Source organism: Aythya ferina (genome assembly GCF_964211825.1).
Source record: "Aythya ferina genome assembly, chromosome: 1".
NCBI lineage: Eukaryota > Metazoa > Chordata > Aves > Anseriformes > Anatidae > Aythya > Aythya ferina.
The window spans coordinates 18,519,007-18,637,904 of record NC_140296.1 but is presented as its reverse complement, the minus strand read 5'-3'; the positions used below and the strand labels follow the sequence as shown (position 1 = coordinate 18,637,904).

At 38.1% G+C, this 118,898-nt stretch overlaps 3 protein-coding genes across 8 annotated transcripts; 1 reads left to right on the top strand and 2 right to left on the bottom strand.

Moving 5' to 3' along the window:
* Positions 1-1,537: 1,537 nt before the first annotated feature.
* PARP4 (poly(ADP-ribose) polymerase family member 4) lies at positions 1,538-51,016 on the bottom strand. 3 transcript variants are annotated; one of them, XM_084535484.1, is made up of 37 exons: positions 50,922-51,016; positions 49,882-50,018; positions 49,613-49,766; positions 45,998-46,130; positions 43,265-43,460; positions 42,210-42,333; positions 41,050-41,128; positions 40,382-40,495; positions 39,475-39,624; positions 38,068-38,205; positions 35,854-36,027; positions 33,745-33,905; positions 30,694-30,831; positions 29,796-29,894; positions 29,398-29,581; positions 28,463-28,625; positions 27,809-27,933; positions 25,965-26,096; positions 25,638-25,724; positions 24,966-25,130; positions 24,037-24,083; positions 22,302-22,383; positions 21,731-21,868; positions 19,851-20,046; positions 19,544-19,614; positions 17,893-18,080; positions 15,238-15,337; positions 13,927-14,097; positions 13,430-13,510; positions 11,537-11,617; positions 10,678-10,773; positions 9,545-9,685; positions 7,099-7,773; positions 6,447-6,548; positions 4,437-4,539; positions 3,392-3,524; positions 1,538-2,112 (listed from the first exon to the last, which is right to left on the bottom strand). In XM_084535484.1, exons 4-37 carry the CDS (start codon positions 46,121-46,123, stop codon positions 1,962-1,964), a joined length of 4,911 nt encoding a protein of 1,636 aa, XP_084391610.1. In that variant the 5' UTR covers positions 46,124-46,130; positions 49,613-49,766; positions 49,882-50,018; positions 50,922-51,016; the 3' UTR covers positions 1,538-1,961. The 3 variants fall into 3 exon arrangements, with proteins under 3 accessions (XP_084391610.1, XP_084391611.1, XP_084391612.1); XM_084535485.1 differs by lacking the exon at positions 50,922-51,016 and having other exon boundaries at positions 49,882-50,022; XM_084535486.1 differs by lacking the exons at positions 49,882-50,018; positions 50,922-51,016 and having other exon boundaries at positions 49,613-49,781.
* A 118-nt stretch (positions 51,017-51,134) lies between these two features.
* Positions 51,135-67,203, top strand: CPAP (centrosome assembly and centriole elongation protein). 2 transcript variants are annotated; one of them, XM_084535286.1, is made up of 17 exons: positions 51,135-51,171; positions 51,382-51,532; positions 52,042-52,561; positions 54,085-54,208; positions 55,960-56,107; positions 57,567-57,672; positions 58,015-59,635; positions 60,815-60,947; positions 61,817-61,982; positions 62,992-63,234; positions 63,984-64,083; positions 64,766-64,860; positions 65,539-65,637; positions 65,746-65,886; positions 65,979-66,063; positions 66,162-66,282; positions 66,866-67,203. In XM_084535286.1, the coding sequence occupies exons 3-17, from the start codon at positions 52,127-52,129 to the stop codon at positions 67,056-67,058; spliced, it is 3,810 nt and encodes a 1,269-aa protein (XP_084391412.1). In that variant the 5' UTR covers positions 51,135-51,171; positions 51,382-51,532; positions 52,042-52,126; the 3' UTR covers positions 67,059-67,203. The 2 variants fall into 2 exon arrangements, with proteins under 2 accessions (XP_084391412.1, XP_084391413.1); XM_084535287.1 differs by lacking the exon at positions 51,135-51,171 and having other exon boundaries at positions 51,283-51,532; positions 64,766-64,857.
* Positions 67,204-69,194: 1,991 nt separating this feature from the next.
* RNF17 (ring finger protein 17) lies at positions 69,195-114,287 on the bottom strand. Of its 3 annotated transcripts, none has more exons than XM_084491906.1 (38): positions 114,131-114,287; positions 113,830-113,912; positions 113,043-113,127; positions 112,480-112,532; positions 111,436-111,491; positions 109,942-110,032; positions 107,786-107,866; positions 106,267-106,367; positions 105,255-105,426; positions 103,987-104,063; positions 103,263-103,337; positions 102,098-102,372; positions 98,096-98,170; positions 96,735-96,896; positions 95,413-95,602; positions 95,124-95,289; positions 94,463-94,653; positions 93,383-93,518; positions 92,756-92,909; positions 91,936-92,051; positions 89,901-90,021; positions 89,091-89,208; positions 86,228-86,452; positions 85,156-85,306; positions 82,467-82,585; positions 81,613-81,703; positions 80,695-80,810; positions 80,054-80,361; positions 79,359-79,522; positions 78,485-78,604; positions 76,549-76,629; positions 75,648-75,773; positions 75,038-75,148; positions 73,178-73,328; positions 72,235-72,370; positions 70,705-70,894; positions 70,212-70,313; positions 69,195-69,838 (listed from the first exon to the last, which is right to left on the bottom strand). In XM_084491906.1, the coding sequence occupies exons 2-37, from the start codon at positions 113,899-113,901 to the stop codon at positions 70,215-70,217; spliced, it is 4,755 nt and encodes a 1,584-aa protein (XP_084348032.1). In that variant the 5' UTR covers positions 113,902-113,912; positions 114,131-114,287; the 3' UTR covers positions 69,195-69,838; positions 70,212-70,214. The 3 variants fall into 3 exon arrangements, with proteins under 3 accessions (XP_084348032.1, XP_084348031.1, XP_084348033.1); XM_084491905.1 differs by having other exon boundaries at positions 113,830-113,941; positions 114,131-114,285; XM_084491907.1 differs by lacking the exons at positions 106,267-106,367; positions 111,436-111,491; positions 112,480-112,532; ... (1 more) ...; positions 113,830-113,912; positions 114,131-114,287 and having other exon boundaries at positions 109,942-109,972.
* Between the last annotated feature and the right edge of the window lie 4,611 nt (positions 114,288-118,898).

The following is a 118,898-nucleotide window of genomic DNA, read 5'->3' as shown; positions in this document are numbered from 1 at the left end:
CAAACAGGGATCAACAGGGACCTCCATGGCGCTACGGGTGGCCAGAGCCCCCGCCGCTCGCCCCATGTCCGTGGAAAGGCGTGGAGAGGGGACCAGGAGGCAGCCACGGGTTTGGGGGGAAATGCGCCAAAAGGATGGCTGTGGGCACCTCAAGGCAAGGTCCCGGTGGGGAAGGGGGGTTCTCATAAGGAAAAAACAAGAAATCCCTTTACATTTTTTAGTATTTTGCACATTAACTTATTGCCTATAGGTGAGCACAATTTTTTTATGGTAACATACAGGAGAAAAAACAAACAAACAAACATGTAAGAAAGCCACACCTCATTTACCTTACATACCTTTTACATTTACTTTTACATACCTTTTTGCCTTATTTACTGTAACCGCCTGTGCTAGTGCCAGTATGTTAACAAAACTACCCAGGAAGCAGTTCCTTAAGGAATACACATCACCCAGATGAAACTTCAGGGCTTTTGCATGCAAGCATACATGCATTGTAAAAATACCCACGTGGGATGTATCATTGCAACTGTGAAAGCAACAAACTATTTGAATAAATAAATGTAGCAAAGGAAAGTACAAATCGAGTCTTTTATTCATAGTTTTGCACGTGCTCACTTTCCGAGGTAACTCTAGTTACGCATCCAGTGCCCATGCAAAGACTTCACAAATTAAGAACCTGCTCAGTTTTCTAAATTAAAGAGTCTGCCTAGCTCTTAAGAAACCATTATGTGAGCTCTTATCAAATAGAAAATGTAGTACAACACTTTTCCTTTGTGTTATTCACTGAAAAGAGCCAGTATCTTACGTGAACATTAGGATTCCTAGCATCTCAGAAACACGAGGCTCTCAGTATATCTTCTTGGCAACCTCCTGTACTTAGTCAGGATTAATGGAATACGCTCCAACCTTGGCAGGTATTTGCTAAATTCTCAAAAAAACATCTATAAAAGAGATTTCAGTTTTCCTTAGCGATGCCTTACAATGCTTCTTTCTCTCAGCAAATACTAGGAAGCATGTCCTGTTTGCACTGCAGCACCCTACCTGAAGTGGTTGAGGAATCTGCTGCTTCTGAACATTTTCAATGGTTGGACAAACAAGTGTAGAGTCTGTTCTCTACACACTCAATCCTGCCTCAGTGCAAGTAATTGTCTTATTACTCACTACCTACACTTTCTCCGATCACAGCATAGTAAAGAGTGACTCCACAGCTCCTGAATTTAAAAGAGGTAATGTGTTCATTTAAGCACCTGTGAAAAACACATTCAATTAAGATAAATCACTTTTATTCTGGATTTACTATTAGGCTTACGTGTTTGGTCTGGTATAAAGTAATCAAGTAGCTTTTCCTCAGGATGAAATCGGAATACAGAGCAATAGCTGACAAAAAGAGAGAACTCATACCTCCTAACAAAATTGACCAATGTATTCACAAACTGACATATGACTAATAAGAAAAACAGTGCAGGAGAAAAACAACAGTTCTGCTGTTTGCATTTCAAGGCACACTGTAGGAATCACAAAACCAACACTGATATGTTGTAAAGATGTTTATTAGATCTTTACTAATCATATTTTTGTATCTGTCAAAACATTCTGCAGTATTTAACTGAATTACTGTATTGCACTTCACTTGCAGTGCCACGGAAGAATAAAATATTTTAGAAGAAAGAGAAATATGAAAGATGTAAAAGTAGTAAGAATATGCAATATACTGGAAAAATAATCTCAATTATGAAATATGGAGGTTTTTTTTATAGTCACAGCTAAGTAAAACACTACGTATGTAAAGCTGACTAACCGTAAGATCCTTTAATTTTGTCTGCGTGTGAGAATTATTCAAGAATAATATACAATCAAATGTCCTCAATTTAAACATTTTAGGTAGAATCGCAAGAAAAGCTATTTCACTATTATCTTAAACAAAGGTTTAAATATTTTAAGTAGAAAGAAAATTGATGTTAGTTAAAGGTGATACCCAGTATCTTCTTGGTGGCAGAATCCCAGTCTTTCCCAAGTTCAAGTCGATAGTAAATAGCTGGAAATTGCTTGTCAACTTTTCTTACCCACTCTATTGCTTTCTTGATCAACTCAAAAGTCCAGTGAACACCACTGTGTATAGAAATGAAGCTTTATTATAATAAAATCTTGTAATCACGCCAAAAAAAGGCAAGAAAATCATTTATTCTGTGATCATTTGAAAGAGAAAATTGTCTATAGTACAGTGACCCAGCCTATGTAAAATATCACCTGATACAGGAATCTACATCATCATCTCCTCTGCCCTATCTTTTTGGAATAATCCATATGGGGCACATGTGGATCCATAACCATTACTTGCATTCATTTGCACTGTTCCTATCACCACGGTGAAGTACTGCGCATTTCATAATGGCAAACTTGTCTCCTTCTTTGTACATTCACAAGTCAGAATTCTTTCACTTTTGTGGCCTATCCAAACTGCTTTCATCCAGCAGTCAATATGATTTTGTTTGCATTTCACACCAGACTAGCCCAAAGTATACAACCATTTTTCCCTCTGTCAGGAGGTTTCAAGAGAGGGAGGAAGTCTCTGCAGGGCTTTCCTTGCTGTTTCTTTATCCTGTCCTATATTCCCTGTAAAGCACGAACGGTACAAGCTTCCCGTTTGGGCACCACAATCTGTTTGTGGCTTGGGCAATCCAGATTCACCAAAGGCCTACTCCTTCATGCATCTTTTACAACTTTTGCTTTTCCTGTATAACAAAAAACTTCCCAGCTGACAATCGTTCTCTTCACCCCCAACAGAAGGGAATTTGCAGATGCAGGGACCCCTGTCTTTGAAAGATAACAGAGCACTAGGACATCCAGAAGTGAGGGGGCTTTGTCAGAATGAGCCAGTATCAGTATTTCCCAGGGCTAATGGAAAAAGTGGAAGTTGTGCTGTGATCTTGTGCCTTAACGATTTCAAAAGTATTGTATTTTATAGTGTTTGCTTGTGAAGAACACCAACCCATAAATAAAATGCTGAAAAAGGATGTAGACCAAGAGGAATAAGTTACATGCATGAAAAATCCAAAAAGGCTGAAGTCCTGAAAAGGTTGAGATGGTAGAATCTCCATCCTTAAAGATATTTAAAAATCAGCTGGGCAAGTTTCTGAACAACTTACCCAACACTTGAGTTGGCTCTGATTTCTCATTTTTTGTATCATATTTTGCAAAATACTCTCTCCTCCATCCACCCTCTTAGAAGCAGTCATGTGTCACCAATATCATTAATAATTCCCATTCCCTTTTCTACTGCCTCATCCTGTAGCATAGCCATTTACTCTCCATAATGAGATTAATCTCACATATGTTGAGAATGTTTACATTACTATATTAAATTATAAGATTTTTTTTAAAAGCATACCTTGAAGTGGTTAAATTATCCAGTTTCATCAGTGATTTGAAAACTATGCCATTCAGTTCCTTTGTGCAGCGTATGAACTGAAGCACAAGAAGAGTAGCAATCAACTGCAGTAGCTTTTCTTTTCCATTTGAGCCTAAGGAAGAAGAAAAGGGAAATCATTTAAATGAATTCTTGATAGCGGAAAAGGTACTTCCTACAAAGTTTTATATTTAAAAATTTTAAACTTCTGATGCTACTTAATTGTTTCACCACACAACCAGTACTATGAAAAATATTCACATTAGTGACCTGGCAAGCATGCTCCTGGCTTTCAAACTTGTGTCTGTTAATGCTTTTTTAGGATTTCTGCAGTTTGCTTTTGCTTGGGTTCTAATCAACTTTGATTTTAATTCATGGGAATGGGAATGGGAATGTGTAAGAATGGGAAAAATGTAAGAGTGTTGTCCTTTGATGAAGCATTGCATCTTCTAATAATTTAAAAAGAATGAATTGCCTTTTTTTCCCCAAGTTTTCTGGTCTGCTGCCAGCAGTGAGCGCCAACTGACAGAATCAAACAGCAAAGTGTGCATAGACAGAACGCATACTGAATGTGCTGCAGGCAGCATGTGGGGAAAAGAATTGTAGAAATATTATTTGTGTTATCTGAAATGTGAAAAGCAGAAGTGGTCTCAGACTCTCTCCTAGGAGAGACTTTCCTCCCTCACACTTTTTTTTTTTTAATAAAAAAAAAAAAAAGTAGATATTAATACAGCAGATACAATAGCTGAGATAAAAGAACCTCTATTCCTATTCCAGCTATTTCACATCCTCCACACATATTTCTCCAGGAGAGGTACTTAGCATTCAGGACACTATATTGTGAGAGAAGTTGAGAAGAAAATGTATTATTAAAATCAGATGCTTTTGAAAATTTTTATTTAAGAGATCCACTTAAATTCTGAGTGTATCTTATTGCAAGTTCTCCTAGAAATACAGAGTAATAGCACACAAAGATAGGAAATGTAATACAATGCACTGCTTTTTTAATAACAGAAAAAGTATTTACCAAGTGACTGAATGCCTTTTCTGATAAGGAACTGATTAATTAAATAATCAACATCAAATTTCAAGATTTTTCCCAACTGCGGACTGAGATTCCAAGAACCATTCTATGGAATAAACAAAGATATGGATAAGTGAGAGATTCATGGCACTGAAAATGTATTTGTCAGGAACAAACTTAAACATAGGATATTTATTTAAAACCATTTTAAAAGTGTACACAAACACCAAACTGAAATCCATGTGATCCATTTAGTTGATGCAAATATTAAACTTCCAAACCCCTTGATAAACCATCAAATGTTTGTAATTGATGTGGAATGTTGTAGTTAGGTTATATAAAAAAACAACTCAAACAATAAGAACAAGGAAATTTTGAACTGACTTGCACAATGACAACATTAACCTAGTCAAATTTATTTCAAAAAAAAATCTTTTGGAAAATTATTTTAAAGGTGCTCAGGAAATAAGCATTTGTCTTACCCAAAAGAAACAAACAAACAAAAAACTCTCTCCTCTGAAGGGAATGCAAAGTCTCTATAAATTTAGTTTGCTATTTATGTTGTTAAATACTGTATTAACAAGACCAATCCTATTTTATCTGACTTTCCCTGCCAAAAATTAGAGAACTTTGATTAAAACCATCAGTTTGCTACTCTCAGATAGATGGAAGACAGGCTTTCAACAGGATTTTCAACTACTTATTCATCAGTGTTAAATACTTTCAAAACTTCTATCTGTCCTTGAGGGTTTATGTCATAGATAACTATAACTGTAGACACAAATTCATAACAATTTACAGATTCATATAAGGTAAGCTAGAAGACAATACATGTTTCTAAATTACCTAAAAAGTAAGATTCTGTTAGATCATTAAACTTAGTGTAAAAAACTGTGGGAAACTTTTTCTTTCTATAATTCGACAATTGGCAATTCTGCTCAAAAAGAAAAGCAATCCTGAAGCTCTCCTTGAGAGTTAACTCCCATAAGAGTCAATCACAAATCTATTCCCCATTATATCCCCATGCGTGGCATATGGTAATGATTCAATGTTTAAAAATAATTTGATAAAAGTGACCTGTCAAAAATATAGGAAAAATAGGCATCTCTTCTTGACACTTACATCAACTATACTTTCCTACTTTCCTTTTCCTACTTTTGCATGCAAATGGACATGCTGGATCTAGTGTACCCAGGATACTCCCAGACAAAGGGAATTCAACAAAGCACCAGGCTGAATGGCCGATCTCTGCTGATAAACATCAGGAGTCTCCACTGAGGGAATACCATGGTGGCTTCTTCATTTGGATCACGTAGCACTACTGAAGACCTCCTCCTGTTTATTACATACAGATATTGGTTGTATTGGATTGTATTGGCCTACGATCTGATTGTTGATCACCACACCACCTCACCCCATCAATTGGTAAGCTCACCAGCTGGCGATGGGTTAGGTGAAGCAGTGGACATCAACCACAAGGATCATACCTAAGCAAGGCAAAACATTACCTGTTCTGACTCCTACTTGCGGAATTCTTGGACGATATTGCTTAATTCAGCTTGTCTTTAATTCACCAGCCATTCAGCTGGTCTGACTATCCTGAAGAAGTTCCTCCTGTACTCTGTGTAATCCTCTAAGTCCCAACTACTTGCATAATGTGCATTATTTGCACCTATGTCTTCAATCTGTCTCCCCATATATGGTTTTATACATGTCCCAGGAAGTCTCCAAGCTGCAAACTGGTGGAGGCTCTAAAATGGAGGTGTATTACTACCTGTTGGCCCTGATTTTACACTGTTCCTTAGGCACCCATCGAAGAGTTGCCCAGGAGAGCAATAAAACATAGCATGACCCTGAGGTCATTATATACTTTTTATGATCAGTTCAAAAAGTAAAGAAAATAAGTACATTTATAAAATGCTTATCTCAGGACTTGAGTAAAGTAAAAATACTTTTTCTTTCTACATGTATCTTCTTTTTAAATAATGCACAAATAGACTATGGGTACTGTACCTGATTTTGGAGCTCAAAAACTTCTTTCAAGTTTATAGAAGTCAGCTCAAGTCTCCGTCGAATCTTTTCTTTCTCTATTGCTGCAATGCTCTTTGATTGTTCCTGAAGAGGATAATATTCACAAAAAAATCTTATTCTACCACCATTATTCATTCAGCTACTATATCATGGAAATAAGTAATTTCATTAAAACTTTTAAAAGGAACTTCCTCTTAAAAGAAACTTCTTTTTCAGGTTGAAATTGGAAGATTTTAGGTTCATTCTCTCCTACTTAGGAAAGCATTTGAAATTCCAGAGTTAGTGAGACCTTTTTTCTCCATTTAGAAATTTACTATTCTCTCAGAATAGTAAGGAATAAGCAGCAGAATTCAGACTGTAAATTTATAACTTTAAACAAGAACAACGAAAAAAATAATCAAACAAAAAGAATGCTTTCTGCATCTCGGGTTCAGATTTCTTGAATTGGAAAGCAATTTCATTACCACCCTTAACATATTCTTTTTGGGCTGTACAGTAATGCACCTTAGAACACAAATGTTTTTAAGGCAGCTTTCCTTTTTAAGGCAACTTTTCCATTAGATAAATGCTGCCTCGATTTCAACACGACATTTGTAGCATCCTGTATATAAAAGGCTCTCAGTTGAAGACTTACCAAAACCTTAGTGCCCTCAGTAAATTCTTCAGATGCTGTAGCACAACAATGAGCTACTCCTGTTTTCTTATACTTTCTCTGGGTCATTGCTGGTTTGCTGTCACATTGGAAAACAGGACATTTGGGAATAACTTGTTTTTCAACATTTGTTTTATCAGAAAATGTTTTGCCTATAGGAGCAGGTGAACCAAACATTCCCAAAGGTTGTATCTGAGAAACACAAGAAGAATAAGCAGGTTCCATGCGTTCTGCCAGTTTTTCAAGAGAATAGGGACGAGGAGGTGCACCAGCACTCATACAAAAAACTGGAAGTTTTGGAAGTGCAAAGGTCTGAAGTGATTTTTTTTCAGCCACATAAGATGCTCCTATCTTAGGTTCTGAACCAAATGAGAAAGTGTTGCAATAATCCAGCACGTGAGGTTCATGTGGTGAAGATGACGTTGCTCCTGAAGATTCCTCCTTTGTGATGCCATTATCAAAATTCAAATTTGATTTGAGACTGCAAGTGTTACTTTGAATTTCAGAAAAAATTCCAAAGCCCTGTGTTGTCACTTTTTGTGAGGTGCTCTCCTGAATAACAGGAAGTTCTTCAGACTGAAATTGGAAGCTTTCAGTTTCACCTCTGTCACTGAAGAAATAATCTGACCAAGCATCAGTTACTCCTGGGGAACATGCCTGTTTAGTAAAACGACAAGGAAACAAAATAATTCCAGAAATATTAAGATATTTTCCTCTTTTTAATCAATCTGTTATTTCTTCTTATGTTGTGCACAGTATCATTATGTTGTCATTCTTATGTTCAAAATGAAAGTAATACATCAGTTAGACTAAAATTTTCTTACCCTATTGAACCTTACACCGGTCCAATTAAGAGTAAAACTTAAAGTATGAGCGGAGAGTGTTTTACGTTACTAAGATAAAAATGATGAATATCTGAGTGATAAGTGATAATTTGGAGCCATGGAAGTTCCACTGCTTGATATTGTTTTATATACACAGAAGATAGATCTATGTAAACTGAACTGTGCATCCTGCTTGTGCTTACTCAAGCTGGGATGTTCACATGATGCATAGCAATGCTGGTACATGTACTAGGTGAGGTCTAGTAGTTGCTGCATACAAGTTAGTGGGCTTGCCACCATACACCAACGTAGACTTCTAGATGTTCTGCTACCTAGGAGTTCTTGGTCCAAAGGATCAGAAAAAAAAAAAAAAAAGGCTTTATATGAGTTGACCTAAGTTATAGTACACGCATACACTGGGACAATTTAAATAGTCCACATTCTTAATACATTACAGACTACAGGTTAAGATGATGTTCCTCGGTTGTTTTAAATGCACATCATGGTCACTTACAACATAATTTAATAGACAAATAATGATTTACTTGATTCCCCTACAAAATTTCGAGATGTAAAGCCTCAACCTGTTACGACTTCATGGGCTAAAAGAATTATAGGTGCTAACTAATTTCTAAAGTCAAGAAGTACCATAACTAGCAAACATCATATTTCACTAGTTCATGATTCTTGCATTGCTCCCCCTCATCCCAGGGACTGGCCTGTTCCATGCCAGGAATATTTCCTCTTCTTACAGTAATGCTTGCCCCCCATTCCCAGTAATCTCTTTGCTTTGGCTGTATCCCTCTGCTAGTGGAGACTTAGGTTTGGATCAAAACCTTGATCTTCCTTGAAGGCCCCTCCCCCCCAACTTCTTAGAGTGAAAGTGCCTCCATCCAACAATCTACCAGCAGCAGAAACAAAAGCAAGAAGCAACCATTTTGACATACTTCTTGCTTGTTATTTTGAGAGTTGTCTACCAGTCTGTGACATATGGATGAACTACAGTCAAGTGAAGCAAGAAGTACAGTTTGATCTAATGATCTGCAAATGAATTTCAGCTGAGGACTTACAAGAGGGGTAATAGGCAAGGTATTTTGTAGCTGAATGTGGGGTATTGTAGTGTAGGTAAGAGTGCATATAGTCAGCAAAACACAGCTAAGCAAGCTAAGATCAATATGACAGCTGGCATCCCTGTTTAAGACAGCATCAGCAAGGATGGAACTATGAGCCTAGTGCTATCTAAACTGTGGACATTTAAGAGTAGTTCAAGCAGTGCAACAAAACTATTAAAGAATTCTCTCATAAGAATACACTAGTGTACATAAAGCCTTGAATTCAAGAAGGGTTAGTTTCTGCTGGAAGGTAGAAGAGTCCTATACGATATCTTCTTTCAAAATTTCTCATTTTATTTTTTAAAATGTACTTTATTTTTGGGACAATAAAATTCTACACAGTACTTGTCTGGAGTTAATGACTTTTAAAAAAATTAAAAATTGACCTAATTTCATTAACAATTGCTGTGTATTATCACATAAAATACAGCAGCACAGCTGGATAACAAATGAGAAATATTAGCCATAAAAACATATATTAAATATAGTTACCTGGGAAAATCCTCCTGAAAATAAAATTTCAGATTCCACTGGCTTTTGGTCCCAGTCCATGTATGGTAAAATATCTACATCTTCTTGTGCTATAATTTCCGGAATGTTTGGAACATCAGCAGGACAAATTTCATTAGCATCCTAAAACAAAATTTATCACAGTTATGAACTTGAAAGTTCTCTTCAATTTTTAATTCTTAGTTGTGACAGATGTTGTAACAGAAAATTCTGTCATAACAGAGAGTGCATTTTTTTCTGTGTGAGTATGGAATGTGTTGAAAACAGAAAAAGTGGATAATGCAGTACATTAAAAATCCTCAGTGTATACCAATAAGCAGCAAACATAACTTCACAGTTAGATATTTAACTTCAGGATGAGATGAATCAAGCTCTAGAAATATCTATTTATTTCAGGTGACAATAAAAAGTCAAACATGACCAATTTATCACTAAATGTACATACACATATATGGTCAGATGAATTCCCATTCTTTTTGCACCATCTACTACTTACTCCAAGTGATACCATATTGCTTATCACGATACCATTTTCCATTCGAAAATTCTTTTTACAGACTTTCAAACTTCAAAATTGTCATTTGTATGTATTTGTTTCCATTTGCTGCAAAGTTTTGCTTTTCCTACCACTGTTCTAATTTTGGAAACAAACAAAACTTTCCATAGTTCACCGCAGTATTAGAAGATAATTTTTTCAAGTTTTGATTTACTTCTTATTACCACCTGATACAGACTGTCCCGGAATGACCTTTGCCAGTCCAAACCCATTACTTAAAGAGTATTTTTCATCTGGACTTTTCCTTTGACCCATTTGGCTTCCACAGCACTAGCACAAATTACAAACCCTTGTAGCAAATCACAACAGGAGAATACTGACTGTTTGATGTCTGATTGTAAGGTAAGGACAAGCAATATATGAAATAGAAAACAAAAATAACTTGCTGTATTGCAGAAGGAGCCAGCATCATTTCAAAAAAACATAGTTCTACCTCTATTTTAAATTAATAAACATTGTTTATTGCAAAGGAAGACTGGTTTTGATGTGTGCAAGGTTACAGAATTTAGAGTCTTCACAGAAAAGCTAGTGAGAACAAGATATTTTGTAGAAAACATACCCTCTTCTCAACTGCAACGAAGCTTGTAAACTGGGTTATAATTGAGTTCTCCAAGCTAAGACGAATAATCTTGTTTTTCAAGACTTGTTTCTTCATCTATATTGGCAAGTATTAACAAATGAAAGAGGCAGAAAAAATATAATCAGGTAAAAGAGGCAGAAATGCCAAAACCAAATATATAAACATACTTATGCACTCTACATAGGGACATGTAAAAGGAAGGTCTCATGAGAATATAGTGGCCTGACTCTCTGCTCCTTCTAACTTTTTCTACGTCCTCACTTAACTTTGGTAGAGACATGTAGTTACACACTTCTTTCAGTTCTGTACTTCCTCTTGTGTAAGAGAAAGCTGTACCTTATTTAGGATTAGTTTGAAGCCCTAGGTAAGCCAAGATGACAAAGTAATAAGTTTTTAAGTAGCTAAAACTTAAATCTGTTTTAAAAGATCATTAAATCTGTCTATCTGTAAAACCGAAGCCATTATCTTCCACCCTATTCTATACAAAATCCAAGAATGCAAAATACAAAAACCAGTTATGTTTTGATCTTCTGGAGACAAAAATGTTATATGCCAGGGAAAGAAGAACCACCAATGGCCTTCAATGACAATCTATAGATTAGGAAAAATAGGTACATGTTATGCCAATATTCTCATAATGGGGAAGAACACAGTTAAAACATGTTTAACTGCAGTTAAAAGGAAAATGTATTCCAATATGGTGACCTTAACCTTAAGATGACACTGGAACTTCAACCTTAAAGTTATGTTTAACAAAGGAAAAAAAAAACCTCTATTCCATTTAAATGTTTGCTATTTGTCATTTTAAATATATTCTTTTGCTTTTAGATTATCAAACCTCATGTTCTGTTTCATTCTCGTGAAGAATTCCATCTTCATAGTCCCTAATGAAAGCTCTTGCTGTGAGTTTGTGTAGCACCTAGAAAGAAATTAATGGTGTTGAAAAAAAAAATAATAATAAAATATTCCTTTTATTTATGAGATCCAGGCAGTTAGCTTCCATATTTACACAGAATCTAATTTTCTAATTGTCAGACTAACCTTTCATTTAAAAAGCAATCATAACCTGCACATAAGGTACATTTTTATTTCACTTAACTTTAGCAAACTAAAAGATACCCAGGTCTTTTTCTTGTTGCACACATTCTCACTGGGGTAAAGGATGAGAAAAAGCAAAGAAATGGATGAACAGAAAAAACACCAGGCAATCCATCCCATCTTGAAAAAGCTAACTAAAACAAGTAGGAAGCTTCCCTCTTCTGGAGGAACACATTTCCCCATAGTGACTGTAAATAGAGCCCAGACAATTTCCTCACTCTTAAGTAAGAATATCTAGATAGCTGAAGTTAGGTAAATTAGTCCTGTGCATACAAATACAGAATTTTGGGGAAAATTAAATTGAATCTAGAGTGTTTAACTTTGAACAATTCATTAGGTCTATAAAAATCAAGTCATTTCTGACCTGGGGATTTATATGCAGAAAAAGGGAATACTGAAATCTATTAACTAGAATTTGCTTTTTAAAATGGAACCAGTCTTTCATGGGAAAGAAAAATACTTTCAGTCTGCTCAATATTCTAAAGCTAACAGAGGGAGGGAACACTCTCTCTGTGTGGCAAAGTTTTGCTGTATTCCAGCTCCAATTGCTCAAACATTCCCACTAAGTCATTTTTGGAATAAGACTGTAGATGCTGGAGAAAGGCACTACAGTGGAACACCTCATAAGCCAGTATTTATTTTTTGTGTTAAGGTGAAATGACAAAAGAAACGGGTAAGAATTCTCAGAGTTCATCTAAAGCATCAATAATTAAGAATTTGTGTCTAATTTTGGCCCTTTAAAAAATCATTTTACCATTTCAGTTTACACCTTTCAAAGCCCTATTTTTTTTAACTACATCTGGAATTTGTAGTATAGGATTTCTTTTTTAAAGCATTAATTCTTTATGGCAAGCAATTACATTGCTTCTGCTCACCAGCTTCGTTTGTCTGTAGAAGGGCATATCCATGGAAACCAACTGTCCTTAGACTACAACCCACAATAGTAGCTTTCAAAGTGGATTACACTAAATAAGGAACAAAGTCATTTCTATTTGAAAACAAATCAGCTCCTTAGTGGGGAAAGGGTGAGAGTCATATCAGAATTATTACTGAAGAATGACTATTCTGTTGATTTTTCAAGTGTAGACACCTCTTAGATCTAATAAATGGTTCTTTTCAGCTTGTTTTCCTTTTCAACACCAGTGCAGAGCTTTCCTATATATAAATACTCTGAAGTTACTTGGTTACTGAAGCAGCTAAAAGGCTAGTACTACTTTAATATTTACAAGTGTCTAAAATGAAAGACTGATGACAAGATTCTCACATAGTAACAACATACAACTTGAAAAAGAATGCTGCAGCAGCTCCTTCACACAAGTCACCTGAAGAAGAAGAGCAAATGCAGGGACAAAGCTAGAGCCCAAAGAAGTTGCTGGAATAAGAAGCAGCACTTCCAGTTCTGAGAAGTTCAAGTTTCGTGCTAGAAAGTACAGAGAAATGTGGCACTTCTATGTAAAATAGTTTCTCTTTAAAAACCTGAAGATGGGAAGTGTGTTGAAACGTCAGAAGCAAAAATAATAGTGCAAGAACCAAAAACAGGGGTTTTAATTCATTCAAAAGAGCCCAAAGCAGCATGTTGTTGTTTAAAGCAGCTTCTCTCACTATATGTGCACGTAATGTTGGCCAAACTCACCGTTCCAGTTGTCTTCTGTAATTCAGTGGTTGACACCACAGTTTGTAGTTCTTTGTCATTTATTACTGCTTTTAAGGTGGCCTAAAAGGGGGAAAAAAGTTTTATTCTCTTTGTCATGTACTGTGTTACTTGCACACATACATGCTGTTCCATGTTCTGAATGCAACTCAAATCTGTAACTCTCTGCATGTCCGTGTTTAAAAACACTTCCCCTTACAACAAGGGGACACTCGCAAATAAAGAAATCTTGTATTTATTAAAGTATAATGACATGCACATTAAATAAGGTAACCTTTTCCTCTCTACTTCTTATTGGGAAGACTAATGATATCATTTAAATAGTAATTTAATTATATTTAGCAATGAAAATGAAGCTAAGTATATACTGCATAAAGGATATATAATACAAAATTAATATAATAAAATAGAATAGGACCTTTTCAATCTTTTTACATGTGAATTTCTATCCAGTAGTAAGTGTATATCCCAGTCTTTACCTGAGTACAGTGAGGGACAAATCCGTAGACAAGAAGCCTCTCATTGGTAAATAAAGACTGTATTTGAGCAGGAGCCTGCATTGGCTCCGGTTCATTTGTATTAAACTGTTGCCATTTAATAGAAACAGAACTGCATCCTGGAGAAAATATTCTGGACACCTGGCGCTGTATCTGTGTAAAGATAGAAAACAAATTAGCTCTGTTTCCTTCTAGGCTTTTAAGAGAAAATACAATCTCTTAATACAAAAATAATAATAATAAAAAAACAAACAAACAAACAAACAAACAACACAACACCCATACTTCCCATGTGAATTGACCTAATTTCCTTTCTTTTTTTCCTTCTTTCTGATACAACTAAAGCCACATACTTCTAAAATTTTTGCCACTTACTGGTACAACTGAGTCAAAGGATAATCACTCAGCTCTTACTGTACCAGCTTTGGGAATAATGAGACTTCTTTTAAGTGAAAGCTGAGATTTCAGAGTAAAGTTTCTATTCATCAGGGTTGCCAAACAGGCTAGGGAATATGGCCTGCTAGACACAGCACCTCCTGCATGTGAACTCTGAGATGTGTGAACAGTTCTGCAGATCTCCATGGTCTGCTTAGGATAATTTTCCATCCTTCAAATGACAGCCAGAATAGCCAGAAGATAGATCTTCATTCTTTCCCCCAGACAAAAACATGTCAGCTATTAACTGTGCTGGAGCCCCTTCTCTACTAACACTGTGTCAGGAGGGACCAGATTCAAGGCACAGCATAGAGCTGTAGGCACATAACTACTGGGAAACCCAGAAGCACTGCACATGGGGTCCTATGTTGCCTGAAACTTCCAGAGGCACCAACAGACCAAAGTTACAGAATGCAGTTGCTACAGGCCTCAACATTACAGCAAGGACAATGTTGTAGATCGCCTGTGACATCCAGGACAGAAGCAAAACTCTGGTTTTCCATTCAGAGAGAATTATTTACGTAGTTTGACACCATAAACTTTTTCTAATTTGGTGTATTTGCAATCACCAAGAAATACAGATCTCTCTCAAAAAGAATAGAAAAACTAAAGTAAGTCTTGGTTTCCTTGGTTTATATTATACATTAAAAGTGACCAATCTGAATGAGAAGGTGGGGCAACTGCAGCAATAAATTCCCTCCCTTATCAAAGAACTGGGGAAGCTCCACAGCTCTCTATCCCTTCTAACTCATGTTCCTGCTGAAAATAAGGCATGCACACAAAAGACAATCACTATCAGATACTGATAGGTCAGACAATGACACACATGTTGAGTATATTAAGGATTTGTAAGCGTACCTTTGTCTCCCAGTTATGCTTTGATTTTGGGTCAAAATATTCAAACGCTCCAGCACCATACTGGGACAAAGACCTCAGCATGTGTCGATTTGCTGCGGAACTAACAACATAAAAAATTCTTCATGTTAGTAGTGAATTAAATCATTAAGTAACCTGATACCATTTCTACCTCTGATACCATTTCTAAATATCTTGGTTTTAATTAGTACTGCAAGGCTTGTGAATTTGATTTTTTAAATTTCACCCCTTTCTCAGAGTATAGACCAACAGGAAGCAACTGAGCCAATGAAAATGATGCTGTATTACAGATTTCCCAATAACATTTGAGCAAATTATATGGCTTATGAGCTTTTACGTGTCCTACTGCAGGGCTCTGCGGAGAAATTAACTTATGTCCCAACACCACTAAGGCTGATCAAAATGATGCTAATCTTGAGTAATTAACCTCAGTCTCAGCAGAGCTATGTAGTATGGGCACAGTCATGTTACAGGGAGTGTCACTTTCTAGACAACATGGACATAACCAATATGATAACACTTATTAGCCTGAAAGAACAGCAGGCTAATGGTCTGACGACTAGGAAGCTATCATAGGTATACAGACAAATGAGAGCTTCTAGAGGATTACAGGAGAACAATTAAGCAGATGAGAATTCTCGTGGGTGAGAAACAGCATGCTCTCTCTTGGATCTTTGTCAGACAATAGCAGATTCACTCCTCAACAGGACCACACCACTGTCTTAGAGAAACCTACTGAATCCTCACCAAATCCCTTCCAGGCAAAATTAAACAGTACAATTGTATTTTATATCAAGAACACTTAACGTATTGAACTTAAAAAGGTTTACTGCCCTTTTAAAAGCTTTTTTTTTTCTTTTACAGATTTGCTATTTATACAACTCTATCAAGTACAAATCTTGCACTATTTAAAAGTATTTGTTCAACCTTTCAACCTGATCTAGTGGAAGGTGTCTCTGCCCATGGCAGGATGATTGAAAATAGATCATCTTTATCATCCCTTCCAACCTAAACCATTCTACATGTATGATTGTGTGATTTTTTTTCCCCACTTACCTGCTGAGAATTATCAGAGATAAAACTAATGTAGTATTCTCTGTTAATTCAACCTTCTAGAAAACACTCTGTCTACACAAAAGTATGAACCAGAGAGTGAGCTTCTCTTTTACACCTCTTTCCCAATTATTACTTTACCAATGGAACATATTAAATAGATCCTGCCTCATGAAGGTAGACTTATACAATAATGTCAACCATTAGTGTTATAGGTCTAGAGGAACCATTAAAAACCATGCCCTCTCAGACTGTCAGCACTAAAATAATCTGTCCCCAGGACAAGTTCAGTCATATCAGTAATATTAATGTAAAGTATGCTGAACACAAAATGACTGCAAATACATTGGAAAGGATTTCAGCATGTTAGTGGGCACACACCATATCTGTTCTTTGTTGTGTGTTGATGCAAAAGATTACACTGCCTGAGCAGTGTGCTCGTGCAGTGCTGGGAGGAGGCCTGCAGCTCCCAACCAGGAAACGCTGATAGAGCCCTGATGAAGTTATCACTGAAAACATTCTAGAAGAACATGACTCTCACCACTGGTCTTTATTTTGATGTGTCCTTGCCAGCCTCCCCAGGATACAGTAAGAAGCTAACGCTCTCTGACTCCTTCCCATCTAAGCCTGGCAACCTGAAACATGCAACTGTAACCCGTTATTTTTATTTTTAGTCACATCTTTCCAGTTTGTTGTTACTATACAGTTAAACTAAATCACAACAAATTTCAGTGAGGTTTTGCTTGTTCCTGTGATTGCTAAGAACTCTTTTTAACATAGATGGCATCTTATAGCCAGCCATATACCAGAGTTTATACCAGATGTTTCCAAACTTCATTCTCTCTACTATTGCCATCGCTGTGACAGATCTGTGCTGAGTCACAGTGGCAGCAGTTGCTCCTGCTCCCCCACTCTGGGTAGGTAGTCAGAGAAATCATCCTTCCTGCCTGCCATCATTTGAGAAGAGGAAGCATGAATTTGGCTGTTCAGCAAAAACATTGACTGTGCTGGAGTAGTTACTCCCTGTTTTGCCTAATGAAAGGCAGAGGCTGGTTTTGGGTTGAGGAGGTTTATCTTCACATTATTGTGAAGTCTGTTACATTCCAGTAGTGAAATGTATCACAGGTTTGGGAAGCTAGTGCTTTCATTGTCTTTAAGTCATTACATTCATTACATTCATTGTCTTTAAGTCATCACCTTACAAAACAAATGAAAATTAAATCATGAAATTATACAACTATTAATGTTAAATTGAGATCCCACTATCAAAATGAGACTTTACAAAAACATGAAATGCTAAGTTTTAGAATGTTAACTCTCATATTTTCCAATTATATTCTTAGATAGTAGTTGTTATAATGAAGAAAGATATTAATAGGTAAGGCTACCTGCACATGGAATTAGGTTTATTGTAGGTACCTTATCACTGAAATTCCTTATAAACATTTCTGCATTTAATCTAAACTCATACATACATTTAAGACAGTACACTCAATCATCTGACAGTTCTCAGCTTATTCACCTCACATTTCAAATTAATTATCTGTCACTTAAAATAAAATTGCTGGCTAACTTTGTACTTACCCAACACCACATGTAAATAACCTTGTATGGTAGACATTATCTTTCACAATCTGGAACGTCACACTCTCATTCTGAATGTGTCCATCAGATATAAGAAGAAGGTTTCGCTGTCCTCGAGAAGGAAATAGCAAACTTAAGTAACGTAAGGTCTTCCACAGGTCAGTGTTTCCCAATGTTGCAGTAGCTGACTGAAGAGTAAAGTATTACAATATTAGTTTGAGCTTAACTTACCTTTTTAAATAACATATAATGTAAAATTTATTATTTAGTATACAGTTCTTCTAGTTCCCAAATATAAATGGTTAATTCTTAAATTTTATTTTGTTCCTGCTCTTCCATAGTTATGCTTAGAGATGGAGTTTAAGGTTCATATCATGCTGTATTTTCTCTGGCTTAGGCAAAACAATGCATAGGCAAGATATGTAAGAAAAATTATAAATTCTTCTCCTACAATATTCTCAGAGCTTTTAGTTATCAGTGGTTTGGGGATGTCCTGAACAATTTTCATCCAGATTACTCCGTCTAAGAGCCATCTTTTAATTTGTTTAACCCACTTTCTGAACTAACTACAGTTTACCCTCAATAGCAAGTGTGACAAGGAGTTCCTCTGTGTATTATACTGTTTTTCAAGTGACTTCGTACATGGACAGAAAGTGGTAGGACAAGGGGGAATGTGTTTAAACTAAATGAGGGGAGATTTGGATTACATTCTTTACTCAGAGGGTGCTGAGGCAAGTTGCCTAGAGAACTTGTGGATGCCCCATCCTTGAAGATGTTCAAGGACAGGTTGGATGGGACCCTGGGTAACCTCATCCAGCAGGTGGCATCCCTGCCTATTGCGGGGGGGGTTGGAATTAGATGATCTTTAAGGTCATTTCTAACCCAAGCCATTCTATGATTTGATGATTCTCTTTAGTTTCCCTTTTAAATCCACCAACTGATCATTTTGTTGGATAGCCTCTGATACCTAAGAGGTGAGAAACAGCAAATAATCATCCAAAAGTATTTTTTCTTGTCACTGAAATTCCTTTGGCCTAAATGCTGGCTTCACTTACAAATTATAGATTTCCAGAAGGAAGTCTAAACATCTGAAAGCACTTCTTTACTGTGCAGATGAGGGAGCCCTGGCACAGGTTGCCCAGAGAGGCTGTGGAGTCTCTTCCTTGTAAACCTCCAAAAACTGCCTGGATATGGTCCTGGGCAGCCTGCTCTGTGTCCCTGCTTGAGCAGGGGTTAGGACCAGGTGACCTCCAGAGGTCCCTTCAAACCTCAGCCATCCTGTGATTCTGTGATTTTGTGAAGGAAATAATTTCCTCTCTTGTGCTGTGAGCAGGCAATGAGAGGCATGAACTCCAAAAGTCAAATTTAGGAGGAAACACTGAAAAAATGTTCTTACACTTATATCTACTTAGCTTCAAAATAACAACTTAAGCAATCACCTTAAACTAAACAGGAATTAATATTCAGATGTGGCTGTGCTTGTTACTAGGGAAAATAGGTCTACATTATAGTCTAAATTATATAAAAAAATAATATTAAAAGCTGGCTTAAAGAAAAAGAAAACAGGATGAAAAGTTGGATAACTTCTGCAATGATAAGCATTCCTTTTAAAGCAACATTCTTTAGAATACAACCAAACTGATTTACTTACTGTAATAAACTCGGTTAGTGATGCCAGATCCTTTATGATGCCCTTTGAAAATGGGGAAAATTCTATGAAATCTGTGAACAAAGATTGCCGTTAGGAACATTAAAATATTTAGCATGTGGCAACACAGCGGAAACACAAGTTTAAGTTTTATGACTAGAGTATCAGAGCAGAAATATAGCATACTGCTACACGTTCCAGGTTGCAGTTCAGTGTATTAAGCTGGTCTGATAATAATGATGCACATAAAATTAAGTCTTGGCAAGAAGGTAAAAGGGGGCTCATAGTTGAAGAGGAAACAGAAACTCACTTGTGCCGAATTTGACTACATTCACATTTTGTCTGAAACGAAGTTGTTTCAAAGCGTGTAAGGCAATCTGCTTTGCTTCCCGTAACATTGCACCTGCCATGGAATTTGAGCAATCTAATAAAATAATAATTTCACTGGACAGCTGCTCATCATCAAACGCTGCTTCAAACTCTGGTTGGAATACGAGCATGCAAGCCTACAGAGACAGAAACAAAATCAGTGCAGTGAGCAAATGCTATTGCATTCGAAGTGTACTCAAGCATCTTCATTTTTCTCATTATGGAATGAGAACAAAATACAGCCATATTTGAAAGTTTGAGTTAATATATTTAATTTAATCGCATTTAGTGAGAAGTGCAACTTCTCTATCCTTTACATATACCTCAAGCCTCACATGAATAACTGAAAAAGGAATTATGATGTTCAGTGTTTTTATCTGATTTACTCTCCGGCAAACAGCATTGGACTCTCTTCTCAAAGTTAAAAAAAAATCACAGATATTATTTTTTATAATCATCACTGCCACCATCAGTTTGTTAGAAGGACTAGAATTAAAAAATACATATATGCAAAGCAAAGAAATGCATATTGTCCTTGCTAAGAACAGAGATGCTATAAAACACAAAGGCTTTCAAAAGTGGAGCAATGAAATGCTGGAAGGAGTGAAAATGTTTCCAATAGCACAGAAAGGTTTGTAGTCTGGAAGCACAAACAGAAATGTTTTTCTTTTTCCTTTCCTCAGGGGAATATCTGTATTATTGAAGGCATGAAACAAATGTCCCTGAACTAATCCTTTTAAACTAAACAATTCTTACTAAAAGAAGAAAAATAGGAGACATCATTGTCAAAAAGAAAACAATCTAATCTGTCGTTTTACTCCTTTTACTCAATTTCAGAATTGGATTGAGAGATTGTTAATACCGAGACTTTACATTTCACCTCTGCAGCATTTTCAAAATCAAAAAGCATCTGAAAATAGCTAGAAGTGCCACAGACTTCACTTTTATACCAGAAAAGAACAGCTGTGGTCACAAAAAATGGAGGAGGATGAACCAGTTTCTAATAACCTGGAATCACATATTTTAAGATATGCTCTTAAATTCTAAATGTGTTTATTTCTCAGGCAAGGAGTGGATGAAGGTAAAAAGAGGTTAAACTGTTTTTTTCTTTCATATTCAACCTTTTGTTAATGTTTTCCAGTTGTAATAATGAGCTCTTCTGTGACACAGCTATTTGTCACATTCTGTTTGTAGCTGATGCCTTTGAAAATAATCACTGCAACAGTAATAACCACAGCAGAACACAATCTTCTAAGAAGGCCATGTGCCTTAAAAACCCACTGCTGGGTTATATAAATATTTGTGTGAGAGTTGTAAATATTATTACAAATATTATTGTAATATTATTACAAATTTAATGATTTAAAATGTTATTTATTTTCTAGTTAGAATACAGACTACATGACTCTGAAGCTACTTAGTTCCAGCCTCAGCCACAACTTATTTGTTCACTTCCATTTCTGTAAGTGCAACATCTGCATCAAACAGTGTAGTCACATTTCTATGAAATACAAACAGGAGCACGACAGTTAGAAAAAAAGTGTTTTAACAGAAATATGATTGGACACTGCATTGAAACAGTGCCTCAACTTTCAGTTTATTACAAGGCAAAGGATAAAATAAAAATCAACAAGATTCTATGGAACTGAAAACTAGTTTTTGAAGAATACTCAGCTTAATAAGGAGATTAAATAGAATACTGTCTGTGGTGTGAAATTGTTCTTTCTTCGTGGGCTACCCATCCAAATCAAACTGTGTCTGTTTATTATGTTTTAGCATATTCAGTATTATCTCATGAACAGTGTAACAGTTACGCCATACCTCACTGTTTTGGTTGGGATGCTTCTCTACCCACATTCGGGGTAGATAGGCTTCAGAAATCCATATATCTAGACCAAAGCCACTACTGTCCAAGCGGCTGTTTTTCACAGTCTTAATTACAGCCTTGCACTCCGTTTTCTGGAAGGGGAAAAAATAGGCATTTAAATATTTGTTTAATAACAGTACAGTGAATATTTTTTACTTGTACAACATAAAATTGTCATTCGTGAGGACAGGGAATGATGACAGCACAGTTAATAGGGGTAGTACCAAAAGTCTTTTCTAGAAAGATTATATAAAATTTAAAAGGTACAGTTGCTATGTACATATTATATTATTTAAAATATCATTCACTTTCCTGAATGTGTTTTAAAATATGAAAACAAATGAAACAAAAAGGATTCAAGCACAACAGACATTTTCATCTGAGAAAAACAGAGAAGCTCTCAGTGTTCAGAATGAACACTGCACAAAGCCACTCAGATCTACAACACACATTTCCTAGGATTAATTTTCAAATACACAGCAGAGCTCCTAAGGCAGACGCACAATTTTAGTGAAATTAGTTTACCTTTATTTTAAGCTTATGTGTCCAACTATATAGGCGTTCAATGCTATATGGCATCTCAATAGACATATCCAAGGAGAATCCACTAAAAACAGAGAACAAATGAATGGTGGTCCAGGGAAGACGATGATTAATCTGCATGCAACAACATCTCCATGAGAATGAGCTATGTTTCCTGACCTTTTAAACTCATTGGATGAAAGTGGAGAATACTAAACTATTTAGACAAGTTTCTGTCTCTGTCCCCACTGTTTTTTTTAAGGTATTCAGATTGTTTTTTGCCAATTTCAGCCAATCTTGTCTCATAAAATAAGATTACCTGCTCTCTGCACTGCTTCTTGGTTTGTGTATCTTGGGACTGAATTAGCCATTTTTGCCACACTATCACAATAGTTATTCATTCCAGGTTGCTGACTCACCACAAACCTGGGTTATTGGTAGTCACTATATTGCAGGATAACATCTCCCAGACTGTAGGTGTGTAGGGCTGCAAACATTTCCTTTATGTGTAGCCTTCTATTGTTCAGTCTTACATTTTGGTAAATAGCCCCTTTTAAAAACTGTCATTGACTACTCAGAGTCCTAACCTCAATATTATTGAATGCACCATGAAACTGTGTATCTTCTGCACAGTATATGAGCAATTATTTTCTATTTACAGTCACATCTCCATTATCTTTTAAGATGCTTGTGGATAAAATATGCAATAGGTATGCACAGTCCCAGAGCAGCTGCAGAACCAGAGTGAAGAAAAAATTATTATATTATTAAGCATTATATAAATGTTTGCAGCTAACTCGGATATCTTTGTGTTGCTATCTCTAGGATCTGATGTTGAAAAGTGAGGTAGTAATACCTGACCTCCATCCTCACACAGTAACTATTCTTAAGTATTTCCCAATTTTTATTCACATTTTCTGGTTGAATTGTCCCTTCACCTTAAAATTAAATTGTATTATATTTTTAAGTATATTTTCTACAACTGGATGTGTATTATATGAACATGTGAATTTATTTCTGATATGCGTATGCCAGAAATAGTGCCAAATCTTTAGTTATCAGTACAATATTACTACCAATCAACAGTAACTGTACTGAATAAAAGCAAGGTAACAGTATGGAGCACTACTTCAGGATTAAATACAGTTTGAGAAAATTACAACAGATGTTGTTTGTGCCAGCTTTGCAGCTAGAACAGAGGACATGCTCAAGAAAAACACTTCTCATTTGATTTTAATACGGAAAATTCAATTCCCTGAATAACATAAGTTTTGACACATTTACTGCTACTGCTACCTACATGCCTTGTGATTCCAGTTGAGAACAGCCACATGCAGAAACATTATCGGGAATGAAGTTATCATATTCTGTTTCCAAGAAGTCTTACTTTACCAGCCACATTGTCGTTTCAGGTAATTGTATTTTTAAATTTAAAATACAAGTGCAAAGAAAGGCTAAAATGTTAAGTGCAATGATACTGCATATATGAAGATCAGGTAGGCTCATTAAATTGGGAATTTATGTATAAACCTTAGTAACAGAAATGTCTCTGAAACAAAAGGAAGTATTTATGATAATATCTATCTAAGGATGACAGATTAGAATTAAACATTAAACTAGTCTGTTGATAATCCAATATTCCATATAAGTAGAAAAACATTAAATGCAGATATTTTAACTTAATGTTTTAAAAATATTGATAATAAATCAAATTACAGTATTAACGAAAGCAACTTACTTCTTCACTGTTTTTATTTGTCTAACACAAACCTTCTTTACTGTATCCTACAAAAGAAAAAGAAAAAAATCTTATGCTGCACCAGTTGTGAAGTATTTGTATGTAATCCCTGACACTTCTATCCAGCTGGAGCTCCTTTCTCTTATTCTGTCACTAAGATGGGACTGTCTGGAACCCTGTTTACTTCATTCATTCATACGGCTTTGTCATCTGAGCATCACTGCAGCTAAAATTCAGATAAGCCTGCATATGCTGCTCTCCCAAAGACACAATGAACTTCAGAACTCAGTATAATATATCTCTGAAGCAGAAGGCATGACTGTTGAACGGTCAGACATACGACACAGCTATATGATCTCACAGGGAGTAGGACCACAAGGACCACCTTTGGCTCTTTGACAGCATTTAAACAGAGATGACCTCCCCTCCCACCTGAACAATTCCTGAGCCATCAGGGACATCCAAAGAAACAGATGGGAAACCTGCTCAAAGGAGGCAGAGAAGGATAATAGCAGCATTCAGCAGATGCTCAGCTGCTGTTTCATGAGGGATATACACAATGCCTATTTTCTTGCAAGCCAAAGGAGGAACAGCAAGGACAGAAACAACAGATAACTCAAAATACGAGATCTAGTTTAAATGTGTTCCAACTCAAGTCAACTTTTCAAGTACCGCAAGAGTAAATAAATCCTCAGAGATACTACAGGCTTTCTACCGATCATGGCACTCCTAAGCTTGTGTTCACATTGCTTTTTAAAAATCCTGTTATGACAAGAATGATAAACACAATTATCTTTTAATAAAAAGAGAAGAAATTAAACGGAAGATAATCATGATCTTACTGAACTCTCTTGTGTAACTGCAATCCCCTAGGTACAAAATCCTTGCTTCAAAAGAAGATGCTATTTTAAGATTGTATTTTAACAAACCTGCGTGTTTTCATTCAGTGCTTTGTCCTGTTGCCATGGTGATACAGAAGCAGGCATATGAAAAGTGATACAACCATTCTGACAACTCAGTTCGGTGATATAGGTGATTTTGATTAGAACTGTAGAGTTTGGAGATAAATTCCCAACACTTATTACAAAAATATCCTAAAAAAAGAGACTAGATTTAATGTCATTGTTAAAGCCCTTGTTTTCCAAAACAATAATTTAATTGGTGATACAGCACAATCAATTTAAATGCTAACACAGAAAACACTACTTGGTTTTTGAGGTGTATAAGGAAAAATGATGCTAAGACCATAAGTATTAAACTTTTGATATCTTTTCAAGATTTCTAGGCAAGACTGATCAGTAATAACTAAATAAATCAATCTTTTATTAAAAAAAAAGCTGTGATTTCTTTAAAAATGTAAGCTCCTAAAAGAAATATTTTTTTTATATAAGCCGTGGAACATACTTGAAGAAATAATAGCAGTTTACTAAAAGGATCAAATGTATGCTCCAAGAAAGTTCTAGTAAAAAGCAGCTTCCCAACAAAGACATAATTGAGCAAAGATTCTGATGGGAATATTCACACATGCCCAGATAACCTATCTGTAATCTGACAAATTCAAAATTTTCAAGTAGGTTATGAAACCATGATATTCAACATACCGGTGCATCTTGGTCCATTAGATAAGCTCCATCACCCTGACTGATAGCTTTACGATATTCTCTGTGTGCTTGTTTCTTTTCTTTAACCTATGAAAGATTTTCCAAAATAAGTGTTTTCATCTCTATAAACAGAACACTTTCATCTCTATATACAGAACACAGTATTCTCTTACATGACATTACCGCATGACAGTCAAGTGGTAATAACAAAGAACTTGAGAGAAAACAAAATTAATTTTGGTGTTGTATGCTTTATTACTAAATAAGTGCTTTCAAATCTTGAAATTGAAGGACCTACATCAAAGGCAGTGTACAGTAACATCTTACCTTTCCAATGATGTGTTTTCCATTGATAAAAGCTTCAAATCCACAAACAGCAGCTTTATCATCCAAGGGAAAAACATATTTAGCTTCAATCGGACTACTGCTTTGATTGGTGTAGGTCTGAAATATTACTACCTGAAATGAACATCTTTTTTTATAGCTCCATAACATTAAAATGTGATTAAAACATCAATACTGTAAGAGAAACAGCATAACTGCATTGCATGGCAAAATATCAATATGTATGCCACAGCCTGATGATTTATTTGTACATTAGAAATGAAGGTATAACATTCACTGGTGCTTGGCAAATAAATATCTCACAAAAATGCAAGGAGCCGTGGAATTTTTACTCTCTAAATTATTAATCAAATCTCTTCCAGAAGAAGAGTCATCCGTGACTTTACAAAGGTTACATGATGCAGAGCTGGAGCTGTCTAGCTATTGCCTGCAAAAGTTGTCACCATTGCAATATGTCTGTAATAGTTTCAAGCCGGTAATGTCTAAACAAGAAGGAAGAATAAACAAAACTAATAAAAAAAGTTTTATTTAATATTATGATATATTGAAAGGGATGTTTGTATAAGCCTGTATGTGTAGCATCTATTTTCTACTGACAGTATTTCTGTCTCTGAGGTAGCAGATTGCATCTTTCTTTTCACATCTGCTCTTCTGTTTACTTCCCTTGCGTCCTAACAAAATCCCAAGAATTCCTCATTTGCCTTTGCTGCTGTTCTTATTGTCCCTTGCCATCACATCATTTCTGGTTTATGCTCTGTAGCTCTGCTTTATAAACTGCTTTCTGCTTTGGTGGACTGGGTCATAGCACAGATGCTACTGTGCAGTAATTCGTTCCATAGGAAAGCAAACCAAAAAATAATGATGATCCCTCATGAGAAGAACAGTTGTTCAAAGGGATCAGACTGATCAGACAACAGTGGTGAGTGTCAGAACAGTTTAAGCACAGATTCATCTGACAACAGTTCTATCTCTTTACTCTCCTGTTTTTGCTCTGCTTTCTTTTTTAGGACTTCAGCAACAAATAAAAATATGAATTGTGCCTATGAAACTACTTCAGCACTGGACACCCCAGGATACAGATGTTTGTGCACAGAGACACATACGACAGAACCCAGTAGAAACACAGCTTTTGCATGATCAAGACTGCCCCAGACAGGACTCAGTTGCAGGGGGAAAGAGATTGTGGAATTATGCCCCAGGACAGAAAAAAGCCTGCATCTTGACAGGATGCATTCTTAGGGCATATATACAAAACAAACAAACAAAAAATTTAGCTTGCTTGGCTAACTTTTATTAGCTAATTTTGGCTAACCTTTAATAGCTAATTTTCAAGCTAGAACAGCAAGTTCTTTTGTACTGACTGATATTTTACTTGTAACAGCTAATTTAGGTTGTCTAACCAAAGTTAAAAACAAAACACACAAATATATTTCCAGAATTTTTTAGTCATCCTAGGTATTTTTTACTGGTTTATAATTCAGCTGGCAAACAGCTGAAAAAGAAGGTCTTTACACAGAAACAGAATGCATATGCTACTGCAGTAAGTTTCTCTGCAGTGCTGATTTGATTGCACATCAACAGAAACAGACTGAAAAATAAAGCCAAGCCTTTCACTGACCAAAGAGCTTTTGGCACTTGTTTGATTACACACCTCTACAAATAAGAACTTTTCATGCAGTTTCAAGATTTTCCTTCATTTAGAGATTGAATTGCCTTTTTATTTTTTTTTTCTAATTTTATTTTTTAATGATTAAAACACTACTTAACAACTGAAATAATTTTTCAGGACTGACTTATAGGAAGGAACAATAAATATCATACTTTACCTGTGCTACAAAGTCTATTATCTTTGCCTTAATATGAAAGCCTTCCAGAGGAACAGGATTTCCCAGTTTGTCTTGAAGACCAGTTCTTACTGTATTTGAAATATTTGCACTCGGTAACGCATAGCCTAAACAAAGAATTTACGAAATATTAGAAAGCTATTTTTTAAAATGCACATTTGAGAAGCAGGTTTGAAACTAATCCTATATCAATGACCCAAGTTTACTTATGCACCTCAGAACACACAAATTAAAAGTAATCTTCATTTTTGTTATGAATACTTGTGTTGCACTGCTTCTGCTGACTGTCACCAGCTCATGATAAGTCTTCAAGGTCTTACAAGGTCTTTGTTTAAAACCTTGCATTTGAATTATTAAAAGACCATCTCATGATTTATGCAAAAGTGCTTCTTGTGCTTCTCTTGAAACACACTGTGACAGGAGGAGTTCCAACTATCATTGGTAATTAGGCTTACAGGAAATCTGTTAAACAGACGCTACATGGATGCCACATAACTAATTTGGTAACATCCACAAATAAACTTCAAATGATTTTTTAATAAGCTAGCTGCATACAAGAACTTTAAAAAGCATTCTGATAAATATTTAGGGAACTTTGAAAGCAAGCCAAGAGTACAAACAGAAAATATTTCTTACTTTCATTCTGTACATGACATTGTGACTCTGGCTCACTGTTATCTTTCACCAGTTCCACCCCAGTTCCAGGCTGAAACGGTTTTATTTGATCTTCAGGAAGACAAAACTTAACAACATATCTAATTTTAACCTGTGCGGTTTTGTACACAACAAATTCATCATCCTGGAAGAGCAAAGAAAGGTATTTCACAATTAAAAAAAAGCTGTTGATAATATTTTAAAAATGCAGATTTATTAAGAGATGAACCTAAATGACATCACTTTTGATAAATACTAAAAATATGACTTTTTTTTTTTACTCCCCTAATCTCTCCTTATTACTACCATTTACATCTGTTATGTTTGCTTTCTCCACATTCCTTATATTTCTTACTCACTGTAACGCACAATCATTCTTCAGAACAACTAAGAACAAAAAGAAATAAAAAAAATTGGTGGATATCTAGCCAGTGACTTTATCTGTTTGTGTACCAGTAAGGCTTTCATCATCACCTTTGAGTATCAACCTTTAAGGACCGGGATTTTACCAGTTGGATTCTATTATAAAACAGTGAACCTTCCATGGTGGTGATTTCTTATTCCATACAAAGCACTTTTGTATGGAATAAGATGGTAATGGTGTAAAGAACACCATTTCCAAATAGCAATTTCAATGTCATAAATCAGATATTTATAGGATGATTCAGTTATAATAAAAAAGAATGCTAACATACTTCTTTTAAGTATTGCTTTCTTGCAGAAATTTTAAATCTCCTCGTAACTAGTAACTTAGAACCTTAGATGTTTTATATGTACTTTACAGGCTGTAAAATAGACAAAAGTGATTCTGTGCATTACGGTCTAGTGATTTAGTGTCTGAACTGGAATATACAGGTTATACTAATTCTGTTATCTATCACTGGTATAAATAAATCCTAACACTGCAGGATCAGTACCTCGAAGTCCGAAGAGATGTCTGCTGTCTTACGGACTCCATGTACACTGTTATAACCTGATGGTGCATCATTTAATGAAAAATCTCGTTCATACAAATCTAAACAGGATCCAAGTGCCACATCACAAACTGCAAGGAGTCGGCTTCCATCCATTTCACTGGGTGAAGAATACTTAATACTGGCACTATATGAAAGAAAAGATCATACACATTTTATTAAAATTGATTTTAAAGTAAAGCTCCTAGGAGTTCAAGGATACACAAATACTTTTGAACAGATGATCAGGAAAGAAATAATAATTAAATTACCTTAAGAGTATTAAACATTTTATCTACTTAATTTGCAAAGCAAAAAGAATACACAAGGGATATTATCAAAAGATATTGTCTTATTCACACCTAACAGAATCACTGAAGTAAATGCCACTTCCCAGATTTCCAATGTCAGTTCTTTCCAGGCCATGATCTTCAACAACCACTTTTGGCAAGAGGAGTCCTCTAGAGGGAAAAAAAAAAAAAGTCACAAAAGTCACACAATGAATGAAGTTCAAAATACTTTTGCATAAAATATGTGGGCTAATACATGTTGTGCAATTATGAACCACAGAGGATTAAGTCAAATACACTTTACAAAAACCATACATACAGACTCAAGGAAAATCAAGTCTATTCATCAAAAATAAATCCCAAAGCCATATGAATCACCAAGACATTGACTACATAAGCTATTGAGACTGTTTGCTTTTTTCATTTAGCAGAAAAGCAACACATTTCCCAGACTCATTACTATGCCTGAGTGAATCCATAGAATTGTCATAAAACTAGATATTGCATTATTCCAGGAAATTACGATAATCTAAAATTATTTCTGATAAAATGGTCATAGGTAAATAATGTGGAAGTGGACGGGAAGACAAGAAGTGGAAGGACGACATCATTAATGGAATTCGTTCCTAAAACAGAGTAAATTATCCATGCAGCCATTAATCTCCCACTCTCTCCATTTTGTCATCTTTCATCTGGATTTAAACTACAGCCCTCCTCATCATAACCAAATAGCTCCATCTCAATGCTAATCCAGCTGGAAAGTAATCACATTTATCATTACAAAAGAATGATTTCCCTTCCGGGGTTCTGCAGAAGGATATGAATAGTTATATAAATGTTAACAGTAAAAAATAGGTTAAACATAATGTAAAAGTTTCACAAAATAAAGCATTTTTAAAAATCCAATATATTTAATTATATATAATTAACCCTAACCCAATGTCACAAAAAATGGAATGTAAATTTTTACCTGGAGAGAATTCCCATGAAATTGCGCACAGATGATGCATGGAATAAGGATCGAATATTTCCAAGACTGCCCAGAAATTCTGCTGTTTCACTCACTCTGCCAACACTATACACTTGTAAAATTCTCACTGGACAATCACTGCAAGAAATTTGAAATGATCTTTGACTTCAAAAACTTGTTTAAGAACAATCTACTGCCAAGAGATAATGCCTTGTAGTAAATCTCAAAGTAACATTAAATCTTTGGTTTTGGTCGTTTTGGTTAGCAATTTGGGAAGCAAAAAAATATGATAACAGCAGTAAGAGACAAAAAAAAAAAAAGAAAAAAAAAAAAGATAACAGCAATTACTGAAAACACCAGAGATATTTAAAACCTATGACAAAGTTCAAGATTTATTCAGACATTCAGGGAGAAATAAAATACGCAAAGACGTAAAATGTAAAATACGTAAAGTCAGATGAAATTATCTCATTTGATATTTTGGAACCTAAATTCAAAGATGTGATGTATAAAGCCCATATAACTCTATGCACTGCAGAGTCTGGCATTATATAAATTATTGCCAAATCTATCTTGTACTAAAAATTCTCCTACTGCGAAGGCTCATATAACTCACCATCTTGGCTGAACCATGAACATCTTAGCATATTCAGGCTATCTGAATGTAGCAACTTGGACTTCCCAATTAAGAAATACACTTGAGAGGAGGAAAACTTAGGTTGCAGTCCCACCTCCAGCAAGATTTATGTGTTTTTCATACCGTAGTTACTGGGCAGAGCACACACCAGGATTTACGTCCTTCCCTTGTGATTACACTAAGCAACAGATTCAGACTTCCAGACTTCTTTCCATTTTTCTTACCAGCTGAATGCTTTATTTAGCTGCTTGTATAGAGGCCCAAGTGGGAAACTGTGTGCTCACCACCTTCCTTCTGCTTTACCAGTCTGCTATGTACACGTCTTTGGAACATGCTTCCTCTGATGACAGAGCCTAGACTGGGGACTGGATTGCTCAAGAGTGGCAAGGTAGCAATGCCTTAAGAAATACCCAGAAGATAGTATGAGGATTCTAGGATTCCTGACTGTCACACAGTGAGGAACCTTAGGATTTACAAAACAACTAAGTAGAGGACTTAGGGATCACAATTTTAAATTTAGATAAATAAAGTAGGCAGTACACTTGGAAAGTAAAAGCAAATCAAGCCTTTGCTTACAAGTCAGAGCTTCATGCTTTTAAGATTTGGTAAATTTCAGTGAGTCTTGAGTTCCTAAATGCTAAAACAATATTGGTAAAACAATATGCTAAACAAAATGCTAAAACAATAGTGGTAAACAATTTATAAACTTGCCATATGAACTTTATTTTTTTTTTTTTGAGAGAATTTGGACCCTAAGCCTTTAGTATGTTTCTACTGCAGTTGACTTTTTTTTTTTTTTTTGAGATTGCTTTTAGTTAAAACACTGTTTGCAGGTGCAGAGACTGAAAGGCACTAAATATGCTCCAATTCTTGCAACTTAATTATGCTTTGTTATCTGTCATATAAAAAAAAAGACAAAATTTTGGGTGAAAAATCCTGTGCTTGTAACTAGTTAGAAGATCATAGAGCCTATGAATTAGTTTATAGGCCCTAAATTTGATAACTGTGATCCACAAAGAGCAGTCCTGTGGGCTCACATAACAGCTAATTTCCAAAAGGCTTACTTAATTGGTTCTGTCTCAGAGAACTTTAAGGTGGAATTGAGTCACATAAACTCTTTCTATTAATTTTAAATGACTTCATTTAGACAAAATGTCAAGTATCACAAGTACTGAACTTTGCCAAAAACCAGCAGAAGGTTGCGTGTTTGAGCACAGCGCTCCTTCCATATTTGAGCAATTCGTATTTGGGTACAACTGCTTAGTAACCAGCAGTTGCTAGGGTTTAGGCCTTAGCAAGGGCCTGAGCTGCTTAACGCTACATTTACTCAGTAAAAACAGACTTGAAGTGAAGTGCTCACTATATAACTACCTGAAAGGAGGTTGCAACAAGGAGGGCATTGATCTCTTTTCTCAGGTGACAAGTGATAGAACACAAGGCAATGGCCTCAAGTTACACCAAGGGAGGTTTAGATTGGGTATCAGGAAGAATTTCTTCATGGAAAGGGTGGTTAGGCATTGGAACGGGCTGCCCAGGGAGGTGACAGAGTCACCATCCCTGGAGGTATTTCAGAGCCATGTGGATGTGGTGCTTAGGGACAGGGTTTAGTGGTGGATTTGGTGTTAGGTGACGGTTGGACTTGATGATCTTAAGGGACTTTTCCAACCTAAACAATTCTATGATTCTATATAGCTGAACTGAAGCCCACTCCATTCTTCTATGCATCAATGATTATTCATTGATTATTCAATTTCTAGAATGACATTCTCTTTAAATTTATTTCTCCATGTTTATCCATTTTTACATTTCATTAGTTAATCAAAAAACACAGGGTACCTAGTCAGAAGCCAATGTCAAGAACATTAAATAGAATAGTAGGCAAATCCACAGAATAGATTCCCAGAAATACATGTTTTTCATACAACTGAAAGCTACCTGAAAAGGGACATCAAGTTCTGTAGATAATAAAAAGATGACCAGGTAGTCCACCTCTCCTCCCCACCTACTCCATCATATTTATTCTAATACTACACATAAAGAAATATTTGTTTTTCTCAGCAACCCCCCAAGTTTTATTTTGATGTTTGCTTTCCCTGTATTCTATGAAATACCTGGTAATAAATATTGCAAAGCAGAATGAACAAGCCTAAAAGCCATATATCTTCTTGAAATAGCTCATAGCATATATCTTCTTGACATAGGGAAAAAATTAACAATCTCATTTTCAGTTTTCTGAATTTACTTCCATTGGTTCTAGTATAGGTTATGGCAAATATGCCTGCTCTGCAATCCCATTAGTTTGACACTGCATAGTAACACTGCATAGAACCTAATAATTCAGTCCTTTTTAGAGGTGTTTTGTGCACCATACCTTGCATGTTGCTAGAATCATTGCACAAGTATTAAACACTCACTTGTAATTCTTTTTTAACACTTGCTGTGCAACATAGCGAAATTCATCACTTATTGGATCAATAGCTTCAATCTTGCACCTCAGGGCTTGGTATTTGGCCAAAGATGTTGGGTTTGGGCATGACATATTTGTTTCCTGTATATTAAGCATGTCTCGGATGAGCTACAAAATAAAGACAAATTTATAAATACTTGTTAGATTTTAATTAAGAAACCACACAAAACAGACTAAATTAGATTAAGTGACAGTGCAGCAACAACAAAAAGAATATGGAAAAGAACATTTCCACTGGCTAGATAACAAGTGGAACACAAGCAAATAGCTGTAGAATCCCATGAAAACAAAACAGAAAAAAAAAAAACGTATGCAGGTGATAAATTGTTTCTGTACAACTGCAAATCAAGTTTTGCATCGAGCCTGCTCATAACAGCTCCAGGGACCAGTATTTGTGCTTGGATACCATTTTGCTTTTGCTTTTGAGGCAATCCTGACTTACTATAATCTTACCATATTGTCCCTGATGCCCCTGTCCAGTTAGGGCAATAGCACAAGGCATCCACGTACTTTTCTCAGATCAAGAAGGACATCTAACTTAAAAAAAAAAAAAAAAAAAAAAAAAAAAGTAACGCTAAACTTCACTGAGTCATGGGAAAACTTTATGAGACATAGTAGTTTTTTGATAGCAGAAGGCTTCCAAGGTTAAAAGTGCTATTAACATTTATTCTTTTAGAATGACAGAGAGCCACCTTCTCTCTACCTCTCCCCCTTTATTTTTTGTAACTTACAGAAGACTGACTTCTGGATATCCTTTGCCAAAACCAAGAAGTATCTCTGTTGGAATCTACGGAATTTACATTACAATTGTAATACATGGAGAAAATTTGAGTTTGCTCTACAGTTACAAGTATGATGTAGTTGTCAGGGCCCTGAGTGCCTCTCACCTCTCCCGAAACTCTGGCTGCTTGAGTTTTGAGCAGGCTTTGACTGTGAAGATTTGGGGCCTGAAAGAGAGCTGTGGGAAAACTTAGTGGAATCCTGCCCCTTCTCTGCTCAAGAGATGCAATTACGCTAAGGCTCTTGCCCTTGGTTTCTTGGCTGAGCTATGTTGCAGACGTGTCTACATCCAGCCTTGTATGTCCTTGGTTCTGACTCAGATCCTGTGAACCTGAGTTCCTAGTTAGACCTTGGACCAGCTGGAAAAGCCCAAGATGAGGGGGCAATCTGGACCATTGTCTGACCCTGCTAACTGGCACCAGCAGTCACTATCTGCTGCTCTGCTCCTAACTAAGTACCTCAGTACTTCCCTGTCAGTGCAGTGACTGCCCTGGCCTTGCTAACTTTCACCCCTAGCCCCAGCCACCTGCCCTTGCTGCTCTCTGACAGCTGCTGGATGCAAGGGCTGCATCTGTGCACATTCAGCACACCTCATCATCAGTTCCCCTGGCAGAGTAACTGAATTCCCACCTGACTGAACTGCTACACAACTTAAAAACGAAGGAAGTGACTAATTAATGCAGAAAACGTGAGGGTGAGATGTGGTGGGGATCCTTGGAGATTCCCCTAGGCAGGGCAGCTATGCTTAGACCAACTGATAGATGCTATCTGCAGCCCAGGGAAGCCCCCCGAGCAATTTGTGCTGTAGATATAGGCACAGACCAATAGACTGGTAATTTTAAATCATCTTTTGAAACTGTTCCTGCATACATGGGAAAGGAAAGGTCATACAGAACAGTCTTTGTACATAGTTAAAATAGTTTGGAAGTATTTTGGATGTAGTTTATGATAGTGAATAGAAACTGATTATGTGTATGCTTGAGCAGTTGCCAGGGTCAGCAGGATGATAAGATCAGTTTCATGTGTCTCATTTAATCCACCTGAAGATACCATTATAACAATAATTGCAGTTGAAACTCTGTCACAATCTGGATGGCAATTGATCCTCTTCTTCAACATATTCAGTACCTGCCATGAGCATTACTTTATTCATAAAATTCCAGTAAATGACTTTTTTAAACTGACAGTCTGTGACTGTTGATTTATCTACCGAGTGTGTTCAAAACTCGTGTAGCACATTGTAGATTGGGGCTTACTATCAGTCTGGAAAAGTTACCTGACACAGGTCCTGTTTTCTAGATAACAGCTTTTTGGAAACTTCGTAGTCTATTTCAGTCTTGTGACGTATAAGTTCATAGAATTCCATCATCATCTTTTGTAGCGCTGCCTCATCAGCTCCCTCATCCAGTGCATTCTTTACCTGGAGCAAAATACCTTCTGCTTTGCTCACCTTTAAGAGAAGAGATTATTAAGCTGAAAGCCATCACAAAATTACTGGTAGAACACAAAGCAACAAATACTGAAAACAGATAATTTGATTCCATGTTGAAATAAAACTTGAACTGTTAATGCAATATCCAGCAAAAATATACTTGCATCTCAGATATGAAAATAGTTTTAGATGTCAGACATTATTCTACCCTTATACTAGGCTACTTGCTAAGTACCTTGGAAGAGCTAAGAGGCAGTAAAATAACCTGTCTGAAATAAAACAGAATATGAATCAGATTGAAAGATAGTGATACTTGACATCTTGTTGATTCACATTGTTAGCTTTAATATATTGATGAAATAACTACATATATTAGATGATAATAAATTTCTTACTAAATTTCTAACTGCAATAATTTATCCTAAAATACATAAAACAGAGTAGAAATACTATTTATAAAATGCAACCTACTGATCAAAAGAAAGTAATGAGTCATTTTAGACAGTTTCTCTAGACAGATAATCTATATATGTGCTTGTGTCTGCATATTCATTCTCAACTGGAAATTTTTCACAGAATGCTCTATGTTACTTTTTATTCTTGGGGCAGGAGGAAAAAGGCAAAGTGCTCTTTAATTTACATGAGCCATATGCAACAGCTAGTAAAATGCTGACACTAGAGGCTGCATAACAAAGTCTTACTGCAGTTCAATATTGACCCAAGGCTGGTCTCAGTCTCACAAAGGCCTTCAGAAAAAAATGGAAAGTTAATCTAATTGAATAGCAACCCACTTCTTTGTTTCAAATATCCAGAGATTTTTATTTTTTTTTTTTATTTCTACACAAATGCTATTTCTCTTGCAAACTAATTATAAGTGGGAAAAGGTAGTGAAAACACTTTTAGCATATTCTTACAAATCTCTGCATTGGGATGCAGAGTCTTTTAGGTCTATGATTCAGCTTTCTCAAAAACTACCAATGATTGAACATTATTTATCAAATTATCAACTATTTGTCAAATTTTACCTACCTATCCTATGGTAGGAATCTTGATATTGAAACAATTGCATCTCACAGAAAACATCTACAATAAACAGAATTTCCTTTGTCTTTGCTGATTTATGAAATGCACTCACTACTGTCTTTGAGTTAATGTATAAAGCATCACTATTGTATCACTTACCCATCACAATCTACATGAATGTATACTTCCATATTAAAAAGTGAAAGGAATATTCTCCTACCATAGATCAATTGATCAAAATTCAAATCACAAATCAGAAGTGTCTTATGTATGAAGATCAGGGCAAAGTCATTCCAGAATTAGGGAACTTCTACTGGCAAAGCTCTTCCAATTTAAAACCAACATAATCTCCGAATATTTTTTCCTCCAGTACTAACAGAGATGAAAAAACTTGCTGTCTTAAGCAGCCATGACTTAAATTATACAAACTTAAATCACATGAATAAACATTAGCCTCCTAACTGTTTAGGAAAGAAAGCAAAACCACTGAGGTAAGTGGAAAAAAAAGATTAAATGAACCATAGAGTTAACAGAGGGATGGATAGGCAATTTCTTTCAGTAACAGTTGTAATATCCAAAGGCCTTCATGAGATGCCACATGTTAATTATATGTGTCATCTGATAATACAGTCATGGACTATAATTAAAACTATTTTTACTAATACAAGAGAAAGTCTGACTGAAATACAGTTGAAACATATTGGCAGAAGACAACAAACTACCATTATGCACTGTCTTCTACAACTATCTTTTTATGGGACTTGATAGAAGGGATCCTCCCATAAGCACTGTGTACATTACTATAAAATGGAAAAGACAGCCATTTGCTCTAGGGAGTACAGCAGGTTTTTAGTGTCATAATTCAAACTCAAAATTTGAGATAAAATTTCTGAAGCATGGATATGTTGACGTATAGGAGTACCCAATGTAATTACCAATTCCAATCTGAAACAGAACATTCTTGTTTGCTGGGTAAAAAATACTTATAATAGCATTTATGCATGGGTCCTCGTGGAGTAACAAGAATTAACTTACATCATTTAGACTTATGTTGTTTACTGATTCAAACAGTAGGCTATCCAGGTGGCCAAGAGCTTCTGCCCAGATCAGTTCCACAAAATCACTAACTTGCTGAGATATAGCACTTGAACTTATGGATTCTTCTAGAAGTAACTGTAGTAAAACAAACACAATTCAGTGGAAAGACAAAGATGCAAGAGGAACTTTCCTATTCTCATCAACCATACAGTACACAATACACATTCATGCTTAATATAATTTCTTCAGTTCCATCAACTTGAAGGGAAGTTTTGCCTTTTTAACTCTTTCAGGTGGAGAGCATGGAAGGCAGGTGGCCATGATCTACCTTGAAAATTGGGACATAACATCTTGGAGAAGACAGAAGTTGATTTGTTTGATATCTTTAACATGATATTGCACTATCAGGTATGAGGACATAGTAGTTTTACACAGCTGGTAAAAGAACAGATAGTCCAAAACCATCAGTGTTATAAAACACTGGAGATACTGTAACTATAGATGTAGTTCTCTGTAAGAAAGCTCTGGTGGGAAAGACATTATTGCTGTGAAAACAAAAAAAATGGAGTAGTAAAGCAACAGAAGAGTACAAAGGCAATGAGTATCAGTGCAATTCATATATTCAATAAAAGTTGTGAAAACGTATTTTCTCATCTGAGGAACATTCTTAAGTATTTACTTAGGCTTTTTATCATTGTTCTTCAAGTCTAGCACCTTCCACTAAACTTGATGACATTAAACAATTAGCACACACTACATTACTTGTTTATACAGCATCAGCCATACAAACTCCTGAGATCCCTAGATGATGTATGTGGGCCACTGCTGGATATATTCTCTATTCCAACTGTGCCATAAAATGTAAGTTACATGGTGGAAGAGAGAAGTAGATGAAGTACAGTGAGAAAGTAAATGGGAAAAAAGCTTTCTCTCACAGTGCAAATATTTTAAATAGCAGTAAAACATTGTCTGAAAACTACTTTAGGGAGCAGAATCCAACATCTATTGCCACTGGAGGGAGTCCTGTAACTGATTTCAATAAGATCTATGCCAAGCCTATGACATCTGTATAGGGTGCAAAATAATGATGACAAAGTCATACACGATGTAATAATTTTGGTTGCTGTATTAGTACACCCTTCTTTTAAAAAAAAAAAGGTGGTGATAAACCTACAGAGAAAAAAAATATAGTGAGTATGTCTGTATTCACTTTTACTGTGTTTAAGTGCTTTGAAGATTTTCTTAATAATCTTAAAACAATTTCAAAACATTTATCTATAAACAATTTATCTTAACCTATGACTGTATGACTGTAATCTAGACAGTGTTTACCACATTCAGAAATTTAGAAACTAAAACAAATAATTAAGGACAGAAAAGTGTAAACAAGTGAATTGTACAAGCCTTTTGCAATTTTGTAGAAGCTAAAAATCCTGCTTCTGGTGGAAAAGTTTCTCTGAGCAGGAATTCCTGGCTCTTCAGGTTCGCCACCAAAATATCATAATTTTCTCTTATTTCTTCAGCAGTCTTATTTACTATGAATTGTTTATTATTCTGTAAATTGAAAGAGCAAAGTTAGTTGGAGGAACTATAAATAGACGTATAGAATCAATTTTACCAGACACTGTGCTAACAGCTGACAAATCCACGCTCAACTTTTGGATTGTGGTTTATCAGGCTTCTGGCCAGGCCTCTTCCATGAGGGTTTGTGGGACATGAAGAACGAGCACAGGGCTCCGTATACAAGTTTCACAGTGACAAGTTGTTTAACCTAAATGTGTGCTGGAATAACTTTTTCTATTGATTGAGATATCCCAAGTTCACCCCTGATACAGCTCCTTTGATTTGAATTTAATGTTGCTACAATGACACAGACTGTCAGTGCTATACCAGAGCGCATACATAACTCATAGGCTGAGACATATCCTGAGGCTGCCCTCAAGACAGGCTTTTCTGTCTCTCAAGAGGATGCCCACACTATCATTCCTTATCACATTTTTGCAGTTAAACATCACACGGTTTAGATGTTACCAGGAACATGCATGTATCTGAGGCAGATGCATCCAGGACCATGCTGTGCTGCTGCTAAGCTCCAAAGCAGCTCTTCTGAGAGTTGTAAGCAAACACACAGAGTAGAGGAGCCAAATATGAATCAAACTTCTTATGATAAAGCTAATAGAAGGACATCCTACTATCTTTATGTAAGAAATCAGCCTGCAGGTAAGAACGAAGAGCATGTAAAGCTCTCTGGGACAGGAGTGTTCAATGTGCATAAAGAAACAAACAAGTAACGTCAATGAGTGGCTCATACCTTGGTTCCATTTGAAGCACTGAAGTGTGCACACAGTCGAAACAGAAAGTCATACTGTTCTTGGGTGCACTGTAACTCAATAACTACAAAATCTTTGCTTCCCATGGAGTTAATCTGAATGGAGAGAGAAATAAAGACCCCGCCCCCCATTTAACGCTTAAGTATGTTTCATTTATGTGATATTGCACCAAATGTTTCCCCCTGTCCTACTTATTTTTTTCACCCCACTTAGAACCACAAATTCTAGGGCTAAAAAAAAAAGCAAAATTACTCATTATTTGTATCATTGTAATGAGCAGAAGCTCCTCTCAGGGCTTCCTGTATGATTCCATCATTTCTATGTTTTAAAAGTCTTTTTAATAAAAATGTTTAACATTTAAATTAGACTTAACACATAATAGCCATAATAACATATATCTAGTCATAAGCATATATGTATCATTCTACTGCAATACTTTGGTGAGAACACTACACCAATAACAGAGGAGCTTTATTTTGGTAGAATGAGGCTGCACTGAAGGACAAAAAGTATTGAAGTACTTTACAATACTCTTTGCATTGCAGAACATGATAACATTAAAGAGTGATTGCTGATGTGTATAAAAATGCAAAACTTGTACTCATCTACCGATCATCCTACATTCTGTCACAGAAAGAGAAAGGCTTACTTTTTCAAGGATGTTGTATTTTGCAACTTCAAAATCTTGAGGGAAAAAAGGAGCATCCCGATCATTTTCAGTGTAAAATCTAGAACGGAATCAGAGCAATTGAAGTCACGTATGCCCTGTAAATACTGTGCTGTAACAGGCTGCAACATCACACTACAGCAAGAATTTATATAAGAACATAAATCTGGTTTTCAGCAGCAAAATAACAACAGAAAAGTTTTGAGAAATAAAATCCCACAGTGATAAACTGCTGACCTGCACTAGTAGGCCCAAATGTCTGATGTGAATTTGTAGATGAAGACTAGATTTCAACCTTCATCCTTTATAAAAACTATGGAAGCAAGAAAATACACAGATTTTCTTTGCCTGATTGCATGTTAATTTTTTAACACCTTGGTCAGCATTAGTCACCCGTGCTCCCTGATATTAATTGCTCTCTTATTCTTGATTTTCACATTAGGGTATGTTCTTGTAGTCATATCCTTCAGCATCAGGACTTTTAGACATAACTTCTAGTACATTCTGTGAGAGTAACTGAACACCTTCCCTATCACTGAACTGCACTCTCCGAAAGTGAAAGCTGCATTTTATTAATTCATTTTAAAACATGAGTGTTGGAGCTGGCTTTGTTCCTTTAAGTCAGTAATTAGTAACAGTTAGAACAATACTCTTTCCCTATCAAATAAGGGCAATCTCATGACCTTGATTTTCAGCTCTCCCAAGAATTTTCACAGGAGAGAGAGATGCTCAACACTTCTAAAAACAATGAACTGGACTTGAAAGCAAATAAAAACATAGGTGAACCAAACTACTAGAAAATAGGTGATGATAAACAGCTGCTGAGTTGGTAGAAGGTTTGCATCCATTAAGGGGCTGGATTGCAGGTGTTTACTACAAAGACACTACTAGATGGAAAAATGTAAAATCAATTTCCACAGTCTGATTCAAAGGTACAAAAGGCAGAAGTAGTTATAAATTCATACAGATGGTATAGAAAGTGAAGAAAGAATAACTTTTTCCTTCACTACACTGTTGTTAAGGTACTAAACAATCTCCAGAAGAGATCTTGACCGCTGAAACAGATTGGAAGGTTTATTTTTAATTTTACATAAGTATCAACATAGATGTATCAAAACACATATTTAATTTTACCATTTTACCTGAGAGTCCCTACTTTGAATGCAACTTTGTCGTCACTTTCTGCTATAACAGTAGGATTGAGGTCATTGCTTTCATTTTGATTCGTGGCATTTTTGTTTTCAGAAGATGATAGGTCTTCCAAACCTGCAATCAAAACATTTATTTACTTGGTAAAATATTTGGGTTCTCTAATTTAACTTAACCTAGGATCACCTCTCTTGACCTGCTGGCAATGCTTTGCCAAATGCAGTCAAGAATGCTTTTAGACTTCTTATCACCAAGGGCACTATTGGTGACTCATGTTCAATTTGGTGACCCCCCCAGGTCCTTTCCTGCACAGCTGCTTTCCAGCTGTGTGGCCTGAGTGTCCTGGTGCCTGGGGTTGTTCCTCCCCAGGTGCAGGGTTTAGCACTCCTTGAGGTTCTTGTCAGACCATTTCCCCAGCCTGTTGAGGACCCTTTGGATGGCAGCTCAACCCTTTGCTGTATCTGTATCTGCCACTCCTCCCAGTTCTGTGTCTTCAGCAAACTTGCTGAGCAAACACTCTGCCCCATCATCCAATGAAGACACTGAAGAGAACCAGACACAGTATTGACACCTGGGGTACTCTGCTTGTTGCTGGCCTCCAACTAGACTCCGCATCACTGATCACCATCCTCTGGGACCGGCCATTCAGCCAGTTTTCAAACCACATTGCTGTCTGCCTCTTCAGCCCATAGTTCAATAGCTTATCTATGAGGATCTTATGAGATACAGTGTCAAAGGCCTTCCTGAAGTCCAGGTGGACAATCCCCACTGTCCACCCCTCATTTACCAGGCCAGCCATTTCATTTTAGAAGCTTATCAAGTTGGTCAAGCATGGGTTCCCCTTGGTGAATCCATGCTGATTGCTCCTGATGATTTTCTTGTCCTTCATGTGCTTCTAAATGGGTTTTAGGATTAGCTGTTCTATCACCTTTCTTTTCAGAAAAAAATCTTACTTATATCAACTTTATTCTCAGTATCCATGGTTGCTGATTTCTTAAAGCTTGATTTGAAATACTTATTGTGCTTACACCACACCAAGTGTACCTACCGTGTCTGTCTGGCCATTGGTTCAAAGTGTCACCTTGTGATGTATTAACCTCATATGCATCAGTCGGCAAAAGCTTCCCATTTTCAACCGATTTCCAAATGATATCTGCATGTACAACAGGCAGCTGATATTTCCGAATAGTTTTTAGATCGTTACAACTGAGGACGTCAGCTGTATCCACAAGAACATGTGTACACTGAAAGACAGGTTACAATTACAACTGTTATACACACACAACTACAAAATTAATCCAAACTGTTTGCAGTCCATACTGGTAAAATCCTAGTCCAAAGGAAATATTTTAAACACAACCTTTTTGGATTACATTTCTGATTTAGAGACATGATACCTCTGCAACTCCTCCATAGACAACAGGGAGACTAAAATATGGCTAACTTCAGAGTGTGACCATCTTCCTACAGTAATCACAGAGCTATGAGGGCAGCCAAGTGCCTAACGTTCTGTAGACCTTTTAGCAGTACACAGCAGGTCCAATAACAGGCCAAGCTCTACAGTGGCCAGCTAGTTATAAATCCAATACTCTTTGGGATAACAGTACAAAAAAGGCTGGGTAAAGTCCTGAACAATCATAATGTGCTTTGTTAGCCTTATAAAGAACCTTACACTGCTTTACTGGAATTATATATATGATGGAAGTTTAAACTTTCTGCATAGTTTTGATGGTGGAGCTCAAAGGGTTGCAGTCAATGGGGCTGTACCTGACTGGTGTCACTAGTGGTGTTCCCCTGGGCTCAGTTCCAGGGCCAGTTCTGTACAACACTGTTATCAATGATCTGGATGCAGGAGCGGAATGCATCCTCAGCAAGTTGGCTGATGATAATAAACTGGGAGGTGCTGATGACTCCCTGCAGGGATGAGGGGCCTTGCAGAGGATTCTATGTACATTGGAGCACTGGGCAATCCTCAAGAGCACAAAGCTCAACAAAGGAAAACGCTGGGTGCTGTATCTAAGACAACGTAATGCCAGACACAGGTACAGACAGAGAGAAGAGGCTGGAGGGCAGCTCAGCAGGAAGAGATTTGGAGGTGCTGGTTGACAGCAGGCTCACGTTGAGGCAGCAGCATGCCCTGGGTAAACCACATTTTGGGATGCATTAAACACAGCATAGCCAGATGATCAAAAGAGGTGATTCTCCTGCTATACTGGGCGTTGGTGTGGACCCACCTCTGACACTGTGTGCAGTGTTTGGCCCCACAACATAAAAAGGATGTTAAGGTTCTTGAAAGCATCCACAGGAGTACAACAAAGCTGGTAAAAGGACTGAAGGGACCCACTAGATCAGGTTGCGCAGGGCCTCACCTAACCTGGCCTTGAAAGCAGCTTAGAAGATTCTGAATTTAGAGGGCAAAGAAATCCACCATGTCTTTGGAATACTCTTGTTAGACCTCAATATGTTATTCTTCAATTCTTCACTTTCTCCCCTAAACAGACGTGCATTGTCAGAGTTACCAGGAAAACTGTTGAGCTCCAAACAATATAATGTGCCTATGATATTCCTTTGCATTCCTTTTCTTAATAAATAAATAAATAAATAAATATCTAATGCCAACTCCTTACATTATGCACAAATCAATCTATAGATTCTTGAGGATATCAAATATGTTTTTTGTTGTTTGTGAAATAACAGTCGCCTACGGAAACTGTGTGTATTAACAGGAGAGTTTAAACTAACTCAGTGCTTTATAAGGAAATGTTACACAAGAGTGAGGGGGAGAAATTAGTTTGTTAATCATACTCTTCTTAAAATTAAAAAAGTATACAGCGAAAACAAAACAAAAAATCAAAATATGATGCATTATCTTGTTCCCAAGGCAGATTAGAAGAGCTCTAATATTTATGAGCTTGTTGCAAGTACTAGCTTCGTGGGGGGAGCAAATAAATGTCATTTTCAAGTGGCAGAAGTGACAAAGCATTATGCCTTCACTATTAAGTGAGATAATCCACTCTCTGTTGCTGGCATGTGAATACTTATATTGCTTTGGCATTAGCATGTTCCTTGGCACTTCTAGACTCCACCAACTCACTTCCCCCAGCTTCCATGCATGGTTTGGAAGAGGAACATCACCACAACCATTCCCATAAGGCAGGCTGGATGTGGCCACTTAGCCCTGACGACCAAGAAAATTCACTAGCACAGACATCGGCCATGTCATGCTGCCTGGCCACAGTCCCTACAAACACTCCTGGGTGCAAAACGTGGCCTGCTGATTTCATTCCTGTGTGTGTCATAATTTATCCATGCTGCTTGTTCAGTAGATACTCAAAACAGAAACCTGTATTTAAATTAACAACTGCAGTATCACAGACTTCTAACTCTACAACCATCTTTTCTCTGTAATCAAATGCTTGCATTAGTATAAACAACAACAAGCCCAAAACCCAATTCAGGGATGTGTCTCATTATTTAGAGCTTCTGCTCCCTGATGATGCAAGAAGAAAACCAACATGGCAACTTTATTCAGGAAAAAAAGCCTCCCTGATTCTTTTGTAGGGAGCGAATATTGCTCTTATTCTCTTTCTCTTTTTTTTTTTTTTATGAGACATTTCAGTTCTACAGAGATAGATGCATTAGAAATCTAAGCAGAAATACTGAACAGAGAAATAATCTCTACAATCCTTATTTCTCGGCATGAGGCAAGATTAACACTCAACAACACTTACACCACTTGGTATTTTCCTTCTGAGATCTCAGAAATAAATCTAGAACTTACCTTGCGATTAATCACATAATGAATTTCTCCACCATTTTCTTTTATGCATGCTCTTAGCCTGGTCTTCTCCTGAATGGGCAAGTTCCTCACTTTAACAAAGAACACACAGTCTGCAAAGATTGTCATTGCCCTCCTGTTAAGACAGAAAAAAGGAGTTTATTTTGGCTAAGAAATCTTTCATTTCTACTACCTACCTAAGTAGTTTCTCACCAAATATTCCCTTTTCAACTCTAGGAAGTTCCACAACAAATCCCATTTTATCAGCATGGTAATCAAATTGACAAAGAACATCTCTTAATCAGTTTTATTCACTTAAAAAAATAGATACAGAAAATTATTTAGTGTGACTTACATTTTCAGTCAAGTCATGGCTTGAACTAATTGTCAAACTCATACCTTGACCTTTTGCTGTTAGTATCCACTGTTAGTAAAGTGGAACGATCTTAGTTTAAACTGGAACAACTCTCCTTCTGGTCCCCTTTCACATGGTATCCTTATAAAACAACTGTTTTTTCAAGAATATGAACTATTTTTCATGTTTCTACTCAGTGCTGTACATGTAATCTTTAAAAAAAATAAATTAAAAAGAACTTCAGTAAATTGATCCAGATTAAACACAGCCTAACTACAGCAACAAAACCCACAAAAGGATGCACCAAGAAACAAAAAAACAACCCAGAACAAGAGACATTTAATCCAGATCTGTTTCCTGATTGAATTCATTTCTGGCCTAGGGCAAAGATTTACGCAGGCACAAAGGAATGTAACAAAAATTTACTGTAACAAAGATTTACACAGGCACTGAAAGTGATGGAGGAGCAGGGGAGAGATGGATGTGGGGTGACTGCTGCTCTTCTCAGCTGTGTCAGCCTAAATTGTCTGTAAAATAAATTGAATGAAAATTGGCTGTATGTCATTTGTGACAAACTATGCCAAGATATTAGAGGCTGGGAAAGTTTTATTTAAGCAGAAGCAGAATTTATGACAACAAAATGTAAAGGCAGCGGCTAGTATAAACCACTACAATGCATATTAATTTTCCTGGAGACTCGTGAGTGTAAAGTTATTCTTATTTTAAAAACTGATGATGAATGATAAAGAAAATGATAGTGTAAATGAGAACACTATGCAGAGCACTGAGCTCTTTATACAGCGTATCACAGCTTCAGCACATCACAGCTTTTCCAGGGTTTCAGAGCCTTTCACTGGTAAACAAAAGGGTAAAACTAAGTGTGAGCTAAAGGACTTAGTGACAAAGTGAGTTCACAGAGAACCCCAAACTAATTTCCCCACTAAACATATTTGAAGCATCGTGCCCAATTTAGTTTTCTTGGAAAGGCATTCAGACAGTATGCCACAAAACCACTTTGGGAACTCCTGACAACCAAAAGATTTGCCTTAAATTTGCATTGCTGCTCCAAGCCAAACTGCTAATGCTACAGGAACTAATACAAAGAGAATATATGCTTGTAAAGCAAACTATTCAGATCATAAATTCTTTTTTTGAATGATTATTTGGCTGCCAGTAAGCCATGGCCATATTTCAGATGGGGGGGGGTTAGTATCAGTGTCGCTGGTAAAAACTTGTTTTTACTCAAATTGTTTCTATTTCTGGAAGGGCTATTTGATAATGTATTTTTTTCCACAGTGACTTAAGGACAAATACTTTTAACTGTGGGATAACTGGAAAAAAAAAAAAAAAAGAAAATCCAAAGTATTTGGCCTCTCCAATTTCATCCTGGAATCACAGAATGAGGCAAAACAAACAAGAGCTTGCTTGTTTGAAAATAAACATACTTCTTGTGTTGGCCAAAAATGTCCGAAATTAACTGCCATCTCTCTTGGACAAGCCATTCAGAGCAAAAATGACATTTCTCCAAATTGATGAGAGCTCCCACATACATGGCAGATTGTGGTTAAGCTCCTGTCCTTCTACTCCTAGAAACAAACAACGATGTTAAAAACCTCAAAAAGGAAAGCAGAAGCTGTTTGAACTACTTTCATTTACCACTTTATATTTTTACGTGCATTGTTAGAACTGTTTCTCTAGCAGTCTTTTAGGACTAAAATCTAACCTGTCACTGAATTACCCAACAGGTTCTTCTGGCTTAGAAATTCATATTGATCAATTGCACCAACGCCTTTACAAGGCTAACAAAGCTTTTACATCAAGTCTGTTCATTTTTGATTTAGTGTTGAGAGAAAACAACCCAAAAGATATTAACAAGGCAGAGAAAATTTTTAAGTGGCACTGACCATGGCATTTCAAAAGTGGTGTGTTTTTAACTCTGGTAAGCAGCTAAGCTTACCAGTCCCTCACTGCCTCTCACTCTCAGCTGGATTGAGGGAAGAGAATCAGAAGGCAAAAGTTAGAAACCTCCTGGGTTGAGATAAAGCCAGTTTAGGAAAGGAAAAACAAAACCAACCAAAAAAAAAAAAAAAAAAAAGAAACAAAGATGGAATATGTGTATTTTCTTACTCTATGGCATATTGGATTTTCAGTGAATGCAAATAAAGCTGTTCTTCACTGCAGTAAAAACTCTCAGATGGCCAGAGAGAGGGGGCAACAAGATTCATTTGAATTTAGGGTTTCAGGAAAACCTAGAAAATCCACACTATCAGACACAATTATATATATACAGAAAATCTGATCTCATAAAGGTAATCTATAGAAAGGGACTCCAAATCATCTACTACCCTACACATCTGAGAGAACTGGCAACATTGCAGTGATGATACATGTGTTTAGGTGAGGCAGACAGCAGATCAAGGATCAAAGGACACATGAAATCACTATATACTTAAATATTTTGTGGCTCTTGTGTTCTGCTGTCTGGCATTACCAGTGCTTTTGCCATAAAAGTACTCTGCTCACACACACAAAAATCCCCTACCTCTTCTTCCTGTATTTTAACTAAGGGGTTTTTGCAAGATACTACGTTATCTGAGGTGGCAATGATCTTTTAAGATGCAGCCATATAATTTGGCTTGGGTAGATTAATTTGTATCATATATAAAGGCAAATGTACCATTGCCAAAAGTTTCCCTTATTAAAAGCATCGTATTGGTCTGGGCACTGCCTCCCTTTGCACTGTAACACTGCAGGCACCAGATTTCTCAGCGTATTCTCTACAGCAGCGTCTGGATATTGCTCAAGTTTCCAGAAGTTGTCTCCTCAGGAAACAATGAATTCTATTCACACAGCCTAAACACACAGCTTATTAGGAGGGTAATGAAATATGTACAAGCTATCGCAAACATCATTCCTACCAATACATCCCTCTTTCACACAGAAACTTGAGAAGCAACTGAATTTGTAGCTCATATGTGGTACAAAACCCCACAAAATATTTTATATTGTGCTTGCTTATGAAAGCTATACAGCTAGGAACAAAGAAAAAAAATCTTGAGAGAAGTGATCGGCAAATAAACCGTAGTGTCGACCAGGAAGCAGAAAGGAATGCAAAATTTTGAGGGAACGGCAGATTCACTTCGCTAAGTTTGTCTGCGAAGTGAAGACACCCCACACTCCTCTGCTCCCAGCATGACAGCTGTTAAATGGCCCCGATCCCACTCCTCTCTTTAGGGTTTGGGTGAAAAACTGTTTACACTCACCCTCTCTGGCAGTTCCTCTTCCTGAACGATCTTCCTGCTTCCTCAACAGGGCAAAGGGCAACCGGAGCGCTGGGTGGAGGGAGGTAGGAAGGGCTGGGGCACACATATGCCTGCCTGCAAAATGCCCGAAGGGACCGCTACAGCAATCGTGACCCTGTCAAATAAAGAAACCAAGCAAAGTGCAGTCAACGGAACAGTAAGGAGCAGCAGCCCTCGCTGTGCTTGAAGGAGGAAACGCACTGTTAAAGTGAAAGTGAGCTTTGAAATACCTTACAGACAGCTGGAAATGTAGCTGGAGCCTGTGCTGTCCCTCCTCAGCAGTTCTTCCCTCCTTTCAGTGAAAAGGACCTTATTCTCCTTCTTTACTGACCTCCGAATATCAGCCTCTCTTCTTTCTCCTATCTCCCTAGAGGATCAAGCATCATGGAGTTTTAGCAAAGCGTTTGGCTTTACTCCTTTTGAACTGCAAACTTTCCCAAATTCAAAATCCAAACAGAGAATGATTATAATTAACGTGTGTGTTGAGAATTAACAGCTCGTAAATACTTTCATAGCTGATAAGAAAGTTATGCAAAGGAAAACTGCTGACAATTGCTTCTTGCTTAATTCTTACAGCTTTAATTTAGCTTGGTGGAGATCCATAAGGCCCAAACGACCTCAGAAGTCGCGTGAACTTGTAGTTATATAGTTATTATGTAGCTATGTAGTTAATTTGTAGTTATCAACCTGCAAGCTAGGGATTGTTGTCAGCAATGGACTGTGCTCCTAGCATGGAGAGGGAGCCCAACGTAATTTTTTGTCGACCAAAACCAGACCATGAACAACCCTGAGCCCTGTCAGGCCTTCAGCGTGCAGGAATACTGAAAGCAAAGCTTTGTTGTATTTTCATGAGGATGTCAAGGGATTAAACACGATGCTGTGCTTTTAAAAGGCACGGGTAGAAATCCTCTTTCCCAGCTCAGTAGCTCCCCTTGTTAAGGCAGAACCCAGCCTCAGGGCAACCATGCAGGTGATGTGTTTAGAACCACAGAATCATGAAGGTTGGAAGAGACCTCCAACACCATCTGGTCCAACCATCCCCTGCCACCACCATCACCCACTAAGCCATGTCCCCAAGCACCACGTCCAACCTCTCCTTGAACACCCCCAGGGACGGTGACTCCACCACCTCCCTGGGCAACCCGTCCCAGTGCCTGACTGCTCTTTCTGAGCAGAAATGTCTCCTCATTTCCAACCTAAAACACTCCTGGCACAACTTGAGGCCATTCCCTCTGGTCCTATCACTGGTTATCTGCGAGAAGAGCCCGACCCCAGCTCTCCACAACCCCCTTCAGGCAGCTGCAGAGAGCAATGAGCTCCCCCCAAGCCAGCTCCCCCCAAGCCTCCTCCTCCCCAGCCAACCCAGCCCCAGCTCCCTCAGCCGCCACGCGGAGCCCCTCGGGAGCTGTAGTTCGCGCACCGCGGGGCCGCCCGCCAGCTGGGCGGGGAGGCCGTGCCTCGGGACTACAACTCCCGGCATGCCCGGCGAGTGGCGCCGGGAGGCCGTGAGATGGCGGCAGGTTTGTAACAAGACGGAGGGGGCAGCGCCGGGGGGGGGGGGTTGGCGCCGTGAGGGTGCCTGAGGTGGGGGCGCAGCGGCCGCTGTGAGGGCGACGGGGGCAGCGGGGCGCTGGGCGTGTGGGGAGGTTCAGCAAGGGTTGAACAAGAGTCGCTGTGATCTGATCCCTCGGGAACGAGGAAACTTTAAAAAGTTGTTCGCTGACCCGCAGGGCTGTTGGGGACTCGGGCTCCTGCGGTCGCGTCCTTTGTTCTGTAGCCCTACCTCTGTGCTCCCTGCGGCACGACACACGACAAACGACACAGCGACAGGACACACCGTGTGTGGAGGTGGAGAGTTAATCGCCCTGGGACTCGTTAGAGGTAAGCAGAGCCGAGTGATAACGATAAAAGATGATGGGAAGGGGAGGGGGAAGCTAACAGGCAGCAAGGGCGCAGAATTTCCATGAGAAAGATGCAAAGTGTGCGTCGAAATACTCACAGAAACAGCATCGTATTTATATGGACATACTTACAACACTGCTTTCACACGAGGATCCTATAATGGACATCTCTCACCTCATCAAATCCCTTCTTTCTTCTTCTGTTGCAGACACTCTTAAATTCAGAACCTATCTCTGTACTACTGAACAGGATATCATACACAGCTCTGTAATATTTGAGGCATTATTTATTTGAGCGCAGTTGCAATTAAGATTAAATGTTGGATTGTGCTGACTTCCTGCATAGGAAGTTCATTAGTAATTGTCCGAATTGTTTCTATTGCCTAGGGAAAAGTAGACGGTGACTGGTTTTTATAAATACTTTAGTTGTAAGAGAGTAACTTCCTGTTACTGTAGATTTCTTATTTTGTATATCTGCTTCATTTCTAGGTGCTAAAAATAAGTAATCATCCACGCTGGGTGCCTATGGCTTTGAAAATTTTGCTGTCCTAACACTCCAAGATATAATAGTGTTATGCTGTCGCTACATCAGCAAGTAGATGTGAATACCATTTACAAGATGCCAGCTGTTGAAGATCTGAGTAGTGAACGAAACTTCCTTGCACATTGCATGTTTGATAGTTCTCGTGCCGGAGTCTTCTTGGATCCTGCTTTTGCTGGTTTGAAAATCAATACTGACAAGTTATTATCTGGACATGAAAACATCCCGGCTTTCCCAGCTGAAGGGTTGCATCTTTCAGAGAGCCGTTCTGTAAGTGACGACTCCTTGTGTGAAGAACAGATGCTGGAGCCTGGCAGCTCTTGTACACTTCAGCAGGATACCGCTGAAACATCTCTTCCAGCAGCAGCATATAACATAGAAAGCTCTAAAACAGACTTTGTCCATGGTGAAGTGGATGGTCGGAATAAATCCGATTGCTGTGATCCTCTCTTACAGAAGCTTGAACAGGTAACAAAAAGTTCTAGAATTCTTTGACATACATAAATTAGGATTTATGTTGGTCCTATATATGATTCTTCATACCTGAAAGTATGCAAAATCTTTTCCATGTATGGAACACAGTGGGCTTAAAGAGCAAGCCCTTGGTCAGTTATGCATGCATAAAGGTTGGTGTCCTCCTCACGACGTGCCAGTTTAACTGGTTTTCACTGGCACAGGTTCCAGTTCAAAATGAATTGTATTTAGTGCCAGCATATTTGTTCTCAAAAATATATGTATTCTTAACCAGGAAAGATGCACACAATTTTACAATATTCCATTATTTCTTCACTTAAAAATGTGGCAGTGGGGTGCTGGTCGTTACAGTGGGAGTGCTTCAGTGCAGAAATTCACAACACAGTGAAGTTGTGTGTTCTTGTAGCTATAGCAACATCTGCCGTTAGTTCTCATTGTATGTGTGTCTGCACCCTTATACCTGTTTCTGTTTAGTTGAAGAGAGAAGTTGGTGTTGTATATAGACAGATCTGAGACAATAGGACAAAAAGGCCCGGAATTACAACCCTGTGATGTTACTTTTTTTTTTTTTTTTTCTCCAAAGCAAGCCTGCCAGCTGATCCGCTGTGTCTGGCAATACATTTGCTTATAGCTCTCCCCAATAAGCAGATATAAATTATGTTAGCTGAAGGTATTAAGGCGCACTTTAATAGGTCTTGCGGTTCAGGATGAAGAACTCAATTCCTTGTCCACCCTTCTAGAAGTTGCCTCAGTGCAAATCTTTGTTTGTGCAAGTGAAAGTGTGGGGGGCAAAGAGTGAATCTCTAGAGTATAATTCCACAGCTAAGCTTATAAAAGGTATTTCATCCCTGTTCTACATGTAAGAAAAATTTTCATTCACTGTTTTTGTTATGTCAGCAGTATCCAGCAGTGGCTAACTAACACGTTATCTGGTTAAGGGTATCTGAAAAGGAATTGTTAAGTCTCCTGTCTTGGAAAGTCATTGACAATCTAATATATGTTAACAATTATTTTAAAAATATATATAACTTACATGTAATGTTTATTTCCAAGATCTCAGATAGACTGAAGATTACTGATACATTCATATAAAGAATACTGATATATATACATTTCTAAAGCTTTCTTGATTTTGAGGTATTTCACATTTTAATAAAACCACCACATCCAAGTTATGTTAAAAGAGCAGAATTTGAATGTTTTTCTAATACTATAGAAATGATTGTTCTAATTCCTTTTGTTTGCAGGTTGGTCAATTAAAGATGAGTGGATTTGTTGACTGTGCAAACTGAAAATAGTATGTGCAATCTGTAGATAGAACTGAAAATTGTGTTCATCAAAGCACTTTGTATTCTTAATTTCCATCATGTTGCACTTAGCTAATGGAACATGATTAAAACAAGAAATACCTCTTGGCGTGATGACTCTAATGTTGCAGTGCATTCTAGGTATATTTGTCTTAAGTACAATAACATAAATAAATGTCCTCTGGTACATTTTTTTGTTTGTTTGAAAAGCTGAAGGAATTGCAACAACAGAAGCAGGAACAGCTAAAGAAACAACAGATGGAGCAACTTCAAAGGCTGATGGAAGAACAGCAGAAGCTACTTAGCATGGTGTCTGACCAGACAGCAATTCTTGGTAAGTTGAGAAAGAAAGCATAAGGCATACTTCAGTAAACTGAATAACTTGATCTCATTTCTTCATTAAAATCTGAAAGTGTATTCAGTGTTCTTCACCTTAAGACTACTTGATTAGTCAAAGACAAATGCTGCATCGTTTGAGTGGCTGATAAATGAGTGCTACTGTAGAAGGACTGTTATAAAATCCTTTTATAAATTGCCAAGAGTAATTGTAATTCAATCAATGATCGGAGCCTTGTTTTGAGGAATATATTATAAAAGACAGTGTAAAATAAGCAGTTGATTTCCTCTTTGATGAGCTGTTTCCCACAATACTTTGGATTGCTTTAAGCTGTCAGTGTATCCAAATGAAGTAATACCTCCCTGTTTGTGCTCATGCAGAACAAATTTGTTCAATCAGTGATAAACTGAACTAGACTGGGGAGCTGATTTGTACTGAAAAACAAACATTTGTAAACAGGATCAGTTTTCCAGTCCAATTTGCTGTGTGCAAAGGGAGAGCACAGTGCTGGGCTGGAAAAAGCTGGCAGAGTTGAGGTAGGGGGATCTTCTTTTGCAGGTAGTATCAGTCTTACCTGATTTAATGGTTATCTTTCTTTTACTCTAAGAAAGTTGAACTAGGGTTTAGTCTTAGAACAATAACTAGATTGCCTAATGAGTTGTGTCTGATTGGGAATGTAAAAGTAGAGGCTGGTTCCTGCCCTTTAGTGCCATTTCTTTTCTCCTGCGGAACAGCGGTGTGTTTTTCTTGTAATTGCAAGCTCTACTCTGATGGCTGAAAATCAAAAGACCTAGGCATTCAGTGGGCTTGACAGCTTTTCACTGGTTGTGATCATCTGGGTATCAGAATCACAATGAAGGCAGAATTTATGCCTTGAATAGTTGTTCTCCACATACACAAAACGGTGATTTTTTACAAGTTAAGTAACTAAGAATGTATCTCATTGTTGAGAGTTATGCTGATTGAACCCATGTTTTCATGTGGCATACTGAAATAATCTATACAGGGATACAGAATGTCTCCAGTCCAACTCCACCGTGAGAGTTAATAACTGAACTGGAATCAGGAATCAAGATGGGTTGGCAAAGAGATGCCACTGCATGACTATTTTACCTGTACGTAAAAGAAATGCATTAGAGTTCTTCACCTTTTCTGTTCATAGTTTTACCGTTGACACCAGCACAACTACTAAGCTGCTATAATTGGAATGGGGTTTTGGTTTTAATCTAGCTGTTTAATAAGATTGCTGTAAACCTGTAGAGGTTTCAGAGAAAAGGTATGAGATAGTGTTTCATCGTATTTCAAAGCTTTTAATCCAAGGTCTTGGTCTAAGAGGTTGCAAAAAGATGAACTGATCTTAATTTTTACATTTGTACAAAGGAAACAGAATCTTGATATGAGACCTTTTCAGTAGAGCAGACATTCAAAATTGTTCAGTTATTTTACCTTTAAGCAATACATTAGCAAAGATAATGAACAATCAGAATGGGCTGTTAAGCTGTGTGGAAAAAACTTATACATAATCAGAATGTTCCTTTAAAAAGAGAGCTCAAAACTAAATAAGAATTGAATTGGGGAAATTTTAGGACTTACTTTGTGTGGGAATCCTGAATACATGACCATGAAGCTCCCTTCTGGCTTTAATCTGATCTGAGTGCTGCTTAAAGTATGAGCTGAAAACGGATTTGTTTGCTTTGGGGAGGAAAAAAAAAAAGCACAACAACAACAGTATTCTATCAATTTCATAGGAAAAAACATGTGGTGCCCAGAACAAAGGATGGAAAAAATAACAGAGGCTGAAGATCCACACAATGATCCTTTATGTGTGGAAGGTGCAGATCTCTCTGAAAAGTCCAGCAGAGGAAAACAGTTGTGGGTGACTAATACAGAGGAAAGGTAATTCAGAACATTATTTTTTACAGTTCTAAATACCGAACACAAGCTTGATTGAATTCCGAGTCCTGATTAATTAAGAGTCTAATATTCTCAGTTTGCATAGCTTTCTCAGCCAAGGATTCCATTTTGCTAGGCATGGTGGAGACCAGTAGTAAGAGAGGCTCTGGCTTGAAATTGTGTGTGCTGTGAAAGATGTGACATTGTGTATTGGCTGAAGAGGTGTGTGAAACGTGGAGTAATCACAGTTCAGAAGCACATCTTAGTATAGGCTTAGCATATTAGCAGTTATAATTACTGTTCCCAATTTGATGTATTACAATCTCCTATCCATTATTAGATAGCAAAAAATGTAATGTGGAGTGTAAGGCTATGACTTTTTAGTTTATTACCAGGAGTTGTTTAAACATCTGGGTATGGCTAAGAAATAATAATAGTGCTTGTGGGAGAAGCCTTCTCGTGTGTGGTAGGAGCTTTGTTTATGAAGTGGATGGACTAAAAGTAGTGGTTGGTGTTGTTTTGAAACTCTGCCTTGTCTGTCTGGTCATCACAAGGACCAGAAATCTTGTTCTAAGCTGTGATAGGTTGATCCCAGCCAACAACTAAGCACCCAGGCAGCTGCTTGGTCATCCCTCCCCCCTAGAGCAGAAAGGATGAGGTGGGGGGATCTGAAAAGTGAAAGTGTAAAAAGTTGTGGGTTGAGAATAAAGACAGTTTACTAAGTGAAGGAAAGGGGAAGAAACCCAAGTGTTACAAAGGCAGTCACGTTCCACCTCCAGCAAGCAGACTGATGCCCAGTTGGCTGCTGAACAACAGCTGTTTTTAGAAAACCAAGCCCAAAGGTTTCAGTGCTGAGCATGACGTTACCTGGCATGGAATATCTGCTGGGTCACTTTGGGTCAGCTCTTCTGGCTTTGTTCCCCTCAACTTCCTATTTGCCGGGGGAGAGAAGTGGGCAGTGTGAGAAACCAAAGAAAGCTTTGATGCTATGCAAGCAGTGTTCATCAATACCTAAAATATTTATGTGTTATTAACACTGTTTTAGTCACAAATCCAAACCACAGCACCATGTGAACTACTGTGAAGAAAGCTTACTCTGTCCCAGCCAGACCCAGTGCAAGGTGATACTGCAGAAACGAGCAGTGTGACTAAAATCCAAGCGAAAATTCAGTGGTTTGGGCAGAATGGGTCAATGAGAAAAGCAGTGAAAGGAAAAACAGCAAAGCCTGCATAAAGGTGCTTCTAGATGTGTATTAATTATAGCAGGGATTTGATAACCACTTCTCAAAAGATAAGCGGCTAGTGGTCTCATTTCTCAGATTAACTTTGCCACTTAATGACTAAAGTACTTCATAATTCGTCATTTTTTATGTAATTGCGCCCTAGGCCTTTGAATAGTTGGGATGCTAAACGCAGTTAAATTATGTAGACACGTAAGACTTGATTTTTTAAATTACTCTAGACCTATTAAAGCTGCGATTCAAGAGAAGAAACAGACATTTGAAGAATTTCTGGAAGAACAGATACAGATAGAGGAGCAGCGTCTGAAGCAAAGCCAGAAATTACAGGTTTTTAAATTTCTTTTTTAACTTTTAACTCTTTTTTTTTTTTTTTTTTTTTATTTAATACAGTATATAGTGATGAATGCTTTAAAAACATACAAGGCAGATTCTAGCATCAAAAGCTAACACTGATTGCAATATTCACATTTGAAGATTTTACTTTAAAAATTAAAAAAAATCAAGTCCTGACTACTTCATTTGTTTAAGATGTTTTTAGAAACCCAGTAGAAATATGCTATGTAAGTTCCTACTGATATGTGGGGTTTATTTGGAAAAAAGAAAATCTTAAAACTGTGTAAAGGACTTTTTAACATTCTCTGCGTGTTAATTTTCCATATCTACTTTCAGGAGACAAATGGATCAGCTATTCAAAAGCCAGTGATCAAACGACCCTTCCTGAAAAGAGGAGAAGGTTTAATAAGGTTCACTAATGCCAAATCTAAGATAACAATGCTTGGAGAAAGCATGTTGAAACCTCCACAAAGGGTTTCAGATGACAGAAACGTTAGAGTGGACAGATCACAAATACAAAAGAAAACCCTGCCTCCTAGCAAAGAGCTCGTTTCTGGGAGCCCTCTTATGCCACGTAAAAAAAATAACCAGCCTGATAAAGCGAAATATTGTCCTATTCAGAAGACCCTTGTACTCAGGAATCACAATGGAAAAAATACCGTGCCATTAGAAACAAGAATGCAACCAGGAAAAAATCTTGATGGACAGATGAGAGATTCTTTCCCATCAGAAATTACCCACAAAATAGAAAATAAAGAGAACGTAGTGGAATTTGCTAAGTCTAATGCTGGCAAAATCAGAAAAAAATTACCTGGCATGGAAAAGCCTCAGTTGTCTTGTGAGCTGGCTAGTGCCTTTTCTAATGTTAAATGTCCTGCAGGTCACCCTGTAAAAGATTCAGAACTGTCTTTTGAAGTTTCATTTCAGAATAAGTTGGAAAACTGGGAAAAAGAAAAGGAAAAAGAAAATCTAGAATTAGATGAATTTTTGTTTCTGGAACAAGCTGCAGATGAAATATCTTTCTCAAGTAATTCCTCATTTGTGCAAAGGATCTTAGATCAAGATCAGCAAGCCTCAGAAGGACGTAGAATGTCCTCCACCCCTATCAAGGCAAAACAGCAGCAAGTGAAGGAGCTTGCAGTTAAACTTATAAATGCGAAAAATAAAAAGGCAGAGTGTATCACACAGGGAAATAATAAAGCAGTTACACATGCAGTCTCAAATTCAGGAACAGCTTCTAGACTGAAGGATCCAGTGAATAAAACAGACAGTGTGATGTTTTCAGGTTCTTCCTTGACAGCAGTTCCTGCTTTAAAAAGTACTCAATGGACTCTAAATGAAGATAAAGACGAGGAAAATGGTGATACGACTACAGATTCTGAGCAGGAATTTGAGACCACGTTAAAAAATGAAAATGAAGATGTTAAGGAATCCTTTCAGAGCAATAGAGAAAGTGATCCAGGGTTTTTTGAATACGGAAGTTCTACAGATACCAGCAAAGAAAGCAAATGTGGAGGTGACTTGTCAGACGAAGACTGCAGCACAGTGTCAAAGCAAAAGATTAGACAAACTTCAGACCATCAGAGAAGCGTGTCTTGTATAAATAGGAATAAGATCGAGTTTGATGATGAAAGGACATGGAGTGATCTGGATGAATATTATTTTCACAATGATTTACCTAACAAATATACTAAAACATCCTTACAGACAGACTTTTTCAGCAAGAATGATACAGCTGTCCCAGACAAAGCAATAAAGAGAAAAGTTGCCTCGAAGAAGGGAGATGAGCTGTCCAAACAGCCTGCAGCAGACAGTGATGCAAACGGGCCTCCGGCCTCAAACCTCATGATGAAACTGTTTCCCTCGCTGAAACCGAAGCAGAAGGCAGGCTGTCACTCAGAGCATGAAATCAAATCGAATGTGGAACAGGAGTCGGGAGCTGAGAGAACAGCAACTGGTAGGAAATGCTGAAGAAAACATGTTTTTCTTTCCAAGGCTTATTCTGCAACTTGACTTTACACCGAAAAGTCTAAGTACAGACTCCTGTTTCAGGGAATGGCATTTTTCATCTCTTCTGGTTGTGTGGCTGGTGCAATCTAGCCATTCTGTAGCTTGCAGAATAAGTTTCTGGAAGGGTTGCCTCTAAGAGCTCCTGCAAAAGTTGTATTTATGCAAGATTGCTAAAAATGCAGTTGTTTAGTGACAACATGATGGTATAGCCTAGTATGCCTTCTCTGGTAGATGATGGTAGGTGGTAAATTCATTGCAGCAGAGCTTGAACCCATTTAGCATTTTTTTTTCTGTTTAGAAATTCATATAAAAGCTACTCCATCTACTTACTGCTTTGCAGAGAACTGAATTTGCTGTGTTGTTTGTGGGAAGTAATGGTTGGCAGCTTTTAAGAGTGAACGAAGCAACTGACTGCACTGCAGTGTCAGTGCTTAGGCTCTTCACTTGCATACTCGGAAGCAGACTGTTGAAGCCCAATGAATGTTAAGCTGTGACTGATCAAAAAAAATGGGATGGCAAAGAAGCCCACAGATACGATTATGGACCTCTTAAAGATATTTCAGGGGCAGTGTGAGCAGTTTGTGTTGTGACTACAACTTGGAAAATTCAGAGCCATGAGTTTTTCCTGTTTGATGTTTTGCCCACAACACACCTTAATTAACTTCTCTAGCTTGACATGAAGCCCTTCACGTTCCAATTCCTAATACATACTTAGTTCTACAAAGGTGATAGATGCACTTGGTATATCAAGTACTTACAGAAACATAGAAAGGTTTGGGTTGGATGTGGGGATCCTTATGGATCACCCAGTTCCATCCCCCTGCCATGGGCAGGGACACCTCCCACCAGCCCAGGTTGCCCAAAGCCCCATCCAGCCTGGCCTTGAGCACCTCCAGGGATGGGGCATCCACAGCTTCTCTGGGCAGCCTGTGCCAGGCCTCACCACCCTTGAGTATATAGCACAGGGTGCTTTTAAATGTTCCTTCTATGTTTTTTCAGTATTAGCAGTGGTATTGCAAGAAAATTCTATCTATAGAATAGTATATATATTTTAAATGGCCTGTGGTAATTGTTTACTTCAGTCAAAGGCTGCTTAGACAACTTGTACCTGATTGTCCTTTGGTAGGAAACGCTGTTCCATCCCAGATATTGAGAGAGAAACTCATTGAATTGGAAATGGAAATTGAGAGGTTCAGAGCTGAAAATACAACTCTAACTAAACTCCGTGAAGAAAGAGAGCACGCCCTGGCAAGTATCAGGTAATTTTTAATTGAAAATCAGGAAAGTTTTAATTGAAAACAACTTGGGGTGTTCACTAACAGTATGTTCCATGTTGTCCTGTTTGTACCTAAATAGTGTTACAGTGATAAGGATAAATAATTGGTGTGTTTCAGTAACTGGAGTCAGGTCAAGAAACTGGTTGTTGCTCTATGGCTGTATTAAACTGTCAGTATTACTCACAAATTGCCAATCTTGGAATAATATTAAGAACTCCTACTGGTTTAATATGATATCCTTGAAGGCTACACCTGGGAGAATTTCCTCATGTATAACTGAGCGATGTTCTGAGCAGTAGCACAGTCCCAAACTGGTCTTGCAAAACAGATTTCATGCTGATGTGATCGATGGTTCTTCCTATGGAGTGAATATTCAAGTGTACAGAGTTTGACTTCATTTCAGTCCCCTGGTGACTTCCATGTGGCAAAGAGCAAAATAATCCTCTGGTGACTTAAAGGAAGCTCCCTACTTCCTACCACAGTCACATTTATTTTGTTTGGAAACAGCATCGTGTTGGTGGCTAACATGTGGGACCTGGTAATGGCTGATTCTTTTTCACACTGCTTTTGGGGGAATGGTGTTCTGCTGCTTTAACGACTATTGGCAGATTTTGGTGAAGCTTTGCTAAATTCAGGGTAACTTTTGTGACTAGAAGATGGAAACAATTGGACTTCGAATGCTATCTGTGTGACATTTCTTACTGCTTAATACTCTTTATAGTTAAACCTTCTTGGGGGTAGTAGATGCTGGGTTTTAATCAATGACTGCAAAATTCAAAGTTTTTTGATTTTCTCACTCCAGACTTGTAGGAGTCGGGCTAAAAAAAAAAAGCTTTGTTTTATAATTACAGGAAAGAAATTGCAGACTTTCAACAGCAGAAAGCCCAAGAACTGGCTGAAATAGAAGAATATAGGAAAAAAGAAATGAAAAAACTGCAAAAGGAGCGTAAAGTTTTTGAAAAATATACCACAGAAGCTAGAGCAATTCCAGATAAAAGAGAACGTGATGAAATTCAGGTATAAAAATGATAATTATTATTCTTGTCCACACAGGAAAATCTAAATTAATTTAAAGGGAGTCAAGAACTAATTTATAACTTAATTTGAAAGGTTGCAAGTCATTTCAAGATAGGAACTGTTTGTAGACACAGCCTAACTGAGAAAGCAGTTATGGTCTTTACAATGTTATGTGATGGTTTCAAGGCAAAAAACGAATAAACAAACAAAAAAAGCAAATTGTTTTCTCACATTTCCACAATAAAAGCTGCACTTGACTATGGTACAATTTCCTTTGTCTTTGATACAAAATTACTGTAGCTAATATAACACTGCAAGTTTTTATTATGGTAATGGATCAAAATGCAAACTAGAACCATACTTGAATTTTACTCTGTTTGTTCCAGGGTAAAAATAGTTACCTTCTACAATTTTCAAAGTTGTGTTTTGTGATTACTTGTAGTTTGTTAAAGGTCAGAAACATACAAATGGTATGTTTCTTCACTGTCAGGATTTATGGTATGTTAGGCATACAGACGAGTTGTTTGAAACTTCACATGTGGGTATGTCATTCCTGACATTACTTCAATAGGTCAAAGTAACATTTGCTAAACTGGCCAGGCAGATTTATGTGTATTTTGTGTGTTTGTATCCTCCCTATTTCCAGTGCCAAGACTTTTAAGGGCCCTCTGGAGGGTAGCCTTAAAGATAACACATTTCTGCCTGAAGCGTGTTTGTGTAGGCCAATCTATAAAGTGTAAAGGATGCTCAGAGGGGAATGAAAGACATCCTCTGATTAAGTTCAGCTTATAGAGTTGATACCTAAAGTTGATCCTACCATTTTCAGGGAAGAAAACTTCCCCTACTTTTCATCGTCTCTATTACACAGATCATTCTTTTTGCTGATAAGTACAAGTACTTTTGTATGTATTTTTCTTCCTTTTGCTTGTAAGTTTCTTCCTAGAACATGAAGATCTTTTGATATATTAAAAAAGATCTTATTTCATTTATAAATGTGCATTTTTCTAAGGCTTTAAAACAGCAGATTGCAGAGTTACAGGAAGATTTAAAACGAAAAGAAGCAAAATGGTCAACCACCCATAGACGCCTGAAAGATCAAATAGAAGCCTTAGTAAACGAGAACATGGAGCTAAAAGAGGAAGTCAAAATTATGGAGAGGTTTCGTCTTGAAGCCTGGAAAAAAGTAGAAGCTGCTGGAAGCAAGAAGAAAATTGAAAATTCTGGGGTGACTCTAAAAAGAGCAGAATCTGTAGTAAGTTTTTAATCTCAGTGTTTTAAGCTGGTGGCTGTGAATACTCTGGGTTTTGGATCATAAAGTTGGAATCCAGTAGCCACAACCTAGACATCAACTTTTAATTTACTAATCTCGGGGAGTCTACTAGTGGTGCCAGACACAGAATTTGATTAATCTCACATTCTCTCCAACTGTAAATGTTCACAGAACCATGGAATGGTTGAGTTGGAAGAGACCTCTGGAGGTCACCTGGTTTAATGTCACTGCTCAAGCAGGGACACCCAGAGCAGGCTGCCCAGGACCACGTCCACACGGCTTCTGACGATCTCCAAGGAGGCATCATTATGTGCAGTATCTGTTCTGTTGAGAAACTTGTCATCTTTGAAATTCAAAATGATGCAATTATAAGAGGAAAAGTACATAGACAGGATATAACCTGAGAACTTTTGTACCTCAAGGATCAGCCAGGCAAATCAGGCAGTTCATTGTCTACAGAAGTTATACTGAGTTTTGAAACTATTATTTTGGATTGCTTGTACCAAATTAACATTCTGTAATTGGTGGTAGGGAGGCAGCAGACAGAGGAAGAGTTCCAGAACATAGCTTGGGCTACATTGTGCAAAACCTTCTGCTGACTAAATCTCAAAAAATGTAGTTTGTGAAGAAAGCTTGCAGTTGGTTTCATGACAAATGGTGTATAAATTTTATTGCAAGTGAACAGTTATTGAATAAAAGTCACATAACCCACAAATAACTCTTCCTTCCAGAGTCTACCAAATAGAGGCCTGAAAAGCCAAACTGGATCTTCACTTCTTCCAGCACAGAAGGGTGGCAAGATAAGTGGCAAAAATTATTCACAGGCAAAAGGTATAAATGTTTGTCTAATCAGCAAATTCTTTAAGAGTTAACAGAAAATAAATGTAGAGGGAGCAGTGCTGCTGTTCCTTGGTTTCATTCTTTGCAGTTAGCTGGCAATAGCATTTGTTGCTATATCCCTTCCTAATGAATCAGCAAACATAGCAAGCAACTGGAGGGTTGTAGGTTTTGTTTGTTTTTTGACATCTCTAAAGGCAGATAACCAGGATGTTACCTCTTAGAGGAGTACAATCCAGAATTGAAGCCCATGCTGTTTTTACTTTGATAATCCTTCTGGAAAGCTAGGGAAGACACAGGAGAAGTCTGCCAAAGACTGTTCTTGTTGAAAGATTGTCAGTCCTGCTTTATTGATGATAAGGTACGGCTAGTAAGAATGTTACTGAGATCCCTAGGTGGAAAAGAATCTCCTCTATAGATCTAGAAATGAAATAGGAGAGAAAGTGCAAGTATTTTGTTGGTTGCAATGATTCTTCAGTCAAGCATTTGCTAATACATGAAGCAAATGACTTGCCCCAGAGAGCTGACATGCTGTTTTTTTCATAAACGTACTGCTTTCGTTTTCTGCTGCATTAAAGAAATTTAGGTGTCCTGTACAACTTCATCTCATATATAACACTTAAACTGTACTTTAATTTTACTGGCCAAATTAACTTCCTTACGTTTATCTGAGTAGGAAAGCTTTCTAAAATGCCTGCCTCAGCACCTGCTAAGGACAGAAGCAACTCTGAGACAGCGGCACTAGAAGATTCTTCTAGGACTTTTATGGTAGTAAGTCTTGTATCTCGATTTTTAAGGGGAAAAAACAACACAAAACAAATAAAAAACCCCATGAAGTTACCTGTACTTAAATGAGTACTTGGAGGGTGACCTGGAAAGCTGTTGACTCATTTTTTTTATATTATTTTTCTTGGTAACGAAATTGCAGTTAAAGGCTATATAGTAGTCAGTGCTTTACCTCTCTCTAGCTGTTGCAGCATTCTTTGGCTGAGGAAACGAAAGAAAGTAATAATCTACTCCCTAGAATTTTGCAGAATGTTTACCTTTTTTAGAGGAGGGAAAAACCTGACTATGTTCCCTGCAGAGAAACCATCCAAGAATCTTTTAAGAATTCTTAATTGCTGTAGGTAGCATTTAGGTTTTGTAAAACCTCATCAGCTGTTTCACGCCTTTGTATGGATAACTTCAGTCTGTTGAGGACCACACTACAGCACTGAATTCTATTACAGCTTGGACAAAAACTGACCACAGACAAACTACTGCTAGCCAGAGTACCTCATATAGTAGATGTTGCATAAAATCCAGATTGGGTTTATGACTTCCCAGACCTGTCTTCCTACCCTCATGCTTCACATTTCCTAGAATGTTTGTCAGCCTAGGGAAAACAGTTGCATGATGACAACTTAAGTTTCACTTCAGTTTATGTTTATATTACTGGTGTCATTTCAGGACAGCTCTCCTAATGAAGCTTTTGTGCCAGCACAATCTGGACCTGAGCATACAGATGGTGAAGAGATAGAGAGAGAAATCGCTTATCCTGATGGAAAGGTAAAATGAGAGTGTGGCATTTGAAATTCTGTGAGACACTTGCTGTGAAAGATGAATGGGTACCTGAATGTGATGGCTAAATACTGATCTCTGCATTCCATTCATTAGGTTGAAAAGGTTTTGAAAAATGGCTGTCACCTCATATTTTTTCCCAATGGGACATGGAAAAAAGTAGGTTCTGATGGGAAGACCGTAACAATAACCTTCTTCAATGGGGATGTGAAGCAGATTATGCCTGATCAAACAGTGGTATGCATCCTACACCTTCTCCCCTATACTTATATGTGTGTGTATGCACACAGTTCCTGACTGGATACGTTAATTTGAACCGTTCACTGCAGATTTATTATTATGCTGATGCTAAGACTACTCATACTACATACTGCGATGGCTTGGAGGTCTTGCAATTTTCAAATGGACAAATAGGTAAAGGAATCATCCAACCCAGCCAACCCTCAAAACTACTACATATGTATGCAAAACACTCCTGTACTTACGTAATATTGTCTCAAAATACATTTCAGAGAAACACTATCCTGATGGCAAGAAAGAAATCACTTTCCCTGATCAAACTATCAAAAATTTATTTACGGATGGGCAAGAAGAAAGCATCTTCCCAGATGGCACTATCGTTCGTGTTCAGCGGTAAGCTTTGTTTTCAAGTACCCAGACTGCTGACAGGGAAGCAGTAGTTAAGAGCTCCCTGCCAGTGGTAGTATAGAGTGATGTATTTGTAAAAGCTTATATTTGAATATACTGGACTGAGAAGGCTTGCTTACTGTGTGCGTTTTTCTTGTATCATAGAGAGGATGGAGAACTGAATGCCTGTGTCTATTTTCTAGTAAGAAAAAAAAAAAAGTTACTTAAGCATTCTCTAGAATTACAAGTGAGAAGTTACTTAAGGCCTCCAGCAGGTGTGACACCCAATCTGACTGCTCAAAAAATTATTTTAAACTTTTCCTGGACCTTTGCAGAAATAGATTAAGAGCAGAGAATGCATAGCAGACGCTCTTGAGTATAAAGAAGCCATGTCACTTTTGGAGAAACATGTTTGAGTACCAACCACCTGGGACGGTACTTAACAAAAGAGGCCTTTCAAAAATACTGTATTAATTTCTTAGTTTAGGCTTATGTATTTAATGCTTGTTCCAAGAACAAATCTAAGCCTACTTACAGTCCTTATAATTTTACAAAAAAAAAATCACTTAAATATATGTATTTAATGCAGAGATGGAAGCAAAACTATTGAGTTCAATAATGGCCAGAGAGAGCTACACACATCACAGTTTAAGAGACGGGAGTATCCAGATGGTACTGTTAAGACTGTGTATACGAATGGACACCAGGAAACCAAGTATGTCTCTGGGAGAGTAAGAGTAAAGGACAAGGATGGCAATATCCTCATGGACACCAAGGTGTAGTAAGTTCATGCTGATCCTGTTGGCACATCAGCAGAACTATTGTACATTCCTGTAAACAAAAAGAACCAACTTTTAAACTTACATTTTGTATATATTGTTTATAGTTTTCCTGAAATAAATTTATTTTTCAGTTGGTATTACTACATTACTACTTTCAGTTGTTTTGCCTATTTCTACTTTTCAGAAGTTGTTTATTCATTGTGTTCTATGAGGTATAGTTTAAAGGGTGTCCTTTAAATCCTTGGCTGTCAGTGAAAATTCATCAAACAGCTGCAGATGAACTTATTTTAGAAGTCGAAGAGAAAAGCCATTCCATCTAAAGTGAAAGTTGCTTGTGTTAGAGTAAATCAAGGGCGCATTTCAGTCAGGCTGAAGCTTATTCTTTATTTTTCTTTCATCTGAGTTGGGAAATGAGCATCATCAAACCCAAATTATATTTTGTAAACTGCTCGTCTTTAAGGCAGGCTAGCAAAGGCAACTGTGAAATAGGTTAATTCTCCATGCTGTTCAAAGAAAAGGGGGAGTAAACATCAGAAACCAAAGGTTATCTTCTCATCCCATTCTTCTACCTCATCCAGTTGCGGACTTGTAAGCTGGCTCATCTTTAAAAATTCCCCAGCATGTAAAAGTCTTGTTACTGCTGCTATGTCTGCTGCAGCGGATGCTGACAACGGAGACGTAATAATTCTTGCTGGTCCCTTCCAATTCGGCTATTCTAAGTTTATTTCACTTGCTTTTTGCAGTGTGGAAGATACCTCCTGCCCCTACGCCCTAACTGCCCTTTTCCTTGGGGAAAGCAAGCTCTGTAATTACTGTGCTCTATTTTACTGAAGGAGTAAATTAACTCGCACTGGGATGTACACTTACTCAGCTAGAAGGTGGGTGGTGGGCTGTAGAGGCTGGTCATGGCAGTTCTGGCAGCCCAAAATGGCAGTTCTTAATGTAATTCAGGCCCATGTCTCTGTCACAATGGTTGTATATGGTTTTTAATAGATATAAGAACAACATTACATTTGAAAGATGATTGTAACACCTCTGGTATTTAGAACGGCATGTAGGACATTTCAGCACCAAAATACATACTAAACCCATGAACTAATCCTTCCAGTGCTAGTATAAACTGGCAACTTGCAACACTTAGTGCACAGACTGGCTGTAAACTCTGTAGTTAAGTTTTGTACACGTATTCATGTCAAACACAGAAATGCACAAGGGGATGGGTGGTCAGGAGATTCCCCCTGAACATAAAGAAATGGCTACGCAGGTGACAACACTCTGTGATTCAATGGTACAAGCCCATCTGCTGCAACAGCCTGAACTGGACAGTGCTGCCTTCCCTCTAACTCTGTTCATCTTGTTAACTTGGCAAAAAAATGAGCAAAATGTAACTTCAGCAAACTGAGTTCCAGCTACTACCACAAAGAAACAAGGGTGGAGCTCAAGCAGCGCTTGCTGGGACAGAAACACACCTCTTCTGATCTTTACAGAGGGCAGAAAGGAGAAAGAAAGAATGGTTCTGGTCACACTTAAGTAGCCATTTTCAACACCATCCGAGCAGGGACTCAACTGGAGCTTTCTTCTGAAAATACTTCTACCAGAAACCAGAACTTGCACTGAATGCAGGACTACAAAGTTAAAGATGCCCAGCCTCCTCCACTTTAAGGGCTCTGGTCAAAGTAAGAAACCACAAAAGGTCATGCCAAAAATCAGGGAGTACCAAATAAACAAAACGAAGCAGAAGGCTCACATTGTCACTACCAGATTTCTAGGACATACAGAGCACCTAAAACCCAGCTGGTTGTAATGAGATTCAAGCCATGTCCAGGGGCGGACACAAGCAATCCAGGTGAATTTATCTATTTAGGTATTTGTGAGAAAGTGAGTGTAACAAAGACCTCTAAGAGAATGAGAGGCTGGAGTCAGTTTTGTTTAAAGAGACTATCACCTTCACTTGTGTCTGATTTCAAGACTTGTATTTTGCTACACTAATTTCCTCTGTTTTCCCTTGATAATCTAGATCAAATTCTCCATGGGGTGACTGAAGCAGCTGAGCACTGAATATAAAGGATGCACTACACTAAAAAGGTTTCTTTGAATGTCTCTTTATAGCAGGAAAGAGAAGGAAGCTTTCAGATGTATGCTGAGCAGGCTCCAGTTTATTCTAACACTTTGAGTTGAACGCTACAGCGCCTGGAGTAGGAAGGAGGCGCAAGGACACCCAAGCCAAAAACAAAACACAGCAACAATGCAAATGTGTTTCAGAACAAAACGAGTAACATTCCCCACCTCCCAGCTGTTCATTCCTAGCTCCAGACTGGTACCAGGAGACTGTCACCAAAGATGCCTGAAATATGAACAAGAGTTACATCACAGTAATAAAACTATCCTCAACATTATTTCTTCATCTATTTCCTTACTACTACACATTCATTCCAGCTACTCTTATTGAAGAATTATCACAAAACACCACTTAAGGCTGTATGTGAATAGATAGATAGCAAAGCTATCTATTTACATCTAAATTAAGAGTCAAAATTGTAAAAATCTATAAATGCAGATTAGGAGAGTGCTTCTAATTAGGAGAGGGAAAAGAACTACATAACATCAAGTTGGTTAAGGAATTCAAAAAGCCAAAACCCAAACCAGTCTTCGGTATTCTCTGTAGACACCACATGGTGTAAAGCTTTTCAATTCAAGTATTCTGTGTTCAGAGGGATGGACATCCAGGAGTTCCAGAGCTCAGTATGAGAACCACTGGCCCAGGACGTTGAGAACAAATGCTGAAAATTAAGAAAATAATTTATTACTATGATTGTTTGGATAGAGTACACTGCCACTCACCTGCTAGGAACCTTCTTCAATGACTACCAGCAGATGCTCCTCTTATTATTGCCTTAACACTCCTAAGTTCCAGTACCTGTTAGTCTTTAAAGCTGCGTGTGCTTCAGTTACGTGTAACTAACTAAATTCCATTTTTAAACAACTTTTATTTAATTAGAAGAGTGGAAGTGTGGACAGAAGAATTTTTTTTTTTTTTAAATCTAATTCTGTTTGCGGTCAATCAGTTAGCATATTGAGACCCTAACTTAAAACTTTTGAAACAATGCCTCTTCGTGATGATATGAATTTGTAATTCGTATTCACAGTACTCACATGTCACTCCTCCAACTCTGCAAGTCCCATTTCTATCAGTTTCATATGAACTAGTTTTTGATCATCTTCATACAAGGAAATGGTGACCTCTGGTGAAGAAGCCTGAAAATCAAAGTTTTAACAGTTTTCAGAAACATGACAATGATCTGTTTAAACCTCACAGACCAATTAATAGTAAAAAGGACTTTGCTGGCTATTCTCACTACCAAATGGAACTGTGAATACAGAGAGTATTTCTGTAAAGGAAATTAAAGAAACTTTTTTTTCCCCCCCAAACCAGGAATGCTCAGCAATTTTTTTTTTTTGATTGCAGACTTCAGGAAAGAGCCACATGATTTTTTCACTTCAGTAGCAGTTCCTTCATGGTAAATGGTTCAAGATTTTAAATTATGAGTGTCCACAGGAGAACAAGTACTCAGAAATTATACAAAGATTGCCAGAAAGAATTTTAGGCTGAGCTGAGCAAAAATGAAGAAAAACTGCTGTTTCTCACAAGTATGGAAGCAGAGAGCTGTTTTCCTTCAGTGCAGTCCATCATAGCCCACAGTGCTTCCATGCTCCACTCGGGACAATATGGGATTCTTTTTGCATTTGTATCACTTAACAGAGGTTTAAATCCAGCCAGCAGAGCTCGCACTGCCTGAACAGGATACTGCAGCAGGTGATGAGGTATGCAGCGCAGCCTGCAACAAAAATGAAGTGTTTGCCTGCAAGAACCTACCTGTCAAGCTCAACTGTCACTGGAAACAAAGAGACAGTTTTAATGGTTCATGGGACACTTTTAAGGTGTGGAAATGGGGTCAGGGGCCCTGCTCTACAATAGCCTGCTGGTGTCATGCTGAACAATTCTCCATGTAGGGCCGGGCTCTCTGAAGGACTTTGGCATCCTAACTATCATGAAGTAGGCCAGTGTCATACACCAGGCACGCTGGCTCCCCATTACAGCACCCACGGAGGTGTCTCAGGTGCCTAACATAGACTGGAGTGAAGAACAGAAGAGCAGGACTTCCAAGAAAACCAAGGGACACAATGCAGCCTCTACACCTGGTGCATCTGGACAATGATGTAGATCTCTGCAGTTCAAACTGCTTCACTCAAATGTCCTAGTCCAACTACTTGATGTAGTACCTTAGTTTTGTTTTTATCATCTCATCATTCACCTCCCTCTTTCCATCCCAGAAATAAAAGAATAGGGATGCTGAACAAGAAGCGCAACCCTGAAGTGTATCTCCTAAGACTGTAACAGCCCAGGAAGCAGGAAATCTGTTCAAATCCCCATTAAGTAAATCTGTAGCTGCTCCAGTGAGCAGCTAACAAAACTGCTACATCAGTCTACATCAAAAGCAAGTCAGTGTGCCTTATTTATATAAAATGCAAGTGCTTCAACAGAAATAATTCAGAGAAGCTTAGGGGACCATGAAAGCCTAGTGTCTGGGACATCTATGCCTGTGCACTGGTGCTTGAGGAGTAGTTCCTAGCAGCTCAGCATCAGGCAAGAACAGGGATCTGAACTTCCAGCTTCCTCATAAGCAGCGTGGGGCGTGCTTTGTTCAGTCACTTCCTTATCTTATTCCCCAGCTGTCTTCTACACAGGTTAAGCTGCAAAGGGTCAGAGGATTTATTTGTACAGAAACCAGGGACTAAGCCCTCCACGTAAAACCTTCTTGGGTGTAAAAGCAGATTGTGAACCCAAGCCTACCTCACAGGGTATGAAGTTCAGTAACCCAATGATGGAGAAACCTGGTATTATAGTAATGGGCTTCTCCCAACTACCCCAGAGACAGAAGCAGGTGCACACCCTAGTGCTCTGCAGGCAAATTGTGTAACCAGCCACCTAACTTTCTCTCCAACTGAAATCTAATGCTGCACTATTACTTACCGTGTATCTATAGCTATAGACATGTGATTAATGCATTTGTGAAAATACACGCACCTGTAAACACTTATGATATAAGCACATATATACATACATACACATGCACACACATCCACATTTTACATGCATTTTTTTCTGATTATTTACTTGCTTGTTGGAACAACTGAAAAATTGCCATAGTCAACAAACTGAATCAGGATCTTATCAGGGTTGAGTTCTTCAACAGAGAGGAGCTTCGCTCTATACCACAAACCATCTCTGTATTCTACAAGGCAAGGCATTTCTGCAAAAACAAAAGCCCCAAAATACACTCAGTGCCATACAAACTAATTAATGTCATCAATTCTGCTTTGTGACTGCGATTCTATTCTTTCTCTAATTCGTAATATTCTCTCTGAAATTCAATTCATAATCACTAGGATGTAATTTTAGTCAAGTTAAAAACAGCCAAACTGCTTCATGTTGGAAATTTCCACTTTGACTCTCCTATACACTTCAGTTAGCAAACAGATCAGTCTTTTAAGGTGGATACTGCATAAAACCAGAACTTTACAAGTTACTAGAAACAAGAACTAGCACTAAGTAGTTTCTTCACAAAGTTCTAGATGAGTGCAGTTTATTATTTTAGGCCCTCTAGCTGTGGACAGGAGAACTGCAGTATGTCATGCCTGATCTGAGAAATTCAGAATTAAAGTGAGATGACACTCTAGGGTTCAAGTAATTTCCAACTCTAGATTTTCAGTACAGATCTTATGTCTTTTGAGTATTTAGTAGACTTCCAGAGCCATAACTTCAGGGACGAATTTTATTATTGCCATATTCAATCTAAATGCTATTCATCAGCTTCAACACACAACGAAAATTTGAATTATTTTCATCATCCCACTGAAAAACAGTAACAGAAAAGTCTCCGTTTCACGCAAAGAACGCATAGTGTATCATATGATTATCATACAGATTTGCTTTTTACTCTATTAGATTTATTCAAATATCCGTAAGTAACAGAATTATTCTGATTCTTTGAAAAGAATTTCAGGCTTTTGTTTATACACATGGAAAAACAGGTGGGAAGATAAATAAACTAACATACCTGTTCTGAAGTTTGTCAGGAGAGGAAGAGAATCCAGATTTTTATTGCACCATTTGAGGGCTTCATTGAGGCTGTCCAAGTTGCAGCTAGCATCTCCCTCTGTGGTAGATGGCTCGGTAACGTTCTCAGAAGGATTAAGACAGATGTATACCTATCCAAAGAAAAGGCTCCCATATTACAATTTTTGTAGGCTTTTTATGACCTTCAAATTCCACCACTAATCAAGGATTATTAGAATACTACCTATTCCCATCCTGGAAAGGTTTCAGCACTTACCTCTCCCCTTTCTTCTTTCCTCAACTTACAAATAACTTTCTAGTTACACATTTTTCCCCCCAAAGTAGAAGAGAGTAACCATTTATTAACACCACATTTCAATATTAAAAAGTAAGAAGCAAAGGAATGCACTTCATAGAGAACATACCCATGTGAGATTTCACAGCTGTCCCTCATTAGGGTTCCTCCCTCCTACCACTTGGGGTAAAGAATCTCACTTTATAATGGCAAACCAGATTAATTTTAAAATTAGTGCAAGAAGTTCTGAAACTGCATTTTATTTGCTATGCAAAGACATTCCATTCATTTGATTTCTAACTGGGTCATCAGTATAAGGCTGCAGGTCCAAGAAAATGAAACTTTAACCAACACACAGACAAGTCATTCAGATTTTAGATCACTTAAAATGTCTTGTTTTTTAAACAGGGACATCGCATAACATTGATATTCTACAGATAGTCCTAGTAATTAATGAGTAGGCTATCAGTATTTGTAAATTCAGCATTATGATTCACCAGCCAGGAAGAAAATTAATTTTCATTTTCTTACTTGTACACGGATCTATAACCAAGCCACAACTCCATCACGCAACTGATACTTAAATATATGAATCCAGAGCAGGGCCTGGTGTCTGTGATTATATACCATGATAAAAAGCACGAGTTAAATAATTTGCAAAAAATGAACCAAATACATGCTGGTTATCTCCTTCCCCTCTTACAGGGGAAACATGAGGAGAATCCAAGAAAAGCCCTTTTCTAATGTATCCTAACACTTTCATCCTGTATTTAGTCAAAACAATTGTCTGCATAGAATATACATTTTCTGGGGAAGATGCATGTAAGTAAGTTAGTGTAGTGACTTTGTAACCAAACCGTAATACTGAAACTTAAGGCAACTGCTTCTATACTGTAAAACCTGTTATTTACAGATTTACCAAAACAATACAAGCACTTCAACATAAATCAACCCACTCAAAAAACATTTTTAAGACAATCATCTTCTCGCTGCTTTGTTTTCCAGTCTCATCCAATATTCAAAGTCCACGCAGGAATGTTTTTTTTTGTTTTTTTTTTTTTTGATCATCAGTATTACATTTGCCCTTTTGCCTGGGAGACTGCACAGGGCAGCTGTGTGGGTATGCACAAAAAAATCAATGACCAGTCATCGACTGGAGACAGCCAGATGACTGTAATAGCCACAAACTGTTCACATTATTAAACAATATCCCAGAAATTTAATTTTTGGGAATAAAGAATATAAATCCTTAGTGTTCTGCTAAGTTAAAATTCAATGACCCACTTCCTTATTATACAAGGTGAATTAAGTACCATACTACAAACCTTGCAATTCCGATTTTTTTAGGGCAACAGGTAGTATTTATTTCACTATCCACCTGCTCCCCCGGGTTATTTGAAATGAGCTCATATACAGGTAGCTGCAGTACTTGACCACCTGTATCAATACATAAGTAGCATTTTGTGACCTGTTTTTCTATTATCTAAACTTGTTAGCTGTGATCATCAGCATGATGAGACCGCAGCATTTTCTGTCTGCAGTGTATGAGATGTTATCAACACTCACCTCCTTAGGGGACACAAAATGGGTAACTCTGACAGGAAAGGTATCTCCTGGAACAGGCAGTGGTGGCAATGTGTACGAAGGCAAAATTTGAGCGCTTCCTTCAAGCAGCTCCTAAACCAAGACGGACTTTAGTTAAGAGTCAGATTTTGTAATAAAATGCAAGCTTGGCTTGTGTGTGATTTCTGGTCAAAGGAATTATCTAGCAGCAACATGTCCTTGATAAACATATAAATCAAGTGCTATGAGAGACTAATTTATAATTAGGTTTTCCATGGTTATTCAGTCCTAATACACACAAATTCCGTGAACTGTATCACAACGATACTGGCTCGCATGCTACAACTTAAACGAGCAGTGACAGCAGTATACATTGTACTGCAGAATTGTTTTCTTTCCAGCATGAGTCGCTGCTTCAAAAAAATATACTATCAGAGAAATACCCTGACGAAATCACACCTACACTTGTTATGCTCAGGAGCAGTGTACTTGATCTTAATACAGTTTATATTTCTGTACGGTTTTGCAATATAAAAAATAGCAATCAACCGAAGGTCACAACAAGAAACTGGGTACTCTTTAGAGTAACAACAGCAGAAGCCCAAAATCTCACCTGCTTTGGTATGTCCTGACAGTCTTTAGTGACACAGAACTGCTGGTAGGCCATGAAGGAGGAAAGTGACATTCCATCGAAATACAGGCTGACAGACAGCTTGCCCCATGGGTTATCCGGTAGCTGCTACTTACACAAGGCAGAATAAGATTACAACAGTAATAACACGACTGATGTTTTGGAAGTACTGACCAGGAGATTCTAACCTGCTACTCCTAATGACACCACACTCATTCCCTCAAAGACACAAAAGCAGTACGGATTTCTTAACACCAATTACGGCACAAACTGGAAGGTGACCGCATCTGTCTCTGGAATGGCAGCACCACCTAACCTGTGTAACACTGAAACATCATCCCAGGTTTGCTCGCTTAACGATAAACCCTTTCCTTTCACAATTTACCACTAGAAATTATTTGAAATTGCATTTTTTTTCCCAGACAATAGGTATTTGTTTTCCTATAAAGCTAATATATGAATTTAAGCATGCCCACATTCAATTATCATAGAATCATAGAATATCCTGAGTTGGAAGGGACCCCATAAGATTGAGTCCAACTTCTGGATTATGTTCAAATTATGTCCAACATTCATCACTTAAAATTGTATTTAGAAGAATTTACAATGTTGGTAGGTAAGATGTTGACAGAATACAAACATCAGCAAAAGTGTTAATACCTCTAAAGGATAAATTTAAGGCCTTGAAGTCACTGGAGAAATAACTTCAGCTTTCAATTCTTCCCTCTCAGAGGACGTAAAGACTAAGGATAAAATGTTTTATCTAAGAAATACATTTTTTGCTACATTCCTTCACCTAACAGTCATAATAGAAGTTAAAAAGAAAGCAAAAAAAAAAAAAAAAGGTAAGCATTGCTCCACATCTATGAATAAACAAAGTTACCTGAACATGTATTTCAACCTCTTCGTTTGTAAGTAGTTCTTGAAGGATGTGCACTGCATCCTGCTGCCAAAAATTTCCAACCTATTTGGTAAAAAGCAAGAAACCCCTAAAGAGTGAGGTGCTTATAAATAATACTATTATTCTTATAAGTAACACTATTATTCTTAAAAGAGATGAAAATGTGTCTTATTGAGCAACTTCTTTGAAAGCACACATAATTAGCCTGAGTTGTCTACAACAGTTTATACGCTGTCTGCTATTTGGTACACTACAGCTCCTTGTGTAACAACGCTGACCAGCAATTTTCAGATCTTGTAGTGACTTAGAAAGAGATGCTGCTTGCCAAGTCTAACCTGTACTACATACAAATTGTCATGTATATGTGCAAATTACATGAAACATAACCAGAAGATACAGAATTAAACTTGAAGGTAACAGAACAAAGATACTGGGTACTTTCAATACTCTGCAATATAGAATCATAGAATATCCTGAGTTGGAAGGGACCCTTAAGGATCACCAAGTCCAACTCTTGACACCGCACAGGTCTACCCAAAAGTTCAGACCATGTGCCTAAGTGCACAGTCCAATCTCTTCTTAAATTCAGACAGGCTCGGTGCAGTGACCACTTCCCTGGGGAGCCTGTTCCAGTGTGCAACCACCCTCTCTGTGAAGAACCCCCTCCTGACGTCCAGCCTAAATTTCCCCTGCCTCAGCTTAACCCCGTTCCCGCGGGTCCTGTCACTGGTGTTAATGGAGAAAAGGTCTCCTGCCTCTAGACACCCCCTTACGAGGAAGTTGTAGACTGTGATGAGGTCTCCCCTCAGCCTCCTCTTCTCCAGGCTGAACAGGCCCAGTGACCTCAGCCGTTCCTCGTACGTCTTCCCCTCAAGGCCTTTCACCATCTTCGTAGCCCTCCTCTGGACACTTTCCAACAGTTTCATGTCCTTTTTATACTGTGGTGCCCAGAACTGCACACAGTACTCGAGGTGAGGCCGCACCAGCGCAGAGTAGAGCGGGACAATCACCTCCCTTGACCTACTAGCGATGCCGTGCTTGATGCACCCCAGGACACGGTTGGCCCTCCTGGCTGCCAGGGCACACTGCTGGCTCATATTCAACTTGCTGTCTACCACGACCCCCAGATCCCTCTCTTCTAGGCTGCTCTCCAGCGTCTCATCGCTCAGTCTGTACGTGCAGCCAGGGTTTCCCCGTCCCAGGTGCAGGACCCGGCACTTGCTCTTATTGAACTTCATGCGGTTGGTGATTGCACAGCTCTCCAACCTGTCCAGATCCCTCTGTAAGGCCTTTACGCCCTCATTCGAGTCCACAACTCCTCCAAGTTTGGTGTCATCAGCAAACTTGCTCAAAATACCCTCTATTCCTACATCCAGAATATCCATTTGCCTGCCAACCCACAGGCCTATCTTTCCCCATAAACCTCTTTTTTCATCCATCTGAACTGCTTCTAGCAATAAAATAGTTTTCTTTAAAAAAGTATAAGGTAAGCTAGCCATTTCAGTAATTCACACTTACTAAATGCACCATTCTCAAATTAGAGTAAAAAAACTGACTCGAGAGTTTGCAATTTTCTGGCCATTCTGCAGTAAGAAATCCAGGACTCGCTTCTTGTTGCTGCTATTGTAAAAAACAAACTGCCGCTTCAGAGTATCATCCTGCCACTGCCAGCCACTGTGGTGTCCTGACTCAAGGATTTCATTCCAGTGACAGCTGCTTTTGAAGCATGATTGTTTCGTAAAGCAATCCATTATTTTCTGATAGAAGACTGCCTTGCTGAAGTGATCCTTATCAGCTATTCCCTGAGTTCTCAGAGGAAAACAAAAACACCAGCAACTACTCTCAACCTTTGTATGACTGAGCAGTATCATCAATTGAGTAAACACCTAAAAAGTCTTCAAAATTTAGCCTTACTCACTGGTACTGTCTTGTAGAGCTGACATGGTATGCAAAATGGAGGAGTATCAGTATACAACGTAGTTGGATACAGATGACACTGAGGGACCTTCTCTATATAGCCACGGTCGATGTACTGTACCTACACAAAAAGGTTTTTCTAAAATAATTCCTGCTTTTAAGGTCAAAAAGCAAAGGGCTTATTTAGAGCATCATTTTTCCAGAGGAAGAAAATAGCTAAGGAAGAGACTGAAGAACTGCTAAGACATTTATCTTTCAAGAGATCTGCCTCTTCTGAAGCAAGCTACAGCAGTTTAAAACTGAAATAAAAACCACTGTAAGCTCAGAACTTGTCAGAGCTGCAAATCTATAACCAAAAAGCATGCATAGACTCAGGAGATTAGGTAATACTAACTACTAATAACTACTAATTGGAAAAAGGAGCTCTATAACATAGCAACTATAACAACATATAGCAACTATAACATAGAAAGAATTCACAGTCAACAACTACTTGCTTGGTAGGTGCAAGCTAAAGCAAAAATATTTTCAAGGCATTCTGCTTATGATCCTAACAAAAAAGCAAAAAAAAAACCAAAATTGGATTACCTACAGGTAATCAAGGGATCAAAGACAGCTTTATGCTTAAGAACATTTATCATCAACAGGATTACCATGGGAAAATAATAACAACTGAAATAAGCAGACAGAATTCAACTTAAGATAAATGTAAAATCAGCAAAGTGATCAAAATTTGAAGCAGAATGAGCAGCTAGGCAGTGATATCAGCTGAACAAAAATAGAAGTTATACATTTTAGAGAGTCAAATCAGTTATTTATATTTACCATATACGTGCAAACGTTCACACGCACAGACAAAATACAGTCCAACTTACCTGGAGAGTACCACCGCCAAGTTCTACAACTTTACCTCGATACCAAAGGGTATCTGACCCTCTTATAACACAAGCTTCTCCTTTTTTCCAACAATAGGGTTCCAGAAGACCAAGGCATTTGAAGTTACTTTGTATTTCACTCATCAATTCCTTTAGTTTACTTTCTGGAAAAAAGCAGCAAACAAACAACAATACAACAGTTGTCTAACACAAAATTCAGTCTAACTTTCAACCACAAATTATTTTGATCACTTGAAGTCAGCACATTCCATGAAGAGACGTGTAAACATAAAGTACACGTACTGCTCCAAAAAATGTTTTCAATACTGATACAATAGATATGTTCAATTTCTAGTAGATGCAAACATGACCACTTAGACATTGTTTTTCCAGCAGTGAGGCCATCAGTGATTCTGGATTCCAGCCTCTTGTGGTGCCATCTTGTGGGCATCTTTTTTTTTTTCCTTGCCTGAAAGCAGTGCAACCCCTACCCAGGTGAGCACAGCCCTCACTCCCAAGCTGAGGTCCTCATCCCATGAGATCCCCATCCCAAGAGCAGCACTCCCAAACATGACCCTTGTGTAACAACGTTCTGATTCAGAACATGTCTAGAAGAACACCTATCCGGTACATTCTGATGTACCAGTGTGATCAGATTCATAGACATAAATGTATTTTCTTGCATGCAATCTTACCAAATAATTTTGGTATCACATAAATAGTTCCATCATGTCCAACACAACTCACTACAGCTTGAAAAATTTTCGCTTCAGGTATGATGGGGGCTTTATATATTTCATGCATTTCCAAACGAACCAATGACTTGTACGTTTTACGTGGCTTCTGTTCACTCTCTGAAACATCCCCATCTTTCTCTTCAGCAGCGCCGTCTCTTACGCATGCAGTTTCTGAATCACAACTGTTCAGTTGTGGGTTCTCTTCCTCTAGACGTACTTCAGGATGTTTCTTGGGGACTGCACAAGCCACAGCAGCTTTGTGAGTTCTAGCAGATTCAATCAAATCACAACACGTTAACTGGTAAAGAACTTGGAAGCGTGAAATAAGATAATGGAATTAAAAAAAACACACAGAAGATAGAAAATGCTTCTTTACACAGTGTTAAATATCTCACTAACCAACTTAAAGAACTGAAATGTGGAATGGGAAAACATAAATTACTCAAGAAACTTCACTTAAAATGGTGTTTTGTTGCTATATACACTGTAGAACATCCAGTTTTATTTTACTCATTAGTTTTGCACAATGTAGATCAAGTCTGAAAGAATATAAAAGTCTGAAGATCAATTCTGAAAGAATATAAAAGAAGTATCCAAACCTGTTGTTTCTAAAAGCCAAACCCTTTTTAATAAGGTGTTCCGAAATATCAATTAATTGTCCTGCTTCATCCTTGCAAAAAATTTTCACAGGCAACGCACAAGCCGTGTCACTTTCCTGCAAGAAGTTTGGAGAGCTTTAAAACATTGTTATAGGCATTTCCACTAAACTACTGGCACAGTTTTTAGTTCATCAGACTGCAAATCAGACTTAACAACTGATGCTCCCATCAGAACACACGTTTACTTACTCCATATCACAGTTCTCGTCATTTTACCAACTGCTCTAAACATGACTTCAAATGAAGTAACAACAGAACCTTGCTTCTTCCCTTATCTGTTTTGATAGAATTAACAAGTAATTAATTTATTCTACAGCAGGAACCCCCTCATGGGTAACTTTCTCATCACTGCTTTTATTTCTAGACACATTTTAAAACCTGAGTGGCAGCTGCCCATAGACATTAAAAAAAAAAAAATCCAACACTCATGGTAATTCAGTTTTGGTAAGTGATGGAAGTACAACACTGTACCTAAAACTGACCCACTCTTTCAACTTCTGAAGCTTGAAAACTAATACAGTAGGTGCTAAAGTAATTCTCCTCAAGACCGTGAGTGCATCTGACTGAAAAGACCATCCGTTACGTTTATCAGCAGCCAGTGATCCTGAAGATGTAAATGCTATTCTTCATTAAATAAGGATTATTTAGGATTATTATTTTTTTCCCTCCACTGGGTAGTCAAAGTGCTCTAATGCTCCAGTGAAGAGTGGAAAAAAGCAAAAGCATCTTTTAATTTACCAGTGAACAAAGTAATTACTTTCAGGACTCTCTGAAGAGTGTGAATATCCAGAAAAAAAAAGGTAACGAACAACTTGATACAGATTTTATAAATATGGCAAAAATATTTTGATTACAAACCTGTATGATTATTTTTGCTTGTGCCCCAGTCAGGTAATAGGATATACAGTCACACACTGTTGCTGTCCACTGCGTGCTTCCACCTGTTGGACTAACAAAAAAGATTATCGCCTTTAGTACAAGAGAACTTACCCTTTACTGAGGTTTTAATATGTTTTGAAACTGCCTGCACTGTCAGGGAAAAAACAAAACACCACAATCTGCATTACAGTCAACAGTAAAAAGAAACTGTTATTTGTTTCTCTATCTATAGTACAGGAAGAATTCATAAATATAAGCCCTAAAGTTTTAAACTGAGGAGAATGATCAGATCTAGAAGTATTTCTCGATTATTTTAAGATAGGTGACAAATCCAGACTTCGCCTGCAAACTGAGCCTTTTATATTAATTTATGGAATGAGTATTACAAGTATGTTTTTCTGCACATTATAGACAAAAGCACACAAATGCGGAGAGGAATATGCCAATTCTCTCTCCTATTGTCTCTATAAAAAATCCTTTACATTTTCATGAGCTCTGATGCACCTCAAATTTTCAGTCAAGGCAAGAAACATTCAGTGAAATAAGAAAACCCTGCATTATCTATCCAGTGTTTTGTATAATTCATCCCTTGAAACTTTAGTTCTGTATCACAGTTTGTTTTTACTGGTATGTAGCCTAACTCTTAGAAAACAAACAAACAAACACACAACAAAACCTTTGCAAAAGAAATGACAACTCTCACTGCTCTTTTTTTTTATCCAAGGAGCAAACCATATCCAGATCTTAGGTCACCACCATTAATACAGGAAAATATTGCGCTATGTCGTTATCAGGTTTCTAATGCTGAAGCTTCAGTGTAAGGGAAAGGCTACCTTATGTCTACTAAGGAGCATTCAATTGCTAATGTCTTAATTCTCTTCATGCTTTCCTCAAGTTTTCTTAGACAGCTGATATCCACTGTTTTTTCAGCGCCAGAATCATAGAGCATTACCTGTTACAAACAAGAAACAAAACAGAAACCTCTCTCTTAACATTGCCTGTAACAACATGGTAACTCCAAGCATGCCTGAACAGGGGAAAGAAAATTTAGCCTAACATTACCAAGATTTATAATGGAGTGAAATCATCAAGGCACACAATGATCAATGACCTTCTCACAACAAAAGTGACAGTAAGAGATCACTGACAGGACAAAACACAAATGCTTTCACATGTAAACAACTTTACAGAGACTGTTAACTTGCTTAAGCTAATTTATTTTCCCTCAGTTGTGTCAGTGTATTTCAATTTCTAAACCTATGAACGCTGCATACCTTGCTGAAGTCAAGACAAGACCCCTGCTCCCCCCTTACTGCTGAGCTAATCACCTCACCGCGAACATGTTTGTCAAGCACAGTTTCCCACTTGAAATCCATGCTCACTTCTCACTTCCTGCTGTATGTTTTGAGAAGGGTTTTGAGTATTTTCTCTATCTTATTTCCAGAGAGTGAAGTGAGGCTTATCAGACTGTAGATCTTCAGATCCTCCTTGACCTTCCTCAAGATTGGAGTGGCATTTGCTGTCTTCCAGGACCCCGGAACACCCCCCCATCACCATGACCTCTCAGAGATTATAGAGAGAAGCCTTACACATTGGCCAGCTCCCTCCCTCAGCCCTCAGGGGTGCATCCCATCAGGTGCCAGTGGCTTGTGTATGTCCCCCTTATTTAAGGGTTTTCCATACCTGATCCTCATTCTCTTCTGTCTTTCTTGCTCCAAACTTTCTTACTGGGCCAAGCTTATCCTGAAGGTGCACCTTACCAGCAGAGACTAAGGTGAAAAACGCATCAAGTACCTTGGCTGCTCCCATGTCCTCTGCACCACGCCTCCCACCCCATTCAGCGGAAGGCCCACATTTCCTCTATTTCTTTTACTGCCATTATGCTTGTAGAAACCTTTCTTGCAGTCTTTCACATCCCACAACAGATCAACTCCAGGTAGGCTTTGGCTTTCCTGACCTTGTCCTAGCATGACCAGACAGCATCTCCATGCTGCTCTTGGGTCACCTGCTCCTGCTTCCTGCTTCCACCTCTTCTATCCCCCTTCCCATGGTTTGTCACTAGTTTTGTCAGGAGCTCCATGGTCATCCATGCAGGCCTCCTACTGCCTTTGCTTGACTTCTTCCATGTGGGATGGATCCACCTTGACCTTGGGAATGATGCTTGAAAATAACTCTTGGACCTCTCTTCCCTCTGGAACTTTATCCTACTGGATTCATTCAAGTAGATTCCTGAAGGAAGCCCAAGTTGGCTCTCCTGAAGTCCCAGGCCTTCAGGATCCTGCCCTTTCCTTACTTCTTCTTCTCAGATCCTGAGTTCTACCACCTTCTGGTCACTGCAGCGAAGGCTGCCCACTACTTTCACATCCTTGGCCAGTTTTTCCTTGTTCATCAACATCAGTTTTAGCAAACTACTTCCCCATGCCAGCTCTTCAGTCACCTGTGTTGGAAAATCATCATCAATGCACTCCAGAAAACTCCAGGATTGCTTCTGCTTTACTGTATTGCCCTTCCAGCAGATAACCCATGAGGACCTGAGCCTGAAAACTGGCTTTTTCCAGTTGTCCTAGTAAGTCTTCTGCTTCCATATCAGGTGATCTGTAGCAGACATCCACCACAGTACCCACAGCAGTTTGCCCGCTAATTCTAACCCATAAACTCTCAGCTGGCAAAAGCGCTGTGTTTTCCAGCAGCTCTCTCTCGTAAAGGTTGACTGGCCCTTCATGCAGCTAACATTTCATGCAATCAATATAACAATAAATAATTGCTATCTGTAGAATCGTAACTTTAAAAAGTTGTGGTAATTCCAGCATTTCCAACTGACATGGTAACTGACATGGCTTTTTGAGGGCTCTCAGCCTCAGAAAGCAGGTGATGATGCAAAATAAGCATACGAAGTCCTGCTTTTCCTTCCTATGAAGCGCATCCCTGAGGCGTAATGTGGTGATGCTGGGGAGAACCAGCTGTAAACCAGCCCTGGATAATCGGTATTACTACAAAGCCAGGCTTCTGAAGGAAGCAGTCATCTACCCGCATCTAGGACTGTGTGAGAAGTTACACCTCCATGGCACAGTGCTTCGTCACCAGCACAGGGTTCAAGGAAGAGCACGACTCCATGTTCCTGCAGCGTGGCACTTGGTTCAGCTGGCCCCATCTTCCAAGCAAGGCTCATTAGGTTTGACTTAACATCCCCCTCAGGTTTGCACTGCTTCTGGAATCTGAGCTGAAGTGCTGGGCTGCTGCTGGGCAATCTGTGCTGTGCTGCCAAGTGCAGCATGAACAGACACAAAGTCAACCTCGTGAGCCTTTTTTGACTATCAGGTTCCCTGCTAAATGCGTTTGAGCTTTATGAGGCAGTAATCTCATTTGTAACAATGTACAGTGCAACTTAAAAGGCTTGACTAAAGCAAAAAGCCATACAAGAAAATACTAGCAGAGAAGCAGCTTAAGTTTTAGATTATTTAATCAATGCATGATTATAAACTTAAAAAAAAAAAAATTAACCCTCTTATGATGGGAGCTTACCTCTGCAGTTGTTTCAGAGACAATCTTGCTTATCTGACCTCTTTGCCACTGTTTCAATTCGTGTACATACACAGCACAGCGCATATTACACTCCCACTTCACTGACTCTGGCTGGGATTCTTTGTAGAAGGCAGCCATCTTCTCCTGTAAACTAACATTGAACAACGCACATTCCTAGTGGTAAAATTTTATCCGATGAGTGCAGGGTATTATTTAGTCAATTACTAGTTAACTAGCATACACTAACAATTTTAGAAGTTGTTTAACAGACACATAATGCTACAGTTTTACTTTATGGCACATTAGGAATACATGAAACGAGACTGTAAAAACAGATGCAATCCATTTAAGATTCTTGAACAGCACTTTCTTGAACAGATGAATTTATCTGAGGGATTATGGACCTTCTGTATGGCACTATTTGAAAAATGGACTATTTTCTCTTTACGACTTTAGTGTGTGGCATTCATTTAGCACCATGACTAATTTAATGGGAGTCTAGATAGGCAGATGCAAGGAAGTAAAAAGAAGAAAGGAAGGAAAAGTAAGAGGCAGCAAATAAGGAACTTGCACTAGGCACTGACATTGATTTCAACATCTTCAAGCAGCAGGTAGCGTTACCTAAGCAGACTGCTTCCAGGTACCCAAGTAAAGTTGGTATATTGTTTAGAAGTTGCTTTCAAGCTTTTCTAACAGCATATTAGAATCATGGAGAAAGAAATAATTTAACTGAAGTTACAAGACTTAAAAGATATTGCTATTTAGATTTCTAACAAAGAAAAGAGGAGAAGAAAAAGCAGAAATATTTAGTCTTTCTGGGTAGTGTACTTAGTACATGAAGTGTAATTTGCAATAGGAGTTAGATCATGTACTTAATTTGGAATCACAAATATTTAATGAATTACAACGTAGTGCGTATCTGTGTTTTGTTCCTGTACTTTTTTCAAAGCAGAACAAATCAAAAACATTTGAAGAGTACCCCCTGCTAAATGCAATCCTAAGCAGTTTGCTCTAACTATACTTCATCCATTTATAACATAAACATCTCTCTAGAAAAGCTGCATGCGAGTACCTTTTCAGTATACTTCCTGATGACAGCCATTGTATAAAGATTTTACTGGGAGACACCACATGGCTAATTCTCACTTGTAGCTCTTTCTTAGCAAGCGATCTGAAATCCCTTTCTTCCTCCAGTGGTCTCATGTTTATAGGATTTAAATCTTTCAAGTTTTCAGCAGTTTCTTCTACGGGAACATCCCATATTTCATTGGGCCTTACAGAAGTACTTTCAACGTACCTGTAAAGAACATGAAATAATCAGAATCCGAATATCAAACACATTTTCAACAATCAAGAGGAGCTCAGCGGTTACAACTGAACACATTAAGAACAAAGAAAAAACTTAGAAAAGCAGAAAAAGAAAAAAAACAAAAGCATTTGTGAATAGTCCTTCAACACTCATGATAGTAACTTTCTTTTAATGTTCCTTCAGGAAGTATCCTTGCAAATTTTACAGTCAGATGTAGGCTGCCAGAAGAGAAGCAAGCCTGATATAAAACAAACTGCAAAAGATTAATGCTCATGTCTGGATAAAAGATACCAAATTGCTTTCCAGAAGCATGCTATTAGTAATGTTGCCTCTGGGTGAAACTTGCAACATCGAGATATGTACATAACTGTTTCAGAAGTAAGGAAATACTAAGCCCATGAAACCTTTACCTTTCTAGCATTCCCTGAGGATACAACGTAACACCTTTCCTAATTAGAGTACTCCATGAAGCTGGTCATGTGAATACCCTGATGAAAACTTGTTTTAATAGTGTGAATCAGACAGAATAAAGCCCAAAAGCAATCAAGCCTTGGCTGGTACACAGCAATCCATTTGGGAAACAGCCCAGCCTACAGCTTGGAAAATCATCTGTTAATGCAAAAAGAACTGGCTTATTGAATATACCACAGACTGAGGGAAACAGCAAGCTTGAGTTTAACTGCTTACCATTTCTGGGCCTCCAAGGAGAAAATTCCAAGTTTTCAGAGATCTACTACCTCTCTTTTCATTCACAGGAATTAAACTATTGGAGATAATATTCCTTACTATTTAGGTATTGAGTCATTCACAACATCCTGAAATGAGCACCACAATTCATCTATACGCCTGCCTCATGTACAAGGAGTCTGAACAATCACATGGTCTCCACCCAGAGGCAGTCTGCTGTGGCAAGCACCTCCAAATTAGAAACATGTTACACACCCTACAGCCCCCTCTGGTAACTCCAGTATAGCATTATTATTGCAGACCATCAGAAAAAAAATAAATTTGGAATGAACTTCAGAGTTCAAGAGTTTTTCTTTAACTTTATGTACTTAACTCAGGAGTAGGGTTACTGATGTTTGCTAATTAATATTGCTTCTCAGCAAGTATTCTTTACTGGAGCACTGTGCTCTCCTGCTTACACCATCTCATACTCATTTAGAGCTGACGTTGGTGTTCCTGAACATCACTGAACAGAGTAAGCGTATGACAGATGTGATTCTGGATGTTCTAAAAATAGGTTTAAATTCATCTCCAGTCTCTCGCTTTGTTGCAGGCCATCTGTCTTCACAAATGCAAAATTCAGGGAGAAAAGTGCAACAAATTATCTATGGAGGGCCAGAGCCACAAGCGTAAAACAACGTAAGCCAAGACCCTCTGAAAAAAACAGAGCAATCCCTTTACCACCCCCCACTAATATAAGGATCATTCCAACTAAAAGGAATATTGAGTATAGAAGTTAAAGTGTTGGTGGTGCAAGGCAAGGTCTGCAAGGGGAGCTTCTGTAAGAACGGACCAAAGGAGGGAGGAGGAGTGAGGTGTTTGAATTGAAGTAAGATTAGAAATGAAGATTTAAAGGGGGAAGACAGGAATTATGTTTGCCTTCTGTTTTCCAGTACCTGAATCTATTAACAATTGTTATATTAACAATTTATGTTAATCAATAATGAATTAAGTTAAATTTCCCAAGTTGAGTCTGTTTTGCCAGTAACAGCACTTGGTAAGTGCTTTCCCTGGCTTTGTTTTAAGCCATGAGTTTTCTTGTTCCTGGTTCTGTTTTCCCTGCTGTATAAATATGGAGGTGTGAGTGAACAAACAACTGTATGGCTGAGGCCAACCCACCACACATAGTTAAAACCCAACAGATCACTCAAGTTACCAAAGTCTTACAGCATCTTATATGAAGGTAACATATCCATTTGTTTGCAGGCTGATACCAGGCTTTTAAGTATAGCTGAACCACAACAAAAGAAAATACCCTAGTGACAACAAAGCAATCCAACAGAAACAATTCAGGTTTAAATAAAGCTGCTTAACTTTACAAAAAGCTATTAAAAATGTCATCGGTACAATAATAGTGTTCTTAGGATTTATTTGTATTTCTGAACTAAGAGATGAAAAGCCAATTACTTGCTTCCTCTTGAAAAAAGCAGAACTTGAATTCCACTTTCAAAACAAAAGCTATTTAACAATCGTTTTATTCTCATCAGCAGTCAGAAGTTATTAAGGAATAATTATTGATCTTCACGAATATACTCATGGATTATATCTTTTCTAAACGCCAACAAACTACATGGAGCAGGACTGCCTCCAAAGGCCTCATCTCTTCCCAACTCTTCTGTCTGTCGCTGTTGTAGTTGGTTACCCGAGAGTTTCTCTTCTAGTAGCAGAACTTCCAAAGAGATGAGTTACCTTAAGTGTACTTCAAACATGTAAGGGTGGATATTTCTTTTCTTAATACAAAAGAATGGGAACCTTAATAACCAGTTTGGGAAGATTCATCACAAAAGTGGCCAATTCCAGCCATTCAGGTGACATACTAAAGCCAACAGTTCTGTTTCACAAATCCAGTATTTCCAAAGACTTTTTGAGTTATTTTGAGTTATGCAGAGCAAACACATACCCAGGTATGTAGGATGCAAGGTTCTCTTTAACCAGCTGGCAGTTAATACTGGAGCCTCTTCCATAAGGAGCGTGGGAGTCAAAGAGTTTAACAGATAAAATGTTGTTCTTCAAAACCTCTGTGAATTAGTAACAAACATAGTATTAATCAATTACAGTAAAGACCACTTATTCTTCCAGAGACACAGCAAATGGTATGAAGCAACAAATTTTGTGAAATTACATATGATTTATAGAATTGATTCTGAGTCATCAACAAGATAGAGAGGTTTAGCTTTGCACACATCTGTAAAATCAGAAGACACTAATTACAAGAAACCAACTGCTGCATGTAATTTCAAGTATTAGATAGGCTCCAAACCACTGTTCTGTGCATATTGAAAAACAACTACCTGCATATTAACAATAACTGGTATTGAGAAAAGTTCTACTAAGGCATACATATGTTAATCAAAATTTGTTTTTGGGGGTTGGGGATGTTTTAGAGCAACAACAATCACATTCACAGCTACCATTAAAGTCAGGAATTGTTGAGGGTTACTGGAATTTTGGAAACAAGGTCATCTTATAAACCAGGATATTTAAATCCTGTTCCACCGGCGTGGCCCACAACAAGAGATGTAACAGAACTTTCATCTGAGGTTGTGTCTTTTACACCTCCTTCAGTTAGTTCATGTCTGGATGTGCACACTCCAGGCTACCCATCACAAGTACGGATATAAACATTTCAAAGACGTAATAGTACACGTTTCTATATTTGAGTTCATTTAATAATACTTAAGCAGAAACCAACACACTTGTGATAACTTACCAACAATTGAACACACCATAAATTTATCTTCAGTCATTTCTTCAAATCTTCTTGTGGCTTCTCTGTTCCACTCATCTGCTGCTTTGTAAGGCTCAATGTAAGCCAGCCTACACTTGATTGCCTGAAAAACAACTCAAATTATCCATTTGCCATCACGTCTCAATACCATCCCATTAGAATAAAACCAAACAACACCTTGATTTTGCACCCATGCAGGACAGCATGACCAGGATTCCACTTTAACAACATTTGATCAGACTTAAGACCCATGTGGTCCCCCAACCCTGTAGCCTGCAGATGGACATAAAGCTCAAACTCAGTAACAGTCTTGCTGAAATAGAGCTTACTTCTCCTTGCCTCCCTTCATGGGTAGGTACAGAATCGGCTGCAGAGGACAACAAAGGTTATTACAGAGAGATTAAGAGGAAAACTTTAAACCTGTTTTGCTTAACTTAATGTAGCGATACAAACTTAAAACATTTAAGCCTAACGTGACTACAACAAGGATTTTACAGAGATGCCAGAACACCACAGAACTTATGTCAGAATACTTCTGGAGGTTTTTGGAGGTTTTGGTAAGGTATTATGATGACAAAAAAAAAAAAAAAAAAAAAAAAGACAAATCTGATGAGATGAAGTACTTTGTTTAAAATAATTCCTCTTTAGCATCTTTACTTCAAAGCTTGGTACCTATACTACAGCTCAATTTTAAGTTAGTTAACTGAATATTACTATTTCTTCCTTCTTGTTTATTGCACGAAAAGTAAGAAGAGTAACAGAGGCTGGGAAAAAAAAAGAGAAAGGTAATGGAAATAAGCATGTTTGGGAGATGTTCTTAGGATACAGGCAGTCAGGAATAAGAAAATAAGACTGACTGACAGGTTAAATAACTGTTAGACAAAAAGGGCTGTGGATGCCAAAACCAACAATACTTTAACACTTCTCATTCCAGTTTTGGCACTATTTCTGCAGTACCAAAGTCATTTAAAATGAGTGCAAACTGCATCAACGGGCTTCTCCTTTAACAGCCTAATTAACATCTCTTGTAACAACCAATTGACACTTACATCTACAGAATACATGATCGTGTATTAAGAGTTAACAATGCTTACGTGCAACAGGACAGACCTGCACACAAGCAGCTTCACTTCTGATACTCCTACCTTCTGAATCCTCGGTTTTGCAGTGTTGTATTCATTCATGTTTCAGAGGATTTTAAATCCTTTTTTTTTCTTTTAATTGAAGATATGAAACCATAACAATGCAAGCAAATGCAGGCCTGCGCATCTTTCTACTACTTGCCTTAAACCTAATAGCAATAGGAAGTATTTCTTAAGTTCCTGCAACAGCAAAAGCATTTTGCCATTTTCAGTGTTTCCTCTCCCTTGCTGTCATTATAGAACAGCTGAATTATTTCTGTTGAAACTCTTCCCAGAAACATCTGTTCAAAATATAAACAGCTAAATCCTGTTTTTTGTACAAGATGCCAGCCAATGTTAGTTACAACAGTCACTACTTCCGTGGCCTAAAACAGGCTATAAAACCTATCAACAAACACATCAAGTTTTAAAGCTTAGAAAAATTAGGATTGACAACCAGAACTATCTGATGAACAATAGAAGGTGTTTTTTTTTTTTTTTTTTTTAAACTTGTGTGCATTTTTTGTTTGACAGAAATACTTTTTCCCACCCATTTTTTTCCTTGCCAAGAGGGGAAACTCCCTTCAAACGAAAAGTTTAGAAAATACCCAACTTCAAATGCTTTAAAACAAAGATACAGTTCTATTAGATTACTGTTTGAAAATGTTACAATGTGAAAATTAATTATGCTTTCTATGATGGAGTAAAAGGAAGTATTTGAATAAACATACACACCCACATACACACCCCAACCCAAGGTAACACTGGATTTCAATTGAAACTGACATCACTTAATTGACATTTCATTTACTTGATAATCTTAGCAATTCTGTGTTTCCCTTTCCATCCATCTGCATTTTATTTATTTTCAGTTGTTAGTTTGAGCAATAACTTACCTTTTCTGGAAAGCTGAGAATCTCATCTTCTGCTTTGCATATGTCTTTAAGAGTTACATTAGCGACGCTGCCAAGGTCAACGTATTTGACCACAACTTCTTGCGAACGTGGCAGCCCTTCAAGAAAAACAATCCAGGGACAAAATCTTCAAGTTATTACAAACAAAAAGGAGTATCAAATCCAAGCAAAATCATCAGAATTTCAAAGCAAAGTCCACATTTACACCCTTTTAAAAATATCACATTTTCACATGATCTACAAGCTAATGATTTTTTTTTTGTTTGTTTAAATGTAAGAGTCAGCTCTTTTGGATTCTTGACTTAAGTTTAAGCATTCTGAACCCGATACATCTCATCATTTTAAGAGATGCTGGCATATTAACTACATGCCAAGGAGACATGCAAGCACACATCCATGCACATTAAGTACACTGCCCATACAGGCATCTTAGAGGTCTCCCTCTGCCTCCAATACTTTGGCGATTACTACAGGAATTACTACCCCATACTAATTACAACCAGAGGTTGGATATAATAGACAAATCTGTAGCTGAAGCTAATGTGAAATATTAAAATATGTAATAGAATTTCAATACCAAAAAGTAATTGTACCATTTCTTTTGCGTCAAGGGATATGAAGCACAGAGTAAGAAAAAAATACAACAAACATTAGCAGTACTGGATTTATGAACCTAGCTGTTAGAATGACTGCCTAATAGATGTAACGGTCGTTTTTTTATTCATTATTCACATCCAATGGGTGACTGATCAAGCGGCACATCTGATTTTGTTACTTAGCATTACAGCAGAAGAACCAGAACCTGTAATTTGTGCTCTGTACCAATTCCCATCTTTGTGTTTTGCAATACAGGGTTGGCCTTCAAATGGGCAGACAATTTGCAAGTCTTCGCTATCCTGGTATTTGTGTCTCTCTTTGTTTTTCTTTGGAAAAGCTGAAGTATCCAGGCTATCTACCTAAATTAAGAGCAACAAAACATTCTGTAACACATACAGATCAGAATTCTTAATTTTCAGCAGTATTTTTGTTCTTTTAAAGGAAATTATTTCTGGCAGTGTATTTTGTACTCCTTACCCCCATACTGACCAATAATTCACTTCACGTGTTCGTAACTAAAGACCCTAAAGATTATTGAATATTGCCCTGCTCAGTCACTATTCTTAACACCAAACTACCACACACCCCCATGGAAATCAACCATGTAAGCAAACTGTCAAAAAATTTGAGGGCATTCCAGAAATTCCTGCGTTTAATTAGGATTAATCTAGAATTCTTACAGCTAATCTAGTATGTTAATTCCAGAAATCCTATGACGACTAACATCAGAAAATAATGGAAACTGTAACTCATTTGTTGTGTACTCCAAGTAGCTCAACATAAAAATACCTGTACAGAGTTCTATTTAAACAGACCTCATTTCTAAACTTACCAATTGCAGATAGAAATCACTCGGACTATTTATGTGGCAAACTACAACAAAGACTTCTTTTTCTTCTGGTATCTTAGGTGGTTTATACCGCAAGACCGTATTATTTTCTAAGTGATTAGGAAGATGTGACTTAAACCTAAGGTACAAAAAGAGTTTGAGTAACTTTTGTCAAAGTTGACTGAGAAGGAAGACCTATATTCGTATGTCAGTTTTACTATGAAAAAATGAAAGAAAACATTTCAAAAGTAACTTGTTCCACATTTGTGTGAACAGCTTGAACTTTCCTTCTTGCAGTCTGCACAGCCAATTCTAATTTCTCCCCCAACAAATCTACCACAGTAGTAAGATATCTGCCAGCTGTCCCCTTTAAGTATTTTATTTGGGAAACAGAAATGTGCATTTACATTGTCCCCTCTCTACCCCCCAAAAAGGCGAAGCCCACTATATTGACAGAACATTTTTAAGTCTTCTTTCCCTCACTTATGAGAGGAAAACAATTACCAGAGGAATGCAGATGCAGCAGAAGTCATCTCCCACGTATCATTACCATCAGCCTAATAACCACCAAAGCACTCACTGTTCTTTTCTATCTCCTGTCTCTTTTGTTAGTCCCTCCAAAACAGCCCCCTTCTGTCCCAATGCCAACGTCAAGCTCCCCCTTATACCCACCCTACTGTGACCAGCCTGGCTGTCACTGCCTCCCGTCCAAATCAAAGACACAAGGCTGGTTTTGGCATGCTTTTCTCTCAGCAGGGGATGATGAATGACATGGGGGTAAAAGGAGAAACCACTGTTCTCAAACTTACACAGAAATTTAGATTTGATAGTTTTCTGAAATAAAGTTCATTGTCCAATTAAAGTTCTGATTAGAGAAAATGAACGTTTAGTGTTTATTAGTGGAGGCAAAAAAGGGCATCAACGGATATTGCTGAACATGAACACATCACACACTAACACACCGAACACTGCAAAAACAACTTGCTCAATCAACTTCACTTTTTAAGTTCCAGTATCATTTATGACATTATCATTACTCCATTATCATTTCTGTCATAAGAGCATAGACCAGATGACACTTACCTTGCCAAGTCCAAAAAAACTAACGCATCCTTGAGGGATACGGGCATGTCACTGCTGATTTTATTATGTGGAGGTTTTTTCAAATCCACAATGAGAACGCCATTCTCTTCTCTAAATATGGTCATTAGAACAACTTTATTATTGACCATCCCTAAAAAGTTTGTCTTTGCTTCCTCTCCCCAACTTTCACTCTGTTAGAGAGAAAACAAAAGTCCTGATAATATCTGAGAGTCAAAGAAGACAGAAACAAGGAAGTGAGCATGGATGCATCTGAACAGAAGTGCATTCAGTATTTCCTAAGAGCACAGATTGTTTAGTTCATATCCAGGACAACACAAGATAATATCATTTTGTGATAGACCATTAAGTATTTTAACTGCATAAAACTAAGTCAAGCTGATATTAAAATCTGAAATGTATGAGCATAAACCCAGAGGCTTTCTAAAGGCAGACTGCTGTTAAGTTTGTTTCCTTTCCAACTAAAGCAACGCAAGCCATCTTTTAATAGATACACATATACTTTAAAATATACTCTGTATTAGTAAGTTTTATTCTGTTTAGACTGGAGTAAGATTGTGGTACATTATGCACTCAAATTCTTTAATGTAAATCTTAAAATGAATAAAATTCTCCTGAAGTAGCAGAGACAACTTTTACTTACTGCATTTTTGGGAACAATATCTTTCAATGAACACTGGACTGCTAAAGGAGGAACAGCTCCAAGTTCTGCCTCAATATTCTTATCTGGCTTCCTTACAAACAAGCAGATATCATCAGGTTCAATAGTTTGCAAAGGAGAAGGTTCAGGTTGTTCAGCAGCATCATACCTATTGCCAATGAGGAAAAAAAAAAGCTACTGAAGCATATTTGCTGACTGTTTCTTAACAGAAAAACTCTTAAGTATCAACTCTCAAAGGACAAATGCAGAGAACAACTCTTTGTGAACATACCCTGAGAAAATTAAAGCTTCTGAACTCCCAACATCAATCAGAAATACTTCCATCACTGCCACATCACAAACTTTGTATCTTATTGGATCAGAAGGCTTCTCTTCTTTTTTACTTTTTACAGGGATTAGTTTGGTGATAGTTCCACGACACCACATTCCAGTTTCCTTGCTCTTTATGAAAATTTCAACACCTACATGGAAGGAAAAAAAGCCTAAATTAAGAATTAATATATATTTTACACTCTAAGTATTATTTCTGTTCTGCCTGACATTCCGTTGTTGTCCATCTTCCACACAGGTAGTAAGATCAGTGCTGCTAAACAAAGACACAAAAACATTAATAACCTTGTCTTAGTATCTGTGTCCCCTCATTCATTTACACAATGTCTGTGCAGCTAGGAGACAGTTGGCTTATATTAACAAATCATTTCTGGTAAGCCTTCTATACCTTTTACTGAAATGCCATTAAAGTCTAGTCGAGTCACAAATAGTTCTGTCAAAGTCACATAAGAAAACCTGCATGAAAAAAAGTCTACTCCACAAACATCAAAACATTCGAAAATATACATACTTCACAAGTTCCCTACTTCTGCATAACATACCCAATGTTCATCAATTTTCAATTGAAAATTTTCTATTTTCATCTCCAAAATTCAGAAAAAACACTAATAAAACCACCTATACTTTCCAATGTGATTTTTGATTCTGCTCTGTATTCAGGATTGTAACATACTTTTTATCACTTTTCTGAACACCTTCTAGGAATAAGTAACATTGTCAACATGTAAGGCCGAGTATTTTTTTTTAATTACTTAGCCATACATTCTTATTTTGTCTTTCATTTTATTTGCAGAATGGTTTCTATCCAGTCAGTGAATTGTAAACATAAACCATCTACCTACCAGAAGTGGCACGTTGCTTGCATAAGAGAAAGCAAATTTACTGAGGTAATGAAAGAACAAGTCTGTTCATTACAATCAGTATTCTAAAAAAGACCTTAACAGCTAACAAGCATCACCTAACACTGGAAGACATCAACATTTACAGCCAGGCGTGTTCCTGCTGTTAGTTTATACACTGGATTTGGTAAGGCCAGTTAGTGAAGAAACTTTTTTGTGTTTCCGTAATTTCCATTTTTAAGATTTAATACAAGTCTACTTTACAAAACAGTTTTAATTGTAGATTCCAGAATACACTGAAATACTTTCCTTGGAAAAGGAATGGGAAAGGAAAAAGAAATAGAGAAAGAAGACCTTACTGAAGAAGATATACTAAAGGATGGTAATTTAAGCTAGCTCACGCATTTAGAAATGATTCATTTACCTAGTTCCAGAACATCTGAAGGCAAGAAATAGGAACTTTTACAACAACAGAAGTTATTCAATTTCTCCTCCAAAAAAGCACCTTCTTTCTTCTGCGAGTACCGACGAATATAGAAGTGGCATGGATTTACAACATGGCTTACAAACACTAGCTCTGTTGAACCTGAGCAAGACAAAAAAACCACACTGATCAAACGCTGTCCAAGTGACTCCAGTGAGACACTATTAGACATGGGATTAGTTATGTTGCAATCGTGTAATATCTCATTACCTCAAGCAGCTTTCAATGTGAAGTCTGCTTGCACTTGTTTCAAGCGAGTTACACATTTGCCTCCTGATTAAGTTTGTTCTTTTTAATGAGTAAGAACTACCTCCCCTGAGCCACCCTGCAAAACTGAAGGCTGTCTCAATACTTACAAAGTGGCCTCCTGAACTTACAGAGGTAATTCAGAGCTTTTATTCCCTCTACTTAACAGAGAAGTACAAAGCTCCTAGAAAGTAAGCTGGAAAGCTTAATACAGCTGCTTCTGAGAACAGAAATCCTAAGCGCTTTTGTACAGCAATTCAGTGTTACTGCATCAGTCTCTAGCTTGTCCCAAGTAGACTAGGAAAAGCATGCATTTTACTTTGCTAGACCACTGATAAGGCTTTGAACTGTCCTTTCCATAATCCATAAAGCTCTGGAACACTTATTTCAGCATATTACTAATAAAACTGATCATAGCAAACAATTCTATGATAATTTCAACTCTGGGATCTGATTTTCATAGTGTATTCATGACAGAAGCCCAAACGTAAGAGCCTGGGAAGGCTCAGATATAACTGATGTTTCTCCACAAAAACTCTTTGCGCTGTAACGAAGCGGCAGCGAACTCTACAGTCCAACTTCACTATGGGCATTAGAATTTCTCTATGATGTACTTCCACAGAAGTTACGAACTCAAACTACTTGCATTCCCTACTACTGTGCCACAACTCTGACAAAGCAGCTAGTGAATGTACAAGTTATTTGAAAGCTGATGCCACCACATCACGTATCTACCACGTGCTGAGACACTGCCAATACTGAGTTTCTGAGAGTTGCTTGGGACTTAGCGTATTACATCTTCTAATCAAGTCATTCTAGAACAAACGTCAAAAGCGGGATAGTTTTTACGTTGGTAAGGAGAGCTGATTAGGGAGCATTTCTGCTAAGTTACGCTGCTAGTGCTAATGACATGAGCAGTATAAGCACCTTCCAGACTAATCTGAGCTCGAAGGAATTCAGGAGCCTGGTGACTGCTCTTACACACCAACAAGTATGCGTTAACTAGCCAGAATCTCTAGAATCAGAATCTCTTTCTAGACAGGAAAATCACTAACCAGCTTTGTGTTCAGAACGTGTTTCCTTCTTGGAAAGTTTCTTCCTCCATTCATTGTGGCGTTCTGGGGAAAGCTCTGTTTATTGTTTTAGAAGAGAAGTTTAGTCAATTAGATTAGGTGATTATTTACACATATGCAGTAAAGCAGCAAGCACAATGCAGAGGTTACACATATTGCATTAACACTGCAGACTGATAAAAACTTCCTAACACTCATACCCATCATGCTACTACACAGCATTGGTTTGTATCACATGCTACCACTCAAGTTCTGCTGAGGATTTTGGGGTTATACACATCCGGGTACGCAAGCTGAAGGACACCAGGTCATTGCAAGGAGAGCCCAGCTCTGCAGGTAAGGGCCTTACTATCAGGATGGCCAATAATTAGACTTGAGGGGAAAACAAGGCTAGCGCTCGCATCCCTGCCCCTCTAACTTATCCTTGAAAGCCTTCCCAAGGTCTGTTAGAGTAACTATTAGCTGACTCCAAGGATGCCTGGATTAAAAGGTAAGGAGCTCCTTTGACAAGTATTACTGTAATTCAGTAGCATGGATTAATTAGTGATGGGTCAAGTTCATTGTACCCACACATCTGAAAAGTCTGGGGCATTTCATGGACACAAATATTTATGCTTTTAATTCCCCACTTTGCTTCCTAGGCCCTCTCTGGGGTTGGCACAGACCAGCTGGAAATTTGCTATCCTTTTTTTGTGTGTAACCATTTTCATACCTGGTGTGACTGAAATAGATGTACTGAAATAGATATAGAGGCTATGTATAAACGGCCAGCCCACATACTAAATCCAGTGTTACAATCCTATCATGAAGACAACTGAAGACAGGCCTAACTCATTTTACACTGCTTCTTGAAGGATTTTTCTGACCATTTTGTAAAGTCCACTGAGATTATTGAATACGCTCTTTTAGACAGCTGGATCAAGAAATTTACCCCACCCTCAACACAACATAGGCTTCCACAAATGCTCCTACATATCATCCCCACCTTCTCCAAGTGACCAACCACAGACTGTTAAACCCAGTATGTTTGTGGAGTAATGAGAAAAACAACATGCTGAAGTTAAACAACTTCATTATGGAAGAATCCCACACTATCTGTTGACAAGAACACAGAGGAAACAAGAACTCAGGATGGACTGGCAATCTGCACTCTCCACTGTGAGAGTGCATCTGTGTCACATTAGGTAAGACATTAGGTAAGAGGTTTTCTGCCCTTGCAGCACTGACAGCATCTTTATTTACTCTACAAAATTGAGATGAATGTGCGTATGCCCTCCTGGAAGACTCCAACAGCATCTATTTACACCAAAGCAGGCATCCTCTCAACTGCTTAAATGCTTTAGCAGTTCTCATGTTTGAGAATCAGCAATGGTGTATGGTGCTTCAACAGATGTGCAGAGCTCCAGGAATGATACTTCACCCAGGTACAAGCAGCTGGAAAGGCCACTAATGTCACCTGCCTCCTCTAAGTAGCCCCACGTCACTGCTGGTGGTAGTTTCTCCCACTTTAATATTACAACCTTCCAGTATTCACTTCGCCTTTAAATAAGCTTACCCTGTACCTAAGGCTTTTGAATATGTGCATAAATAGGTGAAAACTTCATTGCAAGCTGAAGGAATTTATTGTCTTATTGTCACATTTCAACTACTTGGGGAAAAAAAACTTAAAAGTAAGCTCAGGGAGAAGCCTGTCACTCCTACATGCAATGTGACAGAAGCACCCCAGGAATGAGTGCTTCTGGAAGGAACCCTCTGGGCATACTCTGTCTGAAGCATGGAAGGCTACACTGATCTACAGCCCCTCGTTTGGTGCCTGATCTAAAAGCTTTCCTCTACCACCTCATCTGCCCTTGCAATGACATCATTTGAGCAACAACAGGTAGATGGCACATGCTAAAATCCTTTGTGTTGAGTGACAGGAGCACCTAAATTTATCCTGAATTCAAGACAGTGTGAATACAAGACAGCAAGCTTCATGATTTCTGTTGTTTCAGAGAGCACAGATTGTTAACACAGGCAGCAACTCCTTTATTGAGAAATAGATACTAGGATCTGAAGACACGAATATTCCTTGACAAACATGGGATGAATTAACAACACTGAACAAAAACATAAAGGAGATCACCATTATCCCAACTTTTCACATTTCCATCTTTGCAAACATTATTCCTGTGGACAGAGAAGTTGCCATCAGCTCAGACCAGGTGATTATTTAAGTCCAGGTCCTGTAGAGAGGCCAGATCTTTCACTCATACAGCACATAAAAACTTTTGGAAAAAAGCTATCAACACGTGTTGAACAAAGGCTCAAATTTACAATTAAGTGCTGAAGTGCACTAAAGAAACCACTATTATTCAATACTAAACAGTTCAGGACAGCTTTGCTTTAGGAGAATCGCATCCAGCCCAGACACAGAACTTAACTGGCTTAGCTAGAATAGCCTCTAGGAACAAACCCTTCCCTGGCCTTAGACAAAGAACAAGGTTGTTTTGTCAGTGAGAATAACGCAACATCCTTATCATGAGGTGGAAAGCAATTGCATCTACCAGTGTTGCTCTTTTCCAGTCTATGAAAAGGCATTCAGCAGTCAGACTGATCACCACAAACACTGATCAATTTTCCTAAAGATCTGCCATCAGTATAGTTGTTTTCCACTCTGATGTTTTCTGCTTAACTGAAACATAACTCAATACATTATCAAACTACAGTCCATTTTTCCATAAGCACTTCTGAAGTGCATTTGGTATCCTAATCCTGACCCAATCTTAACAGACTGCAGACTCAATCCCTAATTAGTACTAACTTCTTTGCTACTAAATGCAACATAAATCTGTACTATCAAGTTGTTTTTTTAAAAAAATTATTTTAGGACCCTCCCACTTAAACTGCAAACCATTTGAAATGCTCTCTTGGTACCCAACCAGATCTGAACCCACTTAGGTTTCATTTAGTACCACAACAGTAGGTGTGTGCCAAAGGAGTGAGATCCATCACCTGATAAGAATGAAGCCTTTCTATCTTGTTCCAGGCAGAAATGTTTGATGGGACTTTTTTCCCCTCACAGAAACAGCAGGGTGAACAACAGTCCTCACAAGATCAAGGAACAGTTCATTAGTTCTTCAGACTTCTGTGAGTGAGAAGTAAATTACCAGTTCCCTGAGTTGTTCCTTTATTTCAAAGCAGGTACAGCAGTAGCTGAAGTACCACAGTATTAGCTCTTCTCAAAGCCAGCCATTGTTGGTTCTGAAGTGGCTTCATCCACTTTAATAGAACTGGAGAATGTGAAAAATCCAACTTCCCTACAACTCTATTGAGCTTACTTTTGTACCCACTCCAAGCAGAGATGTTGCTCTTCTCATTACAGGTGCACTGGTCACTGACCACCCCCCATAGTCCTCTTTTTCCCCCCTTAAGTGCTATTTCCACGTTCCGAGTTATTCCTAATGCCTTCTGCCCTGCCACCTCCTGGACTCTACCTTGGAGGACTTTAGAGGACTCATTCCAGTGTGCTGCTGACTGCCAGTACTGCAGGGTCCAAGACTGGGCACAGCGCTCTGGATCCAGTCTTGTCGAGCAGCAACCAGAGGGGCAGTACCACTGGCTGGACCTGTGAGCTATACCAACACTGCCCTGGGAAAAGCTAACAAGCTGAAGAACTTAACTGCTGTTGCCAGGTAAGGTATGACAATGCCTTCAAAAGATTCAGAAGCCCAGCAAACTGCCAGAACAGAGCCAATGACACGCTCTGAAGGGGACTAATGATTAAGAGATTTGAAGAACCATCCAGGCAGACATGAAAAAGCTTGTGAGAAACATCTTCCCTAAGGCAAGCTAAATGAAGTGAAAGATGTACTACAGGAGTTCAAAGTAAAATAAAGTACAATACAGTTATCACTGCACAGCTTGCACTAAGCTAACTACAAACGTAAGTAACATTGTGCTTGCCATCTGAACATTGTAAGCATCAGGTATTCAGGAACTTACTTTCCAGGTCATCTTCAATTATTTCTTCTATGATGACATCTGGGCTGGACGGGCTCTTGGGTGGAGCAGGAGTGTTCTGATGAGGTACCACAGCAAGTGATTCTTGTACTTGCACATTTTTCACTGCTTTGCGAACACCAGGTTTATTCACCCAAGCCTTTATTTTACTTTCTCTGCAAGGTGGTGGAATCGTATTGTCTACAGAGAGCTGAGTATCAGAGCTTGGCATTTCTTTTTTGTCACCAAGGCTAAGAGCATTCTGTCCATTATCTTCACTGTATTTGGGAAAAGGTTTATTTTTAGACACATTAATCCAATCTGTTTTCAGAGAAGCACACAAGTCAAACCAGAGGTTTTATTAAGAAAATATCACTGTTCTGAAAACACCTCGTGAAAGCTCATTGAAACAAAACTCTATTATGTAGTTTTTCCAATACCAAGACAGCAGCACAGGATTTCTGAAACCTAGAAAGAATTGGCACAGAACTGGTACACGTTCTTGGGCACAGCTGAGTACACAGAATTGTCCCTGCTTCAATAATCAGACAGCACAGGTATGAACACAAAGCACTTGAAAGACATCAGTAGTGTGAGATGTTCATGCAAAAAAAAAAAAAAAGACATGCTAGATGTCTTACTACTGACAGTTACAGTCAGTAAATCTTTTTAACATAACCAGTGCTGACCAGAAGAGCCTTCACAACAACTCCATTCCATTTTTCAAGTTTCTGTCTAAGAACACAGGAAAAAAATGAAAAGGACAAATATGAAAGCAATTGCAACTTTTTGATGTCACCTGTTCTGGCATACATGCTCAGTATTTAGATCATGAAGCTGGAATACTACACATTCCAGTATTTGTTGATCTGAAATTTACACTTTCATGAACCAATTTTCATATGCCAAAGTGATAAACACTTCTATTATCAATCAACATTAAAGCTGATAAAACAGCATAAAAACTAGGGAATATAGTTAAGTGAAAAACAAGTAAAATTGAAATGGATCAACTGGAATGCTAACACAAGCATTTAACAAAAAGTTTTGGTTCTTTACACAAAAACTAATAAACATGGACTTTTTAAAATTTAGTCTCCAATAAGTATTTAACTATTAAGAAACACTGAATTACTGTACCTGTTCCTCTTCATTAAGAAATACTTACTATCCAGATGCTCCCCATTCTATCTTCCCCAGATTCTTTAAAAAAGATGTGATCTCATCAGTGTTCAGGAGAAATCTCGAGAGAAGAAACATTACAAATACCTGTATCACTGATGTATGACACCTATACATCAAACATGTCTTGTGTGATACACATCTTTCAGCACAAAATTCAATCTTTTACTCCATGCCATATGTGATTAGCTACTCTAATTTCACTTCTCCACTTCTATGAATCAATTTGGTTGCTCATTTGTTTTCACATTCACACTTGGAACTCTCCTGCCTCTTGCTCTACTTCTCATACAGAGTGGTTCTACATTACTTACTGAGTTTCTGCATCTTAACCTACCACCATTAGTTTCTTCTTACATACTGGTGTCTTTGTTGAAGTTAAAAAGTTTTATTTAAAAAGAATTAAACCAACGTTTTCCCTACTTTCTAGTTGGAAGAGTGTTTAGAAGTTGCACAGGTCTGTCAGAATATATTAATGCATGTATTTGCTTATATAGCATCAAATTTTGTGCTTTCTCCTGACACCTCAGATGAAGGCAATCATGCCTTTTCAGCAGTATGTTTGTACACACCTGAACTAGCAGTTTCAGAACTATTTAAGCCAGGCAGCTTAATTAATGCCACTTAACTGTTAACCAGACAGCTTTTGTAATTAAAATAACAAGCACACCTATTTATCTGCCAGTATACCTCCCACTCCAGTCATTTACCTTGGAGATGTTTTTTCCTTCAAACTATTCACTGCTGAGAGCTCAGCATCAACCGGCAACTTCAAATCATGAATAACCTGAAATTAAGGAGCGCAGTCTTAGTCTGCAATATACACAGAGAATTATGCAGGTGCCTATTAACTATGATACGACGGTCTGAGTATAACATATTTAATTCTACCAAAAAGTTTACTCATTAACAGCCAATAGCCAACTGTTAATCTTATATAGTCAGTTATGTCTTGCACTGACAAGGCTTTAACACTGTGGTATTCTGTAGCTGTAGCATGAGACTAGAAGCAGGAGTTGACATTTCCTTTTACATGAACAGCCACTGGGAAGGTAAATTCTAAACAAAAAGGTGGGCACCAGCCTCCAGAGTTCACACTGAGCAAACAAATGCATGAAGAAAGGAGGGATTGGAATTCCTTCCTGGGTCAGATGAGAGAGATCAAGTTTCTTCACATGGAAAGCAGTAAGTGACTGCAGGAAACATGAATTTAAAAAAATCAAGCTGCATGCAAGAATGGCTGGTGACCAATTGTTACTTTTTTTTCTTAACACAAGGACTACAAAGCCTCCAAATCAAAGAGCCAGGTGACAGACTTAGAATGACAGAGGGAACAACTCTACACACACCTCATTACAAGTACCAGAACATGGAACAAGCTGTCACCACATATGGCAAAATACAGATGTACACACATACACAATGAAAACCCTTAACCTCTACATGCCCAGGTTCTTAGATTTTCCTCCAAGCACCTTCTCTGTTGACACAGACAGGATATCTCAGTGCCAGGAGCTTTGCTCTGATACAGTACAGCAGGTATCATGTTCCTATAAGTAGAGGCTATGACAGGGAACAAACATAGAAGCAGAGGCCTGGACCAGGAGAACAGACTGAACTCTGGTGTCGTTCATTCAGTGTGAAGGCTGGAGAACTTTACAATGGGGAAGACTTGAGCCTAAGATCTTGAGAACACTGCCCTTTCACACACTACTGGCTCAGTTTCCTGTCACTCCCCTCCATTTGCCATTGCCAATAGCAAGCTATTTGAGACCAGGCCCACCTTTTTTGTTTAAAAAGAGTCACAGGACTGATTTGTGACCAAGGCCAAATTTAGACTGGCAGTGCATGTGTAGAGATGGGTTGGCAGAGTACATGACTGTAGAAATTTCAATATTTAAATCGAACTAAAAAAACATCATGGAAGCTTTCAATACAAATATGAGTTTGTTCTTCACAAAAATTTCACAGTAACTACCTGAGTCAGATCACAGTAGGTTATTACAGAAGGTGTAATTTTTAATTCCCTTGCTATCCTAACAGCACCATTCAAGCCTTTTTTCTTCTCTTCAATTAATTGCTTAGCTTTTGCAACATCAGCACTGTAGTTGTTGATGCTCTCCACCAATTCTGCACACAGTTCCTTTTTCCTGTATTAAGGAAAAAACACTACTTTTCAGAATTCAGTAAGCACTCAGCAGTGCAAATTCCAACTTTGCCTACAAAGTACAATTGCCACTTATACCACAAAGTGGATGCATCTCACAGAAATACCATTATTCTTATAGTTAGGTGCAGACAGCACAGAAAGCTAAGATAAATCAGGGGAAGCAGAACAGTTCACAGCCGTGAACCTTTTTCTGTGAAGAAACTTTAAGAACACGTCCACTGAGGCCTACAGGTACCTCCACATGCATCCAGCTGATAATCACAGAAAGTCCTGAGTTGGAAGGGACCCACAAGGATCATCAAGTCCAACTCCTAAAAAAAATGATAAGCTTAATGGTTGGATTAAAGATTAGATGCCCCTTGCAGAGGCTCTTCTGTACTACTAAGCTTTGCAACAGACATGCACTGCTTAAAGTACTGCTTTAATGTATAAAAAGCTGAAGACAAATATTCTTTAAAAGAATGTTTTTTTATTTTTTTTTATCAGCTTGAACACTTGCAGAAAGCCTTTATTCTTCAAGTTATTCTCCTTAAACTGATCATTCCCCTAGTGGCAGCATCACCCCCACCCCCCAAGCTATTTCAGGAAGAAAGTCATTAATGCTATTCTGAGATTTTCTTTGAAAGCAGAAGCTGAACATGCTACTGGTTTCCAACCACACAAGCTAGCTTCAAGAACTAGATACCACTATGAAAGAACAAATACTGTGTAAGAGTTAAATACAGGTATTATGAAGTACTGTAGTAAGAAATCCTGGACTGTTACTCTTTTTATCTGAATAACTCGCCCATTGCCCCTATCTCACAGATGAGAACATTACCTTGACAGGACAGAAGTTAGAAGCTCATCGAATTTTCTATCTGCAGTTTCTGCAACTTTGTCTCCTTCCTGCTTCATTTTCAATTCGAAGCACTTCAGCATCTATTCCATTCAGTATAGAGTGAACATGTTTATGCATGATTTTTTAAACTCAAGAAATAGAACAGAACCAAAGAATAGCCAGGCAGTGATGAACACTCCAGCATGAGGAATTAACACTAAACTGTGCTGTGATTGGTACAAAGGAGAGCAAACCAATCAGAGGATCGTTACACAAATACAATGGAAGAATAGCTATAGATCATTAATCATTTTGTTTTCTTTAACTTCTAGTCAGCTTGCACTGTCTCGATTTTCATGGCCACTGAAGTGTCCAGATACAACAGGCAAAAAACAGGAACTGGAATACAAGTTCTGCCTGAGCACCAGGCAGCACTGCTGTGCTGGGCAGGTGACGGAGCCCTGGCACAGGCTGCCCAGAGAGGCTGTGGGGTCTCCTCCTTGGGGAGCTCCAAAAGCTGCTTGGGCAGCCTGCTCTGGGTGTCCCTGCTTGGGAAGGGCTGGCACCAGGTGACCTCCAGAGGTCCCTGCCAACCCCAGCCATCCTGGGATTCTGTGACCTCGGGCCCACTGTCTCACTTTCTTCATGACATTCTAACACAGCACCACACACAGGTAGTTAGCAAGCTAAGGTTCCTACTGTTTAAACTCACTGTGAGCACCTAGAAAAAGAAGTAAGTTTATTCCTGCAGCTAAGCAGGTGGTTTCTGTTGCTATAGCTACATCTAATGAAGAGATTATTGGGGAAAAAAAATCTCAGAAATACAACTGCTTTGGCAATACTCAGCCTTTGCTGACAAGCTGTTAGAAGACCCCAGTTGTAAATGCATGAGTTGTTAGAGCTGTTGAAATGCAAGGATTTTACAAGATGCAGTTAGTATCCGAAGCAGGTACTTAACCTAACTTTGCTTAACTGGCAGATCAGCCACTGCAACAAAACAAGTTAGAGAGGGAGTAGAAAATGGGTTTTAGTGACTCTCCATGCCAAACAGAATGATCCAAAAGCTTAAAGTAAAATCACTGAACACCTCCATGCCTGTGTACCTTAGAATACAAATGGAATGTAAAATGGTAGACAAATGCAAGCCGTAACACCTTTTCTTTTCTACCTTTAAATCCAAGAAGCAAGAGAAAACACAAATTAACTTAGCTGCCAAAGCAAAAGCAAGTGTGATTTCACCCTGCTCTGAGGAAACAAGCTCAGTACTTTAAGTTTTGCTTATACATGGTTATGTCTAATACACAGATATACCTAGGAACAAGTTACAGACATGCTCAGGTACTCCTCACAGTCCAGAGTTACATGCTATTTATGCACAGAAACAGTCCAAACAGCTGAAGTAAAGAAGTTTAAACATGCTCTTAGTGCCTTTAACAGTACATTTCCATGAGTAGTCACGACAAAAAGCTTTAATCAAGGCTAGCACATAACATTCCAGGATTTCAATATTTTCACCTACCTCATCTGCATCTTGCAAGCGGCTGAGATTACAAATACCTATCCACAAAGCTTCATCGATGCCTTCCAGAGTTTTGTTTTCCTGGGGAATGAAAGCAAGTTGATTGGAAAGATAGGCTATACACAGTTCCATTTTTGACAGACTTGAGGTAGGTGACCCTGGTGAACTTCGTATGTCTCTGACTAGCTCCACAGCTGCCAACAGGCATGGAATAGCTTGTAAACATAATTCAGGTGGGCTAAGAACATTACTTTGGAGTATCTGACTGACTCTGTATCAGATTTTGCTAAATACATAAATATTTGCATGTATACACAAAAGAATAACAGAATCAAAGGAAGCATACAGAAAAACCAGGACAAAGTTCCAAATACAAAGCAAAGAAAGCATGCAGGAGAGAATAAAGGAAATTGTGGCTTAGAGAAGTGCTGCATTTAGGAGTTTTACTTGGGGATAAAACAGCAAGAAACTTATAAACTCAGTGTAATGCTGATGCAAGAGAGTGAAATACTCTGGTATGAACTGGAATAGAAGCAAATGTATACACATAAGTGTGTTCTTCCACCACTGTCATTACTAAAGTTAGTATTAAGAGGGCTGGCATTTCGCTAACTGATCATCATCAGTTGAAGATGCCTCACAGAGTCAGGGCTGGTGCTAGTAAAGTCTGTCACTATGGGGAAACCCACTTCCATTACATGTCTGTTAAGTTGCCTTTGGCAAATATCTTCATTTCTAAAGGGTTACTTATCAGTTAAGAAATACAAGCTAAAGAAAAGTTAAAGCTCAAGTTTGAAAACCTGGAACAGTTCTGCCTCTGATCAAACAATCAGGTAGGTGGATGAAAGTGCTGCCATACCATGATCTGGAGTTTTTTTTTTTTTTTTTAAGATGCTTGTTAATACCTTCATCTCTAGAACAGATACACAACTAATGGAGCTGATCAGCTCAGATCAACTACGTCTCATCTTCAAGAGAAAATTAAGAGCAGAAAGCCCTCCAAATTACACATTCCGATGCCACCCAACCTGAAGATATAAAATACATGTATAAGGAGACATAAGGTTAAAGCACATGGAGTAACATGTAACCCATCTGCTTCATGGTTATCATTATGGTCAGTGACAATAAGTAAATATCCTTTCAAAACATGGATATTCTCATCCAGTGATCTAAGAAGTGATCCTGTCAGACTTTGAAGTCACCAGCCACAAATAAAGTACTCTGGAGAAAAAACGGAAAAAAACACAAAAGGAAGCAGAAGCTCATCAAGATTAGACTATGATCTCAGTGGAAGTTACTTTTCCATCCTTTGAACTCATGATGCGGACACCACTCATTCTCAAGTTTTTCAAACAGGTAACTTCTGTTCACAGAAGTTCAACTACCATCAAAAGACTGCTTATGACCTCAAACATGATATACTCTAAAGATGACTTCAGATGATTTGGTTTAGTATTTTATTAACATAACATATTGAAGTTTAAGGTAACGATGCAGATTTATTTCTGATAAATCTCCCAAAGATGTTCAGAAAATAACCATTTTCAAACTTTAACAGGCACTAACAAAAACTGTATTAGGAAACAAGCATATGCAATTAAGATACTTTCAAGGTAACCATACAGGATAGTCTCCATCCAAGAACATGGGACTGGCAGAGGATGTTTCATTAATTTCCATTTTATTGGAACTTTAAAACATGCAACAAGTCAGCTTATTTTTTTGCCTTGAACTTCACAAACCTCTTTCAGGAAGATCATGTTAGAAAACCTAACAATGTTTTCAGAGATCCATTTGTCCCATCATATTGCCTTGATAAACCACTAGACTGCTTTAAGGATGCCCTGCAGTTGTCTTCTATTTGAAAAGAAAACCCCAAAATCAAATACTGTGAAACCTTTCTATTTTTATGTTCAAAACACCTGATAGCACAGCCAGCTGAACAGTCTTCCTCAGCTACAGCCTGGTTGGGTGTGAACAGCATTTTAAATAAAACGAACAAACTTTAGTCAAATTATTTTGTTAACACCATAGTTGTACATCAAACCCATAACAGGATGGAAAAATAGCACTTAATAGTTAAGATTGCAGGTTTAAGAAGTGCAGTATTATGCTTACTGAAAAAGTGACAAAGAAATTCAATATTAACACACCGTGTCTGCTGATGGAGCTACAACTGGTTTACAGCTATTTGAGGAAATCAGGCACTGAACATTTTTCTCTTCAGTGTTGGAACTGGAGGGCCTGCAAAACAGAACTTTAAGGAAAGACCCACTCACATTAAATAAAAACATACTTCCCTGAAAGATGTAAATACGCTATTTGAGCATTTCAGAATTTGTCATTAAACACATGTGCACAACTGTTCTTAAAACAGTTCAGTTTACATGGTCATGTTCTAGACATACCTCATTCTTTTGTCAAGGTCCCTTCCTAGCAGCATCACCTTAAAATTCAACTGTATGATCTACTATTTTAGCTTACAATTAATCTTAAAAAAAAAAAAAAAGACAGGAACAAAAGCTTACAACGCAGTAGTGATTTTTCACTCCAATGAAACTAAAATGCATGCCCATTCATATTCCAAGATTCATTTTTGTTGCCCATGTATTTTCTTTTAGCTATCCCATCAGGTACTAGGCTGTTTAAGTTCTTCTAATAGAAGGCATATTATACCAAAACAATACGGGAAGCCTCTTCAATTCTGTTGTCTGGTCACACAGCTCTCTTATGAAGTATATGGTAATGGTAAACAGCTGTCAAGACCCTCACAAAAACAGCCTGCAAAGAACAACTAAACTGCAGTAAGAAAGCAGCGTTGTTTCTTCTACATTCCATTTCCTGTGTGATGGACTGTGAGAGGACTTGGCAAACACTGCTGCACAGGCTGACACCCATACACAAAATCTTAAGATTTACCTTATTTTGGTCAAGTTTTGACGCGTCTTACCATCTTATCTGCACCTATCGCGTAAGATTAATTCCCATGCATCCCTTACACTCATGTAACAAAACCCTAAGAATTACCTGGAACTATTCTTATTTATATGAAGATGACTCTCCATGGCAACAACAGTAAGGGAAACACACCCTCTTTCAGACTTCAAGTTCACATAGCCTAGATAGCTAAGTAAATGTAATATGACAATACCAAAGAACTTTGCCAGCATCTAATTTTGATATTTCTAGTAATTGGTTACCTAAGCAGTAGGTGCAATGGTGCCAGGAGCAGCTGGAGATGCACTTTATGTAGGAAGGACTGCCTCCAACAGGGTGTTTCAGTGGTTCTGTCTCCCTGACCCCTTATCACAGAGTTACCGTGAACAGCATTTAAAACCTTCAGTCCCAAGTATTTCAAGTTAAACCAAATCTGTTTTTCCCCCCCCCCCCCCCTCTCAATGAAATACTACTCATATTTAGATGTTAGAAACACAGGAGGCCCTCAGTGCTTGTCTGATGCCCTCAATTAAGTTGTGTTTTGGTTGCACCAGGCAGCCATCCTGAGAACACATTGGTAAAGTTTAAGTCGCATTAAAAAATAGAAGCAAAAAAATCAGCTGGAGAAATTTCTGGAATTTCTTACTCAGTCAATTCCCACCCCAGTGTGGCATCTAACCACATAAAAAAGTTGAGTTATGAAGGTTTACCTTCCTAGATCTTCTGAGCTGCTACCACTCAATCCAAGTTTAACATCCAAATTGGGCTAAATTCAGAGGGAAAAGTAAAACAAATTCAAATACAGGATAAAATCGAACTCCCACTGTAAACAGCCTACAAATCCCTTCTCACCTTCAGCAAACCACCCCCCACCCCACATATTCCAATGAGGCCAAGCTTCAAAACGAGCACTGTTGACTGAGCAACCAGTTGTGCAACAAAACAGATTCCAAGCTGAAGTTCGTAGTCAACATATCCTTGCAATAGCGTTTCTAGTAAATGGAATGGCAATTTCCTGTTTGCTCTTAGTACTTTTCCCCACTGTTACGCAAAACTAGTAAGTGCTTCCAGTATACTGCAACAGTGAACTTGATTTTTCAGTAATTTTACTGAAATAACTTCAGTAGAGTTTAATGAATTGGTTTAATTACCTTGAATATTTGTGTTTTGCAATAGCAGCTGAATTTGAGTTTCACAATGGAAGTACCAGAATGGCCACACCCCACCTTTCAGATTACATTAAAAATACCCTGAAAAAAATGCAGTTTGTCCAAAATGGCATTAGGATGTTGCAACACAAAGTATTCACAAGCAGAGCAGTTTTCTTATGTTGAAAGAGAGAAACATTCGTAAGGCACACGGTACTGTTCAAACAGAAATTGTCTTTTAGAGAAATCTTCTCTTTACTTGGGAACTGACAGGGAGACTTTTTTAAATACACATTTATACCAGTTCTTTTTTGCACATTTATGTGCAGATGAGAAGCTAGAATGGAGTCAGCAACAAGAGACAATAATTGTAAAACACATTTTTCTAAAACCAGACTTTGGACAACAGGTGAGCACTTCACAGGGATACTGCACTGCTGGAAATGCTAGCAAAGACTTACTGGCAGAGCACAAGTCTACAAAGGGCACACACTTGTCTGACTAGAGCCAGGCTTTAGCCACTTTCAATAGAAGCCTAGAGAATTCTGTAATACCATTTTGGAGCACTGCAGTGATTTCAGAACAGAAAGATTTACATCAACCTACCTCTGTAGAAGAGGAACCAGAAAAATCAGTCTCTTCATCCCCATCACTGATCTCTACAAAAGCAAGCACAGGTAACACTCGACTGTGAGTGTTTAAGCTGAAAGGCACCTTAACTAGTGACACAAAAAGGAATACATGATCACTACAACAGTCTTCTACAAATACATTACACCAACAGTAAGCCCAGATATATAGATATGAAAGTTTACACAGAATTACAAAAATTTACCTACCTTTAATGATTTAGGGCATTATTTGCATGATATGTATGTTATACTGCTGCTACATGAGGGACAAGAAAACCACATGGAAGGGAAGGCAAAAAGGCAAAGAAAACACATTGAAAATGTGTAGCTATATTGCAGGAAAAAACAGATTTCATAAAGCCTCCATAGATACTAGATACTCAAAATTTTACAAACCACCAAGCAAAAAAAATCAAATTCGGCAGCTTGTTTATTATCTTTGGGAGACCACCTGAAACTTAAGTGAGAAACCTGGAACAGTGAATATTGCACAAAACAGAATTGCTGGCAATAGAAGTCAAGAACCAAAAATCTCACCTTTCACACTCGTATCATTTAATATACGACACAGATCACTTCTGTGACTTTCTTCTGTTAAGTCCTCTTCCAGTATCTTAAGGCACTGCCTTCAGAAATAGAAGTAGAGGTTTAAAATCTTTAGGGACATAAACCAAACATGAATTCTAACTCCCAGCTCTTAGAACTAAGCTCACCCGCTTTTTACCAAATGACATTATGCAGAAAAAAGGTTCAGTTAATGAGACATAGAGCACTTGCACAGAATAATTATCCTCTTCTAACTCAAGGCAGATCATTACCTCCATGATACTGAGTTTACTGCCCATGAAGGTGATACTGAAATTTTTAAGCAACCAGAACCAGTTTTCAGAGTCACTAGAACCACCACTAACCGGCTATATAACAATTTAAATCACATTTGTTTTATGCAGTTATTTAACCGAAAGTATGTGGAATGTATCAATGCCTTATTTACTTGTGAAATACCTAGATCAATAGAAGATACTGGTAACCTAATAAGCCAGTATTTGAAAACATCCCAAGAATCACTTAAAATATCTTTCTTTAAACCTTTACCAAATTCTAAAGTACCAAGAACTCTGAAACTCTAAGTTCAACCTTTCCTTTCCCAAATTTTAGAACTTTATGCATGCCATTACTGTACATCTTCATACATAGTACATAAAAACTCATCTGCAACACACGATTCAAACATTACTTCTATGCTTCTTCAGTGCTACTTCCTAAAAATTACAGAGGCAGAACAGAAAGAACATGAAATCACTAAAATAGTCTTAATATTTACATGCCTTATAGCTTTCAATTTTCTTCTTGTAAGCTCTTCACTGCTGCCATCCATCAAGTCCTTTCTACTCATCGTGTGCCTGACTTTAGAAGGAAAAAAAGAAGAGACAGACCTACTTCAATGTGCACATTTCCTCACTTAAGCAAATACAGATTACTTCCCTTTGTAAGGATTGAAAGGAAAATAGAGACGTGGAATTCTCGTGAGGTGTGTTTTCCTCAGAAATCTTTTGAGATTAACAGAAGGCTGGTCCACCTGCCTCGTGCTGCCCAGATACCCCACTACACACCCCAACCCTTACCAGTACGGGCTTCACGACCCTTTCCTGATGGTTTCCTGCTGGCACAGCCCCAACACGGCCGCCTTCCCTGCGGGCCCCACCGCTTTATAACGGGACCGCACCGAGGCCGCCGGGCACCGACCGCCACCTCCTCACAGCGCCGAGGCAGGACCGCCACGCGCCGCCCTTCGCGCGCCAAGATAGCTCTCCTCCCCGCCAATCAGCGAGCGTCTCGTCAGCCCTCCTGCCCCTTTCAGCCAATCACAGAGAGGCGGGAGGGGGAGGGCGGTGCTCGGTGCGGCCCGGGCGGGCGGGCTTCGCCGCCATGTTCTTGCCTTGAGGCGAGGCGAGGCGAGGCGGGGCTGGGGCGAAATGGCGTCCCAAGGGCTGGGCTAGAGACCGATTTTGAAAATGGCTTCTCCTTTTCTAGAAGCGTTGGGGTTACTTTATTCCAGATTTCTGTTTAATTCACCTATAGTAAAGTATAGTTAAATACACTGATATTCTGTCACAACTTTTAGATGCTTTAATTGCCAAATCATGAACCAAGTCAGCTGTCAAAGAAGCAGGTGTCCTAACAAGCCTTAGGTTATTTGAATCTTTGCACTGTTCGCACAGTAAATCTAGGTTCTACCCCAAGACCTTAACAGTGCTAAAAAAGTGTTTGTTAGGTTGGGGTTTTGACTCAAAAAGGCAGAATTCAAAAGGTCATGAGAAATTTGCTTAGGCTTTATTCACAATAGAGACTAGTTCAATGGAAAAAACAAACAGACATGAAGAAAGGATCAGTAAAGTTCAAAATTACCCAATTCTATGGTGCTAGCTCCTCTACTACTTTTAGTAAATTAATTAATTGAATATTCATACTTGAGTATGCTTTGCAGCATGACTTGGTTGAGAAGAACAGAAATTTCTACAAGTTATCCTTAAGTTGATTCAGCGCTTTCCCTCAGAAGCCCTCTTTGTTAACCAGGACCTGATTAAACTCAACTTTGTATGAAATTCTCATAGAGACTTGTAAAATTTTATAGCAGTGCTTCGTGTCCAGTCTGCATATCTTTGCAGTGGTTTGGCCTACAGAAAATTTGATTCTTGTAGATTTAGTAAGGCTGAAGGCTTCTAGGAGGTTGGGAGGGATATTTGTGAAAAGATCTTCAAGTCTAGGTCCTCCAAGTAGTGACTGATCCAGCAGTCTATAGTAAATTTGAACTGCAGACAGTGCATCAGCGAGGCTAACATGTATCACCTGCTACAAAGACACCAAAACCAGTTTATATTTCAATTTTGAATAAAGATTCCCAAATACATTCCCTTTCCAGACAGCTCCAGCAACATCAAACTGCTGCCTTGACCCTGGGGTTTTCCGTGTGCTTCACCAGATCTGCTGGCCAGGGAACCTTGCATTAACCAGTCCCACATCTCTAACTCGCAGATGGTATCTTCTATACTTAGACTCAAAAAGTGGACTCTTAATAATTTCAACCCTGATTAGGTAGCCACCACCTATTCATCAAGATTTTTTCTACACTTGGTAAATAGCAAAGTGCATAAAAAATAAAGATGCATCACTGCAAGAACAAACTCACACGTATTACATCAAAAAGGCTGTGAGGCAGAAATGGGCCCTTAGATATTGTCAGATTTGTCAAGAAAAATACGGTGCTGCTCACTGAAGAGGGCATTTGCCCAGTGAGGATACTCCCCAGGGAGGTAGATGACACCATTGAACAAATTAGGTTCAAACTTTCTTTAATACAAAAAGACCCACTCCTGCTGATTGTGCAGTCCCGGTTGCCATTTACCATCCTTATTGGGATGGTATTTTGAAACTCGATTACAACCAGCACTGAGAGGAGTCCATTGCAAAATTGCCCCACAACCTACATGACAGACTTTGACGAGGCATCCAGTCTCTTATTAGGTGAACTCTAGTGGGTTGACATGTTTAATGGAAGTAACCAGGACTGAACAACAAATGTGACAGCTACCGATGGATTTCCACAGCTACTACAGTGACTGTCATACCACAGCTGAATCAGCGGCAATGCTACAGACCTTGCAGATGTACCTCACCTAAAATACTCATCCCCAGCTTGTTCTCTGTGAGACTGCAAATCAGTATGTACGAGGCTGAAGTTGCATGTGTAATACAAATTCCTGTTACCAGTGTTTTTCAGAGTCAATCTCCAAAGTAGTTCTACAAAATATCAAAAGACAGGGATGAAAACTGAAATTCATATTTCTCCTTGACATCAAAATTCATAGACTCAATTTAGATACTGGGTCCATGGCACTTCATCATTTTTGCATCTTCAGTTAATTCATGTTTGACAGATGACAATTAACCCTCTCGTTTTCCGACCCACAGGAGCTAATCCCCCTCCTCCTGCACGGTAAATACCAGTTGCCTTTTCCCTTTGATTGTCCAACCAATTATCTCAATGAAATAATAATCTTAGGAATTTTCTCAGCTTCAGTTTAGCTTTGAAAATTGCTTCCTTTGTTTCAAAGGTGACAAAAGGCTTGTGCACACAAGATTTTGTTTTTATGTTCCACACTCTAAGCTAATTCCTGCTTAAAAAAATACCTGTATTAATGTTACCTAAGAACATTGTGAATAATGACTGAAGTGTAAAATGTAGGGTAGGTGATGATGGACTTGTTTTAAATGTAGCCGAGAAAAGGAAACTATAGGAAAGATTATCTGAATTAAAGGTCTAAATGAAATTTTAAACCAGCAGTGTCTAAGATTGTCTAGAAAGTAGCCTAACCGTCTCTTTGATGAGAAGCCTAATTAGTCCTAATTAGCTCTTTGGCGAGATGATAGCACATCCTTGCTTTTATTTTTAGTTGCATTTAACAAGTGAATGAACAATAACAACAAATGCTCATGATAGTTCAGATTTTTCTGCTAATTAGTTTTAGTATATTTTTACTATTTTCTGCTGCTAGCTAAAATTCATAAAATATAGCCATGCATACTATCCTCTACACCTCTCCCACAAATTACAAGGAATTATAAAATATATACATACATGTTATTTTATCTATCATGCGTGTATTGTTTGTATCTTTGTCAAAATATACAAACAATGACCATAAGCTGCACCCCTTCAGTTTTAGGTTCATACCACTCTGAGAATCTGATCACAAAAATGGCGATTTGGTTTAATATTTCAGAAAAGACCACAGTAAATGTACAGAAAAGAATGGAGATTTTCTGTCTGTGCCACCAGCTATTGAGAGAACATTACCATGGTTTCTGGATTTTACAAGATAATATTTAAAATTCATTGCAAAACGTCAGTGCTTCTATTTGGGAGCCACGAGATGGCAGCATGGATCAACCATGGGTGGGCTCACCGGTCCTGATGCCTTACACTTGTGTGATCTCAGCCGCTTCTGTAGCTTTGTCTATAGCAGAAAGGACACTACGGCAAAGACAACACTGAATAGACTGTCTTCGGTGTGAACAGCATAGTTATATTTAAAAATCATCGTCAAATATAAGTTGAAAATGCATATATATTCTGTAGACCAGCTTCCAGCCAGGAACATGTAGCAGTTTTTATTTCTTCAAATGCATCCTTTTTTTTCTCTTCCTCTATATCTTTCCCTTTCTCTGAAAGAATTTCTGCTTTCAAAATTTAACCATTAAATGATTAAATGCACTAAAAATGGACTCTTTAGACTTTTTTTTTTTTTTTTCATTTAAATGACAAATTCTGCAAATATGTGTCTGAGTTAATTGGTATGTAATCATTGGATTTTTTTCTGTAGTACATCCATGTGATTACATGGTAAGTAGAAAAACAGTTTTCCCCTAAATGTTATGGGAGGGGCTGCACTTGTGTTAAAAGAAGAAAGGGGACCCTCTATCTTACACTAGGAAGGGCCAAAAGCAGTGTATGTAGATAGTGGATGTGCAGGCTTATTGGAAGTAGAATTTCATCAATGATTTCATAGGCTTAACAGTTGAATTGTCCAGTTTCTAAGGTTTACACAAACTAGACAAATAATCTTAAAACACTGTGGTCTAACAGGAAGACACTGGTACACAAGGGAGTGCACTGTACTTGCTCTCAGCTCCTCACCCACAGTTTCTGGCTCATAATATTTTTCTGAAGTATCCCAGGTTTAGGCTATTTATACTACAAAAGCAATCAGGCTTTTCAAGAGCATCAGGCATTTTGTTAGCCAGCATATACATATCAGTGATTTCTAAAATGACCCAATTTGCATAATTTCTGCTGTAACACTATGGTTAGTATTTTCTTCTGTGAATCTTCTTTTAGCATTGTGAGTAGTTAATTTTCTACAACAGTATTAGCTGGATACTGTCATTCTAGTAAAAGTTTATGTTTACTCATCTTCAGCTAATGTGTTGATCTCATCACTGTGCCTAAAATGACTTTTTATGACTGGTTAAGGTTGACTGAAACCTGTGGTGTTTCTGAAAAGGTGTGCCTGGCCTTTTTCTGGTCCCAGCTGTGTGTTTACTCTTCCCCTGTGTTACTACTAGTGCTTCTGGCCACGAAGTGAGCTGGATCCATTCTTACCGAAAGGGTTGTGAGGCATTGGAACAGGCTGCCCAGGGAAGTGGTGGAGTCACCATCCCTGGAGGTCTTTAAAAGACGTTTAGATGTAGAGCTTAGGGATATGGGTTAGCGGAGGACTGGTTAGTCTTAGGGCAGAGGTTGGACTCGATGATCTTGAAGTCTCTTCCAACCTAGAAATTCTGTGATTCTGTGATTCTGTAATTCATGCAGACTTTCTTGCATTTAACCAT

Bases quoted from the DNA above. Each gene is read 5' to 3' on its own strand.
- PARP4 (XM_084535484.1), bottom strand. From the start codon at position 46,123: ATGACAATCTTTGCAGACTGTGTGTTCTTTGTTAAAGTGAGGAACTTG. The intron at 42,334-43,264 runs GTAGGTACACTT...TTTTGATTGCAG, and splicing joins CCAATGGCCAGACAGACACG to GTTTGGAAGACCTATCATCT. The intron at 24,084-24,965 runs GTTTGTTAAAAT...TTTCTTTTGTAG, and splicing joins CACTGAATGAAAACACGCAG to GATACAGTAAAGAAGGTTTG.
- RNF17 (XM_084491906.1), bottom strand. From the start codon at position 113,901: ATGAGTAGAAAGGACTTGATGGATGGCAGCAGTGAAGAGCTTACAAGA. The intron at 76,630-78,484 runs GTGAGTAAGGCT...TTTACCAAATAG, and splicing joins AGCTCTACAAGACAGTACCA to GTTGGAAATTTTTGGCAGCA. The intron at 70,895-72,234 runs GTAAATAATCAG...TTTTTGTTGCAG, and splicing joins TCAGTTGTTCCAACAAGCAA to GCTGCGCTGCATACCTCATC.
- CPAP (XM_084535286.1), top strand. From the start codon at position 52,127: ATGCTGTCGCTACATCAGCAAGTAGATGTGAATACCATTTACAAGATG. The intron at 56,108-57,566 runs GTAATTCAGAAC...AAATTACTCTAG, and splicing joins GTGACTAATACAGAGGAAAG to ACCTATTAAAGCTGCGATTC. The intron at 63,235-63,983 runs GTAAGTTTTTAA...TCTTCCTTCCAG, and splicing joins TAAAAAGAGCAGAATCTGTA to AGTCTACCAAATAGAGGCCT.